This window comes from Oncorhynchus mykiss, chromosome 22 (genome assembly GCF_057628025.1).
Source record: "Oncorhynchus mykiss isolate SJ-2025 chromosome 22, ASM5762802v1, whole genome shotgun sequence".
In the NCBI taxonomy this organism is placed as follows: Eukaryota; Metazoa; Chordata; class Actinopteri; order Salmoniformes; family Salmonidae; genus Oncorhynchus; species Oncorhynchus mykiss.
Window position 1 is genome coordinate 29,000,264 of NC_143043.1, and position 126,959 is coordinate 29,127,222.

The following is a 126,959-nucleotide window of genomic DNA, read 5'->3' on the forward strand; positions in this document are numbered from 1 at the left end:
ATGTACTGCGCTGGCTCATATTATCGTTTACTTAAGCGTAATAACATATGGGCAAAACAAACCAATTTAGAAAACACTTAAGATTTTTTAATACCACAGAAAAGACTCAAACTAAAATCCCACTATGTACAAGTTAACTATAAAGCCCCTCAACAACACAAGGGATTACATTAGAAGTTGCCCCAGGCACGGGAGGGGGGGGATCATGGGAAGAGACTGAGCCCCCATGAGACGATTTGGAAAATGAGGGGGGGGGGGGGGGGGGGGGTCGTCCAAAGGTCCGCACACATACCACACCCACTCTCCCTTTCACACGTACACAAGTACAATAGCCGATTGGCACAGATTCCAAACTGCCCCACATCCACTATAGACAGCCAAAAAGTACATCTGAATCACGTGAAAATCCATGGAAGTACCATGGAAACAGGCCTCTTTGTCCCACTAAGCCATGTGAATCAACCAGAGATGGACTCTGAGCAATCAGGCCCATAAAAAACACTCACTGGCGAGAGGGGAAAGATTTAGACCGAGGACCGTGACATGGTTCACATGCGGTGAATTCAAACCCCCCCCGACATGGAGGGTGGTACCAAACGGCACTATTATTAAGTCTAGTATTATCGTACTTTACCGGTCATTGGTCAACTGTACCAGTCAATCAGAGAAAAAACAAGGGTCTATCTGAGCTAGTTGCCAGGCAGAATAACTGGTCTTTAACAAGAACAACAGATGCTACTATGTAATGACGGGAACATTTCCCTCAGAATCGACCTCCTGACTTCCCAAGACTTCCCAAGCCTTGTGACTGTCACAATCCTGCCTAGTGGCACCTGATACAAGACCTTGCCCCTCTCCTGCCGCCCCTCCCACCCCACCTTGCTACAGTGGCCCTAAGGTCACCTATTCCCACACAGCAGAGGGTATTTCAGGTGACCATACCCCCCTCCACCCAGAGTGGACTAACCTACTTCAGACAAGACCTCTACCATCATACAGTGAAGCCTAGTGGACTGTAATGTCAGGAAAGGAGGCTATGTGATACCCTTACGTTTACTTTGAAGTAATGACAGTATAAGAAAGGGTAACCCTTCACAGCTAAACTATACTACAGGAGGAGTCTAGAGAGCCTCCTCTACCTCCTCTTGCACTCTTCTTTGGTCAATGATTTAATTCTCCCTCACTTCTATTTTATCCCTCTGTCTTTATTTCTTTCTTTCTCATCTCCCTCTCCCTCACTTCTATTTTATCCCTCTGTCTTTATTTATTTCTTTCTCATCTCCCTCTCCCTCACTTCTATTTTATCCCTCTGTCTTTATTTATTTCTTTCTCATCTCCTTCTCCCTCTCTCCATTCCTCCTAACCCTCTCTCCATTCCTCCTAACCCTCTCTCCATTGCTCCTAACCCTCTCCCCATTCCTTCTAACCCTCTCTCCATTCCTCCTAACCCTCTCTCCATTCCTCCTAACCCTCTCTCCATTCCTCCTAACCCTCTCCCCATTCCTCCTAACCCTCTCCCCATTCCTCCTAACCCTCTCCCCATTCCTCCTAACCCTCTCCCCATTCCTCCTAACCCTCTCCCCATTCCTCCTAACCCTCTCTCCATTCCTCCTAACCCTCTCTCCATTCCTCCTAACCCTCTCCCCATTCCTCCTAACCCTCTCCCCATTCCTAACCCTCTCTCCATTCCTCCTAACTCTCCCTCCATTCCTCCTAACCCTCTCCCCATTCCTCCTAACCCTCTCCCCATTCCTCCTAACCCTCTCCCCATTCCTCCTAACCCTCTCCCCATTCCTCCTAACCCTCTCCCCATTCCTCCTAACTCTCCCTCCATTCCTCCTAACCCTCTCTCCATTCCTCCTAACCCTCTCTCCATTCCTCCTAACCCTCTCTCCATTCCTCCTAACCCTCTCTCCATTCCTCCTAACCCTCTCTCCATTCCTCCTAACCCTCTCTCCATTCCTCCTAACCCTCTCTCCATTCCTCCTAACCCTCTCTCCATTCCTCCTAACCCTCTCTCCATTCCTCCTAACCCTCTCTCCATTCCTCCTAACCCTCTCTCCATTCCTCCTAACCCTCTCTCCATTCCTCCTAACCCTCTCTCCATTCCTCCTAACTCTCCCTCCATTCCTCCTAACCCTCTCTCCATTCCTCCTAACCCTCTCTCCATTCCTCCTAACCCTCTCTCCATTCCTCCTAACCCTCTCTCCATTCCTCCTAACCCTCTCTCCATTCCTCCTAACCCTCTCTCCATTCCTCCTAACCCTCTCTCCATTCCTCCTAACCCTCTCTCCATTCCTCCTAACCCTCGCTCCATTCCTCCTAACCCTCGCTCCTTCCTCTCTCTCGATCCCTCCCTCCCTCTTTGTCATGTCCTCTACTACTGGATTTATGGATTTATGCTTTAAAACATATAACTGCTCTGGGGAAGACAGCTGATCGCCCACAATGTGTAAATCAAACACACTCGCACAGTTTTTTTTGGGGGGGGGGGGGGGGGCAGAAAATGTGAGTTAAAAATGACACAGCCAGATAAGTTACTGTATTTCCATCACGTTGACACAAACAAGGAAGTGCAAATAAAGACATTGCCTTTATCTGGTTGTCTTCTGGCTAGTGTCAATATGCTTAGTGGGTGCCGTGCTGTGTGTGTTGACTGTGTGTCATGCCTTCAAGGTTGACTGTGTGTGTCATAACATGACTGTGTGTGTATGTGTAAATACTCACAGAGTTCACACTTAAGGCCGAAGGCTTTGGGGATCTTGTTCATGCGGACCAGAGGTGTGTCTCCGATCTTCCCGAGGATGTTGGGTAGAATGCTGGGAGCTTCAGTCCTGAGAGGCGTGTATGGGATGGAGACTCAGTTAATATACACAGATGGATATAGAAAACATGGATCATTCCCAAATAGACAAGGAAACAAGGCAACAAAAACAAATCAAATTTTATTTGTCAAATGCTGTAAGTGCTGATATTTCGAAGACGAAACGTCTGGGAGCAACAACGGCTCAGCCGCAAAGTGGTAAGCAACACAAGCTCACAGAACAGGACCACTAACGTCAGCACAAGAACTGCTCGTCAGGAGCTTCATGAAATGGTTTTCCATGGCCGAGCAGCCGCACACAAGCCTAAGATCACCATGAGCAATGCCAAGCGTCGGTTGGAGTGGTATAAAGATTGCCGCCATTGGACTCTAGAGCAGTGGAAACGCGTTCTCTGGAGTGATGAATCACGCTTCACCATCTGGCAGTCTTACAGATGAATCTGGGTTTCTTGGATGTCAGGAGAAACGCTACCTGCATGAATGCATAGTGCCAACTGTAAAGTTTGGTGGAGGATGAATAATAGTCTGGGGCTGTTTTCCATTGTCCTTAGTTCTAGTGAAAGGAAATCTTAACGCTACGTCATACAATGATATTCTTGACGATTCTGTGCTTCTAACTTAGTGGCAACAGTTGGGGAAGGACCTTTCCTGTTTCAGCATGACAATGCCCCCGTGCACAAAGCGAGGTTCATACAGAAATGTTTTGTCGAGATCGGTGTGGAAGAACTTGACTGGCCTGCACAGAGCCCTGACCTCAACACCATCGAACACCTTTGGGATGAATTGGAACGCCGACTGCGAGCCAGGACTAATCGCCCTACATCAGTACCCAACCTCACTAATGCTCTTGTGGCTGAATGGAAGCAAGTCCCTGCAGCAATGTTCCAACATCTAGTGGAAAACCTTCCCAGAAGAATGGAGGCTGTTATAGCACCAAAGGGGGGACCAACTCCATATTAATGGGCATGATTTTGGAATGAGATGTTCGACCAGCAGGTGTCCACATACTTTTGGTCATGTAGTGTATCTTCTTGAATGTTGTTACAGTTTTGTAATTTGGAAACTTATGTAATTTGGCTACTTTTGTAACAGGGTAACCTCTGTATCATGAAATCTTTGGGACAGAGAGTTTTGTAACATGGTACTGTATAGCCTATGGATTCTGTTTGTCAGTGAGACAAACAGGCCTGTGCATGTGGCAGGCAGCGCTGAGTTGTTGATGCCTCATATAACAACATATAACAACTTACATTTATTGAGTGGAGAGACTACAGTGTCAAACAGCCAGACTGTGCCAGAGAAATGCACACGCACATACCCTTTTCCCTAGGCCAAAATGCCAGCTCACTTCAGTGTTGCTGGAAACAATCCTAAAACTGCCATGTCATGGTGAAACACCAAGCATCTTTTACCCTTCCTCATTCCTTGATCCTCTCTGTGGCTCTGGCCCTTTCAGGTGTGTCATTATGCAGGAAATGGAGCCAGGCTATATATCAAATTCTTGCAAGTCAAAACAACATCCTGTTTTTAATGTCGTTGCTCAACAAAACGAGAGACATAAAAGCACATGGGGCTGGGTTATCTTGGTTCTTTTTTCCCCCTTTCAAGTGAAGCAAGCTGGTGACTATATCTTATCTACACAAGGGAAATTAGTGGAGTCAGTGAACTATGTGAACTATACAGTGCATTCAGAAAGTACTCAGGCCGCTTGACTTTTTCCATATTTTGTTACGTTACAGCCTTATTCTAAAATGGATTAATTCAAATAAAAATCCTCATCAATCTACACACAATACCCCATAATGACAAAGCAAAAACAGGTTTATAGACATTCTTTGCAAATGTATTAAAAATATAAAACACATACCTTATTTACATAAATATTCAGACCCTTTGCTATGAGACTCAAAATTGAGCTCAAGTGCATCCTGTTTCCACTGATCATCCTTGAGAAGTTTCTACAACTTGATTGGAGTCCACCTGTGGTAAATTCAATTTAATGGACATGATTTAGAAAGGCACACCTGTATATAAGGTCCCATAGCTGACAGTGCATGTCAGAGCAAAAACCAAGCCATGAGGTCGAAGGAATTGTCCGTAGTACTCCGATATCTGGGGAACGGTACCAAAGCAATTATGCAGCATTGAAGGTCCCCAAGAACACAGTGGCCTCCATCATTCATAAATGAAGAAGTTTGGAACCACCAAGACTCTTCCTAGAGCTGGGCGCCCGGTCAAACTGAGCAATTGAGGGAGAAGGGCCTTGGTCAGGGAGGTGACCAAGAACCCAATTGTCACATTTTGACAAAGCTCCAGAGTTCCTCTGTGGAGGTGGGATAACTTTCCAGAAGGACAACCATCTCTGCAGCACTCCACCAATCAGGCCTTTATGGTAAAGTGGCCAGACGTGAGCATCTCCTCAGTAAAAGGCACATGACAGCCTGCTTGGAGTTTGCCAAAAGGCACCTAAAGGACTCAGACCATGAGAAACAAGATTCTCTGGTCTGATGAAACCAAGGTTGAACTCTTTGGCCTGAATGCCAAGCATCACGTCATGAGGAAACCTGGCACCATCCCTATGGTGAAGAATACTGGTGGCAGTATCATGCTGAGGGGATTGTTTTCAGTGGCAGGGACTGGGAGAGTAGTCAGGATCGAGAGAAAGATGAACGGAGCAAACCTGCTCCAGAGTGCTCAGGACCTCAGATTGGGGTGAAGGTTCACCTTTCAACAGGACAATGACCCTAAGCACGCAGCCAAGACAACACAGGAGTGGCTTTGGCACAAGTCTATGAATGTCCTTGAGTGAACCAGCCAGAGCCTGGACTTGAACCCGATCGAATATCTCTAGAGAGACCTGAAAATAGCTGTGCAACGACGCTCCCCATCCAACCTGACAGAGTTTGAGAGGATCTGCAGAGAAGAATAGGAGAAACTCCCCAAATACAGGTGTGCCAAGCTTGCAGCGTCATACCCAATAAGATTTTAGCCTGTAATCACTGCCAAAGGTGCTTTAACAAAGTACTGAATAAATGGTCTGAATCCTTATGTAAATGTAATATTTCAGTTTCTTATTTTGAATACAATTTCTAAAAAACAGTTTTTGCTTTGTCATTATGGGGTATTGTGTGTAGATTGATGAGGAAAACATTTGTTTTTATCCATTTTAGAATAAGGCTGTAACGTAACAAAATGTGGAAAAAGTCAACTGGTCTGAATAGTTTCCGAATGGACTGTAGGTGTTCAAAGAGGACGGAGGATCAGCAGAATATGTGTAAATACTCTGGTTCTGCTATGGAGATGTGACTCACAGTTCAGAGTGGCAGTGAGGGGACTCTACGGAAGACCCGCCCAGTTTCCAAGTGCATTTGCTGGGCAAGTCAGGACGGATCCACTGCCTCTCCTCCACGCCTGCGGCTGCCTTCTCTAGATTGTTCTCCCCCTCGTTCCCGTTCACGCGTCCATTCTGAGCCTTATGGCCAGCACTGTCCTCGTTCACTTGAGCAGATCCATTCATGGAGAGCTTGTGGCCGTTCAACATGGCTTCTCCGTTGACCTTGGACCCCCCTTTCAAAATGGCAGCCACTTCGTTGGCTTGTGCGTTGCTGAGCTTGGCTGCGTTGGGGCAGACGGAGGGCTCGGCGCCCACAGAGTCCGTGCTGGAGAAAACCGACGACATGACTCACCTGAGAGAGAGAGAGGACAGAGAGAGAGGAGACAAATAGTAACTGAAAGATTATCAAATTATTGTAGTAAAATGTACTACCCTTCTCAGCTAATATGCAGATCTATGAAAAATAACACACACCCAATGTGGTTACATTCCGTATATTTATACATTATTACCATTCCTGTCAAGGACAAGCCAGGATATGTCCAGGTGAATACTGCCAGGGAGAATAGAATGCTCCCCCAACAGGCCTACACACTGCAACCCAGACTTTCACACAGGTAACTTATATAGGCTACACACTGCAGAGACTAGAGTATAAAGCACGAAACCTCGGTCTCTGCCGTTGGGTCTCTTTTAAAAGGGCCGATTAGCCTAGCTCTGCATACACAGCAAACTGGATGCAGTTTATCACAGTACCATCCGTTTTGTTACTAAATCACCTTATACCACCCACCACTGCGACCTATATGCTTTAGTCGGCTGGCCCTCGCTACATATTCGTCGCCAGACCCACTGGCTCAAGGTCATCTACAAGTCCATGCTAGGTAAAGCTCCGCCTTATCTCAGTTCACTGGTCACCATGGCAACACCCACCCGTAGCACACGCTCCAGCAGGTGTATCTCACTGATCATCCCTAAAGCCAACACCTCATTTGGCCACCTTTCGTTCCAGTTCTCTGCTGCCTGTGACTGGAACGAATTGCAAAAATCGCTGAAGTTGGAGACTTTTATCTCCCTCACCAACTTCTAACATCTGCTATCTGAGCAGCTAACCGATCGCTGCAGCTGTACATGGTCTATCGCTAAATAGCCCACCCAATTTTACCTACCTCATCCCCATACTGTTTATATTTATTTACTTTTCTGCTCTTTCGCACACCAATATCTCTACCTGTACATGACCATCTGATCATTTATCACTAGTGTTAATCTGCAAAATTGTAATTATTCGCCTACCTCCTCATGCCTTTTGCACACAATGTATATAGACTCTCTTTTTTTCTACTGTGTTATTGACTTGTTTATTGTTTACTCCATGTGTAACTCTGTGTTGTCTGTTCACACTGCTATGCTTTATCTTGGCCAGGTCGCAGTTGTAAATGAGAACTTGTTCTCAACTAGCCTACCTGGTTAAATAAAGGTGAAATAAAAAAAATAAAAAAAATTTTTTTTTTAAAACAGACACACACGACACGACTTGTCCTGATTACTCTGTTGGATAACAATGACAACTCTCCCTTTCTGTACGGCTTGAACAGACAAGTGTTAAGGTTCTCTTCTTCATCTGAAGAGGAGGTGTAGCAGGGATCGGACCAAAATGCAGCGTGGTTATCTTCATACAGCTTTAATAAAGATAATGACAATACAAACCAATAAACGTAACATGAAAAACCTAACCAGCCTTATCTGGTGCAAACAAACACAGAGACAGGAACAATCACCCACGAAACACTCAAAGAATATGGCTGCCTAAATATGGTTCCCAATCAGAGACAACGATAAACACCTGCCTCTGATTGAGAACCACTCCAGGCAACCATAGACTTTTCTAGACAACCCCACTAACCACAATCCCATAACCTACAACAAACCCCTAGACAAAACACACCACATAAATAACCCATTTCACACCCTGGCCTGACCAAAATAATAAAGAAAACACAAAATACTAAGACCAGGGCGTGACAACAAGCAAAGTACTTCTGAAATTGCAGTCTTCTCAGGGATTGCAGGTGGGAACAATCGTGTAGAAAGCCTAACAGGTCAAAATGGACGAAATGTACAGCAACTTTGACCAAACAAAGGTCCAATGTGGGAAACAATGCTCTGTCCAGGATTAATTTGTAAATTCTGTTCATGCTCAGCTGGATTGGCCATCTGTATTCAACAGCACTAACATTCAAGAGCAATAAAACAAGCAAAACTCAATTGTATCATTTTAAGGCTCTTGCATTTCTGAATGTTTTAAAAGCCTTCACATCCCTACTCTCGTGACTGACAGACCATGACATGTGATCATCTGTAATCACATATAAAACAAAAGGGTCCAGGAAAGTAAGACATTCTTACTAAGTTGATGGAGTTCAAACTCAGAAATCGAGATAATCTCATACAGATCCCAATGCACTTAACATTTTCTTAGCTGGCAAACACCCAATCGCCTACTAATCTCATTACAACCCCCCTCGAGGTCTCTGATCACTACTTTTTCCCCTTTTCTGTCTCCCTCTCCTCCAACCCCAGCCTCTCAGCCTCTACCCTGATGGTCATGTGTCGTCGTAATCTTCGCTCTACTGATTCTGCCGCGTCGAACCTACTATCCTCCCTTCCACATCCTATGACTCGCATTGTACCTTTTCCTCCGGCCGGCTCGGCCCTCCCATCTGGTTCCGTGGCTGAGTGACTCATTGCGGACTTACAGAATAGGGCTGCGGGCAGCTGAGTAAATATTTAGAAAAACTCAACTCTAAATCATCTTTTCACTCTTCCTCTCTACCGCTGCGAAAGCTACTTTCTATCACTCTAAATGTCAAGCTTCTGACTCTAACCCTAGGAAACTATTTTCCACCTTCTCCTCCCTCCTTAATCCTCCACCCCTGCTCTCTCGGTGGATGACTTTGTCAACCACTTCGAAAAGAAGGTTGATGACACCCGCTCCACAGTCACTCCAATTGAATTCACTGATCCCACTCACACAGAACTACCCTGTGCCTTGACCTCTTTTCGCCACACTCTCCCATTCTTCACTTCCCTCATACACTCATCACTGACCACTGGCTGCGTCTCCTCTGACTTCAAAATGGTCCAATGTCGCTTCCCTCCTCAAGAAACCAACACTCAACCCATCTGATGTCAAAAACTACAGAACGGTACCCCGTCTTTCTTTTCTTTCCAAAACACTTGAGCGTGCTGTCTCTGACCAACTCTGTCACCATCTCTCTCATTACGAACGTCTTGAACCTAACCAGTCAAGATGGGTCACTCAACTGAGACTGCTCTTCTCTGTGTCACAAAGGCTCCCCCGCACTGCCAAAGCTGACCCTCTCTCCTCTGTTCCCATCCTTCTAGATCTATCCGCTGCCTTCGACACAGTGAACCATCAGATCCTTCACCACTCTCTCAGGGCTGGATGCCTCAGGCTCTGGATTGCATCCTACCTGGCAGGGCGCTCCTACCAGGTGACGTGGAGAGGACCTGTGTCTGCAACACATATTATCACTACTGGTATTCCCCAGGGCTTGGTTCTATGTGGTGACACACATCTCTGCATGACTGGCAGATATCTCAGCTTGGATGTCGACCCACCACCTCAAGCTCAATCTCAACAAAATGGAACTTCTCTTCCTCCTGGGAAAGGCCTGCCCGCTCCAAGACCTCTCCATCAAAGTTGACAACCCCACAGTGTCCACCTCCCAGAGTGCAAGAACCTTGGTGTGACCCTGGACAACACCCTGTCGTTCTTTGCAAACATCAAAGCAGTGACTCGTTCATGCAGGTTCATTCTCTACAACATCCGTATAGTATGACCCAACCTCACACAGGAAGTAGCACAGGTCCTAATCCAGCCACTTGTCATCGCCCGTCTGGACTACTGCAACTCGTTGTTGGCTGGGCTCCTCGCTTGTGCCATCAAACCCCTGCAACTTATCCAGAACACTGCAGCCCTCCTGGTGTTCAACCTTCACCCCACTCTTCCACACAATCCACTGGCTTCCAGTTGAAGCTCGCATCCACTAAAAGACCATGGTACTTGCCTACGGAGCAGCAAGAGGAACTGCATCTCCCTACATACAGGTTCTGCTCAAACCCTACACCCCAACCCAAATACTCTGTTCTGCCACCTCTAGTCTCTTGGCCTTTCGTGAACTTCAGTACCACTAGCACTTGACTCCTTTCCCTCGCATTAGCTCTGACCTTGCTGATAGCTACTTTATTGATGGAAAACGTACTTACTATGACTGTGATATGTGGTTGTCCCACCTAGCAATCTTAAGATGGATACACTAAGTGTAAGTCGCTCTGGATAAGAGCGTCTGCTAAATAACTCAAATGTAAATGTAATGTAGCAACATCGGAAAACAACCACAGAGATGGTCCACGGCTAACCCCAGCTCTGGGTGATGATGCAAGAGGAGCAAGGTCACCTTCACAGTGCAGATTATCCTGTCCTTTAGCTTACGACTACCCAGCAGGTAACAAATGGTTGAGTCAGCATCGTTTCCTTGTTATTTCAGGATACCCTTTCAACATTGCATCAACACTGCTATTAGGATGAATTTATAACCCGAGTCTATATGTGTTTTTGTTTAACACAGGTTAACAGAAAAAAGTCAAATGTTTCTACTTTGTTTCTAAAGGTCCAATGGAACCATCCATCTCAACATCATATCGTTTCTCGGTAACAATTAAGTACCTTACTGTGATTGTTTTGAATTAAAATTGTCAAAAAGAAACAAAAATAGCTTCTTAGCAAAGGGCAATTTCTCAAGCAAGACTTTTGCTAGGACTGTCTGGGAGTGGTCTGAGTGAGGAGGGGAAACTGAAAAAAAGAACAAATATTCTTGGCAGAGAGGTTTGGAACGTGTTCTTATTGGTCTATTAACTAAACTACCGCATGGTGATGTCACCATGGAAGGCCAAATCTCCATCCCACCAAAACAAATTCCAACTTCATAGTGTGGAAATAGATATAAAACACAGAGAAATGTGTTTTTGACTGCACTGGGCCTTTAAAATGTCAGATTGTGTGGGTTAACAACTCAATCAAATATCTATTATCACTGGACAGTGGTCCGACATCTTTTCCTGCGAGTACAACGGCACTGAAAGGGTTTGGTTTAAACAGAAGTAGCCTACCAAAGCTGCTGGTTAAGTTGTTAACAAACAGAACACAGCAGCTTCTCCTCTGCCTGGCTGAACATAACCTATTCTATGGTGATCTTTTTGTGTCTGTAAAATCTATTATGCGATAAATAGCGGAGGAAATGCCTTTATGGGCAAATGGATGTAATAACCATCATATCGAAGTAAACTTGAAGTCACGCGATGACATGGTGTGTGGTCCTCCCACTACCACTCAGAAAACCATGCAACTTAAATTAGGCTACAGATTAAATAAATGATGATGAACTTCACATGGTGGTGTAAGTGAACGGTATGAGCTTGATGCTCCTTTCCAATAAATGTTGAGAGTCTTGTTCTGGTGACATGATGATCAATGATCAACTGCAGTTTTGACAAATAAAAACATTCTTGCTCTTATCCATAATATTTTCATGTAGACTGGCCTATCTGCACAGCCTACACACACTGTATCTGTGAGCTGTTGGCTAGAGCACATGTACCAAGACCAGAGTAGCACATTTACTATTTAATGCAACAGTTCTTTGCAAAACTATTGGTAGAGTTGAAAATGAAATGGAAACACATTGAACATTAGATTCTTATTCAGTTCATGAAAAAGTACATTTTATGTGCACTACATCATCACATACTGTTTTGTATCTGCAACAAGCCAGTTCTGTAGAAACAACACTGGCGGGAAAATGTGCAGCTTTAGTAATATCTGTAAGAAAATCTGTCGCCAACTGGATGGAAACCAAGCCAGTGACTACAAATGTCCTCTTTAAAATGTATGCCAAACAAATACATTGATTTCAAAGTTTACTTATGCCTAATATAACAACTCTACGCACAAGAACTACCTCGAACAATTTACACACAAAATTTCACAAAACACTGGAAGAACTGTGTAGATGCAAAGTGTGGTAACAGAATTACAGTAAAATCTCCCTCAGTTCTTTGTGTCCACATTTTCCAAAAAACTTTGGGGGGAGGTCAAGGCAAATAGTTCTGGTAGCAATTTAATTAGTTGTTCAGGAGTCTTGTGGCTTGTGGATAGAAGCTGTTAAAAAAGCCTTTTGGACCTAGACTTGGCGATCCGGTACTGCTTGCTGTGCGGTAGCAGAGAGAACAGTCTATGACTAGGGTGGCTGGAGTCTTTGGTCATTTTTAGGGCTTTCCTCTGACACCGCCTGGTATAGAGGTCCTGGATGGCAGGAAGCTTGGTCCCAGTGATGTACTGGGACATATGCACTACCCCCTGTAGTGCCTTGCTGTCAGAGGCCAAGCAGTTGCCATACCATTTATGATTCTAGTTATTGATTATAGGTTTAGTGTCAATCTGTTCAAGTGTCAGTCATCTATTCAGCATTAGATAAAGTGGACAGACAAACCTGTAATAAAGTGCACAGACAAACCTGTGGAGACGAATCTATTAAAAAACAGTTAAGTAACATTAGACCTAAAGTGTAAATTCTGACATCAAATTGATAGCTGCTATTATGTATCCTTTCTATTGTAGGCCACACTTTTCCCCCTTCCGTCGTAGGCTACTAAATTCTACACATCTTCCATTCACCAGCATGTCAAATTATACTTTTTGTTAGGCTCCAAAATGTCGTAAGAGATAGATGATGCAATCGCCGCATTTTACACTGAGGAGGTTCGTTTATCTGGCCCAGGTTACCCTAGTGGGAGGAGTTTACCCCGGGTTAAAAGTGATTGCATTCGTTTTGGAAGGTCGTGAACCAGGTGTTCCGCTCTGGCGGATAGCGAAGACGCCTAAAAACAAAAGTGACGTAACTAATTGTTATACAAGCAAAAGTGATTGCTTTTGAAAAATACGCTTTTATCTGCCTTCCCAATGAAAACTAGTTTGAAGAGACAACATTTATTTCGTGGAAAAGAGATGTTTGTTTCTGGACGATGCACCATCTGCCTTGTTGACACCATGACCAATCGGCGCAGATTACCGTTTGATATGAGATAGGCGCTCCTCCCTATCTTGACGGGACATTGCCCGGTTGATCCCAAACCAGCGTAATAGGACTCCACCATTGTCCCCGTTGGCTACAGTAGGCTACCTTGGCGCGACTGATGATGCTACTGTAAATGGTATTTCATCATGTTTGTTCATGTCACTCAGTTGTTTCAGATGGTTAAGTCACTCTAAATGACACCACACAATCAATGAACCATATAACATAACACTGTAATAGATTAGAAAAAGTAGGAAAGAGACAGAGCGCTATGATGTTCAAGCGCCACACGTGAGGAATGATGGAGTGTTCTGAATCAGTCAAAACAATACTCAAAAATAAAAATTCTAGGGTTATTAATATCGTTCTTTGGTAGTAACAATGATGTTCACTCACCTTTGAGTTAATTAAGGAAGCTAGTGGTGATGTACCGATATGTGATCCAATTTCAAAGGTCTTTCGTAGAATGCGACTATTTTAGCATTGCCAGCAGCTCAAGAGTGACAACGGTCCAATCTGATTCGAGTGTATTTGTTTGGTGTGTGCGTTGATTGGCTACCGTGGGGGCTTTTGTCGGTCTTGCTCTTCCAATCAGAGTTTACACATTTGTCGGGCCTTTGCGCACATAAGACGCAAGATAGATCTACCAGAGATTTTAGAAAAGGAGGAGATAAGAATCCATTGGTAAATAGATGACGAAACGTCTCATGCTCCGCCCAGCAGACTGTAGACCAATCGTGTTACCGTTGTTATTCTGCGTCACACAGTTGCTAAGGGAATCGTCACGTAATGTTTCTTAAAAGGTATGATGCATTGTTCAGGGGAGATATGGCCTATTTCAGTCATGTATCAAATAATTCTGCTGGTGTTTTGACACTTATTCACAAGTTTAAAGGTGACGTTCTAGATTCCACATCTTCACAAGACAGGAGATGGGTCATAGTAACTGTTAAACTTGAAAATGCTATTTTCATCATCTGTAATGTAATGGACATAACGCACATGCTCATAATAAGACCCTTTTTACCCAATTTACCAGGAAAGTACAGGATTTAAGCAACAAATACTCAAAGGCTTTTCTTATTATTTCAGAGGATTTTAATGAAACACCTGATGCATCTGCTGATCGTTTTCCTCCTAGAATGAGTCAAAACCCTCAAAATAGTAACATTATCATTACATTATGCAAGGATCTCTGTGTTGAGGATGCCTGGCGTTATTTGCTAAGGGTTATTTATACCTGGACCAACCAAACTATGTCACGTACATCTAGAATAGATTTATTCCTAATTTCCCCTTTTTTGTTACAATTTGTTATAGAGGTAGATCATCAGTTGGCTCCCTTTTCTGATCATCACTTGATTTCCCTGAATTTACAAGCTACTAAAAAATCTAAAGGTATTTGAGGATACTGGGAATTAAACAACACACTTCTTAAAGATACTACTCTCATTGAAAACATCAAATCAAAACATCAAAACATTCTGGGGCGGCAGGGTAGCCTAGTGGTTAGAGCGTTGGACTAGTAACCGGAAGGTTGCGAGTTCAAACCCCCGAGCTGACAAGGTCGTTCTGCCCCTGAACAGGCAGTTAACCCACTGTTCCCAGGCCGTCATTGAAAATAAGAATGTGTTCTTAACTGACTTGCCTGGTTAAATAAAGGTAAAAAATAAAATAAAAAAATCATTAGCTAAAGATATTTTTGCAAGAAAAGACTTGGGTCATGGAAGTAGATGGGAATTTTTCAAATATAAAGTCAGAGTGGTAGCCATTAAACGCACCAAAGAGCTGATGCAATTAAAGAACCTTAGAGAAAAGGAGATGATGAGCAAGCTTGAGAGTTTTCTAAAGAAAGATAATCTATCTGAAGAAGAGGAGTCTGTGTTCAAGTCTTTACAACTAGAATTAGAACAGCTTTACACGGATCTGGCAATGGGTGCCTTTGTAAGTTTGAGAGTTAAATGGATTGAAGAGTGGAAAAGAAACACTAGTTACTTTTTTGCACTGGAAAAGAGAAACTACCAAAGAAAATCTATAACTGCACACAAAATTAACAATGTTTTATGCAAAGATCCCATTACAATATTATCATTTGTAAATTCCTTTTATGAAATCCTTTACAGCTCTCAATTTCAGGAAGATGGTTGTGAAAGCTACATTTGCCACATTCAGAATTATGCCCCTGTAATTGAGGATGATTTTCACTCAGTTTGCGATTCACCTGTGACAATTGAAGAAATTAGAGAGACTCTGAATTCAATGAAAAAAGGGAAATCACCTGGCCCTGATGGGCTGTCAGTTGAATTCTATAGACAGTTTTGGGAGTTACTAGAAGACCTGATTTTCAATATGTTTCAAGATAGAGATCCATAAGACCTTTATTGACTTCATTTGGAAAAATAAGTCTCACAAACTAAAAAAATCTGTCCTTTCTAACAAAAGAGCTGAAGGCCGTCTAGAAGTGTTGGATTTTGTTGACATAAATAACACTTTCAAGATAAACTGGTTGAAAAAATGTTTGATCAATACTGATTCAATATGGTATTTCATTCCAAATCATGTGTTTAATAAATCTTCAATTTTTACTGAAATGTAATTATATTCCTGAAAGATGACCTGCTAAATTGGCTAGGTTTCACCAACAAGCTTTAATGGCCTGGAAAATATGTTTCCTGCACAATTTTCCCCCACATAAAGCTCTTTTGTGGAATAATTCAGACATAACTGTAAGGAATAAGTAATTGAGTGGGTGAGAATCTGTCTCACTTGTTCTTAGAATGTAAATTTGTGTCAGAATTTTGGAAAAACCTTGCAAAATACTTATTTACCATTATGAACACTGCCTATGTTTTTGACATGAAAGATATAATATGTTACTATTGCAATGATAACAAGACCACTGAAATGATTGTTATTTTTTTTTTATTCTTGTTGCCAAATACTTCATACACAAACAAAAATTCTATACCGAAATTATACATTTTTCTGATTGATTTTAATTATCTTATTAAAACATTAACCCTAGTTAATAACAACAAGAATAACATCTTCCTGAATCATTATAATAAGATATTTTCAGAGTGAATACAATTGCACTAAAATTGATTATTTTTTGTATTATTTTATTTGATATTTTTTGTATGTTTGAGTATTTTCTTGTTACTACTTGTGTTTTGTTTTGTTAGACATGTTTGATGTAGCAATGTAAGTTGACTTTTGTATTATGAATTTAAAAACAGATTTAAAAAAAGATTTAAAAGAAAAAAGAAGTTGCCTTGTTCACATCTACTCGGAAATCTTCGACTTCCGACTTCAGTGCATTCAAATCAACTGGGAACTCGTGGAAAAAACTATCTCCAACTGGGAAAATAATTTTAAACGGTCATACAGAATTCCAAGTTGGAAACACTGGCATCCTTCTACAACTCTGACTCTCCGACCTGAAGATCACTGACCATGATTTGACTTTGTTTTTTTCAGAGTTCCCAGATGTCCCAGATGTGTAGGCGGTCATTGTAAATTAGAATTTGCTCTTAACTGACTTGCCTAGTTAAATAAAGGTTATATTAAAATAATAATAATTAAAGGCACCGTGAGTTGAGAAACCTGCCTATTATTTTCCTCTTAAGTAGTAATGTCACGATTTCAAAGCTATATGATATTACAGAGAACAAGTTAATTATCTGACATCGAAAATATTTGTAATGTTTTAGCTTTACATTATTCATGTTAATGTTGAGATTTCAAGCTAGTGCCCAATTGACTCCCATTCACTCCTTCCAATGGAGTTTCCCATCTAATTAAAAATATCTCTGCCTGGATCTACTAAGGATTTTGGTCAGTACTATCCAGGGTCCTTGGGATGTTCCCTTAAACCCTATCCTTAACACCTACCCTTACTATAACCTTAACCATAACCTTTACCTAACCTTAACCATTTTGAAGTTCTACTTCAATAGAGTAGGGATGTCCCAAAGATCCCGGATAGGACAGACGTTTTCTAAGGCTAACCAGCTTCAGCCTCACATTCCAGCTCAGGCTTCATCCGTACTATAACGGTGGATATTGCTCGTCCTCCTTAAGTTAATACTTTGTAGCGCCACCTTTTGCTGCGATTACAGCTGTAAGTCGCTTGGGGTATGTCTCTATCAGTTTTGCACATCGAGAGACTGAATTTTTTTTCCATTCCTCCTTGCAAAACAGCTCGAGCTCAGTGAGGATGGATGAGAGCATTTGTGAACAGCAGTTTTCAGTTCTTTCCACAGATTCTCGATTGGATTCAGGTCTGGACTTTGACTTGGCCATTCTAACACCTGGATATGTTTATTTTTGAACCATTCCATTGTAGATTTTGCTTTATGTTTTGGATCATTGTCTTGTTGGAAGACAAATCTCCGTCCCAGTCTCAGGTCTTTTGCAGACTCCATCAGGTTTTCTTCCAGAATGGTCCTGTATTTGGCTCCATCCATCTTCCCATCAATTTTAACCATCTTCCCTGTCCCTGCTGAAGAAAAGCAGGCCCAAACCATGATGCTGCCACCACCATGTTTGACAGTGGGGTTGGTGTGTTCAGGGTGATGAGCTGTGTTGCTTTTACGCCAAACATAACGTTTTGCATTGTTGCCAAAAAGTTCAATTTTGGTTTCATCTGACCAGAGCACCTTCTTCCACATGTTTGGTGTGTCTCCCAGGTGGCTTGTGGCAAACTTTAAACAACACTTTTTATGGATATCTTTAAGAAATGTCTTTCTTCGTGCCACTCTTCCATAAAGGCCAGATTTGTGCAATATACGACTGATTGTTGTCCTATGGACAGAGTCTCCCACCTCAGCTGTAGATCTCTGCAGTTCATCCAGAGTGATCATGGGCCTCTTGGCTGCATCTCTGATCAGTCTTCTCCTTGTATGAGCTGAAAGTTTAGAGGGATGGCCAGGTCTTGGTAGATTTGCAGTGGTCTGATACTCCTTCCATTTCAATATTATCTCTTGCACAGTGCTCCTTGGGATGTTTAAAGTTTGGGAAATATTTTTGTATCCAAATCCGGCTTTAAACTTCTTCACAACAGTATCTCGGACCTGCCTGGTGTGTTCCTTGTTCTTCATGATGCTCTCTGCGCTTTTGACGGACCTCTGAGACTATCACAGTGCAGGTGCATTTATACGGAGACTTGATTACACACAGGTGGATTGTATTTATCATCATTAGTCATTTAGGTCAACATTGGATCATTCAGAGATCCTCACTGAACTTCTGGAGAGAGTTTGCTGCACTGAAAGTAAAGGGGCTGAATAATTTTGCACGCCCAATTTTTCAGTTTTTGATTTGTTAAAAAGGTTTGAAATATCCAATAAATGTCGTTCCAATTCATGATTGTGTCCCACTTGTTGTTGATTCTTCACAAAAAAATACAGTTTTATATCTTTATGTTTGAAGCCTGAAATGTGGCAAAAGGTCGCAAAGTTCAAGGAGGCCGAATACTTTCGCAAGGCACTGTATTTAGGAAATGGAGTGAGACATTCAGGTGTGTTGGGAGGATTTTAGTGATAAACACCGCTGCGGGTCTAACATTGATTGGACAGGGAGGACTGTTGTGTCCTAACCTGCCAGGGAGGGGAGGGATTCTTTGTTTCATTTGTTTTGATACATTTTGCAGGGTTATTGGGGTAGAATGGCAATCTGAAGGGATTTGTAATTCTACATATATCTGGTTTACAATTATTTAGTTGGCAACTGAATAGTCATTTTATGGCTATCGTAAGTTACTTTTCTCCCCTTTTATGCATCAAACTGGTATTCACGTCACCACAGATGGATCATGGCTAAATCATGGCTAAATTTGTGATCATTTCCTGTAATCTGAGGGGTTATAATGAGCCAAATAAGTGAATTAAATGTCTTGATTTAGGAATAAAGTTGACATTGCTCCATTGCAAGAGACACATCGTTTAGAGGGTGATGTCCAGACTTCAAAACAAATTCTACAAACTGGCAGCTGCTTCCTGCTTTACATCTAAATCTAAATGGGTGCTTATTCTACATAAATGCAATCTACCCATTACAATTGAAAAAAGTGGAAATTATAAACTGGGCAGATTTACTTACGTTAGCCTAGTGGTTAGAGCATTGGGCCAGTAACCAAAAGGTTGCTGGATCGAATCCCTGAGCTGACAAGGTAAAAATCTGTCGTTCTGCCCCTGAACAAGGCAGTTAACCCACTGTTCCCCGGTAGGCCGTCATTGTAAATAAGAACTTGTTCTAAACTGACTTGCCTAGTTAAATAAAGGTTAAATAAATAACATAAAAAACATACATATGCTCCACTCTGTATGGAAGGAAAATAGCATTTGTATCTATTTATGCTCCTAACTCGTATGACAAAGATGGTCTCCCTTCTGTAACCAGAAGCCTGCTCAATTTATCAGATTATACACTTGTTATTGGAACTGACATGAATGTCATTACTGATTCTATGCTAGATAGATCTGGACCTTCTCATAGCTCATCACAAGTGAATGCTTCCAATGCACTTAAACCATTTTCTTTTTTTAAAGATCTTCATTTTATTGACTGTTGGAGATTTTATAATCCCACAACTAAGGACAGCTATTATATCCCTGCTATTTATTTTGTTTTTATTTAACTAGGCAAGTCAGATAAGAAAAAAAAACTTATTTTCAATGATGACCTAAGAACAGTGGGTTAACTGCCTTGTTCAGGGGCAGAACGACAGATTTTTACCTCGTCAGCTCGGGGATTCGATCTTGCAAATTTCCGGTTACTAGGCCAACGCTCTAACCACTAGGCTACCTGCCGCCCCATAGAAAGATGAATGACTTTCTCGAAAACTGACTATGTTTTAACATCTACTGATATTACAGGTAACATGGAATTTATAAAAACATTACCGGCCATTCTCTCTGATCATAATCCCATTCTTTGTAAATGTCCAATGTTCCCAATGAAAAAGCGTGCACGGAGATGGAGCCTTAATAATACTTTACCAAACAAGTCTGATTTCATCTTTCAGTTTAGATCCAATTTGAAATATGTTTTTGAAATAAATGACCACTCGGTGGAGGACTCAAGTATGGTGAGGTTAGCTGTAAAAGGTTTCATAAGAGGAAACACTACACATTTTTCCTCTAATTTACAGAAATGAAGACTTCAGAAGATCTGTGAATTGGAATAACATTGTAAAATGCTGGAAGGCGTTTTGAGCTAAAAACAAGTAGACTGGAACTTAATGATCTGTTGCCACGTAGAGAAGAATTCACTATGCAGAGGGAGGAAAATACTTTTTTCAAGGGAGTAGACTGAGCCACTTACTGTTGCTGCTGTTTATATCTTGAAACAATATCAATACAGCTGATCAGATCCCATACTAAGGGACTGATATCTGATCCTACAGAAATAAATACATCTTTTAGAGCATATTATTTAAATTTATACAGTTCCTCACGTAACTTTAATACTTCTGCTTGTCGGCAGTTCCTGGAGAACCTTACGTTGCCCAAACTTTCTCAAAAATAAACAGTTTTTTAGAGGAACCTGTCACTTTATCTCAACTGAAAGCAGATCTTTTAAATATGAAGAAAGATAAAGCGCCTGGTATTGATGGAGTACCTCCTGAACTTTTCAACTTTTGGGATGAGCTAGGACCAGTTATTCTTGAATCGCTTAACATTGCTATTGAAAAAGGACAATTTCACAGAGACATCAATACGCTATTATATCACTTATCACTAAGAAAGGAAAAGACCTCACAAATTGTGATAATTGTTGGCCAATCAGTTTAATCGGAACATAAATTAAGATGACAAAGTTTTAGCCATGTGACTAGAGAAAGTTATTAACAAGCTCATACATCCTGACCAAACAGGGTTTATTGAGGCTCGTCAGGCAGCTGATAACATGCACCACCTGTTTCTTTTTTTATATATATATTTTTTTTACCCCTTTTTCTCCCCAACTTTGTGGTATCCAATTGTCCCATCACTGCAATTCCCATATGGACTCAGGAGAGGTGAAGGTCAAGAGCCGTGCATCCTCAGAAACGTAACTCAGCCAAGCCACACTGCTTCTTGACACCGTACACCTGGCGACCTTGTCAGCGTGCTTGCGCCCGGCCCGCCACAGGAGTCGCTAGAGCGTGATGAGACAAAGACATCCCGGCCAGCCAAACCTTCCCCTAAACAGCATTCAGCTCATGGTCTGGTTACAAGCTCAACTGGTCTACATCAGCTCTACTACCTCTTAACTCAGCTAAGGGAAGTGTTCAACTACCACCCATGATCCCAGTGAAGAAACAAATCACCTACTGTACTTAGGCATTACCATAACCCCCTCTATTCACACAACTTGCAGGAAGAACTACTTTAGAAACCTTTCAAAAAATCAAAAAAAACATAAAAAGACGGTCTGCTATGGCCACTTCTTTGCATGCTAGAATCTCAATGATTCAAATGATTGTCCTCTCTCGTATCCATTTTATGAGTTCCATGTTTCCTGCCTCCTCCTGTAGACTATTGGTCTAAACTTGACTCTGTCATAAAGAAGTTCATTTGGGGGAGAAAGAGACCACAGATTAAATATACAACACTACAGAGGACAAAAGCATTAGGTGGACTTGCAGTTCCAAATATAACATTTTATCACCTAGAAACCCCAATCACCAATTAATTCATTTTCACTTTTGCCATAGAACCTATCTAACACCTCAAAAAATACATCACATGGGTATCAGTCCATCGCCATTATGTGTGTTCTGCACCACAGGGGACCTTGGTACCTTTCAGCATCTGGTTGAATTCTGGGGGAAAGTCAATGATGTCATCTCTGTACTTATAGATACAATTCTACCATTAGATCCAATAGTGACGTTGCTTTGTGATGACTCTGATTTGCACTTGTCAGAACGCCAATGGAGAGTGTGGTTGGCAGAAACCACAGCTGTATGTGGAATCCACCTCATCAGTTACCATTGCGACAATGGCTGCTCACATTTAAAGAAATTGTACTTATGGAGCTCTCCACGGCCAGGATCCACAGGGCCAAGGTGTCCACTCTGGTTGTACTTATGGAGCTCTCCACGGCCAGGATCCACAGGGCCAAGGTGTCCACTGTGGTTGTACTTATGGAGCTCTCCACGGCCAGGTTCCACAGGGCCAAGGTGTCCACTGTGGTTGTACTTATGGAGCTCTCCACGGCCAGGATCCACAGGGCCAAGGTGTCCACTCTGGTTGTACTTATGGAGCTCTCCACGGCCAGGATCCACAGGGCCAAGGTGTCCACTGTGGTTGTACTTATGGAGCTCTCCACGGCCAGGATCCACAGGGCCAAGGTGTCCACTGTGGTTGTACTTATGGAGCTCTCCACGGCCAGGTTCCACAGGGCCAAGGTGTCCACTCTGGTTGTACTTATGGAGCTCTCCACGGCCAGGATCCACAGGGCCAAGGTGTCCACTCTGGTTGTACTTATGGAGCTCTCCACGGCCAGGATCCACAGGGCCAAGGTGTCCACTGTGGTTGTACTTATGGAGCTCTCCACGGCCAGGTTCCACAGGGCCAAGGTGTCCACTCTGGTTGTACTTATGGAGCTCTCCACGGCCAGGATCCACAGGGCCAAGGTGTCCACTCTGGTTGTACTTATGGAGCTCTCCACGGCCAGGATCCACAGGGCCAAGGTGTCCACTCTAGACACATAACAAAAAGCAGTAGTGGACATTTCTGAACTCTTAACCAACAGGCCTTTACATCCATGAATGTGTATAAATAATTTAATACTATTTCTGAGATGTATTGTTCAGTAGATTTAGTATGTAATATAAATGTATTTGTTTTTATCTAATGATTTATTTTACATGCTATCAGATTGCTGGTGGGGTGTGGGGTGGGGATTCAATTGAGTTTATCTATAAATGTATTGTATGAATCCTATGAATTGAAATTGTAAAGAATCTACAGCAAGACTTGAGAATGGCTGTCTCGCAATGATCAACAACCAACTTGACAGCTTTAAGAGAAGAATGTGCAAATATTGTACAATCCAGGCGTGCAAAGCTCTTAGAGACTTGCCCAGAACGACTCACAGCTGTAATCGCTGGTGATTCTAACATTGACTCAGGGGTGTAAATAATACTTATGTAAATAATATATTTCTTAATTTAATTTTCATTAAATGTGCAAAATGGTCAAAACAATGGTTTTCACTATTGGGTATCGTGTTTAGATGGCAGAGAAAAAAATCAATTTAATCAATTTTGAATTCAGGCTGTCACACAACAACATGTGGAATATGTCGAAGGGTATGAATACTTGAAGGCCCTGTATATGATCACACTGGTAATAGATCATTTATTGTGTATTACTTGTGAGGCACAGCTGAGTGAGCAAAATAATTAGCATTTTACATTTTTATGGACTGATGGTTTGCAACTGATGGATGGAGCAGCGTTGAGGCCTCCTCTGACCCCCCCCCCCCCCCCACACTGTCCTTATTTCTGCACCAATTCATGTTGTTACTCCTCTGACCCACCCACTGTCCTTATTTCTGCACCAATTCATGTTGTTACTCCTCTGACCCCCCCACTGTCCTTATTTCTGCACCAATTCATGTTGTTACTCCTCTGACCGCCCCACTGTCCTTATTTCTGCACCAATTCATGTTGTTACTCCTCTGACCCCCCCACTGTCCTTATTTCTGCACCAATTCATGTTGTTACTCCTCTGACCCACCCACTGTCCTTATTTCTGCACCAATTCATGTTGTTACTCCTCTGACCCACCCACTGTCCTTATTTCTGCACCAATTCATGTTGTTACTCCTCTGACCCACCCACTGTCCTTATTTCTGCACCAATTCATGTTGTTACTCCTCTGACCCCCCCACTGTCCTTATTTCTGCACCAATTCATGTTGTTACTCCTCTGACCAGAGAAAGTCAAATATTCCTTGATATTAAAAAAAGACACAAGCGCTATTAATAACAACTGAAGCTTATCAAAGCACTTTGCTATACTCCTTTGCAGCTGCAGTACTGGTTGTAGCGTGAGTGGAAGTTAGCGTTGACAGTGCTGAATGACAACTTGAACTTGAACTTACTCAAGAAAACTGCAGATCTTTGATGTATTCGTTGAGTCTCTCAAGTCACGGTTTTAAAAGTTTTAAAACCTCACATTATCAGCTTTGCTGTGCGTACAGTCTATGACGCGAGGAAACTGTGCAGACAAGGTGATCTTGTCTATCTGGTTGGCCAGCGGTAGACCTATAGGTGCACTTGATTTGCTCTCTGAGTTCTACCTTCAGACACATGAAATGGTTCAAAATGGGAACACTTTGCCTTCCCGGCGCTACTGCTGAATCATGTGCACCTTCCGCCAACAGCGCGAAACAAATATAATAAATAGGAACGCAAGGCTTTATTGTTGGGTGTTTATGCCTTGGAGACCAGTTGTGAGCAATGCAATAATAGCACAGATATAAAGATGAGTCCTCTATTTATCTCTATGGACTGCTTCTACTCGGGAGTGCCAATACGTCCGACCTGTGGCTTTAACGCCTCTCAACAGCCAATGCATAGCATCAGAAATCCAGGGTTTATACAGTGCATTTGGAAACTATTCAGAGTACTTGACTTTTTCCAGATTTTGTTATATTACTGCCCAATTCTAAAATTCATTAAATTATATTTTTTCCTCATCAATCTACACACAATACCTCATAATGACAAAGTGAAAACAGGTTTATAGAAATGTTTGCAAATTTCTAAAAAAATAAATAAAATAAAAAATCTCATTTCCATAAGTATTCAGATCTTTTGTTATGAGACTCGAAATTGAGTTTAGCTGCATCCTGTTTCCATTGTTCATCCTTGAGAACTTAAATTGATTGGACATGATTTGAAAAGAGGCACAGATCTTGGGGAAGGGTACTAAAAGATTTCTGCTGCATTGAAGGTCCCCAAGAACACACTGGCAACCATCATTCTTAAATGAAGAAGTTTGGAACCACCAAGACTCTTTCGAGAGATGGCCGCTCGGCCAAACTGAGCAGTCGGGGGAGAAGGGCCTTGGTCAGGGAGGTGACTAGGAACCTGATGGACACACTGACAGAGCTCCAGAGTTCCTCTGTGGAGATGGGAGAACCTTCCAGAAGGACAACCATCTCTGCAGCACTCCACCAATCAGGCCTTTTATGGTAGAGTGGCCAGACGGAAGCCACTCCTCAGTAAAAGGCACATGACAGCCCGCTTGGAGTTTGCCAAAAGGCACCTAAAGGTGCTCAGACCATGAGAAACAAGATTCTCTGGTCTGATGAAACCAAGATTGAACTCTTTGGCCTGAATGCCAAGTGCCACGTCTGGAGGAAACCTGGCACCATCCCTACGTGAAGCACGGTGGTGGCAGCATCATGCTGTGGGGATGTTTTTCAGCGACAGGGCCTGGGAGACTAGTCAGGATCGAGTGAAAGATGAACAGAGCAAAGTACAGAGAGATCCTTGATGAAAACTTGCCCCAGAGTACTCAGGACCTCAGAATGGGGTGAAGGTTCACCTTCTAACAGGACAACAACCCTAAGCACACAGCAAAGACAACAGTGACACACCCCATCCAACCTGACAGAACTTGAGAGGATCTGCAGAGAAGAATGGGAGAAACTGCCCAAATACAGGTGTGCCAAGCTTGTAGTGTCATACCCAAGAAGACTTTAGCCTGTAATCACTGCCAAAGGTGCTTTATGTAAATGTGATATTTCAGTTTATTTGCAAAAATGTCTAAAAAACAGTTTTTACTTTGTCATTATGGGTATTGTGTGTAGATTGATGAGGTGAAAAAACAATTGAATCCATATTAGAATAAGGCTGTAACGTAACAAAATGTGGAAAAAGTCAAGGGGTCTGAATACGTTCCGAATGGACTGTATATATCATTGGACACAGCCCACCCTGTTCCAGCTCACCCTTCCAGTCTAATCTGGGAGGCCAAGTCAAAGCATTTTTACAGTGACTTTAACAACCACATGTAGCACTTCCAACATCTCAAACAAGATCGAACATCAACGTGTGTACAATTTCCCTAGACATACATTGTTTTTATCTCAAGAGTTCTCTGTACTTTCTAAATGGTGTGTTCCCTTTTTATGGTGCTGTATAACACTGTGTACCGATGAGTAGGTACAGCCAGACTGTTTGACATTTCTGCATGCTGTTTAAAGAATGATGGTGCAGGTTCTCAACAAGCTATACCATTTGTTTTTCAGCACAAAAAGACAACATTACGTAGGCCGCCTTCCTGTTATCAAACTTAACCATGATGTACTGGCAATTACTGTCTAGGGTTCTCTGTACAGAGGTGAAGAGACAGTGTTAAAATAATGGGATATTGTGTCATTGATAGGTGGAGTGCTTTGTAAATCAAGCCTGTAGTCCAACACTCACTGAACAAAGCCTTGGTTTCAGTTTGAAATAAAGTTGACTTTCAGACTTTGCATCCACCTCATGTTCACTTTCCATATTAAATGCTGCATCTGGGGCAGTATTCTTGTCTCTGGCAATGTGCTTCTGTCAATTCTGAATGGAAACTACTTACAGTACCAGTCAAGTTTGGACACACTTACTCATTCAAGGGGTTTCCTTTATTTTTACTATTTTCTACATTGTAGTATAATAGTGAAGACATCAAAACATTGAAATAACACATATGGAATCATGTAGTAACCAAAAAAGTATTAAACAAATCAAAATATATTTTAGATTCTTCAAAGTAAACACCCTTTGCCTTGACAGCTTTGCACACTCTTGTCATTCTCATATTGAATGTAAGTACCCAGAAGAATTCTGTATTAAATGTGTTACTTCAACCACACTATGGCCTTGACTCCTCCCTCTCTAGCCAAGTCAATTTATCCAAAATTATAGGTCAACACAGTCAATAATATGTACTTGTAGACATAATCCAAACAGGCAAATGTCGGCATGGGAAACTGGAAAAAAAGAGGTATGATATGGTTATGGTTTAGGAGATGCTTCATATCTATGGCAACTGTCTTTTTGAGCCAAGTGAACACTCAGTTCACAGCTGAGCATGTTCTGTGTGAGAAATTAGCTGAGGGAGTCAAGTTACTGGGAATCAGGGAGGAGTCTATGGGAAGTATTTAAATTCCCTCACTTACAGTAAGCCCAGTCTAGAGTATGATGACTCAAGGCAAAAGTAACAGTTACTCATAGCTGTTCACTATAAAAACATTACTTTTTGTTTTCCAGAGTAACTATTTTGAATAAATTTGTACAAATCATAGTTTTTTTTTATTGAAAAGAAAAGCTTTCCATTTCTTGGAAGAAAAAAAACAAACAAAAAAACATGTCCAACATCTTCCAATTAATTTGTCATTGGGACGCAATTATATGAAAGGGCCAAGGGTGAATTGAAAAGGCCAAGGGTGAATTGATAGGCTGCAATGGAGGCAAGGATAGAGGGATTTGGGGATGGATGAAGAGGGATAATGGAGAAGGGAGGGATGGCTGTTTGGTAGATGCTCGGTTTAGAATCTTCCAGAGCGTTCTCGGTCTCTGGAGCGCCTTCTCTCGCGGTCACGTCCACCTCCACCACCTCCACCTCCCCTTCCCCTGTCCCTTGAGCGCGAACGACGTTCCCTGGAACGGGAGCGAGAATGATGCCCCCCTCTGAGGAAGAGGGAAAAAAAGGAGCTAGTTAAACTGAAAATGAGAACTTTCCCCCTCAAACATACGTGAAAACTATCACGGCAGAAAGGTGCATTCCGGAGAACACTTGAAAGCAGCATAAGTTTTATGATTAGCGTTGACTCTCAGAGCCTGAGCTTACCCCCTCTTCCTGCGGCGTCCGTATAGCTCCCTCCTCAGCTCCCTAGAGATGGGCTTCAGGTGCATGAAGTTACAGAAGCCTCCTCGAGTGCACTCCCTGTAGAGAGAGCGAGAATTCAGTCAGTGCACTCCCTGTAGAGAGAGCGAGAATTCAGTCAGTGCACTCCCTGTAGAGAGAGCGAGAATTCAGTCAGTGCACTCCCTGTAGAGAGAGCGAGAATTCAGTCAGTGCACTCCCTGTAGAGAGAGCGAGAATTCAGTCAGTGCACTCCCTGTAGAGAGAGCGAGAATTCAGTCAGTGCACTCCCTGTAGAGAGAGCGAGAATTCAGTCAGTGCACTCCCTATAGAGAGAGCGAGAATTCAGTCAGTGCACTCCCTATAGAGAGAGCGAGAATTCAGTCAGTGCACTCCCTGTAGAGAGAGCGAGTATTCAGTCAGTGCACTCCCTGTAGAGAGAGCGAGTATTCAGTCAGTGCACTCCGTGTAGAGAGAGAGAATTCAGTCAGTGCACTCCATGTAGAGGGAGCGAGAATTCAGTCAGTGCACTCCCTGTAGAGAGCGAGAATTCAGTTAGTGCACTCCCTGTAGAGAGAGCGAGAATTCAGTTAGTGCACTCCCTGTAGAGAGAGCGAGAATTCAGTTAGTGCACTCCCTGTAGAGAGAGCGAGAATTCAGTTAGTGCACTAACTGATACAATGCATTTCTTAATACAATGCATTTCTGTAGGTGTCACCATTAATGCAATGTTGAACTGAAAATGGTGTGCATGTGGTCCAGCGGTGGAGTACTGACCCCATCTCGTACTGGCGACAGCAGGCTTCTCTGAAGTCGGTAACGGGAGAGAGCTCGGCGTGGATGGGCTGACCGTTGAACCAGCGGTTATTCAGATCCATCACTGCCTTCTCCGCGTCTTCTTCACGACGGAACTACACAGAGACCATCACCGAGTTAGTGTGTGTGCAAATGTAGGTTCTAATGAGGCTGAGAATGACAGTGTGATTGAATGAGAAGAGGAAGAATGTGTTTTCGTCAAAAAATGTACACAAAACCCACCATTACACACACAGTCAGTGACACACCTTCACATATACGTTTCCAACCAGATGGTCTCCCAGGTTATCGCACACGTTCATCTCCTCCACCTCTCCATACTTCTCCTCCATCTCTGTGAAGACCTCCTAACGCAAGAGAAACCGAGGGAGAGAGAATGGGATTGACAGACAGAAGGGTGAATACAGACTAAGTTTTAAATGGATTTAAATTCAAAGTGCATTTCCCACACATGCTCAAAAGACATTTCTATTCTGTTTCAGTATTTTGTACAATGATTCCCACATGGGCTGTGTGGAGGGGGAAGAGAAGCAAGGTAGACCTGAATTGCATCATCCACACCATTCAAATGGGCGCACTACCGCATCACTGACTCACCTCAAAGAACTCGTCATAGTGCTCCTGCATCTCCACGTCACTGACGGCACCTAGTGGCCACAGGGGAGAAACTCACATCAGGGACCAGTCAACGTGTTACAGCAGGTGACATCAGCATTGTGGTTTCATAAACTACATGCACAGGATAAATATTTCTAACACCTAGGAGTCTGGACTACTATTACAAATGTATTCAATCTAATAGCACACAGTCCAGTACATATGAAATAAGGACGACAGCAAAGACAATACTGTCCGGAGGCAAAGGGTCAATGCGAAAAAAAATACGCTCATTGTGCCTCTGCACACCAAGGACGACAGTAAGACTGGACATTTGACCTTTATGAGAGGACAGAGTCTTTTGAGAATAATTTTAGTTACATTCAGTGAGTGCTAAGTAGTAATGGTACGGTCTGGCATAGACAATACAGCCATCAATTGATGCTAAGGAATGGGACTCACTGGGGCCTAAACACAATGTCAGTCATGCTCAATTCACCAAAATCACACCCCATGTGTCATATCACATTTTGTACAATAACTAAAAATGTATCCTAAATTAGTTTGACCACCTGAGACTAGAGCAGGGTTAACCTCTAGAATATAATTAAGTGTTTTTTGTGTGAAGCTGTAGTTGAAACAATGATGAATAAAATGTTTTCCTAGAATACGTGTTAGGTTTTAAATTAATAGAAACATACTGTATGCATCAAAACATAATTTGGACTATTTCAGTTACACTGACTACATGGCACCAGAACGGTAGTATACATGGTCTGTTTTACGTAACATTAGTACCTGTTGTATTACATGTATGTTACAGCACTAAAGGGCAGAGAATGTATATCACTGATCATGTTAAAGGGATAGATCTTAACATGTCAGATAAAGAGGTCAGATGGCACCCCAAAGGGAAGTGTGGGCAAATGAAGAGAAATATAAAATGATAACATTTTGTGCCACAGGTCCCTGTTAACAAGTGGGAAACTTACAGCGCAAACCATCGGCAGACTGGGCAGTGTTTTGAGGGTTACGGTAAATGTTCAAGAGGGCAATGGTCTGAAATACAAAATGTACATTTTTGAGATAGTTTCAGGCAGATTTCTAAAATGGTAGTTAAATAGGTGCATTTACTCCCATCCCCCTCCCTCAAAACTGTGTACTTGTGCCCCAACCAGGCCCAGAACAGGGTAGGAAGGGAAGACTGAAAGAGGTTAAGATGATCCATGGGACTGGTCCACGCTGAAAGAGATGGAGCTGGAAGAAGTGAAAGTCTCAGCATGACAATATTTGACTATGGAAAATGATGGTGGAAAATCCAATACAACCGAAAATTTAGCCTACCCAAACATTACATACCAGGTCATTGAGGCTTGAAGTGACCTCTAGAACTTGCTGAATCATAGGCGATTGGATGCCAAGATGTTTCTATTACTAGTTATCATTTCTTCCTTTTAATACATTTTTAAAAGTAACTTTTTGCCAGTCATTCTGAGTTTCTCAGCTGAGAAACAGAACAGTTACACGTGACAGCAACAAGACCACAAACCCACGACTTACCTTAGAGGAAGCGAGTGGCAATGCATCAGCTCTGCTAGCCGGGGCTCAACATCAGGGTACCATTTACACATTTACAATATGGCTGATGACGTCTGAATCAGTCTAACATATAGGGGCGGCAGTATTGCAAGAGCAAAAACTAAAATCACAAACTGTTCTGTGTCTAGACAGTAACTCATGTAGATGTGTTTGCTGTCTCCAACCTTTTAATGCGAGTAGAAACATTTCGGATGAAAAGAAGCCATGACAGGCCTGATGGAAACATTTTTCATTCAACTTTCCAAATGTCGACAAAACAAAATACGCTAGACAAGGTGGGATCTTTTTGAGTTGGTAAAATTAATGCGAGAAATGTTGGTGGAAACGCTTTTAAGCGCAAATATTGATATATGACATGTGTTCCTCCCACTATGACTCGTCGGCATGCAGTTTATTAGACTACAGATGAAAGTTACGATGAACTTCACAGGGGGGTAAAAGTGCAAGGTGATGAGCTTGATGCTCCTTTCCAATAAATATTGAGGGTCTTGTTCTGGTGACATGATTATCGATACTCGGCTGCCCTCGGACAAAAATAATCTCGCTCTTTTGTCCATAATAATAATAAATGTAATCATGTAGGCTATACACGCACTCTAGCCAACAGATAGCAGATAGCGCTGCTAGAGAGAACGTGCCAATACCAGAGTGGGCACACTGGCGATAACCCACGTTCTCGTGAGAAAACCATCAGTAGAGTTGAAAATGCAATGGAAACCAATTAAACAGCAAACTGTTTTTTTTATGTTCACTCATCACGCACAGCCTTTTATCTGCAACAGAAAAATATCTCATGGGGGAAAATGTGCACATAATTTTAGGCAGATTTTCGAATATTCCCATAAAATGTTGCCAATTGAATGGATACCTAGCTATTCACAAACGCATGTTGGGCACTAGGGCAGGTGTATTGTCAGTCTTCTCTGAAAGCGCCTGAAAAATACCTAAAGTCTGTCATCTGTGCATTATACCTGTTAGAAAACAGGTACTATGTGGAGATTTCCTGTGGATAATAACTTTAAAGATCCAATGTGAATTGTGGGGATCAAGGCATCATTTGTTTTAGTCCTTTTCAATGTCACTATCAGAGCATGTCATTCTACACCTAGGCATAGACCTCTGAATGGCAACTGATTAAAAAATATATTTAAAAAAAATTGATTAGATTGGCGATATACTAAAGTGTTGAGGTAGTGTTGTGGTACCCCCTGCTACCAGTGCTGAGACAGACCCTCCGAAGCCCTGCAGGAAGCCAGTGGAGACGCAGACCTAAAATCTGAGGAGGGGGAGAGAGCTAGAATGACCTGGTGGGCTGAGAGGACTGGACCGGAGGCACTTACAGTGGGAGCCGTCTGCCGTCTGCGCACTGTTTTGGGGGTTACGGTAGATGTTTTGAATCACGATGGTCTGCAGAGGGAAAAATCAAAAAATGGTTTATAAAAATACAAAAACTAAACCCCCCCCCAAAAAATAGGCTATATAGCTAACTAAAACAGACTTTATTTTTAACCCACAGGTGGTGCTGAAGGTAGAGGACTGTTTGGCCCCTCTTGCTAAAATGTGAAAAGGTTTAATCAATAAAATAAGAAATCCCGATACCTAGAACCTATAGGAGGGGGGCGGACCAAATCCCGATACCTAGAACCTATAGGAGGGGGGCGGACCAAATCCCGATACCTAGAACCTATAGGAGGGGGGCAGACCAAATCCCGATACCTAGAACCTATAGGAGGGGGGCAGACCAAATCCCGATACCTAGAACCTATAAGAGGGGGGCGGACCAAATCCCGATACCTAGAACCTATAGGAGGGGGGCGGACCAAATCCCGAGACCTAGAACCTATAGAGGGTGGGCAGACAAAATCCCTGGATGTAGAGGAACCTTGATACTGTAGGAGGGGTAAGGGCAAAATAAAGCAGGAGTCCGTGCTTGACCGGTGGACACGCTGGGGAGTTTGTGTCTTTTCTCTGTCCCATGCAGGCAAGGCGAGCTGTAGGGAAACCTAGAGGAAGCCTAGAGTTTAGATGTGCTATGTTCTAATAATCTGTTCAGTGAGAGAGATACATCTGACTTTGAGATGGGAACGGGCCACAGATAAATCCTACCACTTCAGACAACCCATTGCAGGGAGTAGCCCAACTGGTGGAAAAGTGCTAGCTATTGCAAAAGCTTGAGATTACTGTTGATAAAGAGGACTGAAATTATGTTCAGTGACTCAGTCATATTTAGTTGAACGCAGTCACAATATGTATTAATAGGAGGGAACGACGTAGGGGTGTGAAAGTTTAAACCAAATTGGGATCATTAATGTTAAGGGAAAAAAATGTCCAATAAAAATTGCAGTGTAGTTATCACAAAACATTTTCCATTGTATCGGCTAAAGACATGGGGAACGTTGCGCAATTTAAATAAAACCAGAGAGAAAGAGGCAAACTTGAGTCGATTTTGGTGAATTTGGCATGCAAGAGATTCCCAAGACATATATGTGTGTTTAGTCTTCGGTCTGTTGTATATAGACTACCCTAGACTATTCATTGATGATAGGCCCTGCTTTACCGAAGTTGCGAGACATTGCAAGCCAAGAAATTGCGAGATACAGCATTTGATTGCCAATAGATAAGCCTAGTGCACGGTTCTGACTTGTCTGCCTGGTGTCCGACCTGCCTATACGGTACCCCTCTCCTCTCTCTCCACCTAGCAGTGAAGAGCATTGGGCCAGTAACTGAAAGGTCACTGGTTCGAATTCCTGAGCAGATTAGGTAAAAATAAAAAAATGTTGATGTGCCCGTGTACAGGCCACTTAACCCTCCAGTAAGTCACTCTGTATCAGTGTGTCTGCTAAATGACCAAAATGCAAATGTTTGCATTGTTGAAAGTGCATAAAAAAAAATTTTTAAGTCTCATCTGTTCCAAAAATACTGAATCTTAAAAGAGTTGATTCTGCTTGACACTCAGAAATAGGCGTTCACGTGCAAGGAAACAAGGAATCAATTATTTTTGAGTCAATTCTCCACCACTACGCCATCATTGTTAATAGTTGGGGATACCAAGTGGGGTTGCACAACTGAATGGATTCAACCAAAAATGTGCCGTCCAAATGTAACCCCTCGAGGTAGTACAGGTGCCATGCTTAACCATCTGAAAGGAACACACCATGAGATCCAAACAGTTGCTAGCAGCAGCAAAGCTGCATTTTGAATTCACATGGAATCTTCACATTTTTTGTTGTTGTTGTCACATCCCTACAACGAGGGACATCAGGCGCATGACTACATCAATAATCCAGCCAAATGGTTTGAGCTCTGTCAAAAAAACTAAGAAGGATTGCCAACAACCTGGAGAGAATAGTGAAAAACACACTCTAGGGTAGGGTCAGATCTAACAGAGGCTGGCCAGAGTAATTTGCAGTCTGTTCAAGCAGGCAACTTTCTGCATGGAATCTCTTGCAAAAGGCATGGCCAGCAATTTCAATGGAGATGCAGAGGCCATGTCACCTTTCATCCAATGTTATGTGTAGAGAAATATTTGTTTCTGAATTACACTCCACTACATACACGTGTGTGGATAGTGATGCTAACATTTTTAATTTGGCTCTATATTCCAGCATGTTGGATTTGAGATCAAATGTTTCATATGAGGTGACAGTATAGAATCACCTTTTATTTGAGGGTATTTTTATACACATCGGATTTACTGTTTAGAAATGAAAGCTCTTTATAGATCTAGTCCCCCCCATTTGAAGACGTAACAAATGTCACAGTATTAAAGTAGTCAAAAGTTTAGTATTTGGTCAGTATTCCTTGCACACAATGACATCAAGCTTGTGAGGTCAGATAGCTTGGGAGATCAGATATGTATGAAAATGCCCTCAACATCCAAAATGCTGGAGTAGAGACAAATGTACAAAAACAGAAAAAAGCATTGCTGTCCAAAAACATAAGGGAGTGTAAGAGAGCGACTCATGGGACCCCCGGGTGAATCTAGCTCTCAAGTCAAGCTCTCCGGCTCTCTAGATATTTAAAATGTGACCGAGTGAAAGGGATGGAGGAGAGGATGACCTAGATTCAGGGCAGACATTTCCCTAAAAATTAGGGTTGTGACAATGCCAGTAATATGTTATCCTTGGCAAAAAATGAAAACAAAAGCAGACCAACCTCTTTGGTCCTTTAAAAACCTGCTGTATGTAAAATATTGTGCGCTATAGCTTGGGGGAAATGTTTTATGTGACTCTGGATGACACCATAATGATGTTAGTTTCCAACCTTAGGGCTGTTTTCCTGAAGAAGTTAAAATCAGCTTTGTGATTTGTTTCCTTGCCACGACACTAACGAGTATCGCAATACTGGTATCATCCTGGCCCTACTAATATTAGGAATTATTTGTCCTATTGGCATTAGAAACCGTACCTGTTAATTTATGATGGACTAGCTAGAGAAAAACGGTAAAGCAGGGAGACACTGTCGTTTGAGATGTTTTTGTCTGGTATACTGAGACGCAGGAAGCAAGAAATGCTTTGGATATTCGAAGAGAGGTCGTTGAACAGGCTTGGACCACCAAAAATGGAGGAAGTGTGTATATCGCTGTGCTTGTGTCAGTAGTATAGCCGCATAAAACACACTTCCTGTTTCATATATTTAGGACACTAACTTGAACAGTATTTAGTGATCTACATTCAAACTCATAACGTTCATCTTTTAGTAGTGTTATTATTCAAGAGGATTATTGACAAGCCCTTCTGTTTTCATCAAAGGAAATCAGCTGATGCACAATCAAGCCCACATCCACAAGCCCACATCCACAAGCACACATCCACAAGCACACATCCACAAGCACACATCCACAAGCACACATCCATCTCTCTGCTAGAATGAATCAAAATACATGTTAATGGTGGGAGAAAGGGTTATTCACACAACATTGAATAACACTCCAATTCAATGTTAATCAATTCCACTATTTTATTTCACTATCTGAAAAACCAGTGCTGATAAACCTTTCCAATCTCTGATTAGAAGAACAAGGTAAACAAAGCATCATTCACTGGATCAAAGATAAACCAAAGATAATGGCCATTTTAATCATTTTGGTTAAACCAGAACTAAAATCTCGCATAATTTGGTCATGCAGCATAGTTCCACGAGAGGTTACCATTTGTCAAACCAGCCTAGAGCATGACAACCACTTCATCTTGGCAGGAGAAGTTTTACACATGCTATTCCATTTCATGCAGCACATCTGGTAGAAGCAAATATTTTAAACAAGTTTGCTTTACTGAATTGACTTACCTGGCTGAAAGTTGGCTTATTATGTAATCTGGAGCATCGGTCACCATGGCGGCAGGCACCAATTTTAAAGTAGAAAGAACAGTTCACCCTGAAGGACGAAAAATAGCTAGCTAAACAGTCCTGAAATGCACAACTAGCTAGGTACATGAGTTCACACTCATGTACCCAGATGCAAAATAAATGAAATGTGCAACTTTCCATTAAGTGATCAAGTTTGGAAAACAGCAGCATGTTCAAAGTCAAATTGCATTGGATTTATCAAAGTCACATTAGCTAGCTAGAGCAGATAGTATAACTAGGACCGAGGTAAAGTTGGTTTTATATTCACACATTCGGACATTGACAATCAGACATTCGCCAAACGCCATTTAAAAATCAATAACTAATAAATTGATCGTCACAGAAACATAAAACTAGATATGGTTTATTCTATACATGTCTAGCATACTTTTAAAACCTTTGTTTTGAGGAAAAATTCCAGTTTTGACTTGATAGAAATACATAAAATGCCATTTAAAGCAACATAAATCAATGTTTTCAATGATGACAGAATCAAACTAGGTATGATTTACTCTATAAATGTCTAGTATACTTTTACAACCTTTGCTTTGATAAGAAATTCCAGTTTTGATTTTATAGAAATACATAAAATGCCATTTAAAGCAGTATAAATCAATAACCAATTCACCATTTGTCACAGAAACATCAAACTAGGTATGATTTATTCTATAAAATGTCCCGCATACATTTACAAACTTGGCTTTGAGTAGAAATTGCAGTTTTGATTTGATAGACATACAAAAAAAAAAACTCAAATATTGCATTTAAAGATGAAGAAATCAGTAACTAATTCAGTGATTGTCTCAGTAAGAAAAAAAATCACTTGCAATAACTTTAAATGTTAATTTCAAGTGCCATGTGTTCTATATGAAGTTAGACAATGTTTACATGAAGTTGTACAATGTTTACAATATTAAAGTGTATGCCAAATCAATGTCTGCATTTTTAGTGCAACAGTTCCACATTTTAAAGTAGTTACAAGGCACAACAGTCCTTTATATGTGTCTAATTTAAACAGAAAAGAGGTCCCATCCAATCATTATCTATTTTGGTTTTGTTGAAGTCCTTTGTCATCCCTAGACAAACTGAATGGTACCATCTCTGGCACACAGCATTATATCTGCAGTATTATAAACATAAAACAGGGTTATCTTTATTTACATGTAAATTACAGTTCTGGAATACCCAAATTATGTTACATGCTTTTGCAATAAGGAACATTTTCAAATTGAATTGGATTTTTGTTCAACTGCTAAATTGACATGCATTTGACCACAACCTTGACAAAAGCACTTTTACTTTCTTCTCCAACACTGTGTTTTTGTATTATTTAAACCAAATTGAGCATGTTTCATTATTTATTTGAAAGGTTGCTGGATCAAATCCCTGAGCTGACAAGGTAAAAATCTGTCCTTCTGCCCCCGAACAAGGTAGTTAACCCACTGTTCCCCAGTAGGCCGTCATCGTAAAAACTGACTTGCCTCGTAAAATAAAGGTCAAATTTAAAAAAAGGTAAAAAATAATGTCAGTCTTTGAAATCAAAATCAGTTTAAATCGTGACTTGTGCCAGATACAGATACAGATATTAAAGTGAATAACTGTCATAGTATGCATCTAGTGTTTCTCATAGTAGAATAATAAAATAAGAGTAATGACATTAGAACAGAGAAATAATACAAGGATAACCCTGATAGATGTTATGCAGTTCTATCCAAACTGGAAAGGTTGTAAAAGTATACTGGACATTGATAGAATAAACCATACATAGTTTGATGATTGTCATAGTCAGTGAAAATGTTATTGATTTATATAGCTTTAAATGGCATTTTATAGATGTTAAGCATCAGTCAAAACTGGAATTTTTCCTCAAAACAAGGGTTGTAAAAGTATGCTAGACATTTATAGAACAAATCATACATAGTTTGATGACTGTGACAAATGGGTGAATAAGTTAATGATTTATACAGCTTTAAAAAAAAATGGCCTTTTAAATATTGTATGCATTTCCATCAAAACTGGATTTTTTATTCAAAACAGAAGTTTGTAAAAGTATACTAGACATTAATAGAATAAAGTATATCTATTTTTTGTGACAATTAATTCGTTTGACCATTTTAAAAATGGCTTTTGGCTAATGTCTGCTGAATGTCCGAATGTGTGAATATAAAACCAACTTTACCTTGGTATAACTAGGGCCCATATCAACTAACGTTAATAAATTGTGAACAGCCTAGTTACCTTATTGTCTCAATTGATTTAACTTGGGATACACAACATGGGCGTCAGTGGAGGAATTTGGGACTTGGAGCTAGCTAACTAGTTATCGTTAGCTAGTTACTGAATGTATAGCCACATATTAAATAAATAATTGTTACAGCTAGCCTAGCTGGCTAATTTGGCAAATAGAGAAAGTTGCCCAGGTCTCACACGAAATAATGCCCCAAGCCAAGCCTAAATTGTCTTAACAGGTTAGCTAGCTAACTTCAGTAATATAGCTAATGCACATTTTAGAGAGGTGGGACTGACAAACTGCTCAGCACACACACACAAAGATCCCTTATCCATCTATGCACACCATTGAGCTATAAAAGAACGGTCTGTGCATACGTTCAAACAACATATTACCCCATGCTAATGTTAGCTAGCTACACTAGACGCTAACACATTGACGTTTTACAACTTCTAATGCTGCATGATATATCATAGGTAAGTAGCCAAGACAGCCAAATGCAATGCGAAAGTTATCGTAGGCCTAAATCGTATGATTGTTTGACCAAATAAGCAAACCAATAAGAACATTTTACTCACTTATCTTTCTCTGTACCGAAAATGGACGCCAGGTATTCCGCCATTTTCGATTATGTCGACTAAACCAAAGAGTGTAAAATGTGGACCACCGACAGAAAGGGTAACCCAGACACGTCAAATGGGCTATAAAGCTGAAGCATCCGTTTAGAACGTTTTCTCACCCAAATATGGTAGTGAGAGGAAGTCCAGTAGCGGTAGTGGATGGAACTAGGCCAATATTCTGCCAATTTCCTCATAAATTAAACGTCTGATCTCAATACATTTGTCTGTTCCCAAAACTATAATATATTACGAACACAGTGCACTAAGTTTTATGGACTTGAAGCTTTGCCAAAGTTTTATTTTATTTTTTAAATTGCGTTGTCTAGGAGTGCAAAGTCGAATGGAGTTTGCGCACACCCGCGCGTTTTTTCATAACGGAAACATGCAAATATATGCTACAGGGCGCCAATAGGATCTCGCTAGTTCGTGCTTGTTCTGCCCACTATGCTTAATTTGCTCCCACTGTAAAGGACACACATGAACTATCTTGGGTTATTTATAAATGTCTTTGGTGTGAATACACTTTTTACCCCACAAATTATACACTTCCGGTCTCGTTTGTGCACTGATTTTATACTACCAGAGAGCATATAAAACCAACACTACACCCTGTACCAAACACTGACAGTTTACAACGTACATCAATCAAATGTATTTATAAAGCCCTTTTTACATCAGCCGATGTCACAAAGTGCTGTACAGAAACCCAGCCTAAAACCCCAAACAGCAAGCAATGCATCAATCAATCATGAATATTTTTGATGAACTTAAACTAGGTATCAAAAGCTTTAATAAATCTAGAATGGAAGAAGTGGAATAGTTGGCCCATCTTATCAGAAATTATCAGGGGAGCTCTGTTGCACATAGAAATCAAGGCTATCGTTAAACTTTGTAGGTAATCTTGATATGCCCCATAATTTGACTGGCCCTTTAACTTGATAACATACAAACACTGAAATTGGCTTATAACTGTAATATATTGTGAGATTGATTGATGTACGTGAAGAGGGCACAACAAAGTCTTTCCCCCTCAGGAAACTTAAAAGATTTGGCATGGGTCCTGAGATCCTCAAAAGGTTTTACAGCTGCACCATCGAGCGCATCCTGACGGGTTGCATCACTGCCTGGTATGGCAACTGCTTGGCCTCCGACCGCAAGGCACTACAGAGGGTAGTGAGTACGGCCCAGTATATCACTGGGGCCAAGCTTTCTGCCATCCAGGACCTCTATACCAGGCGGTGCCAGAGGAAGGCCCTAAAAATTCTCAAAGACTCCAGCCACCCTAGTCATAGACCGTTCTCTCTGCTACCGCACAGCAAGCGGTACCGGAGCACCAAGTCTAGGTCCAAGAGGCTTCTAAACAGTTTCACAGCTTCTACCCCCAAGCCATAAGACTCCTGAACAGCTAAGGGGGAAGATGCGTTGTCATGCCCTCTTCACAACTGTTACGGTGTGTTTGGATCATGATAGGGCCTTAGTGATGTTGACACAGAGGAACTTGAAGCTCTCAACTGCTCCACTACAGCCCCATCGACTATTTACACCCCCCCCATTGACACATTGACTCTGTACCGGTACCCTCTGTATATAGCCCCGCTATTGTGATTTACTGCTGCTCTTTAATTATTAGTTTTTCCTATCTTTTACTTTTTTTTTGTATTTTCTTAAAACTGTATTGTTTCTTCGGGGTCGGTGTCCCTTCCACAGGACGGTTGAGCTAACGTAGGCTAATGCGATTAGCATGAGGTTGTAAGTAACAAGAACATTTCCCAGGACATATACATATCAGATATTGGCAGAAAGCTTAAATTCTTGTTAATGTAACTGCACTGTCCAATTTACAGTAGCTGTTACAGTGAAATAATACCATGCTATTGTTTGGGGAGAGTGCACAATTTTGAACATGAAAAGTTATTAATAAACAAATTAGGCATATTTGGGCAGTCTTGATACAAAATATTGAACAGAAATGCAAGGGTTCATTGGATAAGTCTAAAACTTTGCCCATCTAGTGGCCAAAATCTAAATTGCAACTGGGCTGGAATAATACATTACGGCCTTTCTCTTGCATTTCAAAGATGGCACAAAAAAATTCAAAAGAACGGTTGTTTTTTTCTTTGAATTATCTTTTACCAGATCTATTGTGTTATATTTTCCTCCATTCCTTTCACAACTTCCAAGAGTTTTTCCTTTCAAATAATATGCAAATCCTTGCTTCAGGGTCTGAGCTACAGAGTTAGATTTGAGTCATTTTAGGCAAAAAATGATTAAAAAAAAGGGGCAGATCCTTAAGAGGTTGGGCTTGTAAATAAGCATTTCACTGTAAGGTCTACTACACCTGTTGTATTCACCACATGTGACAAATACAATTTGATTTGATCATGGCTCCTGAATGTGTTGCCCAGTCTGAAATCAGTCTATTGCCTACCTCCTTGCTTACTGTGCACCCCATCAAATGATTTCTTCCCCTGGGAAATTCTTTTTGGAGTGGGAATGTTTGAGGGGTCTGAGCATTATGCATATGTCACTTACTGGTACAAGATTAGTATTCTTGGTGACTAGATTTAACAACATTACATACAATATGTATTCATTATGAACAGGCACTGCAGCAATAGGACACTATATTTAGATAATTACATTTTAGTAATTTAGCAGATGCTCTTATCCAGAGCGACTTACAGTTAGTGCATTCATCTTAAGAAAACATATCCCAGGCATAGTAAGTACACTTTTCCTCAATAAAGTAGTTACATGTATCAGCAAAGTCCGATCTAGAAAAGGGTGGGGGGGTCAAGTGCAAGTGTATACTAGATAACACTTTTGAAATGAATAACACATCCTTCTGTAATAAGAACTCATTCACTTTATATGTTTGTTTAGGGATTTTATTAATAACATATTAAAATGTAGAATTTACTAGGATATCTATGGTAGGGACATTGTGGAATAAGGACTACTGATGGATGGTTTATTTCAATACATAAGTGCAAGCATACAGCGACTATCTACGACAGCCTGTTGTTCCAAGTGGGTTAAATGCTAAACATCTATAATTATTCTTGCTATCAAACATCACATACATAATTAATTACAACCAAATATCATTATGTATTTGTTTACAAGAGTAAACGCTGGTCTGACTAAAAGGCAAGCTTGTCCCCGCCCCCTCGTTGACCAAAAACTTGCATGAATTCGATTTGAGTGAAGGCTAGCTAGCTTGTTATCCTACATCGACTCATAGCAAGTCCACAATCGTGGAGTGTACATTTGAAGAGGTATGAGTATTAACTATTTTTAATTTATATATATATGAAATCCATAATATATGACAGGAAGTGTATCTCCTTTTACTATGCCTCATCGGTCTTCCCGCTTTTTGTATCAAACTATGTTCGCAAGTTAGCTGCTAACTAACGTTAGCTTGTTGAACCGCTAACGTTATGCCACATGCCATGGTGGATGCATTAACCTAACTAAAAACAATAACATCAAATCCTAAATACTACTGAAATGAATAGTTTCCAGACGACTTTACAACTACAAAATAGCTTTCTAAAATGAGTTGCCTTCGATGTACCTCAAATCCAAAATCCAACTTTCGACACATTTGCTATTAACGTTAGCTAGCTAGGTATAGTGCTAGCTAATGCCAACGACAGCTTGCGCGGTCCAGTTGTTCACCGTGTTGATACGTTATACGGTTAGCCAAATATAAATAAGCTTTCTTAATGTCATAACTAGCTAAATATTATTTTATAATCGAGCAAATTACTCCGGAATTTTCCCCTCACCGCTCTCGGAAGTCTAGACAACACTGTAAACTTAGCCAGGATTTCCGGCTCCTTTGCATTTGCCCCTCTGCTGTTTTGTTTCCGTTTCTTCCATTTCCGTTTCAAAGTTTTCCAGATTATAAGTTTCATAGTTTATTTTCATCGACATTTAAATCAGTTATTTTAGTGAATACTTTTTTTACAGTCAGTATCAATTGTGTATTTCACATGAGAACCAACCCCCGTTTGGCGCTTGCCTCACCGCTCCACGTAACGTCGCTGACAAATATGCTGGCTAGCGAGCTTTGTATTGCTACAACATTGTAGAGCTATGCTACGCGTATAATGAGTATTCGTACCGATGTATATATACACGAAGTGTTTGCTTTCAATGGCGTTAAATTGAGCAAGTTTATATCATGATTTATAAACTAATGGCCCACCGCAAGGCCTATGCGTTGGAGAGGCCTCGCCCTGGAGTTAGTACTTAAGCGCACACAACTCTCTGCCGCCCAATGAGAAACCGATGAACTCTATTCATCAAAACTGTCAGTCACTGGTCATGAACCTTGTAGATTTTATTTTTTAAAGCATTTTATTTGGTAAAATGACACTTTTCATTAAATGCATTCAAGGTAATTTACTAAATGTTTTACTGAAGTGACAATTTTGTTGCTATTCCTCAATGTTATTTTAATTGTATATGAAACAATATACCACGGGTATGACGAACAACATTTTTTTTACTCTTCTAATTACGTTGGTAACATGTTTCATAATATCAATAAGGCGCCTCCCGGTTTGTGATTTATGGCCAATATACCACAGCTAAGGGCTGTAGGCACTCCATGTTGCGTTGTGACCATGAACAGCCATTAGCAGTGGTATATTGGCCACATGGTATACTGGCCATATACCACAACCCCTAGGGCCTTATTGCTTAAATATACCAATCAGCATCCAGGGCTCAAATTACCTGGTTCATAATTATAATTGATGATATCTGATGTTAAGCCATTATATGTGTTTTTAACATCAGAAAATAGTTGATGTCATCTAAATGTTGATTGATACTTACCCCCTGCCTGTCTTTTCCTCAGAATAGGTTTAATCTTGGTGTACAGCGATGTCTAAAAGCGAGACCGAGGAGATGATAGAGATCGAGATCGATGGACAGGAGAAACAGGAGTGTCTGGAGGAGGGGTGTGATATATTTTACAATGTGAAAAGGCACCCATAAGCCCACCAATTTAAACCCAGCTCCCTCCCTACTACTGATGACTTAACATTACTATTTGTGTGTTTTTGTTTGTGTGGTTGTGTCATTTTCAGGGTTGAGGAGCAGACCATCACATCAGCCGATCTGATCCAACAGGACATCGACATCAATGAGCCAATCGGTAACCTGAAGAAGCTCCTGGAGCCCCGTATCCAGATGCCATTGGACGGATATGAGATCTGTCTACAGGACATCCAGGTACTGATAGAGGCCTGTATTTAAGGGGTTGAAATATCTGTCCGACCTGATAATAATGGAGAGTCTCATGTGTTTTAGAGTTTATCATTTGCTGGAGAAATGTGTTTAGCATTATCTAATTTATTTTGATCTCCCTTTCTGACCCTCCCATTTGCTCCCTCCTCTCTTATTATTCTGTCCTTTTCTCTCTCCCTCTCCTGTCCACTTTCTTTCTGTCTTTCCAGCTACATCCAGACCACAGCCTCTTTGATCAGGGAGTGAAGACCGATGGCACAGTGCAACTCAGCCTACAGATCATCACCAAGCCAGGTAGACACATAAGACTCTGCACTAAGACTTTACCAAAACCCAGGCACCCAAACTATAGACGCACACAAATGTTGCACCATAACAATTAGACTGTCGATACTTTTGAATCACACTCGAACCTCCACTCGCCTCCTTTCATCCAGGCGAGGAGAAGCTGAACATCCTGGAGATTGTGAAGCCGGTAGAGACGGTGGAGGTGGTGATCGACCCAGATGCAGCGGGGGAAGAGGGCACCCTGATGGAGGAGGAGGGCCAGCTGATCTCAGTGGAGCGCTCTTCCCTGTCAGACGACACATCGGAGCAGGTGACCCGCTGGGCCGCCGCACTGGAGGGCTACCGCAAGGAGCAGGTCCGCCTGGGGATACCCTACGGTGATGAGTACACACACTGAAACACATGAATAAAACACAACACAGATACACGCACGCTCTGAAACACAAAAACATAATTAATCAGGCAGTTACACACCATTGTACAAAGTGAGGCCATTTTGCTGCAGTTGCCTAGACATTTTTAACAGACGATAAAGCTGTAGTCCGCATCCTAACAGTCTTGTAATGTGTCTCTCCTCTCAGACCCAGTACAATGGACGGCAGACCAGGTGATCCACTGGGCAGTGTGGGTGATGAAGGAGTTCAGCATTGACGAGATGGAGGTGGGTGGGATTCACATCCTGGGTTGCGACCTCTGCACTTTCACCCAGGACGAGTTCCTGCAGAGGGTCCCCAGTGGAGAGATCCTCTGGAGCCACCTGGAGCTGCTTCGCAAGTGTGAGTCACTGAGTTAGTGTGTTAGGGTTAAGGGTTAGCCTAAGTAGAGCCATAATAACCATATTGTTTACACATGCTTGGTCCCTTCCCACTGAGAACAGACATCAAATAAAATTGTATTCGTCACATGTTTTTATTTTTTATTTAACTAGGCAAGTCAGTTAATAACAAATTCTTCTTTACAGTGACGGCCTAAGAACAGTGGGTAAACTGCCTTGTTCGGGGGCAGAACGACAGATTTTTACCTTGTCAGCTCGGGGATTCGATCTAGCAACCTTTCGGTTACTGGCCCAACGCTGTAACCGCTTGGCTACCTGCCATCACATGCAACAGGTGTAGACTTTACTGTGAAATGCTTACTTACAAGCCCTTTCCCAAAAATGCGGAGTTAAAAATGACACAAAAAAAATAGCACAATCAAAAAAGGAAATGGTAACACAATAAGGCTATATACTTGGCCCTCTGTTTCATGTAGTTCACAATCAGCTAATTTGTCTTGATCACGTTGAGGGAGAGGTTGTTGTCCTGGCATCACAATGCCAGGTTTCTGACCTCCCTATAGGCTGTCTCATCATCGTCGGTGATCAGGCATACCACCGTCGTGTCGTCGGCAAATGTAATGGTTGTGTTGGAGTTGTGCGCGGCCACGCATTCATGGGTGATCAGAGAGTACAAGAAGGAACTTAGCACGCACCGTTGAGGGGCCCCCGCATTGAGGGTCAGCGTGGCGGATGTGTTGTTGCCTACACTCACTACCTACTTCCTGTAAGGAAGTCCAGGATCCAGTTGCAGAGTTAGGTGTTCAGTCCTAGGGTCCGTAGCTTAGTGATGAGCTTTGAGGACACAGCATTCTCACATAGGTGTTCCTTTTGTCCAGGTGGGAAAGGGCAGTGTGGAGTGCAATGGAGATTGCATCATCTGTGGATCTGTCAGGGCGGTATGCGAATTGGAGTGGGTCGAGGGTGCCTGGGATGATGTTGTTAATGTGAGCCACGGCCAGCCTTTCAAAGCATTTCATGCCTACAGATGTGAGTGCTATGGGGCAGTAGTCATTTAGGCAGGTTACCTTTGATCTTGGGCACAGGGACTATGGTTGTCTGCTTGAAACGTAGGTATTACAGACTGGGTAAGGGAGTGGCTGAAAATGTCAGTCAAGACACTAGCCAACTGGTCAGCGCATGCTCTTGAGTGTTCGTATTGTTAATCTGTCTAGTCTTACTCACATCGGCTACAGGGAGTCTATTCCACGTTGATTTCATTGAAATGATGTGGAAACATTGTTTCAACCAGTTTGTTCCTAGTGTGTTCAGATCTGAAAATTCTGAAGGGATAGAGGCTATGAAAGGGGATTGAGAGCCTGGGCAAGCATGTTAATTGAAGTTGGTTTTAGCTCATACTGTATCTGTCCCTGTTCTTTACAGATGTGTTGGCCAGTCAGGACCAGTCTGGCCAGGAGGCCACAGTCACCATTGACCAACGTATGTTTATTTCCTTTCTCTCTGACTCACTGTCACCCTGAATGCACCTACCACCATCTTTCCTCTGTGTGAGTTGTTGCCTGTAATAAAAAGCATGAGCTGGTGCACACCCAGAGAAAATGATTTTAATGTGGAGGTGCTGACTAAGGGGAAATAAACTGTAAGCTATAAAAAATATAAAAAAAATCAGCATCACTGTGCCTCCTTCGGGGTCTTGAGAAGGCACGGTGATGCCGAAACATTGATGTTTTTTTTTTGTTGTAGCTTACAGTTTATTTCCCGTTAGTCAGCACCTCCACATTAAAATCATTTTCTCTGGGTGTGCACTTTTAATTAGGAACACCAAACTGACCATAGATCAGTGTCTAACTTAATCATGTATGTTTTTGAGTGTTTGAACCTTCTGTCTCCGCCACCAGAGGTCCAGATCATCCCGGCCGCTGTGCCGACCTCGCACACCACCATTAAGGTGCTGAAGCAGAGCCGCGGCCCCAAAACACCCCGCATCTCCGGGGGAGAGGAACGCAGCTCACCTGGCAACCGCACAGGTATGCATACATGTGTGCGTACACCTGAAGAGCATAAGTCTTGATGTTTTTTATAAGTGTCTTAATGGTGTATGTGCTCAAATCTGATGTGGATGTACACACACACACACACACAAACACACAAATGTCCTCTCACCTGTCCTTGCAGGTAACAATGGTCAGATCCAACTGTGGCAGTTCCTGTTGGAGCTGTTGACTGATAAGGATGCTAGAGACTGTATATCCTGGGTGGGAGAGGAGGGAGAGTTCAAACTCAACCAGCCTGAACTGGTGGCCCAGAAATGGGGCCACCGCAAGAACAAGCCGACCATGAACTACGAGAAACTCAGCCGAGCACTCAGGTATGTCAATCGGCCTGTGTACCCCCCCCCATTTTCCTCTCTTAAATTTCCTTTGCATAAATTCAATCTCTTATCTTATGTCTTGAACTTTCTTGTCTTGTTTCATTTGAGCCCTTTGGCCTATGATAGGGCTAAATTGAAAGGTTTCTTACAGAATAAATATGAAATTCATATGCATAAGCATGGTAGCAATTGAAAGGGAACAGTTTTGAGGTTATGGGAAAATTATGGGATAAGCCCAAATGTGCGTAAACAACAGTTAACCTGACACAAGACTGAATTCAAACATTACACTGTAAACGTTTTGTGCATTTTACATATACTGTACTTTTTGCCGCATTTGTTGATAGCTAAATATGAACATACTGTGAATACATTCAGTCACATGATTAGGATATTCCTGTAAAATGTGTGGTAGGTGCAACATAAGAAGAAAACAAATTACAAAGGTTTGAGTGAGCGGACTAACTGGTGTCTCCAAGTGGCCACACACTTCTCCAAAGTGCACAGTTCCTAAGTAATTTCAATGCACTTTTATGAAAAAATGTATTGAATATGCTTTCTTTGAGCTCTCCTAGCAGTGCCGTTGAGGAACTAGAGCAAGCACACTTGTAGTCGTTTTGTTTGGAACACAACCCTGTATCCCCATCACACAATTATTGTTGTTTACGCAATCCAAAAACGGCCCATTTATAAATCGCAATCTGGGTCAGGAGGCCATCATTTGAAAGCTTGTTCTTTTACCAACATAAGTTATAAAATCCAATCTTAGTGTTAGTTTCACAAGGCAATTCAGAGATGTTTTGGTGTGCATAGAAAGATTCAGGTGTGTGTTCCACAACATATGATCTTAAAAATAGACTGATATATTCTGTTCAGAACAGCCCAGGTTATGCCGCCATGTCATCTTCTACCTCGAATATAGTGGCCATAAACGTTGACACTGTAAATGACATGAGTGTTTTACGGAAATGTGAGAAGAAAAAACAAGACTTGGCACCCTTATGTAGACACAGCTCCACCCACATCTGTTCCATACACCAAATATAACCATGTGCATTTCAGTAATATTCTAATGAAGGGTTTATGTAAACACGTCTGTAAAACCACAATGAGGACAACGTGGTTTTACAAATATGTTTTATGTTAACACTATTAGAATATTTATGAAATGCACATTGTTATATTTGGTAACCTGTATTTTCCCTCGACTCGACCCCATTCGATGCATGGAACGGATGTGGGTGGAGCTATATCTACATAAGGGTGCTAATAAATAACAGTCTCAAGCTCTGACGAAGGCCGTGAGGCCGATACGTAAGACGTATTAAAGGTCAGTGATTACTATCGAGAGCAGTGTGCGGGTTTCTTTTTTCTCTCATCTTATTCAACTGTTACCATGCACCTGCAAAAAACCTAGCTCAGATGTGCAAGTGCCTTTTCGAATTATGATATGGAAATGTGTAGTGCTTGTATGGCATCACAGCGGTATTTATTATAATCCTCAACATCTCATCTTTCAAAATACATTGAGTCCTCTTTACAGCGTTTCTCTCACTCCAATAACAAAACGTTTGCAAAAGTTGCCCAATTAGCGGGAGGGATGTGGGCAACTTCTTGTCGCGTGCAGTGCTCAGGTTCAGAACAGCTGTAAGTCAAAACCCATACAGCGCTGTGAAACGTAGAGCCTGGGCTCTGGCCATTTCATAGCATGTTACTGTACAGCCACTGCATTCCAATGTAGGTGCTTATCGGTGCACAAATCTGCCATTTTCAACCCCTATACAGGTATGAGTGTAAAAGGATACTTCATCTGATTTATTTTCTCAGGTATTACTATGATGGGGACATGATCAGCAAGGTGCAGGGCAAGCGCTTTGTCTATAAGTTTGTGTGTGACCTGAGGACTCTGATTGGCTACAGCGCTGCTGAGCTCAACAACCTGGTGACTGAGTGTGAGCAGAAGAAGCTGGCCCGCATTCAGTTGCACGGAATTGGCCAGCCCATCACCACTGTGTACGCCTCCGCACAGGACAGCTGAGGGGGAGGAGCCTGGGGCTCTTTGATAAGGGTAGAAGTTGCCCATAGGCACAGATCTAGGATCAGACTACTATGACCAGCCCTAAGCTTAACCATTAGAAGGTGGAAATGATAAACTGACCTTAACTGTCTATGGGCAACTTCATCCTACTCCTTTGGGTTTGATTGGAGACGGGGCTGAGGCAGGATGGGGAGGTTGTTTTCTTATTTTATTTTAACCAGGGCGGGAGAGTGTCTGGATATTGTGTGTGTGCCTCAGTGTGTGTGTGCATGAGCGTTTGAGTGAAGGAGTGTCTGGATATTGTGTGTGTGCCTCAGTGTGTGTGAATGAGCGTTTGAGTGAAGGAGTGTCTGTGTTTGAAATATGAGCTTTGTATTTTTTTTGTTCCTTTATCTGTAGCTTAGTATCCTTTCCATTGTATATACCGGTTCTCCATGTTTTTGATAGCCACAAGGACAGTGTATTTTCATATTTTCCATTTATAAATGATCTGTTTTGTATTTTATTTTGAGTGTCTTTTTCCCTGATGAGCTGGACATTTTCTGTCCTCCAGGGGGATTAAAGTTTCAAGTTTTTTCCTAAGGACTCAGTGTAACATTGCTCCAATGTAATGTGTATACACAAACACACTCTTTTGCGCCATGATAACGTTTTCAAATGTTTCCCAGTTCCTCCTATATAAAACACTTGTCATTCACACAGTACCCAAGCTCTGTCATGAATAGAACAGAGATCTGTATGTATTAACATTTTTTTTATTGATGGGATGTGTGTAGAAAGCTTTGTAAAGGTACAACGAAAGTCAGAATTAACAAATGAAAGACGGCACGAGTATCCTCGACAACACATTTACCCGATTCAGTTTGTGTGTGTGTAGATCTGTGGAATAATTGCACAATATGAATGTCACATTCATGTCTATTGGAGGCTGTAGTTTGACTTAATTTTGGGAGGGGGTATGTCTGGTCTCTACTGCCTCTAAATACTGATCCCAGATCTGGGGTGTGTTCAGTGAGGTGAAACATTCTGAATGGCGGCAGGGTAGCCTAGTGGTTAGAGTGTTGGACTAGTAACCGGAAGGTTGCGAGTTCAAACCCCCGAGCTGACAAGGTACGAATCTGTCGTTCTGCCCCTGAACAGGCAGTTAACCCACTGTTCCCAGGCCGTCATTGAAAATAAGAATTTGTTCTTAACTGACTTGCCTGGTTAAATAAAGGTAAAATAAAATAAAAATAAAAAAATAGAAATGTAACAAACACTACTTAATAGACAATGACATCTGATCTAAACATTGATGTTGTGCCCTCCATATCAGGACCCAGATTCACAAAACCTTAAATGTGTTCTTAACTGGCATTTTTTCCTTAACTATAGATTTAAGAAGGAAATTAAGTTGCTATTCTTCAAAGGTTATTGGGGAAAACAATTGCGCTATTTCTTATGTTTTGCCTTGAGAAAAACATTAATAAATTAGATTGTTGAAAATAATGTCCTTAATTCCAAGATATAGCTAAACTCAGGGCAGTGAGAGAAAAAGCTCATGAAAGCAATTGAACATATTTAATTCACTCAACCATCATCTGAAAGTTTCAGTATTGATTATTTTAAATCCAAGAACATGTTTTACAACAGTATTTTCAGTAAGGAATATGCTAACACATTTGCCATGTCTAGCTAGACACCTTGTTTTTTTAATGGCAAGAAGATATGAGATTGTTGAGGAATTGCACTCAGGAGCTTATTTTTCTTAGGTTTTTGCACAATACGTGTTTTGTGAATCTGGGCTCAGGTCCGTTTTTCACCTCGCACACATTGGTCCGAGATCAATTTTACCATCAAACTGGTCTGAGGTCAGTATTTCTTTAGCCTCTGCTTTTAAAACCAGGAGGTCTGAGACTTTGAGATTTGACAAGAGAAGCAAGAAGGGGGATATCCACCATGAAACACATAGGTACATGTATCAAACACTGGAGGGAATGTGTGTGTGAAGAGTGATGATACGAAAGGTGACAGGGAATGTCAGATTTGTACATTCTAATTTTTATCACACTCAATCCCTGCCCATCTCTATCAACTTAATCTAATTCTCTTACACACCAACTCCAAAGCGCCGCACACACACTAAGCCGACACAGCACAAAGAGAGAGGGAGTGGTAGAGAAGGGATGGGATGGGGAGCAGGGCTGTTGGGGGGGATCTATGGGACAGAGAGAGGGAGTGATAGAGAAGGGGGGGGGGGGTCTATGGGACAGAGGGAAAGAAAGAAAATGAGTGAAAGCCTGAGAAAAATAAATTATTATATTCATAGATATTCACAGATGATTTAGGAATTGGAAAGATTTCTGGAATAAAATGAGGAATGGAGCTGAAACACAATTCTATGGACATGGAATATCAGTTAACAGACAGGGAGTGCCGATAAACAGAGCAGTAATACCAGTAAATCATCTGACTCTAAATGAGTGCATAGAACGCAAACAGTAACACATTCGACTTCCTTTCAGATACTATTACACTTCATATTATATTACATATAGAGCATTCAGCCCATGCAGCTAAGACAGAATGAGGCATGGGGGGGGGGAGAAAACAAAGGAGAGCACAGATTCTGTTCAAAGCATGTCTCCGTGACAACAAAAAAACAGATTTGAAAAACGTTTTTTCTCTTCATATCACAAGATAAAAGAAGACAGTAAAATGTTCGATCCTGCTAAGTGTACATGTGAGGCCCAGTCCCCACGATAGGAGCCAGGTTCTCTATGTACAGTGCCTTGCGAAAGTATTCGGCCCCCTTGAACTTTGCGACCTTTTGCCACATTTCAGGCTTCAAACATAAAGATATAAAACTGTATTTTTTTGTGAAGAATCAACAACAAGTGGGACACAATCATGAAGTGGAACGACATTTATTGGATATTTCAAACTTTTTTAACAAATCAAAAACTGAAAAATTGGGCTTGCAAAATTATTCAGCCCCTTTACTTTCAGTGCAGCAAACTCTCTCCAGAAGTTCAGTGAGGATCTCTGAATGATCCAATGTTGACCTAAATGACTAATGATGATAAATACAATCCACCTGTGTGTAATCAAGTCTCCGTATAAATGCACCTGCACTGTGATAGTCTCAGAGGTCCGTTAAAAGCGCAGAGAGCATCATGAAGAACAAGGAACACACCAGGCAGGTCCGAGATACTGTTGTGAAGAAGTTTAAAGCCGGATTTGGATACAAAAATATTTCCCAAGCTTTAAACATCCCAAGGAGCACTGTGCAAGCGATAATATTGAAATGGAAGGAGTATCAGACCACTGCAAATCTACCAAGACCTGGCCGTCCCTCTAAACTTTCAGCTCATACAAGGAGAAGACTGATCAGAGATGCAGCCAAGAGGCCCATGATCACTGGATGAACTGCAGAGATCTACAGCTGAGGTGGGAGACTCTGTCCATAGGACAACAATCAGTCGTATATTGCACAAATCTGGCCTTATGGAAGAGTGGCAAGAAGAAAGCCATTTCTTAAAGATATCCATAAAAAGTGTTGTTTAAAGTTTGCCACAAGCCACCTGGGAGACACACCAAACATGTGGAAGAAGGTGCTCTGGTCAGATGAATCCAAAATTGAACTTTTTGGCAACAATGCAAAACGTTATGTTTGGCGTAAAAGCAACACAGCTCATCACCCTGAACACACCATCTCCACTGTCAAACATGGTGGTAGCAGCATCATGGTTTGGGTCTGCTTTTCTTCAGCAGGGACAGGGAAGATGGTTAAAATTGATGGGAAGATGGATGGAGCCAAATACAGGACCATTCTGGAAGAAAACCTGATGGAGTCTGCAAAAGACCTGAGACTGGGACGGAGATTTGTCTTCCAACAAGACAACGATCCAAAACATAAAGCAAAATCTACAATGGAATGGTTCAAAAATAAACATATCCAGGTGTTAGAATGGCCAAGTCAAAGTCCAGACCTGAATCCAATCGAGAATCTGTGGAAAGAACTGACAACTGCTGTTCACAAATGCTCTCCATCCAACCTCACTGAGCTCGAGCTGTTTTGCAAGGAGGAATGGGAAAAAATGTCAGTCTCTCGATGTGCAAAACTGATAGAGACATACCCCAAGCGACTTACAGCTGTAATCGCAGCAAAATGTGGCACTACAAAGTATTAACTTAAGGAGGCTGAATAATTTTGCACGCCCAATTTTTCAGCTTTTGATATGTTAAAAAAGTTTGAAATATCCAATAAATGTCGTTCCACTTCATGATTGTGTCCTACTTGTTGTTGATTCTTCACAAAAAAATACAGTTTTATATCTTTATGTTTGAAGCCTGAAATGTGGCAAAAGGTTGCAAAGTTCAAGGGGGCCGAATACTTTCGCAAGGCACTGTATATCCGTCATCAATATCACCATGCACTACATATAGTTACAGCTTTTTTCTGCCTTTTTTCAATACATTTTGCACAAAATAAAAACATTCAATATTTCTTCATTTACATATTTCTGAGGACATATATATATATATATTTTGTATATATGTTTTACCTGAAAAACAAACCTGAAACTCTTGGGATATAATCCTGCAGAGAGGAGCTCAGGGTAGACTGAGCCCATCCTCCCTTCACTAGCACTAAGAGCTGTTATATCATCACCAAAAACAGCACAGCCGTCATCTGAGAGGGGCAGTGGGAGAGATGGAGGGAGGAGGAGGGGGAGAGGAGAGTACTTCAGAGGGAGGAAGATTACAGGTGTATATGAGGCCTTTGTTTAGCCCTCTTAGAGATGTGAGTGCTGTACTGTGGGGGAGGGCCAACCCACAGATACATGGACAGATAAATCAATGTGTTTCTCTACTCTGTACAAACGCTACGGGATCTCACCTGTGATTGGCTAAAAATGTGTAGGTGAAGAAGGATACCCTTGTCTGACTAATGGCAGCTGTGGATGTTGATGTGCTGCACTCTACGAGGAAGAGATGGTGAGTGTGTGACTTGGTTCCATTTTGCCTCCTAGCCCCTTGGCCTTCACCACCCCTGGGTGTATAAGTAATATGACCACGGCTCTTTCTAACCCAATAGATTTACGTGGAGCTTCAGTCATACTGGTTTCACCAATCCAGTCCTTTAAGATACATTGAAATTAAGAGTAGGAGCGAGGAGAAGGGTTTAGGGACCAAAATGCAACGGGGCTTAGGTGTGAGGGGTTAAGGAGGGTTCAGGGTCAGTGAGGGATCAAAGGGTAGCTCCTTAGTTCTGCATCTGTTCGAAGAACTTGTAGGTGGGGTTCTCATAACCATTCTGCTGCATCTTGGACAGGTGTCGCTCCTCTGGGGTCACTGCAGCATCCACCTGCAACACACACACCAGGTTAACACACAGGTACAGAATACACACGCAGACAAACACAAGCACGCACGCAAACACACACACTCTGTCTTACCTCGATGACTCCGTGATGGATGGAGGTGTACTGTTTCTTCCTCAGCATGATCAGAGTGATGACGATGACTGTCGCTATGACAACCCCGCCCACCATCAGCCCAATGATGGCACCTTTGTTGGAGCCAACATCCTCAGCAAAGAATACCTGGTAATAATCAACACAACACCTGTCAATCAAACTGGATATGGTGAGTATTTGTTGAGTGTTTCTACAGGTATAGACTGTGATGAGAACTGTGTTTACAAGTCTCCAATGCACAGATAAGCCATTATAGAAATGTTCCCATTTCTATGATAAACATGTGAACTACTGAGCCAGTTTGTGATGTATACATGTACGAACATGTACCAGCGTATAGGTACTGAATGTTTCCGTACCAATTTTTGATGATGCACTCCATAGCTGGCGCTTTGCCTCTCTCCTTTCTCCATCCGCACCTCATGGAACTCCTCAGGCCTCAGAGCAGAGACTCAACACACACAGAGAGAGAGAGCATCATACACCATCCAAACATACACACATAATCAAAGAGACAAACACAACCGAAACCACAAACATACCCATGCAGCGTAAACACAATCATACACACACTATAGGAACACACACACACTTACCAGGCCGAGTGGGCAGACCTCTATCTGGAAGTGGACGAGCGTCAACAGGCTCAACTGCTTTAACAGAGGAAACACTCACTGACAAAAGGCTTTAGAGCATGACCAATTTAATAAATAATGCACGAAACAGCTGTTCTGTGTGTGTATTTCTGTGGTTTTCTAGGCTGTGTGTTACCATGGTTGTGTTAGTGTGTTACCATGGTTGTCGGTGTTGGGTTGGTTGAAACTCTCTGGGTGGATGAAGCCGAGTCTGTCCAGGCCCATGCCAGGGTCCAGAGGGGCAGAGCTGTAGGCCTGGTCAGGCATCAGGGCATCGTTCCCATAGCTCACCCTGACATCAGTCTGCAAACACAGGATACACATGACTGACTTTCAGTGTGTGTATCAAGTAAACTTCAATAACAGTTATATATATATTTTATTTTATTTATTAAATCACTTCCTGAATTGACTGCCTTCCATTTGAATTGGTCCCAGCCCTGGTGTGTGTGAGATAGGAGAGATTGTAACATTTTTATGAATGAGAGTGTGCATGCCTGTGTGTAAAACTCACCCTCTCATCACTCTGCAGAGATGAGAGTTGCTGAGACAGCTCTGACTGAACCCTCTGCATCAGGATTGCTACACACACAGAGACAGAGACAGAAGGGGAAAATAGAAGGAAAAGGAGACAGAATGAACAAGCCAGAAAGGAAAAGGTATAGTCGGTACATTAACTCTGTAATAACACAATATAGTATTACACTGTGTATGGACCGAATAATAACATGAAACTGCAGTATATGGGTAGGAGTAGGGCGGACACTCACAAACTTGGTCTTGGATTTTGTTGGCCATGCTGGGCACTTTAAAGAGCAGCCCCAGGGATTGGTTCATCCTCTCGTCAATCACACGCAGGTGGGTCATCACCTGGAAGTCAGAAGTGCTGAGGTCAAAGGAGTTACACGGGACACAGAGTGAATGAATGGGCTGAATGTAGTGTATTATAGTAGGTTGAAGGATGAGCATAGGGGCTTATGGGTAGTGTAGTGTGTTATAGTGGGGGGGCGGGGTGTACCTGGGGTCGGATCTGAGCAGCCTTCTTGGGGTCCACCATGCGGACGTGTTCGTAGTGTTTCAGGGTGTGTTGTCTGTCCTTCTGCTCTGCACGGACATACTTCTTCAAAAGGCCCAGCACCTGACGAGGCTAAGGGGGAGGGGATGGGGGGAGAAGGGGATGGAGGAGAAGAAAGTGAAATGAGGGAGAGAGGAAGTGAGAGAAGGGGGACAGAGAGACAGAAAAACTAAAAGAGAGAAATAAGAGGTATTGATGTAGACAACATGGGTGTGTACAAGTGAGGATGTGTTTGATTATAGTGAGAATGACTGGTCAGTGGGTATCCACAGTGAGAGTATATGTACAGTATGTAATGAGTGAGTATCTGTGTACATTATACATGGTTAGGGATAGATATATATATATATAGACAATATGTATATCTACGGTAGTGTGTGTATAATATATATATATATATATATTCAAAAGTTTGGGATCACTTAGAAAAATCCTTGTTTTTGTAAGAAAATATCATCAAATTGATCAGAAATACAGTATAGACATTGTTAATGTTGTAAATGAGTATAGTAGCTGGAAACGGCTGATTTTTTGTGGAATATCTACAGTGCCTTGCGAAAGTATTCGCCCCCCTTGAACTTTGCGACCTTTTGCCACATTTCAGGCTTCAAACATAAAGATATAAAACTGTATTTTTTTGTGAAGAATCAACAACAAGTGGGACACAATCATGAAGTGGAACGACATTTATTGGATATTTCAAACTTTTTTAACAAATCAAAAACTGAAAAATTGGGCGTGCAAAATTATTCAGCCCCCTTAAGTTAATACTTTGTAGCGCCACCTTTTGCTGCGATTACAGCTGTAAGTCGCTTGGGGTATGTCTCTATCAGTTTTGCACATCGAGAGACTGACATTTTTTCCCATTCCTCCTTGCAAAACAGCTCAAGCTCAGTGAGGTTGGATGGAGAGCATTTGTGAACAGCAGTTTTCAGTTCTTTCCACAGATTCTCGATTGGATTCAGGTCTGGACTTTGACTTGGCCATTCTATCACCTGGATATGTTTATTTTTGAACCATTCCATTGTAGATTTTGCTTTATGTTTTGGATCATTGTCTTGTTGGAAGACAAATCTCCGTCCCAGTCTCAGGTCTTTTGCAGACTCCATCAGGTTTTCTTCCAGAATGGTCCTCTATTTGGCTCCATCCATCTTCCCATCAATTTTAACCATCTTCCCTGTCCCTGCTGAAGAAAAGCAGGCCCAAACCATGATGCTGCCACCACCATGTTTGACAGTGGGGATGGTGTGTTCAGGGTGATGAGCTGTGTTGCTTTTACGCCAAACATAAAGTTTTGCATTGTTGCCAAAAAGTTCAATTTTGGTTTCATCTGACCAGAGCACCTTCTTCCACATGTTTAGTGTGTCTCCCAGGTGGCTTGTGGCAAACTTTAAACAACACTTTTTATGGATATCTTTAAGAAATGGCTTTCTTCTTGCCACTCTTCCATAAAGACCAGATTTGTGCAATATACGACTGATTGTTGTCCTATGGACAGAGTCTCCCACCTCAGCTGTAGATCTCTGCAGTTCATCCAGAGTGATCATGGGCCTCTTGGCTGCTTCTCTGGTCAGTCTTCTCCTTGTATGAGCTGAAAGTTTAGAGGGACGGCCAGGTCTTGGTAGATTTGCAGTGGTCTGATACTCCTTCCATTTCAATATTATCGCTTGCACAGTGCTCCTTGAGATGTTTAAAGCTTGGGAAATCTTTTTGTGTCCAAATCCGGCTTTAAACTTCTTCACAACAGTATCTCGGACCTGCCTGGTGTGTTCCTTGTTATTCATGATGCTCTCTGCGCTTTTAACGGACCTCTGAGACTATCACAGTGCAGGTGCATTTATACGGAGACTTGATTACACACAGGTGGATTGTATTTATCATCATTAGTCATTTAGGTCAACATTGGATCATTCAGAGATCCTCACTGAACTTCTGGAGAGAGTTTGCTGCACTGAAAGTAAAGGGGCTGAATAATTTTGCACGCCCAATTTTTCAGTTTTTGATTTGTTAAAAAAGTTTGAAATATCCAATAAATGTCGTTCCACTTCATGATTGTGTCCCACTTGTTGTTGATTCTTCACAAAAAAAATACAGTTTTATATCTTTATGTTTGAAGCCTGAAATGTGGCAAAAGGTCGCAAAGTTCAAGGGGGCCGAATACTTTCGCAAGGCGTACAGAGGCCCATTATCAGCAACCATCACTCATGTGTTCCAATGGCACATTGTGTTAGCTAATCCAAGTTTAGCATTTTAAAAGGCTAATTGATCATTAGACAACCCTTTTGCAATTATTTTAGCACAGCTGAAAATTCTTGTTCTGATTAAGAAGCAATAAAACTGGCATTTTTTAGACTAGTTGAGTATCTGGAGCATCAGCATTTATGGGTTCGATTACAGGCTCAAAATGGCCAGAAACAAAGAACTTTCTTCTGAAACTCGTCTATTCTTGTTCTGGGAAATTAAGACTATTCCATGCGAGAAATTGCCAAGAAACTGAAGATATCGTTCAACGCTCTGTACTACTCCCTTTACAGAACAGCTCAAACTGGCTCTAACAGAATAGAAAGAGTAGTGGGAGGCCCCGGAGCACAAGTGAGCAAGAGGACAAGTACATTAGAGTGTCTAGTTTGAGAAACAGACACCTCACAAGTCCTCAACTGGCAGCTTCCTTAACTAGTACCCGCAAAACACTAGTCTCAACGTCAACAGTGAAGAGGCGACTCTGGGATGCTAGCCTAGGCAGAGTTCTTCTGTCCAGTGTCTATGTTCTTTAGCCCATCTTAACATTTAATTTTTATTGGCCAGTCTGAGATATGGCTTTTTCTTTGCAACTCTGCCTAGAAGGCCAGCATCCCAGAGTCGCCTCTTCACTGTTGACGTTGAGACTGGTGTTTTGCGGGTACTACTTAATGAAGTTTCCAGTTGAGGACTTGTGAGGTAAGGGCCTTCCCCAAGGGCCTTCCCCAAACTGTTTCCACAAAGTTGGAAGCACAGAATTGTCTAGAATGTCATTGAATTCTGTAGAGTTAAGATTACCCTTCACTGGAACTTAGGGGCCTAGCCCGAACCATGAAAAACAGGTCCAGACCATTATTCCTCCTCCACCAAACTTTACAGTTGGCTCTCTGCTTTGTGTCAGGTAATATTCTCCTGGCATCCGCTAAACCCAGATTAACCCGTTAGACTGCCAGATGGTGTGAGCGTGATTCATCACTCCAGAGAACGCGTTTCCACTGCTCCAGAGTCCAATGGAGGCAGGCTTTACACCACACCAGTCAACGCTTGACATTACGCATGGTGATCTTAGGCTTGTGTGCGGCTACTCTGCCATGGAAACCCAATTTCATGAAGCTCCAGACAAACCGTTATTGTGCTGAGATTGCTTCCAGAGGCAGTTTTGAACTCAGTAATGAGTGTTGCAACCGAGGACCCTTTTTACTCGCTTCAGCACTTGGTGCTCCTGTTCTGTGAGCTTGTGTGGCCTATCACTTCGTGGCTGAGCCGTTGTTGCACCTAGACGCTTCCACTTCACAAAAATGACACTTACAGTTGACCGGGACAGCTCTAGCAGGGCAGAAATTTGCCGAACTGACTTGTTGGAAAGGTGGCATCCTATGACGGCGCCACGTTGAAAGGCACTGAGCTATTCAGTACGGGCCATTCCACTGCCAATGTTTATCTATGGAGATTGCATAGTTGTGTGCTCGATTTTATACACCTGTCAGCAACAGGTGCTGGGACATTTTCAGCTTCCAGGAATTGTGTACAGATCCTTGCGACATGGGGACGTGCATTATCATGCTGAAACATGAGGTGATGGCGGCGGATGGCATGACAATGGATCTTGACACTATCTTGATAAAATCCAATTGTGTTCATTGTCTGTAGGTTATGCCTGTCCATACCATAACCCCATGCCACCATGGGACACTATTTACAATGTTGACATCAGAAAACAGCTCACCCACACAACGCCATATACGTGGTCTGCGGTTGTGAAACCGGTTGGCTGTACTGCCAAATTCTCTAAAACAACATTGGAGGTGGCTTATGGTAGAGAAATTAACATTAAATTATCTGGCAACAGTTCTGTTGGACATTTCTGCAGTCAGCGTGCCAATTGCATGCTCCCTCAAAACTTGAGACATCTGTGGCATTGTGCTGTATGACAAAACTGCACATTTTTGAGAGGTATTTTTTGTTGTTGTCCCCAGCACAGAGTGCACCTGTGTAATGATCACGCTGTTTAATCAGCTTCTTACTATGCCACACCTGTCAGGTGGATGGATTATCTTGGCAAAGAAGAAATGATCACTAACAGAGATGTAAAATAATTTGAGAGAAATTATATTTTTGTTCGTATGGAACATTTCTGGGATATTTTATTTCAGCTCATGAAACCAACACTTTACATGCTGAGTTTATATTTTATTTTTGTTCAGTATATACTGTATATACCCTGGGTGGGTTGGCCTGCAGGGCGCTAAGGTAGTTATCCAGGGCCATGCGACGGCAGCTGTTGAGCAGGGCCTCCACCCGGGCAATGTGGGTCTCAACCAGCTGCTGTCTCTCTCCTGCTGCCTCCTGCTCCAGGGCCTCCACCTTCTCCTGGAAGTGCTGCACACAAGAGCACACAGAAACATTAATACACACTAGTATACACACACACACACACACACACACACACGCACATAGGCACGCATGTGTATTGATGGGCTCATCTGTAAGGGCTCATCTGTAAAAGAGACCTTTGTTTCAGCATGACTCTATGTCATAATTAAGGTTAACTTTTTATGGCTGCAGGGGCAGTATTGAGTAGCTTGGATGAAAAGGTGCCCATATCAAACGGCCTGCTCCTCAGTCATAGTTGCTAATATTTGCATATTATTATTAGTATTGGATAGAAAACACTCGATGATAACAGAACTCATATTGGCAGGCAAAATCCTGAGTTGAAATCAAAACAGGAAGTCAGAAATCTGAGCTTGTATCAATTCACCAGAGTCCCCAATGAAATCCCCTTGATATTTTAATGATGTTGCACTGCCTAGGGGTTCCACTAGATGTCAACCATCAATACAAATTATAATGAGGCTTCTATGTTGTTGTGGGAGTGAATAAGAGCAGAATATATCAGCTGTCCATCAAGCAGCCATTTTGTGATCCCACTTTTTCCTCATGGTAGTCACTTGCGTAACATTGCTCACGAAGACAAGAAAGAATACTCCGGTTGGAACTTTATTGAAGCTATATGTTAAAAACATCCTAATGATTGATTCTGTACTTAGTTTGAAATGTTTCTTCGACCGGTAATATCACTTTTTGAAGTTTTTGTCCAATATAACGCTGACCAGAATTAGCGTTTGGATATGTATACCAAACGCTTTAACAAAAGAAGGTATTTGGACATAAATAACGGACATTTTCGAACAAAACAAACATTTATTGTGGACCTGGGATTCCTGGAGTGCTTTCTGATGTAGTTCATCGAAGGTAAGGGAATATTTATCATGTATTTTCTTGGTTTATGTTGACGCCATCTTTGCAGCTGTGATGTTTTTAAATTGAGCGCCGTCTCAGATTATTGCATGCATTTTTTTTCCGGGAAAGTTTTTTTGAAATCTGACACAGCGGTTGCATTAAGGAGAGGTATATCTATAATTCCATGTGTATAATTATATATTTCTGTTGAATGATGTGGCTATGCAAAATGTTTTTGGAACTAGTGAATCTAACGCGCCAATGTAAACTCAGATAACATGGAGTCCTATGAGTGTCATCTGATGAAGATAATTCAAGGTTAGTGATTAATTTTATCTTTATTTCTGGTTTTTGTGAAGGCTATATTTTGCTGGAAAATGGCTGTGCTTATTGTGGTTTGGTGGAGACCTAAATCGTTTGTAGTGCTTTCGCTGAAAAGCCTATTTGAAATCGGACACTTTGGTGGGATTAACAACGAAAATAGATTTAAAACGATATAAGACACATGTATGTTTTAGGAATTGTAATTATGAGATTTCTGTGGTTTGAATTTTGGCGCCCTCTATATTCACTGGTAGTTGTCATATCGATCCCGGTATCGGGATTGCAGCCATAACAGGTTAAATAAAAACTATATATACTGCGCGTGCACAAACAGCCCAGGTACCTGAATGACAGCCTTCTTGTCTGCGTGAGGGAGACTCTTGGCCTGCCCCTCTGCCTCCTCCCACTCTCTCATCACCTGGAGAGAGAGACATCAGAAAACACACCTTTCAGTTCACATCAGAGAAGGGATCTCTCACAGACACACGCACACACGATAATGCCCCTAATATAACATGGTGAGGTAACTGGGAATGTGTAACATTGTTCATTTGGAACCTTTGCATCATCACATCAAACCCAAGGTCAGTTATCATCACCCTGTGTGTGTGTTGATATGCTGTGTTATGGGCAGAATGTAACTATTCTCGCTGTTAATGCGGTGACGTGCCAAAACTGACTGACTCTCTCTAGCTCAAACACACACACCTGGGACATCCTCTCGCGGTGCTTGGCCTCCAGACTCTCCTTGGCCTTCTGGAAGTTGGCGTGTTCGTTGTCGTCTCCAGTAGACTCCAAGTAATGGTCGACTGCGTCAGGGGGGGCAGGGGCCATGGTGGGCACTGGGGGGGAGGAGAGGTAGAGCGGAAAGTGGATGTCCACAAAAAGTTCCAGAGAGAGAAGTTAACTGTTAAACAGTGACATATCCTCCTCCACAAGTCTACATTATCTGCCACTGTAATCTAAAACTGTACTAAGACGTTCGAGGCCTGTCTGGCGGCACAGACAGATTATAGCAGCTAAGCCTGTCAGCCAGTGAGCGACCGGTCATATATCTGTTTGCCTTGACGTGTATGTGTGTGATGTGGGAGACTGGAGATAAGATATGTGAATCAGGGCAGGTGCTGAGTCATCCTCTCCCGCTGAGGAGTGTTGTGCTTGACTGGGCGGAAAGTACCAGAAAAGAGAGGGACAGGAAAAACACACTCAACCCACAGACCCACACTGATACAGTCATATGAAGAGAGACTGTTGTTGTTAGGTTAAGCCAGTTAGGACATGAACTCATTAACACACACACACAGTCAGACGAGCATAAATCACTAGACATAAATATTGTCGCACACACACAAGACTCATAAGCTCCAGTGTTATTGAGCTGATTAGTAAGTGATTGAGTGAGTAAGAGAATTGTTGTGAAAGCAGTAAAAGGTTAAGTGAGGGAGTGTGATTGCTATTTTCCTGCTTAGATAGACTTAAGAAACACCTGAGAAATTAGGAACTCTTTTTTTAAACCAGAATGACCTAATCGAAAGGTTAACCTCTGTCTGTACACCCACTAGATCAGACTATATTGATAGGAACCCTCTGCACTTCCCACAGTATTCAATAGCTGAGATGGACTCAGGCCCCGGACTCAGGCCCCGGACTCAGGCCCCGGACTCAGGCCCCGGACTCAGGCCCCGGACTCAGGCCCCGGACTCAGGCCAATGAAAGACCAATGAAAGGTCTGAATGCAGTGTTTTTTTTTATTGACCTTCCATTTTCCTTCATTGACCAACGTGTTGCTTAATCCCTTTCAGAGCCCTTACATAAGACAAGAGGCACCTCGTCAGTTGAAAAACTGAATGCATTCAAGCAAAATGTGTCTTCTGCGTTTAACCCAACCCCACTGAATCACTTGTGCCAGGCAGACAGCTCAGAAAGGCAGACAGCAGGGTGGACAGTCCCCAAGGTAAGGGGCACAGAGGGCCGACTCAGCACGTGTCCTACATACCTCAGAGACACACACTTTTTTTTTACCCCCTTTTTCTCCCCAATTTCATGGTATCCAATTTAGTACTATCTTGTCTCATCGCTACAACTCCCGTACGGGCTCGGGAGAGACAAAGGTTGAAAGTCATGCGTCCTCCGATACACAACCCAACCGAGCCACACTGCTTCTTAACACAGCGTGCATCAAACCCAGAAGCCAGCCGCACCAATGTGTCTGAGGAAACACTGTGCACCTGGCAACCTTGGTTAGCATTGCAGGAGTCGATGGTGCGCAATGAGACAAGGATATCCCTACCGGCCTAACCCGGACAAAGCTATGCCAACTGTGCATCGCCCCACGGACCTCCCGGTCGCGGCCGGTTACGACAGAGCCTGGGCGCGAACCCAGAGTCTCTGGTGGCACAGCTGGCGCTGCAGTACAGCACCCTTAACCACTGCGCCACCCAGGAGGCCTACACACACACTCTTAAACACACACACTGCTTGGGTGTGTGTTTACACGTAACATGTTCAAACATACACACTCCATCTTATCCATCTCCACAAACCAACCAACAAGTATTTCTCTCTTTCCATCCATGGCATGTTCTTACCTCTGACAACTTCCTCAACCGACTCGGTGGTGGTCGTGGTGGTAGTTGTCATGGCGATGCTGGAGGTGCGTTCACCACTGTCCCGTTTGTCAGTCACATCATCTTCATCCTCATCACCGTCACCGTCCTCGTCCCTATCGAAGGCATCCTCATCATCCTCAGTGGTGGCAGCCCCCTGATCCGCCTGGTGGAGCATGCTGTAGGGAGGGTGGGTGTTGAGTGTGTAGTCTGGTAGTGAAGGTTCTGTCAAAAGTGTTTAACCACTGGTTTATGAACTTGAGTAAGAATGTAAGATTATATATGTGTGCTTAATTGTCTGTGTGTTTGTGTCTGACTGTATGCACCTGTGCTTGTGCCTTTGTGTGTGTGTGTTTGTGCGCATACCCGTTATCGGTGTATTCAGTCTCGGCTCCGCCCCACCACACGTCAGACTCAGTCAGCTCGACGCTCTCTGACTCGCGATGCATGTCTGCCGGGCAACACACAAACTCCACCCCTCGGAAACGGTCGATGCCACATGGCAACAGCATGCCGTAGTCATGGAGATTCATGGTGCGGTCTCCACAGGACTGATAATAATAGTAATTTGAAAGAATCTCTTTTTGAGACACAGGTCTTTACACGCAATTACATATCTCTAGACGGTTTCCTGATCAGGTCACATGGTCAGGAAAAAACAATCATATGAAGCAAAAAATAACCTTCTTACAATTAACTCTGGTTGATTATTTCTGTGAAATAATTGACGGAGGGAGGAATGCAGGAATGGATGGATGGAGACAAAAAAAATGCTGAGTCACCACAGCACAGCACACACTCTCCCAGAATACTAGAGAGAAAGGAAAGAGAGGAGAAAAGAACACTAGATAGAAAGCGGAAGAGGAGTAGAGAATACGAGAGAGAGAGAGAGCGAGAGGAGGAGAGAATACTAGATTGATGGAGAGAGTAGAGAATACGAGAGCGAGAGGAGGAGAGAATATTAGATAGATGGAGAGAGCAGAGGAGGAGAACACACTAGAGAGAGACAGGAGAGAGACAGAGATAAAGAAAGATATTAAAATGACAAGGCACGGAAAGAGTACAAAGAGAAGCTCCTCCTCTGCTACAAAAATGGAAACGTAAGCAACCTAATCTCAAACACAGACCATCCCTGGGCATGGCACACAGTGATAACAGCACACTACCCCTCTTTTAAGAGGGTATTGGTGGAGGGAGGAAAATCAGAATAGTGGAAAACAAGGACCCTGAGACTGAGACACCCTCTGTCAACCTGTACAACAATGGAACAGTGGTGGTGCAGGGCAACTTCATACATTTCCAAAAGGACTTCCACAGAATCAAAGTGAGAGCACGGCAGGAGAAGCCTCGCAACATGACAGCTGCACATATTCCCAGGCTGTGAGCAGAGCAACAGGTCCAACCCCCACTAATAACCCACCCAAGCCACATCCTGTGACCTAAGAGGTATGTATCAGATGCTCAACATGCTCTGCTCACACCTACTGTAATGGTCCGGGCCTAAATCACACAAAAACACTAGACAATATGGAACACAAAGCTTTTAATATCTCATCCTGGAACATACAAGGTCTGAGGTCATCTGCCTTTGGCCTAAAGAGCAGGAATCCATACCTCAAAAAATTGGAAATACAGACATTGTCATCCTACAAGAAACATGGTACAGAGGAGATGGACCCACTGGTTTCCCTCTAGGTTACAGAGAGCTGGGAGTCCCATCCACCAAACTACCAGGTGTGAAACAGGGAAGAGACTCAGGGGATATGCTAATTTGGTATAGAGCAGACCTAACCCACTCTACTAAATGAGTCAAAAAGGGAACATTTTACATCTGGCTAGAAATGAATAAGGAAATGATCTCAACAGAGAAACATTTCCTCATGTGTGCTACCTATACTAGAGGTCGACCGATTATGATTTTTCAACGCCGATACCGATTTATTGGAGGACCAAAAAAAGCTGATTTTTATTAATTTGTAATAATGACAATTACAACAATACTGAATGAACACTTATTTTAACTTAATATAATACACCAATAAAATCAATTTTAGCCTCAAATAAATAACGAAACATGTTCAATTTGGTTTAAATAATGCAAAAACAAAGTGTTGGAGAAGAAAGTAAAAGTGCAATATGTGCCATGTAAGAAAGCTAACGTTTAAGTTCCTTGCTCAGAACATGAGAACATATGAAAGCTGGTGGTTCCTTTTAACATGAGTCTTCAATATTCCCAGGTAAGAAGTTTTAGGTTGAGGTTATTATAGTATTTATGAGACTATTTCTCTCTATACTATTTGTATTTCATATACCTTTGACTATTGGATGTCCTTATAGGCACTTTAGTATTGCCAGTGTAACAGTATAGCTTCCATCCCTCTCCTCGCAGCTACCTGGGCTCGAACCAGGAACACATCGACAGCCACCCTCGAAGCAGCGTTACCCATGCAGAGCAAGGGGAACAACTACTCCAAGTCTCAGAGCGAGTGACGATTGAAACGCTATTAGCACGCATCCCGCTAACTAGCTAGCCATTTCACATCGGTTACACCAGCCTAATCTTGGGAGTTGATAGGCTTGAAGTCATAAACAACGCAATGCTTGAAGCATTGCGAAGAGCTGCTGGCAAAACGCACGAAAGTGCTCTTTGAATGAATGCTTACGAGCCTGCTGGTGCCTACCACCGCTCAGTCAGACTGCGCTATCAAATCAGACTTAATTATAACATAATACCACACAGAAATACGAGCCTTAGGTCATTAATATGGTCGAATCCGGAAACTATAATTTCAAAAACAAAACATTTATTCTTTCAGTGAAATACGGAACTGTTCCGTATTTTATCTAACGGGTGGCATCCATAAATCTAAATATTCCTGTTACATTGTACAACCTTCAATGTTATGTCATAATTGCGTAAAATTCTGGCAAATTAGTTCGCAATTAGCCAGGCGGCCCAAACTGTTGCATATACCCTGACTCTGCGTGCAATGAACGCAAGAGAAGTGACACAATTTCACCTGGTTAATATTGCCTGCTAAACTTTCTTTTAGCTAAATATGCAGGGTTTAAAAATATATACTTGTGTATTGATTTTAAGAAAGGCATTGATGTTTATGGTTAGGTACACGTTGGAGCAACGACAGTCCTTTTTTGCGAAAGCGCACCGCATCGATTATATGCAACGCAGGACAAGCTAGATAAACTAGTAATATCATCAACCATGTGTAGTTATAACTAGTGATTGTTTCTTATAAGATAAGTTTAATGCTAGCAAGCATCTTACCTTGGCTTCTTACTGCATTCGCATGACAGGCAGGCTCCTCGTGAGGCAGGTGGTTAGAGCGTTAACTGTAAGGTTGCAAGATTGATTCCCTGAGCTGACAAGGTAGAAATCTGTCGTTCTGCCCCTGAACAAGGCAGTTAACCCACCGTTCCTAGGCCGTCATTGAAAATAAGGTGTTCTTAACTGACTTGCCTAGGGGCGCTATTTCATTTTTGGATAAAAAACGTTCCCGTTTTAAGCGCGATATTTTGTCACGAAAAGATGCTCGACTATGCATATTCTTGACAGTTTTGGAAAGAAAACACTCTGAAGTTTCAGAATCTGCAAAGATTTTGTCTGTAAGTGCCCCAGAACTCATTCTACAGGCGAAACCAAGATGATACGTTAAACAGGAAATGAGCAGAATTTCTGAAGCTCTGTTTTCTAATGTCTCCTTATATGGCTGTGAATGCGACAGGAATAAGCTTAGACCTTCTGCCGTTTCCCCAAGATGTCGGCAGCATTGTGACGTATTTGTAGGCATATCATTGGAAGATTGACCATAAGAGACTACATTTTCCAAGTGTCCGCCTGGTGTCCTGCGTCGAAACTGGTGCGTAAAGCCATGTGCAAGTATTTTTCCATTTGATTGAGAGGGGAAACCATGCTTCCACGAACGATATATCATCGAAGAGATACGTGAAAAACACCTTGAGGATTGATTCTAAACAACGTTTGCCATGTTTTCAGTCGATATTATGGAGTTAATTTGGAAAAAAGTTCGCGTTTTGAGGACTGAATTTTCTGTTTTTTTTGGTAGCCAAATGTGATGTACAAAACGGAGCTATTTCTAATACACAAAGAATCTTTTTGGAAAAACTGAGCATCTGCTATCTGAGAGTCTCCTCATTGAAAACATCTGAAGTTCTTCAAAGGTAAATGATTTTATTTGAAGGCTTTTATGTTTTTGTTGAAATGTTGCGTGCTGGATGCTAACGCTACGCTAGCTAGCTACTTTTACACAAATTATTGTTTTCCTATGGTTGAGAAGCATATTTTGAAAATCTGAGATGACAGTGTTGTTTACAAAAGGCTAAGCTTGAGAGATGGCATATTTATTTCATTTCATTTGCGATTTTCATGAATAGTTAACGTTGTGTTATGCTAATGAGCTTGCTGATAGATTTACACAATCCTGGATACAGGGGTTTTTTCATAGCTAAACGTGACGCAGAAAACGGAGCGATTTGTCCTAAACAAATAATCTTTCAGGAAAAACTGAACATTTGCTATCTGAGAGTCTCCTCATTGAAAACATCTGAAGTTCTTCAAAGGTAAATTATTTTTATTTGAATGCTTTTCTGTTTTTTTGTGTAAATGTTGCCAGCTGAATGCTAATGCTAAATGCTACGCTAAATGCTACGTTAGCCATCAATACTGTTACACAAATGCTTGTTTTGCAATGGTTGAGAAGCATATTTTGAAAATCTGAGATGACAGTGTTGTTAACAAAAGGCTAAGCTTGAGAGCTAGCATATTTATTTCATTTCATTTGCGATTTTCATGAATAGTTAACGTTGCGTTATGGTAATGAGCTTGAGTCTGTATTCACGATCCCGGATCCGGGATGGGGAGATCAGAAAGGTTAAATAAAGTTGTGGGGAAAAAACGGCGTCCAAAAATACAGATTTCCGATTGTTATGAAAACTTGAAATCGGCCCTTCCGATTAATCGGTCGACCTCTAGCCTATACCCCTCCCAGTGGAATCGCTAGACTTCAACGATGACATTTCTCCATCCTAGAGGGGGAGATCAACCATTTCCAGCCCCAGGGACATGTACTAGTCTGTGGCAAACTAAATGTCAGAACAGGACAAGAACCTGACACTCTTAGTACACAGGGGAGCAGACACCTACCTGCAGCATTCCCTCCCAAATATGCCCCCCTAGACACAACTATGACAAAACAACCAACAAAAACGGGTCACAACTCCTGCAGCTATGTCGAACACTGGGTCTATACATAGTCAATGGTAGGTTTCGAGGGGACTCTTACGGTAGGTACACCTACAGGTCATCTCTTGGCAGTGATACTGTAGATTACTTTATCACTGACCTCAACACAGTCTCTCAGAGCATTCACAGTCAGCCCAGATCACAGCAAAATCACAGTCTACTTGAACAGAGCAATATTCAACCATTTGGCATCAAAGCCAAAGAAACTGCAAAATATTAAGAAATGCTATAGAAGGAAGGAATGTAGTGTAGAAACCTACCAAAAAAGCAATTAGGAAACAACATTAAATCCCCCTCAGACAACTTTCTGGAAAAAACGTGAAGGTGTAAACTTGGCAGTAGAAAACCTAAACAGTATATTTGATGTCTCCTCTCTCCTATGAAATCAAAACATGTAAATCAGACAACCTAAGAAAATGAACAACAATGACAAATGGTTTGTTGAAGAATGCAAAAACCTAAGAAAGAAATTGAGAAACCTATTCAACCACAAACATGGAGACCCAGAAAACCTGAGCCTACGCCTTCACTATGGTGAATCACTAAAACAATATAGAAATACACTGTGGAAAAAGGAGACGGTACGTCAGAAATCTGCTCAATGTAATTGAAGAATCCATCCACTTCTGGGAAAAAAGGAACACACTAAACAAAACAAACAGCAAAAACATACATGATCAAATTCAAATCAAAGAATCAACTATTAAAGACTACCAGAACCCACTGGATTCTCCAATTACATTGTATTTTGTCCAGTAGTTCATTCAAACACTCCAACCCAAAAAGGCCTGTATGTAGTGTTGATGGTATCCTAAATGATAGATAGATAGATACAAAAAAAATCTATCACCTTTATTTAAACCAGGTAGGCAAGTTGAGAACATGTTCTCATTTACAAATGCGACCTGGCCAAGATAAAGCAAAGCAGTTTGACACATACAACAACACAGAGTTACACATGGAGTAAAACAAACATACAGTCAATAATACAGTAGAAAAATAAGTATATATACAATGTGAGCAAATGAGGTGAGAAGGGAGGTAAAGGTAAACAATAAAAAAGGCCATGGCGGCGAAGTAAATACAATATAGCAAGTAAAACACTGGAATGGTAGATTTGCAATGGAAGAATGTGCAAAGTAGAGAAAAATAATGGGGTGCAAAGGAGCTGAATAAATAAATACAGTAGGGGGAGAGGTAGTTGTTTGGGCTAAATTATAGATGGGCTATGTACAGGTGCAATAATCTGTGAGCTGCTCTGACAGCTGGTGCTTAAAGCTAGTGAGGGAGATGAGTGTTTCCAGTTTCAGAGAATTTTGTAGTTCGTTTCAGTTATTGGCAGCAGAGAACTGGAAGGAGAGGCGGCCAAAGTAAGAATTGGTTTTGGGGGTGACCAGAGAGATGTACCTGCTGGAGCGCGTGCTACAGGTGGGTGCTGCTATGATGACCAGCGAGCTGAGACAAGGGGGGACTTTACCTAGCAGGGTCTTGTAGTTGACCTGGAGCCAGTGGGTTTGGCGACGATTATGAAGCGAGGGCCAGCCAACGAGAGCGTACAGGTCGCAGTGGTGGGTAGTATATGGGGCTTTGGTGACAAAACGGATGGCATTGTGATAGACTGCATCCAATGAATGACTAGGACTGAAATGATAAACTATACAGACCACAAATTCCAATTGACATGTTTTAATTTACAATATTTGGAACCAGGGACTGATCACCCCAATCCACAAAAGTAGAGACAAATCTCGATCATGTGAACTTCATGTGCCTTAATAACAAAATTGTAAGCCATCTGTAAATACAAATACAATTTGTTAAATTTACAAGCCTAGTTGGTTTAGCCACAGAAAAGTCAGCAACCTTCCCACTAACCATGATTGGCTGGGATAATGAGTAGGCTGGACATGCCGAGAGATTATTTTGGATTGGTCTGCCATATAGCACACTTCTGTCTAGTAAAACTGCATAAACTTAATATCAAGTTAAAGTATACTGTTAACTAGCTAACGTTAGCTGGCAGGCTCGCTAGCTAACGTTATGTGTATGCTCTCCACTTTCTGGAGGACCGAGTTTTGAAATCAGTGGAATTCCAGTATGATAGCTAAGGAGATGGAGAAAACACCTGTCTCTGGATTACATCTTCAAACTAAGGACAAACATGGAAGGAGACGTGTCCAACCATGATGTATACAGGTAAGATAGTCTAGCTAGCTACATTTTCAGATATGACATGTTTCTAATTTTGATAGAAAGTGGTTTCATTACAAGTTAATGTACTGTTTGCTAGCGTTAGCTGGCTGACCCACTAGCTAATGTTATGTGTATGATCTTAGTCTTCATATCTCAGACATATTTGCTTGACTAGTTATAGCCTAATGTTGGCTAGCTAACATTGAACCTGGTTGGTTAGCTACCTGCAGATTCATGCAGGGTAGTAATGTCATGAGTTGGGTTTATGGTTCATTGTTTACATTCATTGTTTTGTCTTAACAAAATACTTCTTAGTGTGCCAGCATTTACGAACGCTCAACACCCATTGAATATGGCCAGTGTCAGTAAACATTGGCAAAAAAGCGTAATTAAATTGTTGCCAGCAGCATAGTTACAGTCACCAACGCTCTGGATAACATGAAAACAGCCTAACCAGCTCTACTAGGGTGAGAAAATGGTCAGAGTGGGGTGTTCTCTCATTACGTGTCTGGAAGTAGCTAGCAAGCTGGCCAATGTTAGCTTGGGTGTTTGACTGCTGTTGTGGTCGAACCAGCTCTGCTAGGGCGAGTAATGTGCAGTGAGCTGTTATCGCTCACTTAGATGTCTGGAAGTGGCTAGCAAGTTAGCTTGGGTGCTTGCCTGCTAATTGTACAGAATGCTTGGATCAATCCTTAAAGAAATGGGTGGGTCTAAAGCTTAAGAAGGTGTGAACAGTGCTGAATGGGTGTAGACAATGAAGGGCTCTCCAATAGTAGTACCAAAACATTCAAAGGCCATTTTCTCAAAAGTGAGTTTACGACTTGATCTACTTTCAAAGAAAAAATACTTATTGTTCCTCAACTGTAGTGTATGATATACAATTTTGTAGCTCTGAGTCTCTACTACATAAAACCGATTTTCTGCCGGTCGGTCATATTCACCCTGTAAACTCTAACTGACAGTCAAACAGTCTTCTCATGCTTTGTTGATTTCAAAAAAGCTTGAGACTCAATTTGGCATGAGGATCTGTTATACAAATTGATGGAAACGTGTTATGAAATTCATGTACACAAACAACAAGTGTGTGGTTAAAATGAGCAAAAAAACACACATTCCTTTCCACACAGACATGGGCTGAGACAGGGATGCAGCTTAAGCCCCACCCTCTTCAACATACATATCAACGAATTGGCAAGGGCACTAGAACATTCTGCAGTACCGGCCTCACCCTACTAGAATCTGAAGTCAAATGTCTACTGTTTGCTGATAATCTGGTGCGTCTGTCCCCAACCAAGGAGGGCCTACAGCAGCACCTACACCTTCTGCACAGATTCTGTCAGACCTGGGCCCAGACAGTAAATCTTAAGACAAAAATAATGGTGTTCCAAAAAAAAAGTCCAGTTGCTAAAAGACTTGAATCAGTTATGATTGTGAGGTCTGGGGTCCACTCACCAACCAAAAATGTCAAAATAAAAAAAAATGTGACAAACACCAAATTGAGACTCTGCATTCAGAATTCTGCAAAAATATCCTCATGTACAACGCAAAACACCAAATAATACATGCAGAGCAGAATTAGGCCAATACCCACTAATTATCCAAATCCAGAAAAGAGCCGTTAAATTCTACAACCACCTTAAAGGAAGCGATTCCCAAACCTTCCATAACAAAGCCATCACCTACAGAGAGATGAAACTGGAGAAGAGTCCCCTAAGCAAGCTGGTCTTGGGGCTCTGTCAACAAACACAAACAGACCCCACAGAGACCCAGGAAAGCAGCACAATTAGACCCAACCAAATCATGAGAAAACAAAAAGATATTTACTTGACACAATGGAAAGAATTAACAAAAAAATCTGAGCAAACTAGAATGGTATTTGTCCCTAAACAGAGGGTACACCGTGGCAGAAAACCTGACCCCTGTGACTGACCCAAAATGAAGGAAAGCTTTGACTATGTACAGACTCAGTGAGCTATTGAGAAAGGCTGTCGTAGGCAGATCTGGCTCTCAAGAGAAGACAGGCTATGTGCACACTGCCCACAAAATTAGAAACTGAGCTGCACTTCCTAACCTCCTACCAAATGTATGACCCTATTAGACATATGTCCCCCAGATTACACAGACTTGTTGCCACAAGAAAAAGCCAACCAGTGAAGAACAAACACCATTGTAAATACAACACATATTGATGTTGATTTATTTTCGCTTTGTACGTGAACTATTTGCACATCGTTACAACACTGTATACAGTATAGCCATAACATGACATTTGAAATGTCTCTATTCCTTTGGAACTTTTGTGAGTGTAATGTTTACTGTTCATTTCATGTTGTTTATTCCACTTTTGTTTATTATCTATTTCACTTGCTTTGACAATGTAAACATGTTTTCCATGCCAATAAAGCTCTTTGAATTGAGAGAGAGAGAGCTAGATAGAGAACGAGAGCGATAGGAGGAGATAATACTAGATAGATATAGGAGAGAGATAGCGAGAGAGGGGAGACTTGGGAAGAACATACCTGAACACAACAGAATGGTGTGAAAATTAAGTGAAAAGCATGTGTCCTCACCTCTTTAGCCACGGTGTGCCAGTGCAGGTGCCTCTCACACATGTCCATTCTCTCCTGGTGCAGGAACTTGCACTTATCAGGAACCAGCAACGCATCACTCACAAACTCCCCAACTGCAAAACACACACAGATTACAGAGTCTCTCACACACACTCAAGTACACACACATACACCGCTTACCCAGGCAGCGGTAGGGCACCACGATGTGTGTGTGACTGCGACACAGCTTGCGTCCCTTCTTGCACCAGTTCTGGATGCTGACTGGCTGATTGGCCTCCACCACGTTTGTGCTCTGGAGCTCAGGGTACACCTGCGGAAGGAGCAGGGTTCTATGAATGTCCAAGACTTCACACAGTTGTTTTGTATTGGTGTAATATTCACAACATTTACCTCAGATCTCCCTTGTTTATCTTTCTCGCCCTAATTTCATTCCGGTTCCACCCCTATATCTTCCACTCTCCTTATACCTTTCTTTATTTCTCTTTTTACTACCGCTCACCCTTTCCTCCCTCTGCCACCTTTCCCTCCCCCCTCCCTCCCGCCCTCTCCTCCAACCTCCTGGCAGTACTGCAGGATGCCCTTCTTGGTTCCGATGCAGCTCTTGGTGCCGGAGGGGTCTGGCTCCCACTTGCCACTCTGGACGTTGACGTGCATGTTGAGCTTCCCACAGAACATGGCTATCTGGGGCTCCGCTAGCAGAGCCACTGAGTCATCAGATGGCACCTGGAGGGATAGAGGAGAGAGACCAAGAGAGATGGTAGATGGTGGAAGGAAGATGGGAGGAGCGAGGGGACAGAGGGAATAAGGAGAGGGAGAGAAGGATGGTAGATGAAGGAATAGAGGGAGGACATAGGAATGACCGGGGAGGAGAGGGAGGTTGGAGAGTGAAATTACTGTAATTACGGTTTAAAAACTTTAGTTGAAGTGCACTCAAAAGCTAAAGTGACTCAAAACACAAATGTATTCATTCCCACGTTGCAGCTGAGATCAGGTCAATCTGGCTGTAGCTTTCATAATTTCCTTTTAGGACACCACCGTGACAGAGGTCAACACTACTTGGGTTAATGTTACCCTCTCTCTGACTTGCCTAGTTAAATAAAGGTAAAAAACACACACACACACACACACACACACACTGACAGGCACACAGGCAACAGCACTGAGAACTGTGCCTACAGTGTGTGACTGTGCTTGTATGAGCTCTTGTGTTGGTGTCCTGAGTGAATTGGGAGTGTTGTTCATATAGGAAAGGATGAGCTCAGAAGCATTAGGTGAGAAAGAGAGAGAGAGAAATAAAGAAATATAGAATGTGTGCAAGAGGGAACGTCAGACACAGACAGATAGCGCTAGAAAATGTGTGTGTCAGAGAGGGAGGTGGAAACAGAGAACTGTATAAAAATAGAGCCACTTTTACCTCCTCCTTCTAACTGAGCTAAACACAAAGCATTCTGGGATCGTTTTTCATTCCGTGATGCAATCGGAGGAAGTTTCATTGTAGCTGGCTGTCTAGCTCTCCTTTTCGTCTTGCGCACATCCGAATATACAGATGCTGCAAACTACCAAACAGGATCCTGCTGCCATTCTGCTGGTAAATTACCAAAGCAAAGATGGTGCTGTGTTTGCCTTTGAAAAAACTAGGCCTTAGTTATTTCAGCAGCCTGTAGTGTAGCAGATTATGATTAATATTAACCACATAAATTTGAGAAAATCTGCTACAGCTTTTCTCCCCATATTCATGGTTGCATTTTGTATGCAATACATGTGTTATAGAAGCACACGTTGTCCTTTTATGCAGCAGTTAAACAGTTCTCAGTAGATGCTGCTGTTGGTGTATTTAAAAAGAAAAATCATTTATTTATGAGCTAACACCCTGTGGAGTTCAGGGAGTGTGCTATTCTCTCACTAGGTGCTCGTTGCATGATACCTGCAGGGAAGCTCTTTGACACTGCCGGTTAATTGCGTATTTTCCTCTTTTTTTTTATGTCTTGCGTGGGTGTGTCCGTGAGTGTGTGCGTTTAATTTTAAGGGACCCTGATGGAACATGGCTGACACGAGGAACACAATCATAAATCATCTTCCAATGAGCCTGAATGGAAGTTGATATTATGAGGTGGTGGGATGCCAGAAACAACTGATGCGATGGGGAGAAGGTAGCATTTCCAAGATGGTGTCTCACTCTCAACAGCAATGCTGTTGGCATGGCAACAGAAATACACAGCATCAGCAGGGTTGCAGGTGGTCCTAGAATCTTAATTCACTTCATTTCATTAAGAGTTAAGACACACTATCTACACTGAACAAAAATATAAACCCAACAAGTAAAGTGTTGGTCCCATGTTTCATGAGCTGAAATAAAAGATCCCATACATTTTCCATATGCACAAAAACTGTATTTCTATCAAATGTTGTGCACAACTTTGTTTACATCCCTGTTAGCAAGCATTTCTACTTTGCCAAGATAATCCATCCACCTGAAAGGTGAGGAATATCAATAAGCTGATTAAACAGCATGATCATTACACAGGTGCACCTTGTGCCGAGGACAATAAAAGGCCTGTTTTGTCAAGTTTTGAGGGAGCATACAATTGGCATGCTGACGCAGGAATGTCCACCAGAGCTGTTGCCAGATAATTTAATATTAATTTCTCTACCATAAGCTGCCTCCAATGTTGTTTTAGACAATTTGGCAGTAAGTCCAACCGGCCTCACAATCACAGACCATGTGTATGGCCTCGTGTGGGTGAGCGGTTTGCTGATGTCAACATTGTGAACAGAGTGCCCCATCATATGGTGGCCGGTGGGACTATGGTATGGGCAGGCATAAACTATGGACAACAAACACAATTGCAATTTGAATGCACAGAAATACAGTGACTAGTTCCTGAGGCCCATTGTGAGGCCCATTATGTTTTTAAAGGTATCTGTGACCAACAGATGCATATCTGTATTCTCAGTCATGAGAAATCCATATATTAGGGCCTAATGTATTTATTTCAATTGACTGATTCCCTCATATGAACTGTAACATATGAAATTATTGCATGTTGCGTTTTTATATTTTTGTTCAGTATAGATTTGTCAGGTATGAGTCAGCACATTGAACTAGGTTACGGTGCTGGTCAATGCTCTGTGTAGGAATTTAAGAATGAGGGGAGAGGAGAAAGCCATGTAACAGTAGTGTAGCTGGGACAAAGATAGTACTGCAACTGCACTTTGGCCATGGTACGTAACAGACTAGCCTGCTTTTAGTCACTCTAAATTTATACAGTAGGCTATGTGACAGCCAGGTAGTAAAACAATCCAAAGAAAAGTCCTTGTTATTGAGGGGGTCAGTTGCAACAGGAGTAAGAGAAACCACATTCCACAATGTTAGGACCTTGGGAGTGTCTGTTATGCTTAGGAAAGAGGATGCTTGTGTTTATGTAGCTTGCCTTGTTCCAACCCTGCCTAGATGTTATATGATACCTGCCACTAGCTGACTGGCACTCTGGTACCAACTAATATTTACTAGCTAGCTAGATGACAGTTGACTTCAGGTCCCATCGTCTCAGGGAAGGTGACATCCCCAGGAGAGGCTGCACTATAGCAGAGAGTAAGAACCACTTCTCTTTGACCTCCTCTTCTCTGCCGTAATCCCAGCAGCTGAGACATCCAGTGTGTTCCCCAGGAACAGCAATGAAGCATGTTACTATTATGTGTCAGTGTTCAATATCATACTCCCTCCCAGCCTCCCACCAGCACTTTTCACCCTGAAGCCAACCCTACACACCACACCACCGCGAGAAGTTGACCTATCACTCTGGAGACAAGTTGACCCGAGGTGTGAGAGAACCCTTACGGAAAAAAACATGAATTTCACGTGAACATTTGATCTCATGTGATTTAATTTGATAACATGTGAAGCAACATGTGACTAGAGGTCGACCGATTAATCGGAATGGCCGATTAATTAGGGCCGATTTCATAACAATCGGAAATTGGTATTTGGTATTTAGGGACACCAATTTGGCCAATATTTTTTTTTTCATAACCTTATTTAACTAGGCAAGTCAGTTAAGAACACATTCTTATTTTCAATGATGGCCTAGGAACAGTGGGTTAACTGCCTTGTTCAGGGGCAAAACGACAGATTTTTACCTTGTCAGCTCGGGGATTCAATCTTGCAACTAGTCCAACGCTCTAACCACCTGCTTTACATTGCACTCCACGAGGATCCTGCCTGTTACGCAAATGATGTAAGAAGCCAAGGTAAGTTGCTAGCTAGCATTAAACATCTTATAAAAAAGAATCAATCATAATCACTAGTTAACTACACATGGTTGATGATATTACTAGTTTATCTAGCGTGTCCTGCGTTGCATATAATCGATGCGGTGCGCATTCCCGAAAAAGAACTGTCGTTGCTCCAACGTGTACCTAAACATAAACATCAATGCCTTTCTTAAAATCAATACACAAGTATATATTTTTAAACCTGCATATTTAGTTAATATTGCCTGCTAACATGAGTTTCTTTTAACTAGGGAAATGGTGTCACTTTTCTTGCAACAGAGTCAGGGTATATGCAGCAGTTTGGGCCGCCTGGCTCGTTGCGAACTGTGTGAAGACTATTTCTCCTAACAAAGACAGCCAACAGCGCCAAACGGGATGATTTAACAAAAGCGCATTTGCGAAAAAAAAGCATAATCGTTGCACGACTGTACCTAACCATAAACATCAATGCCTTTCTTAAAATCAATACATAGAAGTATATATTTTTTTACCTGCATATTTAGCTTTAAAAAATCCAGGTTAGCAGGCAATATTAAACTAGGTAAATTGTGTCACTTCTCTTGCGTTCATTGCACGCAGAGTCAGAGTATATGCAACAGTTTGGGCTGCCTGGCTCGTGCGAACTAATTTGCCAGAATTTTACGTAATTATGACATAACATTGAAGGTTGTACAATGTAACAGGAATATTTAGACTTATGGATGTCACCCGTTAGATAAAATACGGAACAGTTCCGTATTTCACTGAAAGAATAAATGTCTTGTTTTCGAGATGATAGTTTCCGGATACGACCATATTAATGACCTATGGCTCGTATGTGTGTGTTATTATGTTATAATTAAGTCTATTAATTTTTTTATTTTACCTCTTTTCTTTTCTTTTTTTTTCTCCCCAATTTAGTGGTATCCAATTGTAGCAATGAGACAAGATAGTAACTACTAACAACTCCCATACGGGCTCGGGAGAGACGAAGGTTGAAAGCCATGCGTCCTCCGAAACACAACCCAACCAAGCCGCACTGCTTCTTAACACAGCGCACATCCAACCCGGAAGCCAGCCGCACCAATGTGTCGGAGGAAACACCGTGCACCTGGCGACCTGGTTAGCGTGCACTACGCCTGGCCTGCTACAGGAGTCACTAGTGCGCGATGAGAGAAGGATATCCCTACCGGCCAAACCCTCCCTAACCCGGACGACACTAGGCCAATTGTGCGTCGCCCCACGGACCTCCACACAGAAAATATTGAGTGTTAAATCAACACTGACAGTGTTAAATGTAACACTGTGTTTAGTGCTACGCTGTTACACTATGTCAGTGTTAGAGAATGAACACTTTCAGTGTTATGCAATAAAACATTTTAACACTAGGAAGTGTATATAGTTTTCACCAATGGTGTTACGACATAAAACCTCAGTATTTTTAATCATTACACCAAGAGGTGTAACTCTTGTTATTCCGTGTTGGGTTAAGGACATTACAATAATGTTAGTCTTTATTGTCATATGCTCTTATATAAGCATTTATGAAGACTTCGGCACTGACAATAGACATACTCAAACTTTTAATTCAAATAACCATAGACTACTTACATGGTACAATACTTCCATTCACAGGTGGCCCAAAATAACTAATTGAAAGCCACATCCCAACTAAGCAATGCCTCCAATATAATTTGCCAGTGTCCTTTCCTTTTTCGAGTTAATTGTAGAGTTACCACCCATGAAAGGCAAGGCACTCTGGAAAATATGCAAAGAAGGCTTTACACTAAGCAGTGTGTTCATTTAAGACTGAAAAGTATGGACCTGTATTGACACTGGACCAGTGTTAAATGTTTTACTCTCCGCAGATTAAAGCAAATACTCTCACACTAAAGACTGGATATTAACACCAACACTGGTGTTCTTTAACACCAGAGTTAATTGAACTGCTGAATCAACACAATTGTTCACAAAAAAATATGAACACTAGTTAACACCACCTGATATATACACTAAGAACTAGAGATTGCCTCAAAGATGACCAACCTTTGTTTTCAATATAATCTACTCACGTTTGCATTTGCCGTTACGTGGATGCTGCCATCTTTCTTACTGGGAATACTCTGCCTGCGCACTAGCACTCAGTGCGAACTGGACGGACAGCAGTTCTGCGCAAATATGTTTTGGAAACTCGGTCAGAGCAAGTGGACAGCTAAACAAGCCAACCAGCACTTCCCTGGCTAGCTGCGGTCATGACCGCAGAGCACGAACGTAAAATGTTAATATCTTTAGTGATAAAAAAGTGATAAATATATATTCATTTTTTTATAACTCACAGCCAAAGATTAACATTTTACGTTCGTGCCTTCCCGACAATAATTTTTACAGATGTTTTGTGCACAAAGGTGATGACTAAAGTGTCTTACTAGGGGTTTTATAATTGACTTCTCTATGGGGCCATTAATGGGAATTGTCTTTGTCGGCCGTCATTGAGTTAAACTGCAGTACCAAAGCAATACTGTCGGTGCAGTCAAAAGCATGCTTCCAGACCGGAACCCTTGCCCCTTGGGTAACACTGCTCAATTTGCTGTGCAAGTATCTTAACACTGCAGCACTGACACCATCTTGCTTGTGTCGAGCTTCATCCTTTTCTGTTCTCCTCACCACATAACCAACCCACCATCCTCTGCAGGCCACTATGTGACAAATGCAACATTGTATCATGTTAACGTAAGGTCAATAAAGCCATCCACAGGCTTCCCAATCCGAAACAGTTTGTGCCAGTGTTGTCAATACAGCAACTTTGAAGCTAGATTAAGCAAGATTTCAGACACCTCCAGCGATTTTAGGATTGTGACAAATTAAGCTACTTTTTAAGGCTGCCGCCAACTTTTGAATGATTTAGCGACTTTCCTGTTTGTGTCCGCTCGGCTGAGCCTTGTTGCGCTGCTCTGCAGTCTGTACCCTCTCTGCGGTTCTGCCTGCTGCTGCATGTGTCACTTGTGGCCCTTCCCCTGCCTTTCTCTGGTCCTCTCCACGCTGCTACAGCGAGTTGAGGGAATTTATTAAAATCGGTTCCTTGTTGTTAAATGACACCAAAGCTCTCTAAGGCATAACTAATATTTAAATTCTTATTTATTTTATTGGTTCCTTTTTACTCTTTCAAACATTATATTTAGTATTGCTTTGGAAAATGTGTCATTCATTGCATGAGACACTGAGGGACAACATGAGCATTAAAAAATATACAGAACCAGTCAAACGTTTGGACAGACCTACTCATTCCAAGGTTTTTACTCAAACGCATTAAGGAAATAAATTCCACAAATTAACTTAACAAGGCACACCTGTTAATTGAAATGCATTCCAGGTGACTACCTCATGAAGCTGTTTGAGAGAATGCCAAGAGTGTGCAAAGCTGTCATCAAGACTTCAATAGCAGAAAGTCTGAGTTGAACTAAATGCTAGCCAGCTAGTTAGCATAAGATCATGTCTGCTAGCTTAGCTAGCTAACCTTCAGTTTGCAGGGTTAGGGTCAGAATAGGGGGTTAGGGTTAGATTAGGGGTCAGTTCTCCACCGTTCCTAAGATATACACACATACATACACACACTACCGTTCAAAAGTTTGGGGTCACTTAGAAATGTCCTTGTTTTTGAAAGAAAAGCACATTTTGTTTGTCCATAAAATTAATATCAAATTGATCAGAAATACAGTGTAGACATTGTTAATGTTGTAAATTACTATTCAAGCTGGAAACGGCAGATGTTTTATGGAATATCTACATAGGCGTACAGAAGCCCATTATCAGCAACCATCACTCCTGTGTTCCAATGGCACGTTGTGTTAGCTAATCCAAGTTTATCATTATAAAAAGGTTATTTGTAGAAAACCCTTTTGCAATTATGTTGGCACATCTGAAAACTGTTGTTCTCATTAAAGAAGCAATAAAACTGGCCTTCTTTAGACTAGTTGAGTATCTGGAGCATCAGCATTTATGGGTTTGATTACAGGCTCAAAATGGTGAGATACAAAGAACTTTCTTCTGAAACTCGTCAGTCTATTCTTGTTCTGAGAAATTAAGGCTATTCCATGCGAGAAATTGCCAAGAAACTGAAGATCTCGTACAACGCTGTGTACTACTCCCTTCACAGAACAGCTCAAACTGGCTCTAACCAGAATAGAAAGAGGAGTGGGAGGCCCCGGTGCACAAGTGAGCAAGAGGACAAATACATTAGAGTGTCTAGTTTGAGAAACAGAGTCCTCAAGGCCTCACAAGTCCTCAACTGGCAGCTTCATTAAATAGTATCCGCAAAAACACCCGTCTCAACGTCAACAGTGAAGAGGTGACTCCAGGATGCTGGCCTTCTAGGCAGAGTTCCTCTGTCCAGTGTCTGTGTTCTTTTGCCCATCTTAATCTTTTCTTTTTATTGGCCAGTCTGAGACATGGCTTTTTCTTTGCAGCTCTGCCTAGAAGGCCAGCATGGTAATGCAAAACACATTCAATAAAGAAAGGGGGTTGGCAGGCATAGGCTAGTTTTACGGTTTTATTAAACAACACCCAGAATTCTCCATCCATATCCCACAAGCAACCAGTCTGGCTCAAGCTGTTGGCTTCACCCCAATTATGACCTCTAACCTTGCCACAACATCAAATGCCGCCACATCCTCCACCCCCAGCACTCACATGTCTCCAGTGACCCTGCTCCGAATGTTGGTAAGAAAAAACATCAGCACTAATTTAAGGAAATATATAGTAGCATATAGAGTGGTTAGAAATAATTGTTTTTTGAACCAATACTCATGAGTTCTTGTTGTTAATTTGTTTGTTTGTTTTTATTAAAAGTACCAGTTGTACAACAAACAGCAGCAGAGGTCATAGTGGAATATCCATGCCAAGGATACAGGAGGCAAGGCCTGGGAAAAGAAAGGCTGAGTCGGCTACAGTCCTGACAGCCTCACTTCACAAGTTTCCAGGAGGACAAGGCAATAAAAACTAAGAGAGAAGGAAGAAAGCAAAGGGAGAAAGAAACCAGTGACACTGAAGAAAGCTGTGGCGCCACTGAAAAAGGTTGTTCCAGGTTCCAAAACCACCACAAACATTCTAAAAGAAGGGGATGCCGAAGGCTTGCTTTGTAACGAGCTCTTCTCTGTTACCGGTGGGGTCTGGATACTGCGTGAACAGTATCAGAGGTGGGCTCATGAGCTATGCTCAAATTTAACTGGGGTGGGATTAATTTGAAACCTCTGTGTCAATAAACATTTTAGAGAAAATGCCATTGTGTTAAATGACAGTGTTAAATGACATTGTGTCATTTCTTAAAGTCCAATGAATTTTTTTTTTTTTAATTTTTTTTTTTTTTAAATCATTACAAACTATTGAAAACCGTTTGCTCTTGAACTTTATTTTAAAGGTTGCTGGGATTTAAAATATTTCTTTATTCAAATGATAATGAGTTTAGTTTAACTGTACATAATGGAGTGTAAGGAAAAGGTCAAAGAAGACAGATAATGATGTGCAGGTGAGGTAAAAAAAAAAAAAAGGGGACACTTCTGTGAAACCCTATGGTTTTTTGTGTGTTCAATTAGACAATGATCTGAATGGGGGGGGGGGGGTAAACCTAATTATCTGGTTTGTTTATCAGGTCTAAACGAAAATCTGCTCAATATTCTACCGAATGCTCACACACCCTTGTAAAATACCAGATCAGCATGCACGTAGGCCACACCAGTGAAACAAAAGCAATCGCACAATAAAGGCCCTATCATCTTCGTTTAGATATTTGGAAGGCTAAAATAGTGGTGTGTCAGAAGAAAAACTGAACAAACATGCTTGTGTAATTCTGAGCCCCTTTAATCTACAGTGCCAAACTGTCAATCCAGTGTCGTTGACAACTATAAGGGTAGGCCTAAAAAAGTAATAGGCTTAGTCAGGTCTTTTGCTTTACGCATTATGATATTCTACTCCACAATTAGGCTGATAGAGATAAATAAAAAAAACAAGCTTCTTCTCGCCACTACGAAATTGGAAAAGGAATGTAGCCTAATCGCAAAAACATCTATGGCGTTGACACGTATGGTGTTTTAAAAACATTGTAGGCTATCAACGTAATTTCTAACATTTTTGTATGTATCCAAACAAATGCAATCTTGATTCACCCTTGGTCTGAATTCCGTTATTTTCACTCCTGATTTTAGCCTCACCCGTATCCTCCGCTGCTACAGTGAGGGTACATACCTTATGAAAGCTCGTGCATCATCCAGAAGGCACCAGTTTTCTCCCTTTTACTTACCTCCGATGTCAGCGTCAAGGTCGCCACCCATAACAACAGAAATGCTGTTCGCTCGACCATGCCGTTGACCCTAAATCAGTTCCGTCCAATATATTGAAAATATTCAGATCAATCCGTTGGTATGAACCTCTATCCCGTTCCCGTGCACTCCCGCTTGGCGACGGTGCCTGTTACGAGCATAGGATGATGGAGAGCGACAACGAGGCTGGCCAGCTGCTCCAAAGCCTGTCACCTGACCGGGCCGCGAGAAAGCACTATGGGAAGAAACTAGTGTGGGGGAAGAGGTGGGTGGGTGGCAGCTCCTATTGGGAAGTACTGCAGGGTAATAAGTGAGGATTTTTAAATTTTTAATTTCACCTTTATTTAACCAGGTAGGCAAGTTGAGAACAAGTTCTCATTTACAATTGCGACCTGGCCAAGATAAAGCATGGAGTAAAACAAACATACAGTCAATAATGCAGTATAAACAAGTCTATCTATATACGATGTGAGCAAATGAGGTGAGATAAGGGAGGTAAAAGGCAAAAAAAAGGCCATGGTGGCAAAGTAAATACAATATAGCAAGTAAAACACTGGAATGGTAGATTTGCAGTGGAAGAATGTGCAAAGTAGAAATACAAATAATGGGGTGCAAAGGAGCAAAATAAATCAAATAAATACAGTAGGGAAAGAGGTAGTTGTTTGGGCTAAATTATAGGTGGGCTATGTACAGGTGCAGTAATCTGTGAGCTTTGATTGAGATGTGTAATTAAGCAATAAGGCTCAAGGGGGTGTGGTATATGGCCAATATGCAGGCTAGTCAAATTCTTCCACAAGATCTCAACATACCATTTCTGTATAGACCTCGCTTTTGTGCACGGGGGATTTGTCATGCTGAAACAGGAAACTGTTGCCACGATGTTGGAAGCACAGAATCGCCTAGAATGTCATTGTATGCTGTAGCATTAAGATTTCCCTTCACTGGAACTAAGGCGCCTAGCCCAAACCATGAAATACAGCCCCAGACTGTTATTCTTCCTCCATCAAACTTTACAGTTGGTACTATACATTGAGGCAGGTAGCGTTTCTCCTGACATCCGCCAAACCCAGATTCGTCTGTCAGACTGCCACAGATGGTCACGCGTGATTCATCACTCCAGAGAATGCGTTTCCCCTGCTACAGAGCTTTACACCACTGCAGCCAACACTTGGCATTGCGCATGGTGATCTTAGGCTTGTGTGCTCCAGACGAACAGTTATTGTGCTGACCGTGCTTCCAAAGGCTATTTGGAACTTATTAGGACTCAGCGGTCACTTTCTGTGAGCTTGTGTGGCCTACCACTTCGCGGCTGAGCCGTTGTTGCTCCGAGAGGTTTCCACTTCACAATAACAGCATTTACAGTTGACCGGGGCAGCTCTAGCAGGGCAGGATACAGTATACAGTATATACATATGAGATGAGTAATGCGAGATATGTAACATTCTTAAAGTGGCGTTATTAAAGTGACTAGTGTTCCATTTATTAAAGTGGCCAATGATATCAAGTCTGTAAGTAGGCAGCAGCCTCTCTGTGCTAGTAATGGCTTTTTAACAATCTGATGGCCTTGAGATAGAAGCTGTTTTTCAATCTCTCGGTCCCAGCTTGATGCACCTGTACTGACCTCGCCTTCTGGATGGAAGCAGGGTGAACAGGCAGTGGCTCGTGGTTATTGTCCTTAAGGATATTTTTTGCCTTCCTGTGACATCGGGTGTTGTAGGTGTCCTGGAGGGTAGATAGTTTGCCCCCGGTGATGTGTCGTGCAGACCGCACAACACGGTGCTCACTTTGCTGTTTTCTGAAGTCGACGATCATCTCTTTTGTTTTGGAGACAAAAGTCATGTCTGCTCCTGCTCTTCCCCCCTGGCGCTCGACGGCGCCAGGCTGCCCTGCATCACGCACTCCTGCCATCATCAATTACGCACACCTGCCTTCCCTCGTCATGCACATCAGCGGTATTGGATTCACATGGACTCCCTCATCTCCTGTTTACTACCTCCCGTATATTTGTCAGTTCCCCTGCTCTGTTCCCTGCTGATGCATTAATTGTTTTTATCTTAGTTACCCTTGTGCTGACGGTGTTCCTGTCTCGTTCCATGTCCGTTATTTATTAAATGTTTGACTCCCCGTACCTGCTTTGTCTCGCCAGCATCAATTATTGTACCAGAATGCATCAGCCAACATATGAAGCATCGGGGAGTACTGGCGTTCCGGTTGGTGGTGACGTCGGCTCTGGGTCGCCGTCGATGGAACTGGGGGTGCCTAGCCAGCTCATCGGGCTTCCACGCCCTAGCTAGCTCGAGAGGTTTCCTTGCCCCGGTTGGCTCGGAAGGTGCCCATACCACGTCGGGCCTCAGCCGGATCGTCAGGTCTTGTTTGCCCAACTGGCCCAGGAGTTTTTTTGTTTTTGTTTTGTTGGTGACGTCGGGGTGGAGTCCGCCGCCGATAGAACCAGGGGTGCCTAAGCCAGCCCGTCGGGCTTTCACACCCTGGCTGGCTCGAGAGGTTTCCGTGCCTCGGTTGGCTCGGCAGGTTTCCATCCCACGTCACGCTCAAAATTGTTGCAACCCCTATTACTAGCCTGTTCCACCTCTCTTTCGTATCGTCTGAGAGACCCAAATATTGGAAAGCTGCCGCGGTTATCCCCCTCTTCAAAGGGGAGTCACTCTAGACCAAAACTGCTATAGACCTATATCCATCCTGTCCTGCCTTTCTAAAATCTTCAAAAGCCAAGTTAACAAACAAATCACCGACCATTTCGAATCCCACCGTACCTTCTCTACTATGCAATCTGGTTTCCGAGCTGGTCATGGGTGCACCTCAGCCACTCTCAAGGTCCTAAATGATATCATAACGATAAAAGACAATACTGTGCAGCCGTCTTCATCGACCTGGCCAAGACTTTCGACTCTGTCAATCACCACATTCTTATCGGCAGACTCAATAGCCTTAGTTTCTCAAGTGACTGCCTCGTCTGGTTCATCAACTACTTCTCAGATAGAGTTCAGTGTGTCAAATCAGAAGGCCTGTTGTCCGGACCTCTGGCAGTCTCTATGGGGGTGACACAGGGTTCAATTCTCGGGTCGACTCTTTTCTCTGTATATAACAATGTTGTCGCTTTTGATTTGATTTGTATCTCTTTTAGTCCCCATTTGGACTAATCTTCCAAGAGTCCTTAAACATTCAAATACAATTTATAATACAAACACACTTTCACATATAACACACTATTACAAACATACATAATACTAGCATAATGACCCAATAAATACAGCAGCTCTTACTGCTGGTGATTCTCTCATTCACCTCTATGCAGACGACACCATTCTGTATACATCTGACCCTTCTTTGGACACTGTGTTAACAAACCTCCAAACGAGCTTCAATGGCATACAACACTCCTTCCGTGGCCTCCAACTGCTTTTAAATGCTAGTAAAACTAAATGCATGCTCTTCAACCCACCCGCCCGACTAGCATCACTACTCTGGACGGTTCTGACTTAGAATATGTGGACAACTACAAATACCTAGGTTTCTGGCTAGACTGTGAACTCTCCTTCCAGACTCACATTAAGCATCTCCAATCCAAAATTAAATATAGAATCAGCTTCCTATTTTGCATCAAAGCCTCCTTCACTCATGCTGCTGAACATACCCTCGTAAAACTGACTATCCTACCGTTCCTTGACTTCAGCGATGTAATTTACAAAATAGCCTCCAACACTCTACTCAGAAAATTGGATGTAGTCTATCACAGTGCCATCCGCTTTGTCACCAAAGCCCAATATACTACCCACCACTGCGACCTGTATGCTCTCCTTGGCTGGTCCTCGCTACATATTCATCACCAAACCCACTGGCTCCAGGTCATTTATAAGTCTTTGCTATGTAAAGCCCCACCTTATCGCAGCTCACTGGTCACCGTAGCAACACCCACCCGTAGCTCGCGCTCCAGCAGGTTTATTTCACTGGTCATCCCCAATGCCAACACCTTATTTGGCCGCCTTTCCTTCCAGTTCTCTGGTGCCAATGACTGGAACGAATTGCAAAAATCACTGAAGCTGGAGACTTATATCTCCCTCTCTAACTTTAAGCATCAGCTGTCAGAGCAGCTTACCAATCACTGTACTTGTACACAGCCCATCTGTAAATAGTAGACCCAACTACCTCATCCCCATATTGTTATTCATTTTTTTTTGCCCTTTTGCACCCCAGTATCTATACTGGCACATCATCATCTGCACATCTATCACTGCAATGTTAATGCTAAATTGTAATTATTTTGTCTCTATTTATTGCCTTACCTCCCTGATCTTACTACATTTGCAAACACTGTACATAGATTTTTTTCTATTGTGTTATTGACTGTATGTTTGTGGCTACCCGGACTATTTGCATTGTGTGTGTCCCCCAACCTCTATTTTACACTGCTGCTACTCTCTGTTTATCATATATGCATAGTCACTTTAACTATACATTCATGTACATACTACCTCAATTGGTCTGACCAACCAGTGCTCCCGCACATTGGCTAACCAGGCTATCTGCATTGTGTCCCGCCATCCACCACCCGCCAACCCCACTTTTACGCTACTGCTACTCTCTGTTCATCATATTTGCATAGCCACTTTAACCATATCTAGATGTACATACTACCTCAATCAGCCCGACTAACCGGTGTCTGTATGTAGCCTCACTACTTTTATAGCCTCGCTACTGTATATAGCCTCGCTACTGTTATTTTTCACTGTCTTTTTACTGTTTTTATTTCTTGACTTTACTTACCTATTGTTCACCTAATACCTTTTTTGCACTATTGGTTAGTGCCTGTAAGTAAGCATTTCAACTGTATGGTCTACACCTGTTTTATTCGGCGCATGTGACAAATAAACTTTGATTTGATTCATTTATCCCATATGTAACTCTGTGAGGTTGTTTTTGTCGCACTACTTTGCTTTGTCTTGGCCAGGTGGCAGTTGTAAATTAGATCTTGTTCTCAACTGGTCTACCTGGTTAAATAAATAAATAAACTCCTCTCTGTAGGCTGTCTCATCATTTTTGGTAATCAAGCCTACCACTGTTGTGTTGTCTGCAAACTTGATGATTGAGTTGGAGGCGTGCATGGCCACGCAGTCGTGGGTGAACAGGGAGTACAGGAGGGGGCTGAGAGCGCACCACAATCATATCAATTTCATTAGGTCTAATTAAATTTTATTTGTCAATTCTTTTAAGTTTAAATACAAATATTGAATTTTTACACTGTCTCAAGCAATTGGTTCATAATCCCTAGATTTGGTTCTTGGCTGAGGCACTGATGACCTATCTGGGTAAAATGCAGATCTACTCCTCTCTGGTGGCAGGTGCTGTAATGCCACAGTTAATTTATGCAGGTGCAGGTAATTACTGTACTAATTTATTAGGCTCATTATGAGAAGAAGACAATGGTGTTTGTGTGGTCATTGAAGCTGATGTAGGTTATTACACAGTTTTACCAGTCGATAGGGCCTATGCCTAGGGTTCATAACCTTACATTTCCCGAGCAAATTCATTCAAACAAGCATTTTGCAACATCCGCATGCATGTGACCAATACAATTTGATTTGAAATCCCAATAATCCCATTGCCTTGAACTCAGGCTCGCACGAGCGTTAACTGTCCTGTGAACACACATTTGGCTTTCCCACCAGTGACGGTGCAAGTCAATATTATGTAGGCTACTTTAATGCTGTTGTCGCAATCTTTCTTTGCGGAAGCTTGACGTCAATCTATATATAAAAAATAACCGACAACCGACACTCGTGACTTATATGCATTCCACGTGTGTCGTTCAACTGGGATACACACACAACTTTGATCTCGTCTGGAGGAAATGGAAACATACAGGTAAATTTAATAATGATCATTTTATAAAACATACTTTGTGATCCGTAGTCAGAAAATGAAAGTGAATGTCATTTCGTCTGTGTGGGAAGAAATTAAATTACGCTATGATTGTGTCTCAACCGATAGCTGGCACAACACAACTTCAGATGAAGTAAAAACTACAACATCGACATTTTAAGAAAAACACATAGGAGTTTAACGTTAATTATCGAAAAACGCGTAAACGTTAAATAAAAAACAACATATTTTTCAAGAAATTACAAACATGGTTGTCAATCAATTTGATAAGCTTTTAAATGATATCAAACTCCAACTATGTATATTTTCCATTGATGAAGACATGGACGTCCCATGGTATGCTGGGTACCCTTTGACCACCATTCTCCAAAAAGGCACTTTCTGACCACTTCTTCCATGGGAAAACGTGTCTGGAAAGTTTTGTTTAAATCAAAAAGGGATTCTGTTAAAAAGTGATTGAATTCAAATAGATGTACCCATAAATAAAACAATTTGAAGTCTATGAAATAAATGTTAATACATTTATTGAAATATATTGCAAATGTCAAATGGATTAGAAGTTGCAATAGGTAGCAAGCACCATTATTAACTACAGTGTATGGATTGTAGACTGGTGGGCGGTGAGCTGACATCAGTCAAGAATGTGATTAGACAGACCACTGAACAAATGGGGTTGCGTTGCTTGGATTGGACAACGTCTTCTTTATACATTTATGTTCCAATCAATATTGTGAAAATTAAGCAATCCATTATCAGTCAATATTATCAACCCACCAAATGTCCTGTAATGCAATCTGGGATTTAATTAGCTATGGTCCTTCACATTCTGATCAGCAAGCCCCCTGACATATTTATAAATTTTCTCCTGCAGAACACACTTTGTCATGTGGACTGTCCTGGGATTAGCAGCAGTCTTCATCTCTGCCTCGGGTAAATATTTCTCAGCCTCAGTAGACGGCATAGACGTAGTCAAAGTTTAGAAGGGGTGGTGGACAGCAATAAATCACAATTGCTTGTAGAGTTATGGACAAACTGTTTAATGTTGTAACATCCTCGTTCTCTGGAATTTCAAGTGCGACATGGCTCTGAGGTGAAGGTCGTTATTTCTGTTTTCACATCCTCATTTATGTGTCCTTTTTCTGAGAGTCCTTTAGACCTTTTTCCCCCACACACGCGCATGTACACACACATGCACGTACACACACATGCACGTACACACACATGCGCGTATGTACATGCACGTACACACATGAGCATGTACACACACACACACTATATCTCAATGAAGACTGTTTATCTACTCCTCGTATGTGTGTGTGGAGAGCGATAGGAAACACATTATTAGGAGGTGAGAATTCGGCAGATGAATAGGGTGTGTGACCGTGATGAGTGCAATGTCCAGCATTTTATGAGAGCGAGAGAGTTAGTGTCAGTATAATTTGGCATGGGGTTGAAGTAACTTGCCATATCATCATGGAATATTCAGATTTTAATGTGTCACTAGATATCCTCCTCATCTGAGCCAACAAATATGTATTATTCCATGAATTCTATTCAGGTCAAAATGTCTCTTATAGCTGCATTGTCAGTTTCAGGGCAGTAAGAGACTTGAGTTGAGTCCAAGATCAACTCTAAAATGTGCTAAACTGTCCCTGTTGAAGAGCTATGGGGGAATCAGCAAGCCAGTAGCATTTGGGCAAACCCATGGAAAACATAACTATTCCTTAGATATCTGTAGACGATAGGTTGACTTCTAACTGTCTGGCTGTCTCTTATCTATAGTTGCATAACTATCAGTGATATAGGATATACCGTGTTTAGTGTTGTTGGACAGCTATGATGTTCATGAAGTCAAATTTGAATTCCGATCCAGGCTGGTCTGTTTTGTAGATTGATAGAGCTATTGTAATATGGTCTTTTGTTGCTTTGGCATAATTTTAATGTAATGAAATCAAATACACTAATACTAGCCCTTCTATATTTCTTTGATTAAGTAATTCTACCTTTTCACAACATATTGGTTGTTCATTGTTAGAAGCCGTTCCTTTGTGACCTACATAAAGACAATAAGTGTTAATAACTGGCTCTACATTTTATATCGACAACAGATCTGGCAACAATTTACTTCCGCTTCAAATAGCTCACCTGGGAGTGTTGCTCTACTTTCAAATTGCTCTGTTTACTTAATACAATCTCTTATGGGCTATTGAATTTGAAGAACTGTTTGTTACTTTGTATGTGTTGAAAGTAATAATCTATCATCATTTCTAATCTCTCAATATGAGATGTCAAAGATTATCCCAACACCACATGCACCGCCAACTATTGTATGTCCCAAATTAATGCAAAACATGTGCACATGCTCCCATGATGACCTCTAATCATTTTTCAGTCCAAGGCTAAATGCTAGCCAGACACTGCTAGATATAACAAATGGGCACTTACAATCTGTCTGTGGCATTGAACAACAGGCTGAGTGTGTTATTCCACTGACACAACATTCCTCACATTGTTTACTAGAGGTCGACCGATTAATCAGAATGGCCGATTAATTAGGGCCGATTTCAAGTTTTCATAACAATCGGTAATTGACATTTTTGGACACCAATCATTGCCGATTACATTGCACTTCACGACGAGACTGCATGGCAGGCTGACTACCTGTTATGCGAGTGCAGCAAGGAGCCACGGTAAGGTGCTAGCTAGCATTAAACGTATCTTATAAAAAAATCTTAACATAATCACTAGTTAACTACACATGGTTGATGATATTACTAGTTTATCTAGCTTGTCCTGCGTTGCATATAATCGATGCAGTGCCTGTTAATTTATCATTGAATCATAGCCTACTTCGGCAAACGGGTGATTTAACAAGCTCATTCGCGAAAAAAATCGCTGTCGTTGCACCAATGTTTACCTAACCATAAACATCAATACCTTTCTTAAAATCAATACACAAGTATACATTTTTTTCTGTGCAACAGAGTCAGGGTATATGCAGCAGTTTGGGCCGCCTGGCTAATTGCGAACTGTGAAGACTATTTCTTCCTAACAAAGACAGCCAACTTGCCAAACGGGGGATGATTTAACAAAAGTGCATTTGCGAAAAAAGCATAATCGTTGCACGAATGTACCTAACCATAAACATCAATGCCTTTCTTAAAATCAATACATAGAAGTATATATTTTTAACCTGCATATTTAGCTAAAAGAAATTCATGTTAGCAGGCAATATTAAAATAGGGAAATTGTGTCACTTCTCTTGCGTTCATTGCACGCAGAGTCAGGGTATATGCAACAGTTTGGGCTGCCTGGTTGTTGCGAACTAATTTGCCAGAATTTTACGTAATTATGACAACATTGAAGGCTGTGCAATGTAACAGCAATATTTAGATTTATGGATGCCACCCGTTAGATAAAAACGGAACAGTTCCGTATTTCACTGAAAGAATTAAACGTTTTATTTTCGAAATGATAGTTTCTGAATTTGACCATATTAATGACCTACAGCTCGTATTTCTGTGTGTTATGTTATAATTAAGTCTAAGATTTGATATTTGATAGAGCAGTCTGAGCGGTGGTAGGAAGCAGCAGGCTTGTATGCATGCATTCATTCAAACAGAACTTTTGTGCATTTGCCAGCAACACTTCGCTGTGCTTCAAGCATTGAGCCGTTTATGACTTCAAGCCTATCAACTCCCGAGATTAGGCTGGTGTAACCGATGTGAAATGGCTAGCTAGTTAGCGGGGTGCGCGCTAATAGCATTTGAAACGTCACTCGCTCAGAGACTTGGAGTAGTTGTTCCCCTTGCTCCGCGGCTCTTGTGGAGCGATGGGTAACGATGCTTCAAGGGTGGCTGTTGTCGATGTGTTCCTGGTTCGAGCCGAGGTAGGGGCGAGGAGAGGGACGGAAGCTATACTGTTACACTGGCAATACTATAGTGCCTATAAGAACATCCAATAGTCAAAGGGATATAAAATACAAATGGTATAGAGAGAAATAGTCCTATAATTATTATAATAACCTCAACCTAAATCTTACCTGGTATTATTGAAGACTCATGTTAAAAGGAACCACCAGCTTTTGTATGTTCTCATGTTCTGAGCATGGGACTTGCTGTTTTACATGGCACATATTGCACTTTTACTTTCTTCAACACTTTGTTTTTGCATTATTTAAACCAAATTGAACATGTTTCATTATTTATTTGAGGCTAAATTGATGGATTATATTAAGTTAAAATAATTGTTCATTCAGTATTGTTGTAATTGTCATTATTACAAATAAATACATTTAAAAAAAATAGTCAGATTAATTGGTATTGGCTTTTTTTGGTCCTCCAATAATCGGTATCGGTGTTGAAAAATCATAATCGATCGACCTCTATCGTTTACTTAACCTTAGTCCCACTTTCTACATCCACTTGGGTTAAACTTATCCTGGGCAGAAATCAATGGCTATATATTGTTTTTTATGACTTAACGGGGGGGGGGGGGGGGGGGTCACGTGAGGTTAGAGGCTGTGTTTGCATAGATGGGACTCTGTTGGGTTGTTTAGGTGAAAGGGGCAGAAATAGTCTCCTGGATGGACAACTGGGATGTTAATGTATAGACACTGTGTGTGACACACATACAGGAGGAGGAATAGAAAGGCAAACTGAATATGTGTGGGTGTGACAGAGGCAACAACTATAGTTAAGATTCTGCTTGATTAACAGTCTTTGTTGAGATATAAAAGAAGTGGTATAAAAGAGGTGACGGTCATTGTTTTTGGTTTAAATTTGTCCTTGTTGTCAAGGTCCTTTGGTAATTTCTTTCCGCATGCACGCATTATACTTTATTACACTTCAATCAATTGTGATTAACTGAAATATATACCCTCTTCTATTCTGTGGCCCTGACCTAAAATTAAGTTATCTGGGCCCTATAGTTATGACAAATAATTTCCTGAATGAATTTAGTTAATTCTTTATAGTAGCTTTACTCAGACTATGACCTTGTGGTCCTATAGTGTGAAGTACTGACCTTCAGAGGTACACATAGGAACTTGCATGGTACTGGTCGGTACCTGTTAGGATACATGTGCAGATAATCTAGTATAATTGAACATTTTCTACCCGATATATACAGTTGAAGTCGGAAGTTTACATACTTAGGTTGGAGTCATTAAAACTCGTTTTTCAACCACTCCACAAATTTCTTGTTAACAAACTATAGTTTTGGCAAGTCGGTTAGGACATCTACTTTGTGCATGACATAAGTAATTTTTCCAACAATTGTTTACAGACATATTATTTCACTTATAATTCACTGTATCACAATTCCAGTGGGTCAGAAGTTTACATACACTAAGTTGACTGTGCCTTTAAACAGCATGGAAAATTCCAGAAAATTATGTCATGGCTTTAGAGCTTCTGATAGGGTAATTGACATCATTTGAGTCAATTGGAGGTGTACCTGTGGATGTATTTCAAGGTCCACCTTCAAACTCAGTGGCTCTTTGCTTGACATCATGGGAAAATCAAAAGAAATCAGCCAAGACCTCAGAAAAAATAATTGTAGACCTCCACAAGTCTGGTTCATCCGTGGGAGCAATTTCCAAACGCCTGAAGATACCGCGTTCATCTGTACAAACAATAGTACACAAGTATAAACACAATGGCATGATGCAGCTGTCATACCGCTCAGGAAGGAGATGCGTTCTGTCTGCTAGAGATGAACGTACCTCGGTGCGAAAAGTGCAAATCAATCCCAGAACAACAGCAAAGGACATTGTGAAGATGCTGGAGGAAACGGGTACAAAAGTATCTATATCCACAGTAAAACAAGTCCTATATCAACATAACCTGAAAGGCTGCTCAGTAAGATAGAAGCCACTGCTCCACAACCGCCATAGAAAAGCCAGACTGCGGTTTGCTACTGCACATGGGGACAAAGATCATACTTTTTGGAGAAATGTACTCTGGTCTGATGAAACAAAAATAGAACTGTTTGACAATAATGACCATCATTATGTTTGGAGGAAACGGGGAGGCTTGCAAGCCAAAGAACACCATCCCAACATTGAAGCACAGGGTTGGCAGTATAATGTTGTGGGGGTGCTTTTCTGCAGGAGGGACTGGTGCACTTCACAAAATAAATGGCATCATGAGGGAGGAAAATTATGTGGATATAGTGAAGCAACATCTCACTACATGAGTCAGGAAGTTAAAGCTTGGTCGCATATGGGTCTTCCAAATGGACAATGACTCCAAGCTTGCTTCCAAAGCTGTGGCAAAATGGCTTAAGGACAACAAAGTCAAGGTATTGGAGTGGCCACCACAAAGCCCTGACCTCAATCCTATAGAAAATTTGTGGGCAGAACTGAAAAAGCATGTGCAAGCAAGGAGACATAGACACCTGACTCAATTACACCAGCTCTGTCAGGAGGAATGGGCTAAAATTCACCCAACTTATTGTGGGAAGCTTGTGGAAGGCTACCCAAAACTTTTGACCGAAGGTAAACAATTCAAAGGCAATGCTACCAAATACTAAATTAGGGTATGTAAACCTCTGACCCACTGGGAATGTGATGAAAGAAATAAAAGCTGAAATAAATAATTCTCTCTACTATTGTTCTGACATTTCACATTCTTAAAATAAAGTGGTGATCTTAACTGACCTAAGACCGGGAATTTTTACTAGGATTAAATGTCAGGAATTGTGAAAAACTGAGTTTAAATGTATTTGGCTAAGGTGTATGTTAACTCCGGACTTCAACTGTATATACAGTACCAGTCGAAAGTTTGGACACCTACTCATTCAAGGGTTTTTATTTATTTGTATTCTACATTGTAGAATAATTGTGAAGACATCAAAACTATGAAAGATCCCAAAAAAAAGTGTAAAACAAATCAAAACATATCTTAGATTTTAGATTCTTGAATGGAAAAGGAAACCGCGCACTGCTCTTGAAAGTATCACTGATCTTTAATAAGCTTACGTGTCGGCCTCACAGCCTTCGTCAGATGATAATATCAAGAGCAGTGTGTGGTTTCCTTTTTCCTTCATCTTGTCCAACTGTACCATGCACCTGCAAAAAAGATTGCTCAGACGTGCGAGTGCCTTTTGAATATTTCAGATTCTTCAAAGTAGCCACCCTTTGCCTTGATGACAGCTTTGCACACTCTTGGCATTCTCTCAACCAGCTTCACCTGGAATGCTTTTCCAACAGTCTTGAATAAGTTCCCACATATGCTGAGCACTTGTTGGCTGCTTTTCCTTCACTCTGTGGTCTAACTCATCCCAAACCATCTCAATTGGGTTGAGTGATTGTGGAGGCCAGGTCATCTGATGCAGCACTCCATCACTCTCACTTCGCTGCAGAATACTGTGGTAGCCATGCTGGTTAGCTGTGCCTTGAATTCTAAATGAATCACTGACCGTGTTACCAGCAAAGCACCATCACACCTCCTCCTCCATGCTTCACTGTGGGAACCACATGTGGAGATCATCCATTCACCTACTCTGCGTCTCACAAAGACACAGCGGTTTGCTGCGATCAAAAATCTCATGCTTGGACTCATCAGACCAAAGGACAGATTTCCACCGGTCTAATGTCTATTGCTTGTGCTTTTCTTGGCCCAAGCAAGTCTCTTCTTCTTATTGGTTTTCTTTTTTTTTAGTAGTCTTTTTATTTAGCAGCAAATCGACCATGAAGGCCTGATTCACACAGTCTCCTCTGAACAGTTGATGTTGAGATGTCTGTTACTTGAACTTTGAAGCATTTATTTGGGCTGCAATCTGAGGTGCAGTTAACTCTAATGAACTTATCCTCTGCAGCAGAGGTAACTCTTGGTCTTCCTTTCTTGTGGCGGTCCTCATGAGAAACAGTTTCATCATAGCGCTTGATGTTTTTTTGCGACTACACTTGAAGAAACTCTCAAAGTTCTTGAAATTTTCCAGATTGACTGACCTTCATGTCTTAAAGTAATGATGGACTGTCGTTAACTGAAATCCAAGTAAGAGTAGCATTCCAGAGAGACATCAGAGACTGTAACGTTATTTGCTTCACGGAAACATGGCTCACTCGAGAGACACTCGGAGTCGGTGCAGCCAGCTGGTTTCTTCAAGCATCGCGCCGACAGAAACAACCATCTTTCTGGTAAGAAGAGGGGCGGGGGGGGGTGTATGCCTTATGATTAACGAGACATGGTGTGATCATAACAACATACAGGAACTCAAGTCCTTCTGTTCACCTGACTTAGAATTCCTCACAATCAAATGTCGACCACATTATCTACCAAGGGAATTCTCTTCGATTATAATCACAGCCGTATATATTCCCCCCCAAGCAGACACATCGATGGCCCTGAACAAAATTTATTTGACTCTTTTCAAAATGGAAACCACATATCCTGAGGCTGCATTCATTGTAGCTGGGGATTTTAACAAGGCTAATCTGAAAACAAGACTCCCTAAATTGTATCAGCATATCGATTGCGCAACCAGGGCTGGTAAAACCCTGGATCATAGCTATTCTAACTTCCGCGATGCATATAAGGCCCTCCCCCGCTCTCCTTTCAGAAAAGCTGACCACGACTCCATTTTTTTGCTCCCTGCCTACAGACAGAAACTAAAACAAGAAGCTCCCGCGCTCAGGTCGGTTCAACGCTGTTCCAACCAATCTGATTACACGCTTCAAGACTGCTTCGATCACATGGATTGGGATATGTTCCGCATTGCTTCCAACAACAACATTGATGAATACGCTGATTCGGTGAGCGAGTTCATTAGAAAGTGCATTGACAATGTCGTTCCCATAGCAACGATTAAAACATTCCCAAACCAGAAACTGTAGATTGATGGCAGCATTCGCGTGAAACTGAAACCATTGCTTTTAACCAGGGCAAGGTGACCGGAAACATGACTGAATACAAACAGTGTAGCTATTCCCTCCGCAAGGCAATCAAACAAGCTAAGCGTCAGTATAGAGACAAAGTAGAGTCGCAATTCAACAGCTCAGACACGAGGTATGTGGCAGGGTCTATGGTCAATCACGGATTACAAAAAGAAAACCAACCCCGTCACGGACCAGGATGTCTAGCTCCCAGACAGACTAAATAACTTTTTTTGCCCGCTTTGAGGACATTACAGTGCCACTGACACGGCCCGCAACCAAAACCTGCGGGCTCTCCTTCACTGCAGCCGACGTGATTAAAACATTTAAACGTGCCAACCCTCTCAAGGCTGCAGTTCCAGACGGCATTCCCAGCCGCGTCCTCAGAGCATGCGCAGACCAGCTGGCTGGTGTGTTTACGGACATATTCAATCAATCCTTATCCCAGTCTGCTGTTCCCACATGCTTCAAGAGGGCCACCATTGTCCCTGTTCCCAAGAAAGCTAAGGTAACTGAGCTAAACGACTACCGCCCCGTAGCACTCACTTCCGTCATCATGAAGTGCTTTGAGAGACTAGTCAAGGACCATATCACCTCCACCCTACCTGACACCCTAGACCCACTCCAATTTGCTTACCGCCCAAATATGTCCACAGACGACGCAATCACAACCACACTGCACACTGCCCTAACCCATCTGGACAAGAGGAATACCTATGTGAGAATGCTGTTCATCGACTACAGCTCAGCATTTAACACCATAGTACCCTCCAAACTCGTCATCAAGCTCGAGACTCTGGGTCTCGACCCCGCCCTGTGCAACTGGGTACTGGACTTCCTGACTGGCCACCACTAGGTGGTGAGGGTAGGTAACAACATCTCCACCCCACTGATTCTCAACACTGGGGCCCCACAAGGTGTGTTCTGAGCCCTCTCCTGTACTCCCTGTTCACCCACGACTGCGTGGCCATGCACGCCTCCAACTCAATCATCAAGTTTGCGGACGACACTACAGTGGTAGGCTTGATTACCAACAACGACGAGACGGCCTACAGGGAGGAGGTGAGGGCCCTCGGAGTGTGGTGTCAGGAAAATAACCTCACACTCAACGTCAACAAAACAAAGGAGATGATTGTGGACTTCAGGAAACAGCAGAGGGAGCACCCCCCTATCCACATCGATGGGACAGTAGTGGAGAGGGTAGTAAGTTTTAAGTTCCTCGGCGTACACATCATGGACAAACTGAATTGGTCCACCTACACAGACCGCGTCGTGAAGAAGGCAAAGCAGTGCCTCTTCAACCTCAGGAGGCTGAACAAATTCAGCTTGACACCAAAAGCACTCACAAACTTCCACAGATGCACAATCGAGAGCATCCTGTCAGGCTGTATCACCGCCTGGTACGGCAACTGCTCCGCCCACAACCGTAAGGCTCTCCAGAGGGTAGTGAGGTCTGCACAACGCATCACCGGGGGCAAACTACCTGCCCTCCAGGACACCTACACCACCGATGTCACAGGAAGGCCATAAAGATCATCATGCAGAACAACCACCCGAGCCACTGCCTGTTGACCCCGCTATCATCCAGAAGGCGAGGTCAGTACAGGCGCATCAAAGCAGGGACCGAGAGACTGAAAAACAGCTTCTATCTCAAGGCCATCAGACTGTTAAACAGCCACCACTAACATTGAGTGGCTGCTAACAACACACTGACTCAACTCCAGCCACTTTAATAATGGGAATTGATGGAAATTGATGTAAAATATATCACTAGCCACTTTAAACAATGCTACTAAATATAATGTTTACATACCCTACATTACTCATCTCATATGTATATATACTGTACTCTATATCATCTACTGCATCTTTATGTAATACATGTATCACTAGCCACTTGAAACTATGCCACTATGTTTACATACCCTACATTACTCATCTCATATGTATATGTATAAACTGTACATCTACTGCATCTTGCCTATGCCACTCTGTACCATCACTCATTCATATATCTTTATGTACATATTCTTTATCCCTTTACACTTGTGTGTATTAGGTAGTAGTTTTGGAATTGTTAGGTTAGATTACTCGTTGGTTATTACTGCATTGTCGGAACTAGAAGCACAATCATTTTGCTACCCTCGCATTAACATACATGTGTATACATGTGACAAATACATTTGATTTGATTCATCTTTTTGATTATTTGAGCTGTTCTTCCCATAATAGATGGTACAATGATTATCTACGCTATACTTGCTTTTTTTGTCACAAATTGAAATTAGTTCACCTATCAGAATTTTAGAAACCATGAAATGGAGGCGCAGTGTCTGCATAGTGCATCTTTCATTTTCTAGTTTTTACTAGCAACTAGTTACAAGTGGGATATAATACAATTCACAGTAACTTACTGTAGCTAATCCATCACACTCACTGACATGATGGTCTGGTAGGAAATTGAGTATTACAATTACATGGTGACTAGCTATAAATGAAATATTGTATGCACATTTGGTATACACGTGAGAAGGGAGAGACTCTTCATCAAAGAACTATAGAATTGATGGAATGGACTTCTTCACTACATCCACCATGTGGGTCAGTCTGTGTGCACAATAACACCCACAATAACACCCTGCTTCAAACATCCAACACATTCCAATCCGATATCTTCATGAGGCGCAGAGCACCTTCCTTCTGTTTCATAGATACACAAAAAAACGAAATAAACCCACCTCTCATTACTCTCACCGAAGCCACCTTATCCAACTCATCCACAATTTCCGTAGTTTCAATTTTCAGACTTCAAATGGATCTCCCAGATAACAACATCGAGCCAAAACCCTTTCTCCAACCAAAAATGAATTAGAAGGCTTGGATATACTAGATTCCACTCCTCTGCACCTAGTCTGGTATTGGAAACCTGGTTGGTGCTGGATCTGCAGAGGGGAGGAAGGACAACCTAAGGAGAGGACAGACCCACAAGGAAGACCATGAGATCAATGGTGGCACTCCTCTGTGGTCTTCCTGCTCTGAGTGAAAGTTATATCTTTGGTCCCTCCTCCGTGCCTGTTCTGGTGCTGGAACTGGGACTGGTGTTGGATCTGCAGATGGGAGGGGGAACAAACTGAGGAGTGAGCCGATACACTTGGAAGCCCAGGACCCGGAAGTCAGTGATGGTACTCCCCTGTGGCCTGCCCGCTCCAGGCTTAGGTCTAGATCTTTGGTCTTTCCTCTGCGCCTCTTCTGGTGTGGTGATGAATGGTTCCTGGTTCTGGTCTGGTTCTGTGAGAGGGATAGGTGTAGTGGGAGGAAGGGGGAGAGAGATGGTGAGGGAGAGAGATGATGGGGAGGGTATGTCCATTGGCCTGGTGACAGGTGGGGGCCGTTTGTGAGACATCTTGGGTGGTGGGTTGGTCGGTGCCTGTGTTAAGGTATGGGTCTGGTTCTGAGTCTTCGTTGTTGTTGTCTGGTGGAGGGGGAGGGATTTGGGCTAGTGGGGTTGGTGGCATTGGCCATTGCTCTGCCGGCCTAGGAATTGGTGTAGGTTATGAAGAAGTGCCCCCCTTTCCCGCACAGGTTGCAGGGTCGTGTGGAAGTGCAGTCTGAGGTGGGATGGTCCCCTTTACAGATTCTGCAGATAATGGCTGGGCAGTTGGTTCTGGTCTGGGTGTTGTCTGGTCTGGTTGTTGGTCTGCTATTGTCCTGCAGGAGGAGGAAGGACAAACCTCAGAGCAAGCGGACACCTGGGAGCCCATAGGTCAATGGAGGCACTCCCCTGTGGTCTGCTCGCGCCAGGTGTAGGTTGGTGTCTCCGGTTCTGGTGGCAATGCAGCCTGATATGCTCCAGGTGGTTGGCAATTGGCTGGTCCTGGTCTGGTCGGTGGTGGCCTGAGGAGGGCAAAAATAAATAAATAAAGGCAGGGGAAGAGGGCTACAGGCCAAGGGTAGTGGGAGTAAGGCTCGCCTCTGCATTACTCAACTCGCCTCAAGGCCTGCATTCCGTCATCTCCTCCTCAGGCAGCTAGTCCGGTGCTGGTTCTGGATGCTGAGGGGGGTCTGGGGTGGGCCATGGACTTGGGAGGTGTCAAACGAGGTGCTCTACTTGCGTTGGCATAACACTTACTGTAAACTGCTATAAGACTTCCACTGACAGTTGATAGGTGAGAATTGTTTGTTAATTGAATGATTAGAATATTCTGCCCTGAAACATCATTGTATGGAATTGATTAGAATGTATAAAATCATAATCAATAAATGTGTAGTCCTAGTCAGAATTAGGGTAAAACAATATGTCTTTATGGTATTTTAAACACAGACTGTCTGAGCTTGGTGCCGACCTGACTAGAGATTTGGGAGAGAACGGGGAGTACGTCTCAAGGACAAGGTCACTATCTCTGTCGGCTGGGTAGTGAGACAGACAGTGTGTGCGTAGCAGGACATGTGTATGTGTGTGCGTATTAGAGGTCGACTGATTATGATTTTTCAACACTGATACCGATTATTGGAGGACCAAAAAATGCTGATACCGATTAATCTGCCGATTTTAATTTATTTATTTATTTTTTTATTGTTATTATTTTTTTGTTGTATTTTTTGTTGTTGTAATAATGACAATTACAACAATACTGAATTAACACTTATTTTAACTTAATATTAAACATCAATAAAATCAATTTAGCCTCAAATAAATAATGAAACATGTTCAATTTGGTTTAAATAATGCAAAAACAAAGTGCTGGAGAAGAAAATAATATGTGCCATGTAAAATATGTGCCATGTAAAAAAGCTAACGTTTAAGATCCTTGCTCAGAACATGAGAACATATGAAAGTTGGTGGTTCCTTTTAATGTGAGACTTCAATATTCCAAGGTAAGAGGTTTTAGGTTGTAGTTAATATAGTATTTATAGGACTATTTCTCTCTATACCATTTGTATTTCATATACCTTTGCCTATTGGATGTTCTTATAGGCACTATAGTATTGCCAGTGTAACAGTATAGCTTCCGTCCCCCTCCTCGCCCCTACCTGGGCTCGAACCAGGAACACATCGACAACAGCCACCCTCAAAGCATCGTTACCCATCGCTCCACAAAAGCCGCGGCCCTTGCAGCACAAGGGGAATAACTACTCCAAATCTAAAAGCGAGTGACGTTTGAAACAGTATTAGCGCACACCCAGCTAACTAGCTAGCCATTTCACATTGGTTAAGGCTGATAGGCTTGAAGTCATAAACAGCGCTGTGCTTGCGAAGAGCTGCTGGCAAAACGCACGAAAGTGCTGTTTGAATGAATGATTATGGGCCTGCTGCTGCTCAGTCAGACTGCTTTATCAAATCAGACTTAATTATAACATAATAACACACAGAAATACGAGCCTTTGGTCAATAATATGATCGAATCCGGAAACTATCATTTCGAAAACAAAACGTTTATTATTTTAGGGAAATACAGAACCGTTCGGTATTTTATCTAACGGGTGGCATCCCTAAGTCTCTAAATATTCTTGTTACATTGCACAACCTTCAATGTATGTCATAATTACATACAATTCTGGCAAATTAGTTCGCAATGAGCCAGGCAGCCCAAACTGTTGCATATACCCTGACTCTGGAAATCGGCACCCAAAAACACCGATTTCCGATTGTTATGAAAACTTGAAATCGGCCCTAATTAATCGGCCATTCCGATTAATTGGTCGACCTCTAGTGCTTATGTTTGTGTGTGTGTGGGCATGAGAAGTCAGTATACAATTAATTGTTTTGTATTCTTGACTTTAGAACGTTCCCGTGAATAAACATTTGTGTAACGGTCGTCGGTGGAAGAAGGTGAGGACCAAAGCGCAGCGTGGTACTTGTTCATGTTATTTATTTCAACTGAACAACATCAAACAAAGAAACAAAAAGCACAACCGAAACAGCTCCGTCAGGTGCAAAACACACTAAACCGAAAATATAATCACCCACAACTCAAGGGTGAAAACAGGCTGCCTAAATATGGTTCTCAAACAGAGACAACGATTGACAGCTGCCTCTGATTGAGAACCATACCAGGCCAAACACAGAAATACCAAATCATAGATAAAAGAACATAGACCGCCCACCCAACTCACGCCCTGACCATACTAAAACAAAGACATCACAAAGGAACTACGGTCAGAACGTGACAATTTGACTATTGTAGCTGGGCCTCCGCCTGATTTCATTTCAACCAGTTTCCCACAAATTCTGGGTTTCAGGCTGAGAATAATATAATTAAATTGGGTTATGTACTTGGAGAACACATTTTTCTTAACACAGTTGGCACAAATACACATATATTTGACCACGCCCCAAATATGCTTATGAGCCCCACCAGTACATTGCCCACTCCTATCAAAGTACAGTGATGATCGTACCTTATATTCAAAATATTGGGTAGAAAAATGTCCCACAAGGTACCAAACTGTACGATGCAAGTTCATATGTGTACCTGTGAAATGTATCTTTTGACCTTTTTGTACCCCAGGTAACAACACTGTAGTGTACCCTAACTATGCCCTTATTTTTGGTGTGTTAATATATACTGAACGAACATGCAACAATTTCCAAGATTTGACTGACTTACAGTTCATTTCAATTATAGTCCATTGAAATAAGATCATTATGCCCTTATCTATGGATTGCACATGACTGGGAATACAGATATGCATCTGTTGGTCACAGATGCCATTCAAAAAAGGTAGGGGCATGGATCAGAAAACCAGTCAGTATCTGGTGTGACCACCATTTGCCTCATGCAGCACGACATATCTCCTTCGCATAGAGTTGATCAGGCTGTTGATTGTGGTCTGTGGAATGTTGTTCCACTCCTTTTCAATGGCTGTGCGAAGTTGCTGGATATTTGCGAGAACTGGAACACGGTGTTGTACACGTCTATACAGAGCATCCCAAACATGCTCAATGGGTGACATGTCTGGTGAGTAGGCAGGCCATGGAAGAACTTGGACATTTTCAGCTTCCATGAGTTGTGTACAGATCCTTGCAATATGGGGCTATGCATTATCTTGCTGAAAAATGAGGTGATGGCGGCAGATGAATGGCATGACAATGGGCCTTAGGATCTCATCATGATATCTCTGTGCGTTCAAATTGCCATCGATAAAATGCAAATGTTTTCATTGTCCATAGCTTATGCCTGCCCACACCATAACCCCACCGCCACTACGGGGCACTCTGTTCACAACATTGACATCGGCAAACCGCTCGCCCACACAACACCATACACGTGGTCTGCGGTTGTGAGGCCGGTTGGACGTACTGCAAAATTTTCTAAAATAACTTTGGAGGTGGCATATGGTAGAGAAATTAACATTAAATTCTCTGGCAACAGCTCAGGTGGATATTCCTGCTGTTAGCATGCCAATTGCATGCTCCCTCAACTTGAGACATCTGTGGCATTGGGTTGTGTAACAAAACTGCACATTTTAGAGTGACCTTTTATTGCCCCCAGCACAAGGTGCACCTGTGTAATGATCATGCAGTTTAATCAGCTTCTTGAAATGACACACCTGTCAAGTGGATGGATTATCTTGGCAAATGAAAAATGCTCACTAACAGGGATGTAGAAATATACTTCTTGTGCCTATGACAAATGTCTTATTTTAGCTCATGAAACATGGGACCAACACTTTACGTGTTGCGTTTATATTTTTTTTCTGTGTATGTTCCAAGCAATTAGTATGAACCAATGCATTCTTAAACAAGGGGGTTGTATACTCTACGTAAGGGCTCTTCAAACCTGTTCCTGGAGACCTACCCTCCTGTAGGTGTTCACTCCAACCCGAATTATAACTGACATGATTTAGTTCATCAACCAGCTAATTATTAGAATCAGGATGGTAGCTCTGCAGGAACAGGGTTCGAGAGCCCTGCTCTACGCCAAGTGTCCTTGAGCACTGCTAGTTTTGATGTTACGCTGGTGTTGATAATTTGACCATATTTAGCTAATTTTAACAAAGTTCAGAAATGCATTCTTGCCAACAAGTGTGTGGCCATATCTCTTTCACACTCACATATCTGGTGGTGTAGCTGCACTGTAGATTGCACATTTCAGGTTGCTAGCGACCAAGAGGTTACGAGTTAAAATCACATTTGTGGTCACAGTACAATATTTTACAGCAATTGAAATCAGAATACAGCAGCATACTGTCAATTGTCGAAATGACCCCTTCACGTTGTTGTATATATTTACTTTGTTTTTACTAGAATGCTAGGCAAAGTGCAAAAATGTATTCTTGACCATCACCATTAGGTTATGTTCACAGAACTGGTGGCGCAGCAGGAAATGCAACAAACTTGCTGTAAAACGGCAACATTTTTGCTACACCCCATGCAAAGGGGGCCGGTAAAATGTTCTGCACGCAAGAACAATCATGACCCCGGCCAAAAAGTGTCTCCCTCTGTGTCACAATGGGATTCGATTAAACTATTAGTGTCCGTTGCTATATCAAAGGTGTGATGACCTAATGATTTGGAATTTTGGATATCATTCCAGCCTAAATTATGTTCTTATAACTATGTAAACCTGGCTGATTTCCTAAAAACATTCGCTGTTTAAACAAGTTTTGTTTAGCTAATAAAATGAAAACATTACTTCAAACTACTTTTGGGTACCTTGTTAACATTACAACTTGAAATCCATGTCTTAAACGTTGCTAAGTTTCAGAAATGGCAAAGAAAATGTGCCATCTGCTTGACACATTAAAGTTACTTACCTTACAGATCACAAAGTCAGCAATATCCACTCCATTAAAATGCAAATCCGTTTGATTCATACACTGACGTTTGATTCATACACTGACATACACTGATTGTCTGGCTGTCATGTTTTTATTTCAACCTGCCCTTCCCTTGTCTACACTGAAATAATATCATTTTAGTTTAGTTTATTAATTCGACCATTTAAAAAAAAAAGCACATATAAAACTTAAAAGCCATACATGCACATGAATAAAATCATAGAGGATAACACACAATAAAGTCTGGGACTTATTTCCATTGTGGTCCTCTTGAGACAAGATGGCTAGACAAGACCGAACACAGTATGGCAGTGAAATAATAAAACATAAAAGAAGAACATCTATCTCATCATTCCAGTTACATTATAGGGGTTATTCATATGGGCACAGAGGACACCAAACACATTTTAACTTTATTTTTTAAAGCTGTCCAAAGAGGACGTTGTATTGATAGGCAGAGGCAACTCATTCCATTCTGAGGCTCCAGTATACAAGAAAGTACCTTTTCCCAGCATTACTCCTGAACCTGTATAAGCACACATCAGCAACACCTGATCTGGTGCTGTGATTGTGTGTGCATCCCTAACACGAGGAAAGTAAACACTTAAATACCTCGGCGCAGGACCATAAATACTCCTGTAAACCAAACCTAGTCTAATCTGGGACACAGTTTAGTTCCTGAAAGCAGTTCCTGCCTATGTGAGTACGTGGACTCACCTTCAATACTACCCTGATCAGGTTATTCTGGGCTATCTGGAGCTTCCCCTTCATAAGTTTAGATAAGCCCCCAAACCATGAAGTACTTGCATAGTCAAAATGGCATTGAATGAGGGCAGTAGCTAGCACTTTCATGGAGTCCTTATCAAGCAGCTTGGACTTTCTAGACAAAAACTTAGTCCTGGCATTAGTCCTAGCACCTTATTGGCCATGCTCACACCTCCCAAGCTTCCATCAAGGATACATCCCAAGTAGCTAACAGAGGTTTTAGTAGTCAGCACCTCACCCCCTAACTCCACTCTGATTTCAGACGACCTACACAATTTAGGTCTGGATCCAAAAATAATTGCTTCAGTTTTCCCTGAATTTTCCCAGAGATAGCTTATCTCTAAACCGTTTGCTAATGTTAGTAAGCTCTGTGCTAAGTATGCTCTCCAACAGTTTTACTTGTGAGACACCAGAAGTGTAGAGTCATCCGCATAAAGAAAAAGACTGCAGTAGTCCTCTTATGATTCATTTTTGTTAGTACACCCTTGTGGTTGAATATATGTATCTATTGTAGGTCCTAGGATACAACAATGAATAATGTGGAACAAATAAATACCTTCAAAGGAAACTTATAATAATGAACACCCTGTGAAACAGCTGTGAAAACCAACCTGGCAATATTTAAGATTTTAATACATAAACTTTGATATTTTTTGGTACAGTTGTGTATTTTCGCCGATTTTTAGTACACTCACATGGCCATCATAGACTAAAATACTGAATTCTGGTGTGTGGAATATAGAGGAGGTGGTTGCTGTGCAGGTGAGAGGTTCAGCCTGTCACTTGTTCTCAACATGCAGCCAGTCTCAGAAGGGGGACTTGAAGAGGGAGACTGCAAAGTCCAGGCACTGCTGCTCCCTTAGTTCTGAGTGTTTGCAGTGCTAGTGTTTTTTCAGTTAATCTGTGTATCTCCCATATTGATAGAGCAAGAAAACTGTTCCCTGGGACCCTAGGTCCTAGAGAACATGAGCTGAGTTAAAGGGAACAGGGGAAAGGACAGAGATGCAAACACACAGGTTACACTTTACTGGAAGAACATTTTATGGGATTAGTCCAGTTTTATAAATGGGAGGTATGTACTTTTCACTATCAAAATAAAGAGCGTCACACACTCCATATATAAACTTCAAGTAATTTATTGGGTATTTACCAACGTTTTGGCATCACTGTGCCTTCTTCAGGGTATATACTTTTCAAACACTTTTGGAAGGTAAAGCCTACCTCATACTGGTCCCCCGACTCAGAGAATCAGACTGATCCGAACTCGCTGGTTCTGGTAGATGGGATACCTCCTGGGGGGCTCTGACAATCAATGGTTTTAAAGTAATTTGGAGAGGTAAATTGTTATAAGCTCAGTATAACTACCATTTCTTGCTTTTTGAAATGTCAACCAAAGCATAAAAGCGTCAGTACTTTCAGTGGTCGACCGTCCAACTGGAGAAGATTGTTGGCTTCCACCGAGGTAACCCTAGGAAGACAGATAAAAATATCAGTGTTAAGGAAACTAAAACTAGCTTCAGGTTATTTTGTGTGCAAATGCAAATAGTTATGAGATTTTTTATATTCACCTTAGCAGATGGTGACCCCAGCTAGGAGCGAAAGAGCAGCGAGGTTCCCTTGGTCTCGCCTTCCTTTCGTCCTTCTTCCAAACCAAGTAATTAGCCCGGATGTCTCGTCCTTTACCGACCTTAATGGGTATTGCCTCCACCCACTTGGTAAAGTGATCGGTTGCCGTCAGACACCAGCTGTTGCCATTCCTGGATTTGGCGAAGAGTCCGATGAGGCCCACCCCTAACATTTAAAGTGTTGGAGAAGGTTGCTTTTATCTTATCCGTATCTGTGTCATACAGTATGCAGATGTTCATATTTGTAAGGATACTGACACACACACACACACACACACGTTCTATAATATTGAACTCTGCTTTGGTCAAATAAAGCAACCATTACAAAACAATTTATCAGGGCGAGATTTGAATTGGGACACTTACCGATCATATGACATGGTGAAACAACTTTGATGGGCTGCAACTCCAGCGCCACAGTCTTCACCCTCTCAAACTTCTGGCAGACTACACAGATACTGACCTTTTTAAGCAAAAAGTGACAAATTGAAACATTTTGTGCTCTCTGATATGACATTCATTGAAATCATAATTTCAGATATAATAGAATGTGATTGATAAACAAAAGGTTATTTCACTTGCCCAGCTGTGCACCTCCTTGACATTTCCCTGTCAGAAGAAGCGTAGGTTGATTTTGGCAATCATGCACTTCACTCCGAAAGTAAGCATTTCACTGTAAGGTGACCTGTTGTATTCAGCATTTCACTGTAAGGTGACCTGTTGTATTCGGCGCATGTGACTAATGCGATTTGATTTAAAATGGCCAGCATGCATCTCGGTCAGCACGGCCTCCTTCTCCTTAGTAAAAATCACCCTCAGTGTGGCTGGCCATTCTTCCCTGTAGGTACATATGATTGCCTAACAAGTTGGAAGAGAAGAGTTGTTGAAATACTAAAGTCTAATTACATTTGCACTCTGCTGTCTTTCTCTCTACATCTCTCTCTCTCTGTCTGTTTTCCACTCTCTTCCAACCTCTCTCTCACTTTCATCCTTTCTCACTTTCTTCCTCTCTCCCTCTTGCTCTGTCCTTTTAGCGATGACACCTAGTTAAGGGCATTTGGAATTACGTTAATTGCTTACACCTCTCCATTTGATTAGGTTTCACTTATCGCTAGATACCTCAACATGACAGACTTGAACTACTATATGTATATCTAGTCAAATGTAGATGACCAACTAGCTAGATGCAAAATGGTTGTTGAAAAGTGGTTGTACATAGTTAAATCGGTCCAGTTAATTCAACTTCTTAAGGATCGGTGTCCCTCTACCGGGACAACTTCCGGTGAAACTAGAGGGTGTGAAATTCAAATAAATAATCATAAAAATGATGGATTTTAAACATTTATGTACATGTGTCTTATATCGACGCAAAGCTTAGTCTTGTTAATCTGTCCGATTTGCAGTAGCTATTACAGCTAAAACATGCCATGCAATTATCTTTTTTTGAGGACGGCGCCCCACAAACTATTTTTCCACCGGCACAGGTTTCATACATTAATAAATAACGATTAAATATTCACTTTTTGAAAATCTTCCTCTGATTTGTCATCTAAGGGTCCCAGCTATAACATGTAGTGTCGTTTTGTTAGATAAAATTGTTCTTTATATCCCAAAAAGTCTGTTTAGTTGGTGCCATCGATTTGAGTAATCCACTCGTTCAACATGCAGAGAAAAGAATCCGAAAATCTTACCCTTTGTTTCAACAAGTTAAAATACATTTCTATTTACTCCTCAGATACCCTAAAATGTAATCGAACTATAATATTTATTTTGGAAAGAAGTATGTTCAATAGGAAACCGATTTTAGCAGGTGGTAATGTCTTCATGGCGCACTCAAACACAAATTTCCAAGATTGTGTCCCTCTACTAAAACTGATATTTCTTATTCGTTTTTGAAGTTACAAACCTTTGTACATAGACTGCTGACACCCTGTGGAAGTCATTTGTTTAGCATCCAGGGAGCTAATTTTCAATATGATATTTCTCTTGCGTATCTAAGAGGTCTCTTCTCTCTCTTCTCTCTCAAAAAAAATATTCCAGTTGATTTTTCTTTGGATTTTCTCCTACCATATCTATTGTGTTATATTCTCCTATATTATTTTTACAAAATTCTACAAACTCCAAAGTGTTTTATTTCCAATGGTACCAATTGTATGCATATCCTGGCTTCGGGGCCTGAGCTACAGGCAGTTTACTTTGGGCACGTCATTCAGACAGGAAGTGGAGAAAAAAGGGGCCTAGCCCTAAGCTTAACGTTACCCTGAATTGTGAATTTCTCTGAATGTGTCGCCTCTTGTCGATCAGTGGTGCCTTCATAGTACTTCACCTGGTTGGAAAGATAAAAGAAAATCTCCTCAAGGGATGCCATTGAAGTGCAAGCTACATAAAAACAAAAAGCTACAATAACAGTTACAGTTAACTAAATTAAACTGTCTGACTAGGCAGGCTGAGGTAAGTAATACAGTAGCTAGCAACGCCAATCAAAAAACGGCTTAAATTATTTCTTCATATTTCTTCATATTTTCTTTATATAAAGACAAATATATGGTAAAGAAAGAGTGTTGTCTGTCCAGCCTTTTCGGTCTTCTGAAGCAGCAGGTTGTCATCATTAAAAACACCGTCCTTGGAAAGCAATTCTGAGGTACAGGCTGCGTCCTACTTCCTTGGTGACCGCTACGAGGTAAAATAGAGCCAAGCATCCAGCATAGCAACGGATGCCTTGGTTCATTACGTAATCCAGTCAGAATTTTGCAAGTTCTAGTAACATAAGCTAGAACTCATCAAATGACATTGTGATGCCGGGGGGGACTATTTGGCATGACAGGCCCCCAAAAGGCTAGGGCCATCTCTGACTGCATGTGTTGGTATAGATGCAGACCTGTTAGCCCCTTATGATGAGTTCAGATTGTTTGGCGGCCCCCACCCCCATCAAAGTTGCCCATTGCTGTTTAAGAGTCTGGCTCTTTTCCTATATTCCTCGGTACCATGGGGAGTTTTCCTAAACCACTGTTGCCATTTTCCAACCTTTTCTTATCTTGTTACAGACAAGTACAACTTGGCAAAAACTATTGGAAATTAACCTTGAGGAATTGAAACTATTCAAAAATGCCTTTTTTTGTCTTCTAGCCCTCTCAGGTGTGAAAGGAATTGTGACACAGAAGGTCCTCCTGCATTGCCCCTGCGTAAATAGAAATGTGAGAAAGACAATTATCTGGCAGCTAGAAGAGCATACCATCGTGCTCCGTCATGATGGAAGTAATAACCACACAACCATAGGGACGAGATATGAAAACAGGGCCAGTCTCTTTCTAAATGAAGAGAAGGACAACTGTTCGCTGCTCCTCTCAGGCATCACTGTGGCAGACCACGGGACATACAAATGCTCCTTTACAGCCGACGCTTTTGTCTACGAACAAGTAATTCTACATGTGGCTGGTAAGTCATTTGGTTTGTTTGTTCATTCAGTCATCGGATGATTTCATTGTTTACTTCCCTTTCTTTTCTACTTAAAAAATTACTCAATTTCAGGCACGCTGTAGTTGATTATCTCCTCTCTCCTCTTCAGCGAGCTACAGTGTCTGTATGGACCTCGTCTCAGACCAGGCTTCGGTGAGTTCCGGAGGGGGAGAGGGGTCGAGGGTGTACCAGTGTAAAGCCTCTGGGGGCTATCCAGAGGGCCAGATTCACTGGGAGCTGGAAGGACATCCTCTGGTGAACCCCTCCAGGAGGGATGTGACCCACCTGGACAACATTACAGGACTCTACAGCCTGACCAGCAACCTGACCATCGAGCTGAGTGAGGGTGAAACACTGCAATGTGTGGTGGAGAACACAGCCTTGGCCTCCAACCTCAACTCCAACTCCAGCTGCAATCAAAATCATAGTGAGTACATGAGACGAGTGATACCAGTAGATCTACTAACCAGTAGCAGTATATCATGGTAGTCAGGGTCTGGATTTTCACCACCAGGGTGAATACATTGAATAATTTTGATTTGGGTCTCAGCTTGTACATAAAGTCCTAAAACATCTGCATGGGAATACATGAGAATGAAAATCTAGGAGTGGGTGCTTGAGGGTGGGGGAAAGCTAGGGAAAGCCCAGGCATAAAAACACAACAGGGAAAAACCTTAACTCTGCTGTGTGAAACTACAGAGAAACAACAGTATTATCTCTATTAGCATTACCAATGAGTAGAGAACAGTGTTTCCTCTGACTGAACCCAATGTTTGGATAAAAAATGAAGGAGCTGGAATCCACAGTGATGTGTTGACGAGTAAGTCAACAAAGAAAGTTACACTGCTGTGGCACGTTGGGAGGAAGTGTTTGTTTTTGTTGGAAAGCCTTTTCACCACAGGTCAAGTTACACCAAGAGGTCTGACTTTTCAAATTCTTCCTCTGACAGCTTTTTGGCTTCACCTTCTCTTATCTAAAACATGTTTCTGGAGCGTGTCATAGTTTATATTCCCTATTCATATGTTTTCTGTTTCCTCTCTCCTTTCCAGTGCCCATGGAAGGTAGCATACATTATAAAGTACAGGTTGCAGCAGTTGTGGCTGTCAGCCTGATTGTGATTTTTATTGTGGGAGTCCTGCTGGTGTTCTTACTAACTAGATGTCGCCGACATGAAAGGTCAACGGTGAGCCTTTCCCCTCATTATTTGCCAGGATTTCTGGCCAGTGTTTAATGCTGTTTGGTAACAGTGTCTGGTAACAAACCAGAGAGCAAAGTCCAAAAGTTAATCCATTGTGTTTGAGTTAGAAATAAAACATACTAATAAAATAGTTCTTAAATAGTGATTGAATAGAGTTGTGAATTGAACGAGCATTTCAGACTTTGTGTGTGAGAAATGTTTTTTGTTTTTCCCAGAGAGACACAGAGAGGCAGGAAAGAGGCGTGACCCAGTCGTTTAATGTGTATGAAGATGACTCTGCCTGAATGTGTGAAGAGTCTCCCCCCTCTGATGCAACAATCTCTCTTCAACTGGCAGACAACAAAATGGAGGGATGATGATAAGAGGAACTGAAAGTTAAAATAAGGCCTGTGTTCAATGTAGAACTTGGAGCAACATTGAGCAATGTGTTGTGCCGTCATGTCTGAACTATTCTTTGGGTTTTATGCAAAGAGGCAAACGGCACCTGAAAGTGGTTAATCATGGTTTTCCCTAGTTCGATGACACTGAACTGAACCCTGAGTTACGAATATGATGACGAGAGCAGAGTACAAAATGTGGCCATGGAGACAAGGTTTAGGAACTAAAAGAGAAGAGAAGAACAGCATGATAGGAGAAATGACTGTGGTCAATGGACCGAATGTGAGCTAGACTCAGTGAATGAAGCCCCCCCCCAAAAAGGGAGCCTGTGTATTGCAATTGTAGAGTTTACTCACTTCTTAAAGTACAGGTGCTTTCATATTTCTAAGAAGAGTAACAGCTGTTACATGACTGAACAGCCATCGTTGTCTTTATGCATTTTGTATACTGCATGTTCCTGGTGTTGGTCTAATGTAGATATGTCTGCTCTAAACAAGATACCCCTGTGTTTAATGTCAAACTGGAATGGGGGAGCCCCTACTGTGCTTTTAAAACCCCTTATAATGTCACTGGTCACATTATAAGGAAGCTGCAGTAGGAAGTGACTACTTTGCTGAACCATTTGAATCATGCTGAGGATTCAAACCATTTGGTTTTATGTTAGACCAAATGATTAGTTTTCATGTAAATAGTCAATGACGTTGTTTTACTTAGAATTGTGAAGAATTGGACATGTTAATTGCTTATTGTTATGTAGCTTGCTGTGAACTTAGAGACCATGTCATGGGATGACTAATGTCAAGGATTATTCAATTTACAAATGTCAAGCAAATTATCTGGTTACTCCAGTTTAAAGGTCTTCACAGGTCCACCTGAATACTCCAGACCTGACTTGAGACCGGGTCTGAAATGAAATATTTTTGTTCTGGTCTGGGTCGTGTCCTGTTTGATTGTTATCAGGTGTCAGGTCTATGTACAGTAAGCACAGATGATAGACCTGAGTGGACTCGAATGGACCCGACCAAGGCTTTGCATAGCCTATAGAGGGCTTGACGTACGATGCCTCCTGGCGGTCATGTTGGAAGACCACGGCATTAATTATTCTGTTCTGACAACAACAGCCAAGTGACTACACCAAACTGTATGATAACAGTGGCCAGTGCCGACCCGTCATTCAGGGCAGGTGGGGCTTTTGAGACCCACATTTTTAGAAAAAACATTTTTGGCGGGGCTTGCCTGTTTTGCATGTTATTTTGGCATTAATACGGGTCACATATCAGTTTGCAAACAATATAAAAAATAAAATAAAAACACTTTTGTTCAAACGTTTGGGGTCACTTATAAATATCCTTGTTTTTAAAGAAATACAGTATAGACATTGTTAATGTTGTAAATGGCTATTGTAGCTGGAAAAGGCAGATTTTTTATGGAATATCTACATAGGTGTACAGAGGCCCATTATCAGCAATCATCACTCCTCTGTTCCAGATATATGCTCGTCGGCCATTGGACGTAAACATTACACAACAAGTTGGAAATTGCAAATTCAACAATGAGTGGTTTGTAAGGAAGTGAGCACAACCAGGTGATACTTTATACTGATGCATAAATGATGTAATATGCCAGGGAGTTATACTGTAGCTATGTAATACTATGTGTGGTGTGTAGTAAGCTGTTAGTACCCCATGTGCCTCACGTTAATAATTTGGTCCCTTTTTCCCTCTTTCGCCTACTGTTCTGACTTGGTGGTGCACATGTAGTCTATAGCCTGTTTTAGAGAAATGTAATCATAGAATATTATAAGAGCATTCATTGTCTGCTTATTTGGCCCCATTATTTATTCTACGGTTCTGACTTGATGTACAAAGAGAATACTGTAAAAATGCCCATGATCTGTCGCTGTATACTGCATGTTCCTGGTGTTGGTCTAATGTAGATCTGTCTGGTCTAAACAAGATTTCCCTCTGTAAATGCCAAACTGGTATGGGGGAGCCCCTACTGTCCTATTAAAACCCCTTATAATGTCACTGGTCACATTCAAAGGAAGCTGCAGTAGGAAGTGACTACTTTGCTGAACCATTTGAATCATGCTGAGGATTCAAACCATTTGGTTTTATGTTAGACAAAATTATTAGTTTTCATGTAAACGATGCCTCCTGGCGGTCATGTTGGAAGACCACGGCATTAATTATTCTGTTCTGACAACAACAGCTAAGTGACTACACCAAACTGTATGATAACAGTGGCCAGTGCCGACCCGTCATTCAGGGCAGGTGGGGCTTTTGAGACCCACATTTTTAGAAAAAACATTTTTTGGGGGGCTTGCATTAATACGGGTCACATCAGTTTGCAAACAATGTAAAAAAAGATATGTATCATTGAGTTAATAAAGCCGCATACAAACATGGTCTCTTTTTTTGTTTTCTTGAGTAAGGCAGCTCCCAAATGCAGGTGTTTCAGCCCAGCTCAGTGCTTTCTGTGGTGGGGAGGCAAGCCAGCAGGTTGAGGTTGGGGGATTATGGAGGCCAGGTCATCTGATGCAGCTCTCCATCACTCTCCTTGGTCAAATAGCCCTTACACAGCCTGGAGGTGTGTTGGTTCATTGTCCTGTTGAAAAACTAATGATAGTCCCACTAAGCCCAAACCAGATGGGATGGTGTAACGCTGCAGAATGCTGCGGTAGCCATGCTGGTTAAGTGTGCCTTGAATTCTAAATAAATCACAGTGTCACCAGCAAATCACCCCACACCACCTCCATGCTTTACAGTGGGAAATACACCTGCACAGATCATCTGTTCACTCGCACCACGTCTCACAAAGACATGGCGGTTGGACCCCAGAAATTTGGACTCCAGACCAAAGGACAAATTTCCACTGGTCTAATGTCCATTGCTCATGTTTCTTGAGCCAAGAAAGTTTATTCTTCTTATTGGTGTCATTTGGTAGTGTTTTCTTTGCAGCAATTTGACCATGAAGGCCTGAATCACCCAGTCTCCTCTGAACAGTTGATGTTGAAATGTGTCTGTTACTTGAACTCTTGGGCTGCGATTTCTGAGGCTGGTAATTCTAATGAACGTATCCTCTGCAGCAGAGATAACTTGGGGTTTTCCATTCCTGTGGCGGTCCTCATGAGAGCCAGTTTCATCATAGAGCTGGATTGTTTTTGCGACTACACTTGAAGAAACTCAAAGTTATTGAAATTTTCCAGATTGACTGAACTTCATGTCTTAAAGTAATAATGGACTGACGTTTCTCTTTGCTTATTTGAGCTGTTCTTGTCATAATATGGACGTGGTCTTTTACCAAATAGGCCTATCTTCTGTATACCACCCCTTCCTTGTCACAACACAACTGATTGGCTCAAACACATTAAGAAGGAAAGAAATTCCACAAAATAACGTTTAACAAGGCACACCTGTTAATTGAAATGCATTCCAGGTGACTACCTCCTGAATGCCAAGAGCGTGCAAAGCTGTCATCAAGGAAAAGGGTGGCTACTTTGAAGAATCTCAAATATATTTAGATTTAACACTTTTTTTGGTTACTACATGATTCCATATGTGTTATTTCATAGTTTTGATGTCTTCGCTACTATTCTACAATGTAGAAAATAGTAAAAATAATAAAAAAATCCTTGAATGAGTAAGTGTGTCCAAACTTTTGACTGGTATTGTGTTTTATTTTTATATATATATACTGCCCCAAAAAATAAAGGGAACACTAAAATAACACATCCTAGATCTGAATGAATGAAATATTCTTATTAAATACTTTTTTCTTTACATAGTTGAATGTGCTGACAACAAAATCACACAAAAATTATCAATGGAAATCAAATTTATCAACCCATGGAGGTCTGGATTTGGAGTCACACTCAAAATTAAAGTGGAAAACCACACTACAGGCTGATCCAACTTTGATGTAATGTCCTTAAAACAAGTCAAAATGAGGCTCAGTAGTGTGTGTGGCCTCCACGTGCCTGTATGACCTCCCTACAATGCCTGGGCATGCTCCTGATGAGTTGGACAGAGTTGGACAACTCCTGGACAGTCTGTGGTGCAACGTGGCGTTGGTGGATGGAGTGAGACATGATGTCCCAGATGTGCTCAATTGGATTCAGGTCTGGGGAACGGGCGGGCCAGTCCATAGCATCAATGCCTTCCTCTTGCAGGAACTGCTGACACACTCCAGCCACATGAGGTCTAGCATTGTCTTGCATTAGGAGGAACCCAGGGCCAACCGCACCAGCATATGGTCTCACAAGGGGTCTGAGGATCTCATCTCGGTACCTAATGGCAGTCAGGCTACCTCTGGCGAGCACATGGAGGGCTGTGCGGCCCCCCAAAGAAATGCCACCCCACACCATGACTGACCCACCGCCAAACCTGTCATGCTGGAGCTTGTTGCAGGCAGCAGAACGTTCTCCACAGCGTCTCCAGACTCTGTCACGTCTGTTACATGTGCTCAGTGTGAACCTGCTTTCATCTGTGAAGAGCACAGGGTGCCAGTGGCGAATTTGCCAATCTTGGTGTTCTCTGGCAAATGCCAAACGTCCTGCACGGTGTTGGGCTGTAAGCACAACCCCCACCTGTGGATGTCAGGCCCTCATACCACCCTCATGGAGTCTGTTTCTGACCGTTTGAGCAGACACATTCACATTTGTGGCCTGCTGGAGGTCATTTTGCAGGGCTCTGGCAATGCTCCTCCTTGCACAAAGGCGGAGTTGGCGGTCCTGCTGCTGGGTTGTTGCCCTCCTACGGCCTCCTCCACGTCTCCTGATATACTGGGCTGTCTCCTGGTAGCGCCTCCATGCTCTGGACACTACGCTGACAGACACAGCAAACCTTCTTGCCACAGCTCGCATTGATGTGCCATCCTGGATGAGCTGCACTACCTGAGCCACTTGGTGGGTTGTAGACTCCGTCTCATGCTACCACTAGAGTGAAAGCACCGCCAGCATTCAAAAGTGACCAAAACATCAGCCAGGAAGCATAGGAACTGAGAAGTGGTCTGTGGTCACCACCTGCAGAACCACTCCTTTATTGGGAGTGTCTTGCTAATTGCCTATAATTTCCACCTGTTGTCTATTCCATTTGCACAACAGCAGGTGAAATGTATTGTCAATCAGTGTTGCTTCCTAAGTGGACAGTTTGATTTCACAGACATGTGATTGACTTGGGATTACATTGTGTTGTTTAAGTGTTCGCTTTATTTTTTTGAGCAGTGTGTATAAATATATACACAGACACTACCGTTCAAAGGTTTGAGGTCATTCAGAAATGTCCTTGTTTTTGAAAGAAAAGCAATATTTTGTCAATTTAAAACAACATCAAATTGATCAGAAATACAGTGTAGACATTGTTAATGTTGTAAATGACATGTAGCTGGAAACGGCAGATTTTTTAAAATTTTGGGGTGGAATATCTACATAGGCGTGCAGAGCCCCCCCCCCCCCCCCATTGTCTTAGACTCTAAGGAAGGGAACACTATATTAAATTCCATAATAAATTATATTAAATGACAAATGCTTGTTCAATGATACATTCTAATCATCCCTCTATCTAAGATGACCTCTGTCACAATGATTATATTTTTATTTTTTATCTTAGTTAAATGAAGGTTAACTAGGCAAGTCTGTTCAGAACATTCTTATTTACAATGACGGCCTTAACGATTTACTCTTTGCAAGAGTTGATACAGTTAATACATATTTTCCACTAGATATATACTTTTTTGTGGCATTCCATCCGTATGCAGTCATGCCGTGGGTAGCTCAGCCTAATCATCGTCCCAAATCAACCTTGCTGAGCTTTTTTGGGCATGGTTTCAACTAGAGTAAATGGGTATATTGTATTCTTGTTCACAAAGATAAAGGTTTCAAGTTAAGCAATACTATGGACTAAAAGCTGCAAAAGAAGGAGCTCTCTATACATTTTAGTCACAAGTTTTATAGATATAGTTGTATCTATAGCCTACTATTATTTTAATGGGCATGTGTGTCTGATTGATAGATATTAAACAATGTAGCTATATATTGTACACAGAGCGCCGGGCACACCCATACTGATAATAGGTTATCTGTGTGTTATAGTAATCAAAGGCGTCCCCTTAAGTCTATTGACGCACCCAATCTAAGTAACATAATAAATCATCTGTTTTGCTCTATGAATTCCACAAGTGTCACGGGACTCGTCTGAATGTAACCCATACAAATTAATGCAAGTGTGGCGGTAGTTTTGTGCTAACAAAAATAAGGAGTTAAATATATGTCCAAAAAAACAAAAATATGTCCTGAGATTTCTTTTATCTCCTAGATATAGGTCAGACACTTCAAAACCTTATTCCTTGTGATTTATTTTTTGACTGTCTTTTTTTGCCATTTATAAATGCGTTATTCAAAGCGTTTCTATGGGCTAAAGGCCATAGATTGTATTAACTGGATCATCATACTGTACATCTACTATGTGCTTTAAATCTAAATATTCCACTAATAATAACTTAAAATCTATACATCCTTGGCAGATGTATTTGTATATGTCCTGGCAGTTTCATGATCAAATGCATCTCTTGAGAGACTATGGTCTATGTTTAAGATACTATCCAAGAGTCAAATTTGAAAAGGTGGATGTGAGAGTGTTAGCCACTTCCTGGTTTGTATAGTTTGATCATCTGTTGGAACAGTGACGTGGGACATGGGAAAAATCCCTGCGTGTCCAGTATTGTTGAGGGAACTGTCATTAGAACATAAAATTCACTCTCTCTGCCCAGACAAGCCTGTTTGTGCAATCCTGAGGACAACTTCAGCATACATTGAGTAGTTCGATATACAAGGGCCATAAAAAAAGATCATAGAGAAAATGTCTCTACAGAGGCATAATAAAAGTATGTAACAAAGTAAAAGTTATTTGACTTATGCATTTAATTCACATGAAGAACAAGTTGGGAATCACTGCCTACTGGGCACAGACGTCAGTTCAACATCTAGTTTTGATTTTCATTTGGTTGAGTTGTCAACTAACGTGAATTCAATGTGAAATAAACATAGCATGTCACCACGTCATTTAGGTTCAAAGTTGGGTGAAAGAAATACTAAATTCCTTAACGTTGATGACTTTTTTCCAATCCAATCCATTTTCCATGATTCAACGTCATCTCATAGAATTTCTTTGTTGAAATGACGGTGGATACAGCGTTGATTCAACCAGTTTTTGCCCGGTGGGTGATTTTTCAATGACACCACCAATGATGGATTGTGTCTGTCTAAATTAGGGCTGTTGCATAGGCCTACAGACACTCAATACCCGCATTGGCAAATAACGCTAATCCAATGGCAAAGTAAAGTAGCATAACAACAATGTATGAAGGTTGAAGGTTCTGAAAACGAAGAGGCATTCCTCCTCTTTAGTGTGACACAGGGCCTAAAAGAAGATCTGAAAAGACAGAAATTACATCCCTGCTGCTGATGACCAAAACGATGAAGCACCAGGAGTTGACATTACATTTCAATGAAACATGGTGAAGCCCCAAAATTGCCCTCGCTAGAAGAATGTGTTTCAGACATAAGGAAGTGGATGGCTGGCAAACTTTCTACTTTTAAACTCGAACAAAACAGAGATGCTTGTTCTAGGTCCCAAGAAACAAAGAGATCTTCTGTTGAATCTGACAATTAATCTTAATGGTTGTACAGTCATCTCAAATAAAACTGTGAAGGACCTCGGCGTTACTTTGGACCCTGATCTCTCTTTTGAAGAACATATCAAGACTGTTTCAAGGACAGCTTTTTTCCATCTACGTAACATTGCAAAAATCTGCAAACTTTCTGTCCAAAAATGATGCAGAAATTATGATGATGCAAAAATTAATGATGCAAAAATTAATCCATGCTTTTGTCACTTCTAGGTTAGACTACTGCAATGCTCTACTTTCCGTCTACCCGAATAAAGCACTAAATAAACTTCAGTTAGTGCTAAATACGGCTGCTAGAATCCTGACTAGAACCCAAACATTTTATCATATTACTCCAGTGAAAGCCTCCCTACACTGGCTTTCTGTCAAGGCAAGGGCTGATTTCAAGGTTTTACTGCTAACCTACAAAGCATTACATGGGCTTGCTCCTACCTATCTCTGATTTGGTCCTGCCGTACATACCTACACGTACGCTACGGTCACAAGACGCAGGCCTCCTAATTGTCCCTAGAATTTCTAAGCAAACAGCTGAGGCAGGGCTTTCTGCTATAGAGCTCCATTTTTATGGAATGGTCTGCCTACCCATGTGAGAGATGCAAACTCTGTCTCAACCTTTAAGTCTTTACTGAAGACTCATCTCTTCAGTGGGTCATATGATTGAGTGTAGTCTGGCCCAGGAGTGGGAAGGTGAACGGAAAGGCTCTAGAGCAACGAACCGCCCTTGCTGTCTCTGCCTGGCCGGTTCCCCTCTTTCCACTGGGATTCTCTGCCTCTAACCCTATTACAGGGGCTGAGTCACTGGCTTACTAGGGCTCTTTCATACCGTCCCTAGGAGGGGTGCGTCACTTGAGTGGGTTGAGTCACTGATGTGATCTTCCTGTCTGGGTTGGCGCCCCCCCCTTGGGTTGTGCCGTGGCGGAGATCTTTGTGGGCTATACTCGGCCTTGTCTCATGATGGTAAGTTGGTCGTTGAAGATATCCCTCTAGTGGTGTGGGGGCTGTGCTTTGGCAAAGTGGGTGGAGTTATATCCTTCCTGTTTGGCCCTGTCCGGGGGTGTCCTCGGATGGGGCCACAGTGTCTCCTGACCCCTCCTGTCTCAGCCTCCAGTATGTATGCTGCAGTAGTTTATGTGTCGGGGGGCTAGGGTCAGTTTGTTATATCTGGAGTACTTCTGTGTGTGAATTTAAGTATGTCCTCTCTAATTCTCTCTTTCTCTCTTTCTTTCTCTCTCTCGGAGGACCTGAGCCCTAGGACCATGCCTCAGGACCACCTGACATGATGACTCCTTGCTGTCCCCAGTCCACCTGGCCGTGCTGCTGCTCCAGTTTCAACTGTTCTGCCTGTGATTAGTATTATTTGACCATGTTGGTCATTTATGAACATTTGAACATCTTGGCCATGTTCTGTTATAATCTCCACCCGGCACAGCCAGAAGAGGACTGGCCACCCCACATAGCCTGGTTCCTCTCTAGGTTTCTTCCTAGGTTTTGGCCTTTCTAGGGAGTTTTTCCTAGCCACCGTGCTTCTACACCTGCATTGCTTGCTGTTTGGGGTTTTAGGCTGGGTTTCTGTACAGCACTGTGAGATATCAGCTGATGTACGAAGGGCTATATAACCACAAGGTCCCTCTTATCTCCAGTAGGGATCAAATCAAATTATGTGCCGAATACAACAGGTGTTGTACCGTGAAATACTTACTTACAGGCCCTTAACCAACAATGCAGTTTTAAGAAAAATATTTACTAAATAAACTAAAGTAAAAAATAAAAGAGCAATAATAAAATAACAATAATGAGGTTACATACAGGGGGTACTGGTACCGAGTCAATGTGCAGAGTCAATGTGCGGGGGTACAGGTTACTCGAGGTAAAATGTACATGTAGGTAGGGGTAAAATGACTATGCATAGATAAAACATCAAGTAGCAGCAGGGTAAAAAAAGGGGGGGACAATGCAAATAGTCCAGGTAGGAATTTGATTAGCTGTTC

At 41.9% G+C, this 126,959-nt stretch overlaps 5 protein-coding genes across 16 annotated transcripts in view; 2 read left to right on the forward strand and 3 right to left on the reverse strand.

The window, feature by feature from the left end:
• LOC110502018 (cystathionine beta-synthase) overlaps positions 1 to 14,046 on the reverse strand; it is a 26,966-nt gene extending 12,920 nt beyond the window's left edge. Inside the window, exons 1-3 of one of the 2 annotated variants that reach the window (XR_016490579.1) lie at positions 13,715 to 14,044; positions 6,136 to 6,510; positions 2,728 to 2,834 (exon numbers count right to left, since the gene is read on the reverse strand). Coding sequence is in view for 1 of the 2 variants with exons in the window: in XM_036959554.2 (XP_036815449.1) it covers positions 2,728 to 2,834; positions 6,136 to 6,503 (475 nt within the window). In the remaining variant the exon portion in view is untranslated. Of the gene's footprint in view, positions 1 to 2,727; positions 2,835 to 6,135; positions 6,511 to 13,714 lie in introns of both variants that reach the window. The other variant, XM_036959554.2, reaches the window with a different exon arrangement.
• A 12,884-nt stretch (positions 14,047 to 26,930) lies between these two features.
• LOC110502024 (splicing factor U2AF 35 kDa subunit) lies at positions 26,931 to 39,507 on the reverse strand. Of its 3 annotated transcripts, XM_036959573.2 has the most exons (9): positions 39,339 to 39,445; positions 36,471 to 36,558; positions 32,525 to 32,591; positions 30,578 to 30,644; positions 29,586 to 29,635; positions 29,237 to 29,335; positions 28,950 to 29,083; positions 28,158 to 28,253; positions 26,931 to 27,997 (listed from the first exon to the last, which is right to left on the reverse strand). In XM_036959573.2, exons 5-9 carry the CDS (start codon positions 29,613 to 29,615, stop codon positions 27,856 to 27,858), a joined length of 501 nt encoding a protein of 166 aa, XP_036815468.1. In that variant the 5' UTR covers positions 29,616 to 29,635; positions 30,578 to 30,644; positions 32,525 to 32,591; positions 36,471 to 36,558; positions 39,339 to 39,445; the 3' UTR covers positions 26,931 to 27,855. The 3 variants fall into 3 exon arrangements, with proteins under 3 accessions (XP_036815468.1, XP_036815465.1, XP_036815466.1); XM_036959570.2 differs by lacking the exon at positions 32,525 to 32,591 and having other exon boundaries at positions 39,339 to 39,507; XM_036959571.2 differs by lacking the exon at positions 30,578 to 30,644 and having other exon boundaries at positions 39,339 to 39,467.
• A 3,029-nt stretch (positions 39,508 to 42,536) lies between these two features.
• LOC110502012 (GA-binding protein alpha chain) lies at positions 42,537 to 50,699 on the forward strand. 4 transcript variants are annotated; one of them, XM_021579908.3, is made up of 10 exons: positions 42,537 to 42,658; positions 44,254 to 44,356; positions 44,486 to 44,630; positions 44,855 to 44,939; positions 45,083 to 45,310; positions 45,515 to 45,709; positions 47,131 to 47,187; positions 47,607 to 47,735; positions 47,884 to 48,076; positions 49,907 to 50,699. In XM_021579908.3, exons 2-10 carry the CDS (start codon positions 44,280 to 44,282, stop codon positions 50,115 to 50,117), a joined length of 1,320 nt encoding a protein of 439 aa, XP_021435583.1. In that variant the 5' UTR covers positions 42,537 to 42,658; positions 44,254 to 44,279; the 3' UTR covers positions 50,118 to 50,699. The 4 variants fall into 4 exon arrangements, with proteins under 4 accessions (XP_021435583.1, XP_021435585.1, XP_090071909.1 ...); XM_021579910.3 differs by having other exon boundaries at positions 42,539 to 42,658; positions 44,259 to 44,356; XM_090215783.1 differs by lacking the exon at positions 42,537 to 42,658 and adding an exon at positions 43,025 to 43,788 and having other exon boundaries at positions 44,259 to 44,356.
• Positions 50,700 to 50,856: 157 nt separating this feature from the next.
• On the reverse strand, positions 50,857 to 86,567 carry appb (amyloid beta (A4) precursor protein b). 4 transcript variants are annotated; one of them, XM_090215773.1, is made up of 18 exons: positions 86,288 to 86,561; positions 79,882 to 79,963; positions 76,300 to 76,467; positions 75,925 to 76,054; positions 75,745 to 75,857; positions 66,067 to 66,251; positions 65,683 to 65,879; positions 63,803 to 63,936; positions 63,438 to 63,512; positions 61,748 to 61,906; positions 57,233 to 57,361; positions 56,985 to 57,084; positions 56,729 to 56,796; positions 56,373 to 56,517; positions 56,176 to 56,229; positions 55,939 to 56,030; positions 55,559 to 55,705; positions 50,857 to 55,467 (listed from the first exon to the last, which is right to left on the reverse strand). In XM_090215773.1, exons 3-18 carry the CDS (start codon positions 76,417 to 76,419, stop codon positions 55,366 to 55,368), a joined length of 1,950 nt encoding a protein of 649 aa, XP_090071899.1. In that variant the 5' UTR covers positions 76,420 to 76,467; positions 79,882 to 79,963; positions 86,288 to 86,561; the 3' UTR covers positions 50,857 to 55,365. The 4 variants fall into 4 exon arrangements, with proteins under 4 accessions (XP_090071899.1, XP_090071898.1, XP_021435571.2 ...); XM_090215772.1 differs by having other exon boundaries at positions 56,176 to 56,232; XM_021579896.3 differs by lacking the exon at positions 79,882 to 79,963 and having other exon boundaries at positions 86,288 to 86,567.
• A 5,283-nt stretch (positions 86,568 to 91,850) lies between these two features.
• On the forward strand, positions 91,851 to 119,688 carry LOC110502020 (ICOS ligand). 3 transcript variants are annotated; one of them, XM_090215794.1, is made up of 7 exons: positions 91,926 to 92,186; positions 93,076 to 93,134; positions 106,865 to 106,912; positions 115,380 to 115,688; positions 115,819 to 116,136; positions 116,759 to 116,892; positions 117,123 to 119,688. In XM_090215794.1, exons 5-7 carry the CDS (start codon positions 115,836 to 115,838, stop codon positions 117,189 to 117,191), a joined length of 504 nt encoding a protein of 167 aa, XP_090071920.1. In that variant the 5' UTR covers positions 91,926 to 92,186; positions 93,076 to 93,134; positions 106,865 to 106,912; positions 115,380 to 115,688; positions 115,819 to 115,835; the 3' UTR covers positions 117,192 to 119,688. The 3 variants fall into 3 exon arrangements, with proteins under 3 accessions (XP_021435601.2, XP_021435600.2, XP_090071920.1); XM_021579926.3 differs by lacking the exon at positions 106,865 to 106,912 and having other exon boundaries at positions 91,851 to 92,186; XM_021579925.3 differs by lacking the exons at positions 93,076 to 93,134; positions 106,865 to 106,912 and having other exon boundaries at positions 91,891 to 92,186.
• The last annotated feature ends 7,271 nt before the right edge of the window (positions 119,689 to 126,959 follow it).

What these genes read in the sequence shown, in the direction of transcription:
- LOC110502024 (XM_036959570.2), bottom strand. Translation starts at nt 39,382, where the DNA reads ATGGCGGAATACCTGGCGTCCATTTTCGGTACAGAGAAAGATAA. An exon ending in TTCGGTACAGAGAAAGATAA is followed by an intron (nt 36,559 to 39,338) that starts GTGAGTAAAATG and finishes TTCGTCCTTCAG; the next exon opens with GGTGAACTGTTCTTTCTACT. An exon ending in ACTATGACGAGTTCTTTGAG is followed by an intron (nt 29,336 to 29,585) that starts GTGAGTCAGTGA and finishes CTCTTGCGTTAG; the next exon opens with GAGGTCTTCACAGAGATGGA.
- LOC110502012 (XM_021579908.3), top strand. Translation starts at nt 44,280, where the DNA reads ATGTCTAAAAGCGAGACCGAGGAGATGATAGAGATCGAGATCGATGGA. An exon ending in CCGCCTGGGGATACCCTACG is followed by an intron (nt 45,311 to 45,514) that starts GTGATGAGTACA and finishes CTCTCCTCTCAG; the next exon opens with ACCCAGTACAATGGACGGCA. An exon ending in CACAGTCACCATTGACCAAC is followed by an intron (nt 47,188 to 47,606) that starts GTATGTTTATTT and finishes CTCCGCCACCAG; the next exon opens with AGGTCCAGATCATCCCGGCC.
- appb (XM_021579894.3), bottom strand. Translation starts at nt 86,347, where the DNA reads ATGGTCGAGCGAACAGCATTTCTGTTGTTATGGGTGGCGACCTTGACG. An exon ending in CCTTGACGCTGACATCGGAG is followed by an intron (nt 76,468 to 86,287) that starts GTAAGTAAAAGG and finishes CTATCCCTCCAG; the next exon opens with GTGCCATCTGATGACTCAGT. An exon ending in ACCCAACACCGACAACCATG is followed by an intron (nt 56,233 to 56,372) that starts GTAACACACTAA and finishes CCTCTGTTAAAG; the next exon opens with CAGTTGAGCCTGTTGACGCT.
- LOC110502020 (XM_021579925.3), top strand. Translation starts at nt 92,111, where the DNA reads ATGCATTCCACGTGTGTCGTTCAACTGGGATACACACACAACTTTGAT. An exon ending in AGTAATTCTACATGTGGCTG is followed by an intron (nt 115,689 to 115,818) that starts GTAAGTCATTTG and finishes TCTCCTCTTCAG; the next exon opens with CGAGCTACAGTGTCTGTATG. An exon ending in GCCGACATGAAAGGTCAACG is followed by an intron (nt 116,893 to 117,122) that starts GTGAGCCTTTCC and finishes TGTTTTTCCCAG; the next exon opens with AGAGACACAGAGAGGCAGGA.